Here is a 144,179-nt window from a genome sequence, read left to right as displayed (position 1 = left end):
AGTAAATACTGGGGTCTGGAGTTTTTTTTCTCTGGTCTCAGGGTCTCTATTTATTTTAGTTTTAGAGGGCTGGAATTATTTAGGGGGTCTGGTCTAAAGACTGATAATTTTGGGGGCTGTATTTATTTAGGGGTCTGGTCTGTGGTCTGATTTATTTAGGAGGTTTAGTTTGAGATCTGAAGTAATTGTGGGGTCTGGTCTTGGTTTTGAAATAATGATAGGGTTTGGCCTAGGGTCTGTATTAATTTCCGGGGTTTGGTCTGGGGTCTGTATTTATTTAGGAGTTTGGTCTGGGGTCTGTATCAATGTAGGGATCACATCTGGGGTCCGAATTAATTTTGGGATCTGGTCTGAGGTTTGAGTTCATTTTGTAATTTGATCCTTGGTCTTAATTTATTTATAGGTCTGGTCTGAGTTGTAAATTAATTTTGGGGTCTATCTTAGTTTAGGGGTTTGATCTGTGGACTGAATTTATTTATATATTTGATGCTTCCGTTGCCTCCATCCTTAATTTTCTACTTATGCGGGTGTTAAGATGTTCACACGCAAACTCAATAAACTCTGAAAATACGAAGCTGTTTTCAAGGGAAAACAGCTCCTGATTTGCAGACGTTTTTTAAGCGATTTTTGGAGCAGTTTTCTATAGAGTCAATGAAAGACGGCTCCAAAAACGTCCCAAGAAGTGACCTGCACTTCTTTTTCACGGCCGTGTAAAAAAACGGCCCGTTGGAACAGAGCGCCGTTTTTCCCATTGAAATCAATGGGCAGATGTTTGGAGGCGTTATGCGTCCGATTTTTCGGGCGTTTACGGCCCTAAAACTGACCGTGTGAACATACCCTTAGTGTGTGTGGTACTATTTGTTATGATTTTTCCGCCCCTTAGATTTCATTCTTGTGAGCAACATGTCACGTCAGAGGGTCAGCAAGTCAAGAGCCTAAAGAGAAGAAGAGCACACCAGTGCAGTCTGCAGTACAGAGAGAGAAATAGTCTAACAAGAGTCACTATGGCTGACTCCGGTGATTTGCACTCGTTTCTCTCCTCAGCTTTGACATCTTGTTAGACGTAGAGGAGGAGGGTGGACCGTGGTTACCGCCGAATTTTCCAGAGAGGGATTGGGAATCTACAGAATTTTGAAGGAGGGCGGGAGCAGCAGTGAGCCAAGGGCACCCCCAAGTAAAATTTTTGGGTGTGGCCCTGTGAGACCTTATAGGGCACCACACTAGAGTTTTTAGTTAGGTTTAAGGTTCATCCTCCCAATTAAGTGGTCCACAAATCTCCATGGACCTTGAAGCCTAAAGCAGTGCTTGAGTGGTGTGGAGCATGTCACTTCAAATCTGTATCTTTAGCTCTGTGTCATGCACCATTTAGCCCCCAAACTTGGCAAAGTGCAGCCTCTCATTCATGCCTAGAGTAATATCTTGAAAGTTATATTTTTGTTTTTTAAATCCTTTTAAAATTCAATTTTCAATGTGTATTTATTCATATTTATTATGAAAGGGATTATCTCATGAAGACAACTTCTGTATATATGTCTTGTTAGGGCATATGCTGTATGTGCAAGTCCGTTAATAAGTCAGGTACTGCAGTAAAGGGTCTGCGGGGATCCTATGGGTGCCTCGGTGCAATCATTACGCTGATCATTGCAGTTCCTGAAAAATAAAGCAGCTTAAACAAATGCTGTTATATTTTCCTATGGGAAATTAATGTTTTCAAACGACCATATTTTTCGGACTATAAGACGCACCAGACCATAAGACACACCCAGGTTTTAGACAGAGAGTAGGAAAAAAAAAATATAATTTTTTTTATTCTGTTTCACCACATTCTGAGAGCCAACATTTTTTTATAAATTTTTTTATCGATTGAGTGGTGTGAGGGCTTACTTTTTGCAGGACGAGCTGTAGTTTTATTGGCACAATTTTTTGGTACATACGATTGTTTTCATCACTTTTTTTTTCATTTCATATTTTAAGCACTAAAGTGACCCAAAAACTATTTTGATGTTTTCCATTTTTTAACTCATTGTGCGAGTTAAATAATGGTATATTGTTATAGATCGGACTTTTACGGGCACAGCGATACCAAATTATTTTATTTATTACATTGTGCTTGGGGAAAAATGTGAAAAGTTTTTTTTTAAACTTTTAATATTTTTTTTTTTTTTACACATTTTATTAGTTCCCCTAGGGGACTTGAACCAGCGGCCACTTGGCTACATGTGGAATTACTGAAACAGCGCAACTACATGGTTTCCCTAACTCCCATAGTAGTGAATGGCAGTTACGTAAGCAACATAGCATGCAAGCTGTTTCCGTAACTACTGTTCAGTTCTCTGGGAGTTATGGAAACAGCGTAGCTCCGCGGGTTACGCAGTTTCAGTAACTCCACATGCAATCAAGGGGCAGGGAGAGCACAGAAAGCTAGAACGGGGTTTAGGGGGCCCCGTTCTAGAGCTAGGTGCGGGTCTCAGGGGTGGGACCTGCATCTATCTGACATTTATGACATATCCTGTGGATATTCAGAAAAAGCATGGTTGCTATCGGGATTTGTGCTGCTTCAAACACTTTATTTTTTGGATTATATCCTGTGGATATGTCATAAATGTCCTTCATAGAAAAACCCCTATAAATGCCGCGGTCGCTATTGACCACAGTATTTAACTAGTTAAAGGGGTTTGCCGTAAAACGCATTTATCCCCTATCCACAGGATAGGGGCAACACGTGAGATCGCTGGGGGTCTGACCGCTGGGACCCCTAGCGATAAGCAGAACAGGGTCCGAAAGTCACCCAAAGCGCTACATGAGAAGCCTGGACTTCTGGATTCTGTGTCCGGCTTATCTGTTCTGCAGCTCCATAGAGATCAATGGAGAGCTGCTCGCGCATGTGCAGAAGAATCCCATTGATATCTATGAAGCTGCGGGACACAGAACACGGAAGTCAAAGCTTCTCATGCAGCACTCTTGGTAACTTTCGGTCCTGTTCTCCTTATCGATCACACATGTATCCCCTAACCTGTGGATGGGGGATACATGTGTTTTATGGCACAAGCCCTTTAAGCTGCCAGGAACAGCGAAATCGCTGTTCCTGGACGTTCGAGCAGCGTGTCAGAAGCGGACACCTGCAGTGTATGGAGCGGGCTCAGCGCGTGAGCCCGCTTCATACATCATCCCCCTCCAGCTCCATGATGTGCCAGCATGTCATGGGTCGGGAAGGGGTTAAATAATGAAGCGGTCATGGCGCCTGGCGATGCCGGGTACCTTGACTGCGGGCTATAAGATGCAGGGACTTTTTAGCAAGATTTATTCTTGCTCAAAACTGCGTCTTATAGTCCGAAAAATACGGTAAAAGGATTGTCCTAGTACTATTTGTGTAATCAGAAATTTTACCACCCTCTATGTTACCTCTGTGAAGCCCATTATTGTGGACATATTTACCCCTAGAGAAATAGCTTCCGGTGCACAATACCTATGTACTAATTAAATTGAGACAGAATACACATGTATGTGAGGTCATACAATTAACCCATAATCACTGCACATGGGAACCCTTATAAGATATATATAAACCGACGGAAACTTCCCTTAATGCAATAATAAAGAATATCCATTCATTGTAGAGAAAAATACAAAATTCTTAATTAAAACACAAAAACAGCTAAACCTACCGTTTAAAACTACACTTGAAGGTTTGGTTGTAGATAAACCAGTAATAGCAACTTTGTATCTACCCCCCCTCCAAAGTTCATAAAAGCCTAGTGGACCCCCCAGGGAAACCAATAGCCTCCGGCAAAGGGAGTCTGTGTTGGACTGTCTGTTATTTCATAGATGTCAAGGGTTCGGACAGCACTTTGTGGTGGTAGGTGCACGAGTAGGGACCCAATCCAGAAGTACTCGGCACAACAAATTGGAGTGAAATTCTTGAATCTTTTTAATTATGCCAATGTGCATGTGCGACGTTTCAGGTTATGATCTTCATCAAGCACTAAAGAAAATATATAAGAGAAATAATACATATGATACCTCTATACGTATTACGGACACGATAGATATTGTGAGACAGTGACAGGTAAAGTCATTGAGGGAAGGTACATTTCCCCTAGAATCCTGTCATATGTATCCTAGGCTCCAGGGAAGGAGTAGTTCTTGCAATAGAAAGCTCTAGCTTTCCAATCTCGGCTTAAGGAAAAGCCGGAAAAAGGGCCTGGAGTTGGATTGGAGAAGAGCAGGGCGGGTTCCCCAATCCCTAGTCCATCTCTGTTTGTAGGACAAGGCTGCTGCTCAATTAGCTGCACCTGTAGCCTGTGTATAAAAAGGTGCAGACACAGTGTGTGTGAGTCTCACCCCTGACTCAGACTGGAGACTACTAAGGCTGGAGTAGCCTGTATTCTATGTGAGTAAAGACCTGTGTTACTTTGTGTCCAGTGCCTGGTAGGAAGGCACTCGGTATAGTTAGATAATATCTTGTTTAGTTAGTGCTCAGACGAGCCGGATTTATTTTGTATTTTGCCTTGTTGTACAAGAGGCTGTTTCTTTGACAAGAATAAAAACACAGGCAAAGCCCTGTTATGACTTTTAATGCACGGTGTCCCTGTCTCTGGCTACCAAGAAACCGCTGTACCAACCTCTCCTGATGCTAAACCCTCACATATGGTGGAGAATGCGGGCACTGTGATTAGCCCAGAACCCTTTAACGAAGATGCTGAGGTGCCAGCAGTAGGGGTGACCACTGAGCCTGATAAATTTCCTCTGGCTGTTTTTGCTGGTGAAACAGATGAGCAGGAGGAAATTTCTGAGATACCAGAGTTAAATGTATCACGTAACAATTTTGGGACCGCTCAACTTAGCGATCCCACATTGGTAAAAGCCAGGGAAAATACTAAAGGTATTAAATGGAGTGCCTCAACATCCAGGGGCTGATAAGGTGTTTCCACACATGGCGGTTAACCAGGATTTGCTGTATCGGATAGATAACGTACGTGGGGAGGTTGTTGAACAGCTGGTGATACCCCAACCGTATCGTAGAACGGTGTTGGACCTGGCTCATAAACACGTGCTGGGTGGACATCTAGGTTGCGAAAAGACCAGAGAGCGTATCTTACAACGATTCTTCTGGCCGGGGGTATATACGGAAGTTCAGAGGTATTGGGAGTCCTGCCCGGAGTGTCAGATAACGGCTCCTATGCCACATTTTAGGAGTCCGCTGGTGCCTTTGCCTATCATTGGGATCCCTTTTGAAAGAATTGCCATGGATCTGGTCGGCCCTTTAGTCAAATCCTCTAGAGGACATCAATATATCCTAGTGGTGTTGGACTATGCCACACGCTACCCTGAGGCAGTCCCTTTGCAAAATTCCTCTTCAAAAGCCATTGCAAGAGAGTTGTTTTACATGTTTTCCCGTACTGGTTTACCTAAGGAAATCCTTACCGATCAGGGAACTCCCTTTATGTCCAAAATCACCAAGGAATTATGTAAACTGCTGAACATTAAACACCTGTGTACCTCTATATATCACCCTCAAACTGATGGTCTTGTCGAAAGATTCAATAAGACATTAAAAGGCATGTTAAGGAGGGTGGTTAGTAAGGATGGGAAGGATTGGGACTGTCTTCTGCCCTATTTGATGTTCGCTGTACGTTAAGTTCCTCAATCATCCACAGGGTTTTCTCCTTTCGAACTTGTATACGGCAGACAACCCCATGGTCTCCTGAACATAGCCAAGGAAACCTGGGAGCAAGAGTCCACACCTTATAGGAGTGTAATTGAGCATGTTACGTTGATGCAAGACCGAATCGCTGCGGTCATGCCGATAGTTAAGGAACACTTGGAGCAAGCTCAGGATGCTCAGAGCAGGGTATATAACCGAACTGCTAAAGTTAGAAATTTTAACTCTGGTGATCGAGTGTTGGTCTTAGTGCCAACCGTAGAAAGCTAATTTCTTGCTAGATGGCAAGGGCCGTATGAGATAATTGAAAAGGTGGGGGATGTAAATTATAAAGTTTACCAACCAGGTAAAAGGAAGACAGTGCAGTTATACCATGTAAACTTAATTAAGCCATGGAAAGAAAGAGAGACCCTCATGGCAGTAAGGACCCCCTATAGTCCTAACCCAGATGTGTATGTGTCAGAATCCCTCGCAAAGCCACAGAAACAGGAGACAAAAGAGTTTGTGCATAGAAACACAGACGTGTTTTCAGAACTGCCAGGACAGACCAGTATAATAAAACATGACATTGTGACCGAGCCTCAGGTTCGGGTCCACTTGAAACCCTACAGAGTCCCTGAAGCTCGTAGACAAGCCATATCTGAGGAGGTCAAGAAAATGCTAGACCTTTGGATTATTGAAGAGTCAAAAAGTGAATGGTCAAGTCCCATTTTATTGATTCCGAAACCAGATGGGTCATTGCGTTTCTGTAACGACTTCCGCAAGTTAAATGAGATGTCAAAGTTTGACGCATACCCAATGCCAAGAGTTGACGAGTTAATAGAGAGACTGGGCCATTCAAGGTATTTTTCAACACTTGATTTAACCAAAGGCTATTGACAAGTACCCCTCACGGAGGGCGCCAAAGAGAAAACTGCGTTCATCACCCCGGATGGTCTGTTTCAATATATTTGTTTACCATTTGGGCTACATGGGGCTCCAGCGACCTTTCAAAGGTTAATGGACATAGTCCTCAAACCCCATCGTCGGTATGCTTCGGCATATCTGGAAGACATTATAATCTTTAGGGATGACTGGGAAAGCCACTTACCAAAAGTACAAGCAGTACTAAACTCCCTCAAAAGCCGCGGGGTTAACAGCAAACCCAAAGAAATGTTCCTTAGGCTTGGAGGAAGCGCGGTTTCATGGGGTACATAATTGAGAGAGGGGTGATAAAGCCACAGGTCAACAAAGTTGAGGCTATCGAAAACTGGCCCCAGCCCTCAACCAAAAAGCAGGTCAGAGCTTTTCTAGGAATTGTAGCTTATTACCGCAGGTTCATTCCAAACTTTGCCAGCACAGCAGCGCCCCTGACAGATCTTACCAAGGGAAGTAAGTCTGTCATGGTCAAGTGGGACACGAAGGCTGAAAGCGCCTTTCAAGAGTTGAAACTGGCCCTGTATAACCAACCAGTCTTAGTCACTCCTGACTTCAAAAAGGAGTTTGTTGTCCAAACTGATGCTTCTAATGTGGGGCTCTGAGCAGTTCTGTCACAAGAGGTGGGTGGTGAGGAACATCCTGTGACCTATTTGAGCAGAAAACTTACCCCGGCTGAGAAAAACTATAGCATAGTTGAACGGGAGTGCTTGGCAATTAAGTGGGCACTTGAGTCCCTGAGATATTATTTATTGGGTCGTCGGTTTAGGTTGGTTACAGACCACTCTACTCTTACGTGGATGTGTCAAGCTAAAGAGAGAAATGCAAGAGTTACACGGTGGTTTCTTACTTTGCAGAACTTCAAATATACTGTGGAACACAGAGCAGGAAAACTGCATGGCAATTCTGACGCTTTGTCTAGGACACACTGCCTTCTAGCTAAATGTGTCCGATCCCACGGGCTCGAACAGGGGAAGAGGGTATGTGAGACAGTGACAGGTAAAGTCATTGAGGGAAGGTACATTTCCCCTAGAATCCTGTCATATGTATCCTAGGCTCCAGGGAATGAGCAGTTCTTGCAATAGAAAGCTCTAGCTTTCCAATCTCGGCTTAAGGAAAAGCCGGAAAAAGGGCCTGGAGTTGGATTGGAGGAGAGCAGGGCGGGTTCCCCAATCCCTAGTCCATCTCTGTTTGTAGGACAAGGCTGCTACACAATTAGCTGCACCTGTAGCCTGTGTATAAAAAGGTGCAGACACAGTGTGTGTGAGTCTCACCCCTGACTCAGACTGGAGACTACTAAGGCTGGAGTAGCCTGTATTCTATGTGAGTAAAGACCTGTGTTACTTTGTGTCCAGTGCCTGGTAGGAAGGCACTCGGTATAGTTAGATAATATCTTGTTTAGTTAGTGCTCAGACGAGCCGGATTTATTTTGTATTTTGCCTTGTTGTACAAGAGGCTGTTTCTTTGACAAGAATAAAAACACAGGCAAAGCCCTGTTATGACTTTTAATGCACATGTCTCTGGCTACAAAGAAACCGCTGTACCAACCTCTCCTGATGCTAAACCCTCACAATATATACAAGAAAAAAAAAATAATGAAAGAAACAAACGAAAATATAAAATTTAAAGAAGAACAAATAACATTCGGCCACTAGAGCAATATCACATGGGAGCAGGTATTGGCATATGGTCTTGCGAGGTGAACAATAGCTGTATGGAATATGTGTGTTACAATAGGAAAATATCTCACATAGGATAAATAGCATATAACATCTATAATAGTAGTATAGTTAAATAGCGAAATAGTCAAGTAGATCGTGAATCTGAGTGCTCCGTGGTACAGATGCAGAGTATTATAAAGAAAATGTTTGGTAGTGCACAGTTGCTCCCTGGCACAGGTTGGCCAGTATGTCATGAGTAATCTCTCTGAGAAATAGATATAATGCACTCTGTCTAGACAGGCCTCTTGGGCAGACACTCTAATGGATATCTAAAATGTATGCTTACCTTATTTCAAATTATGGCTTAGGGTCAGTAACGCGGCTGACCGCATATAGGACGCTGGGGGAGTAGCCCATTTTGCGCCAATATATCTCCCTGATGACGAGAGATGCGTTAGTGCGTCCTGTAGTGATGTCAGCGCGCATCGACCGTATGCTGGAACGCAATATAAGTACCCGCGCATGCGCAATTAGGATGGAGCAGTGTGTTGGTGCCCTCTGGTGGGAAAATACTAACATGACACTTAACGCTGGAAAAGGAGTTAATTAAATCAATAAAGTGGGGATTTTAGAGGGACAGATAGCGAAGTTAGAGGATATATGTCATAAGTAAGGTAAAGGATACCGTATTGTGCATAGGGAGCGGGTACAGACTGACCTCTAGGACAAAATTAGTCAGCGTGCCTGAAAACATGAAAAAAATAAGATGCATTATCCGTATGTGTAATGACTAAATAAAATAACTAGTTAATGGCATTTCAAATTAAAATGAGAACTAATAAAAGCTTTTTAAATAACAATACTGAAGATGCAAAAATAAAAGATAATAATTGTATAGTTAGATAAAGCTGCCAATCTCATTTTCCCCATTAAGTCCTTTGGCGACTAGAGCCTGTAATTTATGGATCCAAAATGCTTGTTTCATAGACTTCTACCTAAAACTCCTGGTGAGTGATTTACCATCATACATTCGGGACTCCACAGAAGTCCTCAATAGACTGGAGGGGGTGTTTATGGGACAGGATGACTTTTTTGTGACGTGTGACGTTGAGTCAATCTATACTACAATTGAACACAAGCATGGCATTGCAGCAACTAGATTCTATTTAAATAGGACCAAACTATTGGTTTCTGTTTAAGGATCGATATTTCCTACAAAAGAGAGGAATGGCAATGGCGGCGACTTGTGTGCCCTCATATGCCAAACTTTTTCTTAGATATTGGAAACAGAATCTACAATTACCCAAGGCAGATGATGGAGGCATCCTGATTTGGATGTGCTTCATTGATGATATACTGTTTTTGTGTCATGGAGAAATTAGAAAGTTTGACATTTTCCTTGCAGGTCTGAATGTCAACCACGGGGCTGCAAACCGTCCGTAAATTACAGACAGTCTGCAAAAATTGGCGCTATCTACTCCGGGGGCTGTTTGTGGCGCTATCTACAAGGGGGAGCTGTGTGGCCATCTGCAAGGGGGGGCTGTGTGGCCATCTGCAAGGGGGAACTGTGTGGCCGTCTGCAAGGGGGAACTGTGTGGCCGTCTGCAAGGGGGAACTGTGTGGCCGTCTGCAAGGGGGAACTGTGTGGCCGTCTGCAAGGGGGAACTGTGTGGCCGTCTGCAAGGGGAAACTGTGTGGCCGTCTGCAAGGGGAAACTGTGTGGCCGTCTACAAGGGGGAGCTGTGTGGCCGTCTACAAGGGGGAGCTGTGTGGCCGTCTACAAGGGGGAGCTGTGTGGCCGTCTACAAGGGGGAGCTGTGTGGCCGTCTACAAGGGGGGCTGTGTGGCCATCTACAAGGGGGGCTGTGTGGCTGTCTACAGAGATGAGTCATGGCTGGAATAAGTCATCACGGTGGTCTGGGCCGGACTTATACAACAAAAGAAAGTGAATGACTCTAATCAGAGAAAACATCACCTAAGTTAGCGAGGGAAAGCTACAAGCGGAGCGGTGATTGGGGAGTCACTCCTAACACACAGGCAACTATTTTGTAATGTGTTTGTAAAAATTTTGGTCTGTCCGTGAATTTTAGATCAGTTGTCCAGAAATTTCTGAAGTGGAGGTTGGCAACCCTGGTCAGCCAGCTCAATATCCGTCTGACTTCTAATGTGAGTCAGACTGATATTGAGTTTCTTGATATCAGATTTGTTAAAGCCACAGATGGACTAATTGGCTCTGATATCTTTAGAAAGATGACATCTGTCAACGCTCTTCTTAATGCAAAATCGTGCAAAGAATGGGTAATTTGTTGTAGGAAGAAGAGGAATAGTGTACCTCTATTGGTACCAGAAGAACGCGCCTCCGTAGGATGAAGAGGAATGGGGCACGCTACGCCCCAGTCGGATCATGGAGAATCACATTTAGGTAGATATGGGCACCAATTGCGTTCGAGAGCGTCGTACTTTCTGGGCCATCAGGCACTTTCCTATCTTTCACCTACATGATAGGAATTTTTGGTGTGATAACAATTCTAAAAAATGCACCAATTCTGGAGATGGAATGGCCGGCTGAAGGGGTAGGAGGAGGCCGGATTTTTTTCTTTTAACAGCATGTGTGAATGCCCTGAAGGCTTACATACATGTTGTTAAATACATTTTTCTCAGCCTGATAGTCCAGAATATATAGAAGTTTGTCGAAAGTTGAGTCGGCGAATGTGTTTCAGTTCGAATTGGCGTTGTGCCCCTAATTATTTCTCACATTGTGGGCAAAGAATGGGTAATTTGTTGTAGGAAGAAGAGGAATAGTGTACCTCTATTGGTATCAGAAGAACGCGCCTCCGTAGGATGAAGAGGAATGGGGCGCGCTACGCCCCAGTCGGATCATGGAGAATCACATTTAGGTAGATATGGACACTAATTGCGTTCGAGAGCGTCGTACTTTCTGGGCCATCACGCACTATCCTATCTTTCACCTACAAGATAGGAATTTTTGATGTGATAACACTTCTAAAAAATGCACCAATTCTGGAGATGGAATGGCCGGCTGAAGGGGTAGGAGGAGGCCGGATTTTTTTTTTTTAACAGCATGTGTGAATGCCCTGAAGGCTTACATACATGTTGTTAAATACATTTTTCTCAGCCTGTTAGTCCAGAATATATAGAAGTTTGTCGCACGTTGAGTCGGCGAATGTGTTTTAGTTCGAATTGGCGTTGTGCCCCTAATTCTTTCTCACATTGTGGGCAAAGAATGGGTAATTTGTTGTAGGAAGAAGAGGAATAGTGTACCTCTATTGGTACCAGAAGAACGCGCCTCCATAGGATGAAGAGGAATGGGGCGCGCTACGCCCCAGTCGGATCATGGAGAATCACATTTAGGTAGATATAGACACCAATTGCGTTCGAGAGCGTCGTACTTTCTGGGCCATCAGGCACTTTCCTATCTTTCACCTACATGATAGGAATTTTTGGTGTGATAACACTTCTAAAAAATGCACCAATTCTGGAGATGGAATGGCCGGCTGAAGGGGTAGGAGGAGGCCGGATTTTTTTCTTTTAACAGCATGTGTGAATGTCCTGAAGGCTTATATACATGTTGTTAAATACATTTTTCTCAGCCTGATAGTCCAGAATATATAGAAGTTTGTCGCAAGTTGAGTCGGCGAATGTGTTTCAGTTCGAATTGGCGTTGTGCCCCTAATTATTTCTCACATTGTGGGCAAAGAATGGGTAATTTGTTGTAGGAAGAATTGGAATAGTGTATTAATATTGGTACCAGAAGAACGCGCCTCCGTAGGATGAAGAGGAATGTGGCGCGCTAGGCCCCAGTCGGATCATGGAGAATCACATTTAGGTAGATATGGACACCAATTGCGTTCGAGAGCGTCGTACTTTCTGGGCCATCAGGCACTTTCCTATCTTTCACCTACATGATAGGAATTTTTGGTGTGATAACACTTCTAAAAAATGCACCAATTCTGGAGATGGAATGGCCGGCTGAAGGAGTAGGAGGAGGCCGGATTTTTTTCTTTTAACAGCATGTGTGAATGTCCTGAAGGCTTACATACATGTTGTTAAATACATTTTTCTCAGCCTGTTAGTCCAGAATATATAGAAGTTTGTCGCACGTTGAGTCGGCGAATGTGTTTTAGTTCGAATTGGCGTTGTGCCCCTAATTCTTTCTCACATTGTGGGCAAAGAATGGGTAATTTGTTGTAGGAAGAAGAGGAATAGTGTACCTCTATTGGTATCAGAAGAACGCGCCTCCGTAGGATGAAGAGGAATGGGGCGCGCTACGCCCCAGTCGGATCATGGAGAATCACATTTAGGTAGATATGGACACTAATTGCGTTCGAGAGCGTCGTACTTTCTGGGCCATCACGCACTATCCTATCTTTCACCTACAAGATAGGAATTTTTGATGTGATAACACTTCTAAAAAATGCACCAATTCTGGAGATGGAATGGCCGGCTGAAGGGGTAGGAGGAGGCCGGATTTTTTTTTTTTAACAGCATGTGTGAATGCCCTGAAGGCTTACATACATGTTGTTAAATACATTTTTCTCAGCCTGATAGTCCAGAATATATAGAAGATTGTCGCATGTTGAGTCGGCAAATGTGTTTTAGTTCGAATTGGCGTTGTGCCCCTAATTCTTTCTCACATTGTGGGCAAAGAATGGGTAATTTGTTGTAGGAAGAAGAGGAATAGTATACTAATATTGGTACCAGAAGAACGCGCCTCCGTAGGATGAAGAGGAATGTGTGAGCGCTACGCCCCAGTCGGATCATGGAGAATCACATTTAGGTAGATATGGACACCAATTGCGTTCGAGAGCGTCGTACTTTCTGGGCCATCAGGCACTTTCCTATCTTTCACCTACATGATAGGAATTTTTGGTGTGATAACACTTCTAAAAAATGCACCAATTCTGGAGATGGAATGGCCGGCTGAAGGGGTAGGAGGAGGCCGGATTTTTTTCTTTTAACAGCATGTGTGAATGTCCTGAAGGCTTACATACATGTTGTTAAATAAATTTTTCTCAGCCTGTTAGTCCAGAATATATAGAAGTTTGTTGCACGTTGAGTCGGCGAATGTGTTTTAGTTCGAATTGGCGTTGTGCCCCTAATTCTTTCTCACATTGTGGGCAAAGAATGGGTAATTTGTTGTAGGAAGAAGAGGAATAGTGTACCTCTATTGGTACCAGAAGAACGCGCCTCCGTAGGATGAAGAGGAATGTGGCGCGCTACGCCCCAGTCGGATCATGGAGAATCACATTTAGGTAGATATGGACACTAATTGCGTTCGAGAGCGTCGTACTTTCTGGGCGATCACGCACTATCCTATCTTTCACCTACAAGATAGGAATTTTTGATGTGATAACACTTCTAAAAAATGCACCAATTCTGGAGATGGAATGGCGGGCTGAAGGGGTAGGAGGTGGCCGGATTTTTTTCTTTTAACAGCATGTGTGAATGCCCTGAAGGCTTACATACATGTTGTTAAATACATTTTTCTCAGCCTGATAGTCCAGAATATATAGAAGATTGTCGCACGTTGAGTCGGCAAATGTGTTTTAGTTCGAATTGGCGTTGTGCCCCTAATTCTTTCTCATATTGTGGGCAAAGAATGGGTAATTTCTTGTAGGAAGAAGAGGAATAGTATACTAATATTGGTACCAGAAGAACGCGCCTCCGTAGGATGAAGAGGAATGTGTGCGCGCTACGCCCCAGTCGGATCATGGAGAATCACATTTAGGTAGATATGGACACCAATTGCGTTCGAGAGCGTCGTACTTTCTGGGCCATCAGGCACTTTCCTATCTTTCACCTACATGATAGGAATTTTTGATGTGATAACACTTCTAAAAAATGCACCAATTCTGGAGATGGAATGGCCGGCTGAAGGGGTAGGAGGAGGCCGGATTTTTTTCTTTTAACAGCATGTGTGAATGTCCTGAAGGCTTACATACATGTTGTTAAATAAATTTTTCTCAGCCTGTTAGTCCAGAATATATAGAAGTTTGTTGCACGTTGAGTCGGCGAATGTGTTTTAGTTCGAATTGGCGTTGTGCCCCTAATTCTTTCTCACATTGTGGGCAAAGAATGGGTAATTTGTTGTAGGAAGAAGAGGAATAGTGTACCTCTATTGGTACCAGAAGAACGCGCCTCCGTAGGATGAAGAGGAATGGGGCGCGCTACGCCCCAGTCGGATCATGGAGAATCACATTTAGGTAGATATAGACACCAATTGCGTTTGAGAGCGTCGTACTTTCTGGGCCATCAGGCACTATCCTATCTTTCATCTACATGATAGGAATTTTTGATGTGATAACACTTCTAAAAAATGCACCAATTCTGGAGATGGAATGGCCGGCTGAAGGGGTAGGAGGAGGCCAGATTTTTTTCTTTTAACAGCATGTGTGAATGTCCTGAAGGCTTATATACATGTTGTTAAATACATTTTTCTCAGCCTGTTAGTCCAGAATATATAGAAGTTTGTTGCACGTTGAGTCGGCGAATGTGTTTTAGTTCGAATTGGCGTTGTGCCCCTAATTCTTTCTCATATTGTGGGCAAAGAATGGGTAATTTGTTGTAGGAAGAAGAGGAATAGTGTACCTCTATTGGTACCAGTAGAACGCGCCTCCATAGGATGAAGAGGAATGGGGCGCGCTACGCCCCAGTCGGATCATGGAGAATCACATTTAGGTAGATATAGACACCAATTGCGTTCGAGAGCGTCGTACTTTCTGGGCCATCAGGCACTATCCTATGTTTCATCTACATGATAGGAATTTTTGATGTGATAACACTTCTAAAAAATGCACCAATTCTGGAGATGGAATGGCCGGCTGAAGGGGTAGGAGGAGGCCGGATTTTTTTCTTTTAACAGCATGTGTGAATGTCCTGAAGGCTTATATACATGTTGTTAAATACATTTTTCTCAGCCTGATAGTCCAGAATTTATAGAAGTTTGTCACAAGTTGAGTCGGCGAATGTGTTTCAGTTCGAATTGGCGTTGTGCCCCTAATTCTTTCCCACATTGTGGGCAAAGAATGGGTAATTTGTTGTAGGAAGAAGAGGAATAGTGTATTAATATTGGTACCAGAAGAACGCGCCTCCGTAGGATGAAGAGGAATGTGGCGCGCTACGCCCCAGTCGGATCATGGAGAATCACATTTAGGTAGATATGGGCACCAATTGCGTTCGAGAGCGTCGTACTTTCTGGGCCATCAGGCACTTTCCTATCTTTCACCTACATGATAGGAATTTTTGGTGTGATAACAATTCTAAAAAATGCACTAATTCTGGAGATGGAATGGCCGGCTGAAGGGGTAGGAGGAGGCCGGATTTTTTTCTTTTAACAGCATGTGTGAATGCCCTGAAGGCTTACATACATGTTGTTAAATACATTTTTCTCAGCCTGATAGTCCAGAATATATAGAAGTTTGTCGCACGTTGAGTCAAAACGTTGCATGTACCACAAAATGGTATTATTAAAAACGACAGCTTATCCCACAAAAAATAAGCCCTCATGCCACTTAATCGACGGAAAAATAAAAAAGTTATGGCTCTCGGAATTTGGCGGCACAAAATCAATTTTCTTTTTTACACTTAGGTTTTTACTTGTAAAAATAATAAAATATAGGAAAAACTATATGTATTTGGTATCACCGCAATCGTATTGACCCACAGAATAAAGTTAACATGTTTTAATTTCACAGTGAATTCCGTAAAAACGGCGCACAAAAAAACATGGAGGAATCGCTGTTTTTTTTCATTTTCTTCTCCACAAATAATTTTTTTTCACGTTTCCTAGTACAGTATATGGCAAAATAAATAGTGCTACGAAAAACTACCACTCATCCCGCAAAAATCAAGCCCTCATAGGACTATATAGACGGAAAAATAAAGACATTATGGCTTTTGGATTGTGGGGAGGAAAAAACGAAAATGAAAATCTGAAAAAGGGCTGCGGCGGGAAGGGGTTTTCTGTTGCTTTTGTATTGATGACCTATCCTTCAGGTAGGTCATTAATATCAGATTGGTGGGGGTCCGACTCCCTGCAGCCCACCGTTCTGCTGTCACAGTATCCATAAAACATTTTGCCATCATGAGTAAATATGTATCAGCCGCCAACCCCTTATGTCACTGGTTTTTCCCTTCATACATTTGAATTGGTATCAGTTGGCAGATTCTCACTCAAGCCCAACCCAGTATGGGAGATAAAAAAATGACAGTGTGAAATTATATATCGTGAAAATAAAAGAACTTAAAGTGGCAAAAATGATGTAGTGATGAAAGAGATGAAGTAAGTGCATTTAACATACCAGGTGCTTTACTTCTGTAAGAATGGCCCTTACACTCGAGTTCTTCACATGTTCCTTGTAGTGTAACTTGCCCAACGCCCCAGAAGTCTGACAGTTGCTCTGCACATTAGGGTATGTGCACACGATGAGAGGCTTTTACGTCTGAAAAGACAGGACTGTTTTCAGGAGAAAACAGCTGCCTCGTTTCAGACGTAAAAGCTCCTCCTCGTAATATGCGAGGCATCTGTGATGCTCGTAAATCTTGAGCTGCTCTTCATTGACTTCAATGAAGAACGGCTCAAATTACGTTGCAAAGAAGTGTCCTGTACTTCTTTGCCGAGGCTGTCAATTTACGTGTCGTCGTTTGACAGCTGTCAAACGACGACGCGTAAATTACAGGTCGTCTGCACAGTACGTCGGCAAACCCATTCAAATGAATGGGCAGATGTTTGCCGACGTATTGTAGCCCTATTTTCAGGCGTAAAACGAGACATAATACGCCTCGTTTACGTCTGAAAATAGGTCGTGTGAACCCAGCCTTACAAGGGTTGCAGCGACAGTTGCCAGAACCACGCCCTCTTTTTAAACCTGTTAAGTGCTAAGCAGCTATTGGCTGAAGCTTCAGGAACAAACCAATCACCACTGGGGTTTTCTATGAACAGTAAAGAAGCTGAATGCTCCCCCTCCACACAGTAAACTTGTTCCCGTACCCCCTGTGTGCTGCCACAGCAGCAGTAATATAATGTGTATGTGTATTTTTTGGGTTAGTTATAATGTTGCAATTTATCTTCCTATATACAGTGAAGGAAATAAGTATTTGATCCCTTGCTGATTTTGTAAGTTTGCCCACTGTCAAAGACATGAACAGTCTAGAATTTTTAGGCTAGGTTAATTTTACCAGTGAGAGATAGATTATATTAAAAAAAAACAACAGAAAATCACATAGTCAAAATTACATATATTTATTTGCATTGTGCACAGAGAAATAAGTATTTGATCCCCTACCAACCATTAAGAGTTCAGCCTCCTCCAGACCAGTTACACGCTCCAAATCAACTTGGTGCCTGCATTAAAGACAGCTGTCTTAAATGGTCACCTGTATAAAAGACTCCTGTCCACAGACTCAATTAATCAGTCTGACTCTAACCTCTACAACATGGGCAAGACTAAAGAGCTTTCTAAGGATGTCAGGGACAAGATCATAGACCTGCACAAGGCTGGAATTGGCTACAAAACCATAAGTAAGACGCTGGTTGAGAAGGAGACAACTGTTGGTGCAATAGTAAGAAAATGGAATACATACAAAATGACTGTCAATCGACATCGATCTGGGGCTCCATGCAAAATCTCACCTCGTGGGGTATCCTTGATCCTGAGGAAGGTGAGAGCTCAGCCGAAAACTACACGGGGGAACTTGTTAATGATCTCAAGGCAGCTGGGACCACAGTCACCAAGAAAACCATTGGTAACACATTACACCGTAATGGATTAAAATCCTGCAGTGCCCGCAAGGTCCCCCTGCTCAAGAAGGCACATGTACAGGCCCGTCTGAAGTTTGCAAATGAACATCTGGATGATTCTGAGAGTGATTGGGAGAAGGTGCTGTGGTCAGATGAGACTAAAATTGAGCTCTTTGGCATTAACTCAACTCGCCGTGTTTGGAGGAAGAGAAATGCTGCCTATGAACCAAAGAACACCGTCCCCACTGTCAAGCATGGAGGTGGAAACATTATGTTTTGGGGGTGTTTCTCTGCTAAGGGCACAGGACTACTTCACCGCATCAATGGGAGAATGGATGGAGCCATGTACCGTCAAATCCTGAGTGACAACGTCCTTCCCTCCACCAGGACATTAAAAATGGCTCGTGGCTGGGTCTTCCAGCACGACAATGACCTAAAACATACAGCCAAGGCAACAAAGGAGTGGCTCAAAAAGAAGCACATTAAGGTCATGGAGTGGCCTAGCCAGTCTCCAGACCTTAATCCCATCGAAAACTTATGGAGGGAGCTGAAGATCCGAGTTGCAAAGAGGAGTGGGCCAAAATTCCATCTAACATGTGTGCAAACCTCATCATCAACTACAAAAAAGTCTGACTGCTGTGCTTGCCAACAAGGGTTTTGCCACCAAGTATTAAGTCTTGTTTGCCAAAGGGATCAAATACTTATTTCTCTGCGCACAATGCAAATAAATATATATAATTTTGACTATGTGATTTTCTGTTTTTTTTAAAAAATATAATCTATCTCTCACTGGTAAAATTAACCTAGCCTAAAAATTCTAGACTGTTCATGGCTTTGACAGTGGGCAAACGTACAAAATCAGCAAGGGATCAAATACTTATTTCCTTCACTGTACATGTACTCCCCTTAATATGCTACAATGGTTTATTCCAACAGTCATACCTGTAGCCATACATTGTAACATTATGTGGTGACGAGAGTTTCTTTATTAAAAATGTCTTATAAGAGAACTAGACAGGGACCAAACCCTAATAAATATCTATAGGGCAACATTTTATTGTGGAGAATGGCACTGCCCATACAAGGGCATATAGAATAGATCACCATGATATTAGCAGTTATCCAATTAGAAAGTATCCAATACAAATCCTATTGAGAGGAGAAGAAACATGAACTGAATCAGGATATACAGAACATGGAATCTTCTATAGACTATGATAGCACATAGGGGAGAAGCAATCCCACATAGAGGAATGCTAGGAATGGATCTATAGAGGATGGACACAACATAAAGGGGAATTGTGTTACAATCTAAGATGTAACCTTAGCAGCCATAGTGCGTCTATACTAAAATGAGCTACAATGTATATACAGTCATGGGAAAAAGGAAGTTCACTCCACCCCGCATCAATTCTAGGATTTTATATATCAGGGCCTAAATAACAATTGTCTGATCTTCCACAACTTTCTATATGTAAACAAATAACCTCTGGGGACAACAAAAAAACACAAACGATTTCAATGTGTAGCAATTTTTTCAAAAAAGTTCCAACATTCAGAATAATGGTGAAAAAAAATAAGTGCACCCTAAAATTCAGTAACATGTATAATCATCTTTAGTAACAATAACACAAATGTTTTGTGTAAAAGTATATCAGTCTCCAACATAATTATGGAGAAAATTACACAAAATTATTTATCTAAGTTTCTCTTTAAGTAATCCTCCAAATCCAGATAATGGTCTGACTTCCATTTAATTGGGTTTTGTGACAATTAAACTGCGCACACCCTTGGGGGAGATTTAGGTTCCAACTTTTACGGAGGTAAAGAAGACCTTGAAGCGAGGAGCTGTAAGTAAATACTGGGGTCTGGAGTTTTTTTTCTCTGGTCTCAGGGTCTCTATTTATTTTAGTTTTAGAGGGCTGGAATTATTTAGGGGGTCTGGTCTAAAGACTGATAATTTTGGGGGCTGTATTTATTTAGGGGTCTGGTCTGTGGTCTGATTTATTTAGGAGGTTTAGTTTGAGATCTGAAGTAATTGTGGGGTCTGGTCTTGGTTTTGAAATAATGATAGGGTTTGGCCTAGGGTCTGTATTAATTTCCGGGGTTTGGTCTGGGGTCTGTATTTATTTAGGAGTTTGGTCTGGGGTCTGTATCAATGTAGGGATCACATCTGGGGTCCGAATTAATTTTGGGATCTGGTCTGAGGTTTGAGTTCATTTTGTAATCTGATCCTTGGTCTTAATTTATTTATAGGTCTGGTCTGAGTTGTAAATTAATTTTGGGGTCTATCTTAGTTTAGGGGTTTGATCTGTGGACTGAATTTATTTATATATTTGATGCTTCCGTTGCCTCCATCCTTAATTTTCTACTTATGCGGGTGTTAAGATGTTCACACGCAAACTCAATAAACTCTGAAAATACGAAGCTGTTTTCAAGGGAAAACAGCTCCTGATTTGCAGACGTTTTTTAAGCGATTTTTGGAGCAGTTTTCTATAGAGTCAATGAAAGACGGCTCCAAAAACGTCCCAAGAAGTGACCTGCACTTCTTTTTCACGGCCGTGTAAAAAAACGGCCCGTTGGAACAGAGCGCCGTTTTTCCCATTGAAATCAATGGGCAGATGTTTGGAGGCGTTCTGCGTCCGATTTTTCGGGCGTTTACGGCCCTAAAACAGACCGTGTGAACATACCCTTAGTGTGTGTGGTACTATTTGTTATGATTTTTCTGCCCCTTAGATTTCATTCTTGTGAGCAACATGTCACGTCAGAGGGTCAGCAAGTCAAGAGCCTAAAGAGAAGAAGAGCACACCAGTGCAGTCTGCAGTACAGAGAGAGAAATAGTCTAACAAGAGTCACTATGGCTGACTCCGGTGATTTGCACTCGTTTCTCTCCTCAGCTTTGACATCTTGTTAGACGTAGAGGAGGGTGGACCGTGGTTACCGCCGAATTTTCCAGAGAGGGATTGGGAATCTACAGAATTTTGAAGGAGGGCGGGAGCAGCAGTGAGCCAAGGGCACCCCCAAGTAAAATTTTTGGGTGTGGCCCTGTGAGACCTTATAGGGCACCACACTAGAGTTTTTAGTTAGGTTTAAGGTTCATCCTCCCAATTAAGTGGTCCACAAATCTCCATGGACCTTGAAGCCTAAAGCAGTGCTTGAGTGGTGTGGAGCATGTCACTTCAAATCTGTATCTTTAGCTCTGTGTCATGCACCATTTAGCCCCCAAACTTGGCAAAGTGCAGCCTCTCATTCATGCCTAGAGTAATATCTTGAAAGTTATATTTTTGTTTTTTAAATCCTTTTAAAATTCAATTTTCAATGTGTATTTATTCATATTTATTATGAAAGGGATTATCTCATGAAGACAACTTCTGTATATATGTCTTGTTAGGGCATATGCTGTATGTGCAAGTCCGTTAATAAGTCAGGTACTGCAGTAAAGGGTCTGCGGGGATCCTATGGGTGCCTCGGTGCAATCATTACGCTGATCATTGCAGTTCCTGAAAAATAAAGCAGCTTAAACAAATGCTGTTATATTTTCCTATGGGAAATTAATGTTTTCAAACGACCATATTTTTCGGACTATAAGACGCACCTGACCATAAGACACACCCAGGTTTTAGACAGAGAGTAGGAAAAAAAAATATATAATTTTTTTTTATTCTGTTTCACCACATTCTGAGAGCCAACATTTTTTTATAATTTTTTTTATCGATTGAGTGGTGTGAGGGCTTACTTTTTGCAGGACGAGCTGTAGTTTTATTGGCACAATTTTTTGGTACATACGATTGTTTTCATCACTTTTTTTTTCATTTCATATTTTAAGCACTAAAGTGACCCAAAAACTATTTTGATGTTTTCCATTTTTTAACTCATTGTGCGAGTTAAATAATGGTATATTGTTATAGATCGGACTTTTACGGGCACAGCAATACCAAATTATTTTATTTATTACATTGTGCTTGGGGAAAAATGTGAAAAGTTTTTTTTTAAACTTTTAATATATTTTTTTTTTTTTACACATTTTATTAGTTCCCCTAGGGGACTTGAACCAGCGGCCACTTGGCTACATGTGGAATTACTGAAACAGCGCAACTACATGGTTTCCCTAACTCCCATAGTAGTGAATGGCAGTTACGTAAGCAACATAGCATGCAAGCTGTTTCCGTAACTACTGTTCAGTTCTCTGGGAGTTATGGAAACAGCGTAGCTCCGCGGGTTACGCAGTTTCAGTAACTCCACATGCAATCAAGGGGCAGGGAGAGCACAGAAAGCTAGAACGGGGTTTAGGGGGCCCCGTTCTAGAGCTAGGTGCGGGTCTCAGGGGTGGGACCTGCATCTATCTGACATTTATGACATATCCTGTGGATATTCAGAAAAAGCATGGTTGCTATCGGGATTTGTGCTGCTTCAAACACTTTATTTTTTGGATTATATCCTGTGGATATGTCATAAATGTCCTTCATAGAAAAACCCCTATAAATGCCACGGTCGCTATTGACCACAGTATTTAACTAGTTAAAGGGGTTTGCCGTAAAACGCATTTATCCCCTATCCACAGGATAGGGGCAACACGTGAGATCGCTGGGGGTCTGACCGCTGGGACCCCTAGCGATAAGCAGAACAGGGTCCGAAAGTCACCCAAAGCGCTACATGAGAAGCCTGGACTTCTGGATTCTGTGTCCGGCTTATCTGTTCTGCAGCTCCATAGAGATCAATGGAGAGCTGCTCGCGCATGTGCAGAAGAATCCCATTGATATCTATGAAGCTGCGGGACACAGAACACGGAAGTCAAAGCTTCTCATGCAGCACTCTTGGTAACTTTCGGTCCTGTTCTCCTTATCGATCACACATGTATCCCCTAACCTGTGGATGGGGGATACATGTGTTTTATGGCACAAGCCCTTTAAGCTGCCAGGAACAGCGAAATCGCTGTTCCTGGACGTTCGAGCAGCGTGTCAGAAGCGGACACCTGCAGTGTATGGAGCGGGCTCAGCGCGTGAGCCCGCTTCATACATCATCCCCCTCCAGCTCCATGATGTGCCAGCATGTCATGGGTCGGGAAGGGGTTAAATAATGAAGCGGTCATGGCGCCTGGCGATGCCGGGTACCTTGACTGCGGGCTATAAGATGCAGGGACTTTTTAGCAAGATTTATTCTTGCTCAAAACTGCGTCTTATAGTCCGAAAAATACGGTAAAAGGATTGTCCTAGTACTATTTGTGTAATCAGAAATTTTACCACCCTCTATGTTACCTCTGTGAAGCCCATTATTGTGGACATATTTACCCCTAGAGAAATAGCTTCCGGTGCACAATACCTATGTACTAATTAAATTGAGACAGAATACCACATGTATGTGAGGTCATACAATTAACCCATAATCACTGCACATGGGAACCCTTATAAGATATATATAAACCGACGGAAACTTCCCTTAATGCAATAATAAAGAATATCCATTCATTGTAGAGAAAAATACAAAATTCTTAATTAAAACACAAAAACAGCTAAACCTACCGTTTAAAACTACACTTGAAGGTTTGGTTGTAGATAAACCAGTAATACCAACTTTGTATCTACCCCCCCTCCAAAGTTCATAAAAGCCTAGTGGACCCCCCAGGGAAACCAATAGCCTCCGGCAAAGGGAGTCTGTGTTGGACTGTCTGTTATTTCATAGATGTCAAGGGTTTGGACAGCACTTTGTGGTGGTGGGTGCACGAGTAGGGACCCAATCCAGAAGTACTCGGCACAACAAATTGGAGTGAAATTCTTGAATCTTTTTAATTATGCCAATGTGCATGTGCGACATTTCAGGTTATGATCTTCATCAAGCACTAAAGAAAATATATAAGAGAAATAATACATATGATACCTCTATACGTATTACGGACACGATAGATATTGTGAGACAGTGACAGGTAAAGTCATTGAGGGAAGGTACATTTCCCCTAGAATCCTGTCATATGTATCCTAGGCTCCAGGGAATGAGTAGTTCTTGCAATAGAAAGCTCTAGCTTTCCAATCTCGGCTTAAGGAAAAGCCGGAAAAAGGGCCTGGAGTTGGATTGGAGAAGAGCAGGGCGGGTTCCCCAATCCCTAGTCCATCTCTGTTTGTAGGACAAGGCTGCTGCTCAATTAGCTGCACCTGTAGCCTGTGTATAAAAAGGTGCAGACACAGTGTGTGTGAGTCTCACCCCTGACTCAGACTGGAGACTACTAAGGCTGGAGTAGCCTGTATTCTATGTGAGTAAAGACCTGTGTTACTTTGTGTCCAGTGCCTGGTAGGAAGGCACTCGGTATAGTTCGATAATATCTTGTTTAGTTAGTGCTCAGACGAGCCGGATTTATTTTGTATTTTGCCTTGTTGTACAAGAGGCTGTTTCTTTGACAAGAATAAAAACACAGGCAAAGCCCTGTTATGACTTTTAATGCACATGTCTCTGGCTACAAAGAAACCGCTGTACCAACCTCTCCTGATGCTAAACCCTCACAATATATACAAGAAAAAAAAAATAATGAAAGAAACAAACGAAAATATAAAATTTAAAGAAGAACAAATAACATTCGGCCACTAGAGCAATATCACATGGGAGCAGGTATTGGCATATGGTCTTGCGAGGTGAACAATAGCTGTATGGAATATGTGTGTTACAATAGGAAAATATATCACATAGGATAAATAGCATATAACATCTATAATAGTAGTATAGTTAAAAAGCGAAATAGTCAAGTAGATCGTGAATCTGAGTGCTCCGTGGTACGGATGCAGAGTATTATAAAGAAAATGTTTGGTAGTGCACAGTTGCTCCCTGGCACAGGTTGGCCAGTATGTCATGAGTAATCTCTCTGAGAAATAGATATAATGCACTCTGTCTAGACAGGCCTCTTGGGCAGACACTCTAATGGATATCTAAAATGTATGCTTACCTTATGGCAAATTATGGCTTAGGGTTAGTAACGCGGCTGACCGCATATAGGACGCTGGGGGAGTAGCCCATTTTGCGCCAATATATCTCCCTGATGACGAGAGATGCGTTAGTGCGTCCTGTAGTGATGTCAGCGCGCATCGACCGTATGCTGGAACGCAATATAAGTACCCGCGCATGCGCAATTAGGATGGAGCAGTGTGTTGGTGCCCTCTGGTGGGAAAATACTAACATGACACTTAACGCTGGAAAAGGAGTTAATTAAATCAATAAAGTGGGGATTTTAGAGGGACAGATAGCGAAGTTAGAGGATATATGTCATAAGTAAGGTAAAGGATACCGTATTGTGCATAGGGAGCGGGTACAGACTGACCTCTATGTCAAAATTAGTCAGCGTGCCTGAAAACATGAAAAAAATAAGATGCATTATCCGTATGTATAATGACTAAATAAAATAACTAGTTAATGGCATTTCAAATTAAAATGAGAACTAATAAAAGCTTTTTAAATAACAATACTGAAGATGCAAAAATAAAAGATAATAATTGTATAGTTAGATAAAGCTGCCAATCTCATTTTCCCCATTAAGTCCTTTGGCGACTAGAGCCTGTAATTTATGGATCCAAAATGCTTGTTTCATAGACTTCTACCTAAAACTCCTGGTGAGTGATTTACCATCATACATTCGGGACTCCACAGAAGTCCTCAATAGACTGGAGGGGGTGTTTATGGGACAGGATGACTTTTTTGTGACGTGTGACGTTGAGTCAATCTATACTGCAATTGAACACAAGCATGGCATTGCAGCAACTAGATTCTATTTAAATAGGACCAAACTATTGGTTTCTGTTTAAGGATCGATATTTCCTACAAAAGAGAGGAATGGCAATGGCGGCGACTTGTGTGCCCTCATATGCCAAACTTTTTCTTAGATATTGGAAACAGAATCTACAATTACCCAAGGCAGATGATGGAGGCATCCTGATTTGGATGTGCTTCATTGATGATATACTGTTTTTGTGTCATGGAGAAATTAGAAAGTTTGACATTTTCCTTGCAGGTCTGAATGTCAACCACGGGGCTGCAAACCGTCCGTAAATTACAGACAGTCTGCAAAAATTGGCGCTATCTACACCGGGGGCTGTGTGTGGCGCTATCTACAAGGGGGAGCTGTGTGGCCATCTGCAAGGGGGGGCTATGTGGCCATCTGCAAGGGGGAACTGTGTGGCCGTCTGCAAGGGGGAACTGTGTGGCCGTCTACAAGGGGGAACTGTGTGGCCGTCTACAAGGGGGAACTGTGTGGCCGTCTACAAGGGGGAACTGTGTGGCCGTCTACAAGGGGGAACTGTGTGGCCGTCAACAAGGGGGAACTGTGTGGCCGTCAACAAGGGGGAACTGTGTGTCCGTCTGCAAGGGGGAACTGTGTGTCCGTCTGCAAGGGGGAACTGTGTGTCCGTCTGCAAGGGGGAACTGTGTGGCCGTCTGCAAGGGGGAACTGTGTGGCCGTCTGCAAGGGGGAACTGTGTGGCCGTCTGCAAGGGGGAACTGTGTGGCCGTCTGCAAGGGGGAACTGTGTGGCCGTCTGCAAGGGGGAACTGTGTGGCCGTCTGCAAGGGGGAACTGTGTGGCCGTCTGCAAGGGGGAACTGTGTGGCCGTCTACAAGGGGGAGCTGTGTGGCCGTCTACAAGGGGGAGCTGTGTGGCCGTCTACAAGGGGGAGCTGTGTGGCCGTCTACAAGGGGGAGCTGTGTGGCCGTCTACAAGGGGGAGCTGTGTGGCCGTCTACAAGGGGGGCTGTGTGGCCGTCTACAAGGGGGGCTGTGTGGCTGTCTACAGAGATGAGTCATGGCTGGAATAAGTCATCACGGTGGTCTGGGCCGGACTGATAAAACAAAAGAAAGTGAATGACTCTAATCAGATAAAACATCACCTAAGTTAGCGAGGGAAAGCTACAAGCGGAGCGGTGATTGGGGAGTCACTCCTAACACAGGCAACTATTTTGTAATGTGTTTGTAAAAATTTTGGTCTGTCCGTGAATTTTAGATCAGTTGTCCAGAAATTTCTGAAGTGGAGGTTGGCAACCCTGGTCAGCCAGCTCAATATCCGTCTGACTTCTAATGTGAGTCAGACTGATATTGAGTTTCTTGATATCAGATTTGTTAAAGCCACAGATGGACTAATTGGCTCTGATATCTTTAGAAAGATGACATCTGTCAACGCTCTTCTTAATGCAAAATCGTCTCACCCTCCACAGACATTGAGAGCAGTTCCAACTGGGCAATTTTTAAGAGCATGTCGGATTTGTTCGACTGAGCCCGCTTTTGAAAATCAGGCATCTGACCTTACGGGAAGATTTCACGCTAGAGGATATAAAACAAAAGATATTGAGCATGGATATAGAAGAGCGAAAAATATGCGGAGGAATGATCTACTCATACCTAGACCCAATAAAAGAGACAGCAATGAACAGGTAAGATTTATCACTGGGCTCAATGGTGTGAAATGAAGGCCATTTTTGAGAGATTCTGCCCTATTCTACATACAGATGCGGATCTAAGTATGGTTTTATTAGACTTTCCTCTGATCACTTCACGTAGATCACGCAATCTTAGGGATATTCTAGTAAGGAGCCATTATGTAGCTCCAACCTTAGGGTTTATTTTCAACTCTAAAGGGTCAAAATGGGGGTCATGCCCCTGTGGAGCCTGTTCTTTTATGACTGGATCTCAAAATGTTACTCAGTCCTCAGGGTCAAGGGAATACAAGATTTGTCACATCACGTCGCTTAACTGCCGTGATTTATTATGCGATTTATCCCTGCCGATTGATATATGTAGGTCTTATATCAAGAGAACTTTGTGTAAGGATTATGGAGCATGTGAGGGACACAAAAGGAGCCATGAAGACGGATGAACCGAAAAATTAATGAAACTAAAACCAATACCTCATCATTTTCGAGATCATCAAGGTAATTGGAGGCTCTTGAAGTTTAGGAGTATTTACAAAATCTCTTTGAGACGTAGAGGCGGTAATATTCAAAAAGCCCTTGCCCAACGTGAATGTAAAGGGATTATGAGCCTACAAACCGTTTTTTCCCAAAGCGTTAAATTAGATGGTCAGTTTTGCTCAGTTTTTGTAATGACTAATAACTAGTGAGTGCCATTCTCTGTTATGTTTGATCTTGTGTGTGTAGGAGGTGTTTGTATGGAATTTTCTTACTTATATTTTTAGAACAGACTTCAATTTCTCTGTATTAGATGCCTATAGAGACATCAGTGTCACCCGTGGATGGGACTCGGCTATGAAATTGGAAATGTCTTCATCATACCTGGCATAGGGTTGCACGTGTTTATTTTTCTCGTATATGTGGGGAGGAATGTTTACTCTTTTGAGGATGTATGTAATATGGGAACTCATCTTATAGGAATGGGATATGTATATTTTTGTCGATTGGATTAGACCTTTGTGTTGTGGTGTTTTTTGGTGCACTTTATTCTAATTAACATTTTTTCTTCACTTTTATATATAATATTTTTTTATATATATATATATATATATATATATATAATTCTCTACACATATATGGGCTTTTTTTCTATACTCATAATGACTTCATTTACTGATTATATTCACTGTTACATGTATTGCAATATATATATATAAAAAGTTTTCTCGTGCAGTACGTTATTTGTTTAATTATTGTAAGCTCACTTGGTTACATTAGTGATAATTAGCAATCAAATTGCATACACGTAATTCATGTAACACGCACTTATTAGGTATTTGATTTCACTGCTTTTTTATTTTATTTTCCACATTTTTTTTGTTTTACTTTTTTGTTTGGAGATATGCCACGTGTGTGCACATTGAGCCCCTAGGCATGCATCGGGTCTCTTTCTGCACATGCTTGGCATACTTAAAATTAGTTAGGTATAAGTGACTTTGGTTTATGTGCTCACAAAGATATGTATTGCCAATAATCATAATTATGTTCTCCGTACAATAGGGGTCGCTCTGTGTGGGATGACCTCCATGGGGATTTTATATATACATATATACACACTACCGTTCAAAAGTTTGGGGTCACTCAGACAATTTTGTGTTTTCCATGAAAACTCACATTTATATTTATCAAATGAGTTACAAAATGACTAGAAAATAGAAAATATAGTCAAGACATTGACAAGGTTAGAAATAATGATTTATATTTGAAATAATAATTTTCTCCTTCAAACTTTGCTTTCGTCAAAGAATGCTCCATATGCAGCAATTACAGCATTGCAGACCTTTGGCATTCTAGCTGTTAATTTGCTGAGGTAATCGGGAGAAATTTCCCCCCATGCTTCCAGAAGCCCCTCCCACAAGCTGGATTGGCTTGATGGGCACTTCTTGCATACCATACGGTCAAGCTGCTCTGGAGATGGAATAACCGGCTGAAGGGGAAGGAGGAGGCCGGATTTTTTTCTTTTAACAGCATGTGTGAATGTCCTGAAGGCTTACATACATAATGTAAAATAAATTTTTCTCAGCCTGATAGTCCAGAATATATAGAAGTTTGTCGCACGTTGAGTCGGCGAATGTGTTTAAGTTCGAATTGGCATTGTGCCCCTAATTCTTTCTCACATTGTGGGCAAAGAATGGGTAATTTGTTGTTGGATGAAGAGGAATAGTGTACTAATATTGGTACCAGAAGAACGCGCCTCCGTAGGATGAAGAGGAATGTGGCGCGCTACGCCCCAGTCGGATCATGGAGAATCACATTTAGGTAGATATGGACACCAATTGCGTTCGAGAGCGTCGTACTTTCTGGGCCATCAGGCACTATCCTATCTTTCACCTACATGATGGGAATTTTTAATGTGATAATACTTCTTAAAAATGCACGAATTCTGGAGATGGAATGGCCGGCTGAAGGGGTAGGAGGAGGCCGGATTTTTTTCTTTTAACAGCATGTGTAAATGTCCTGAATGCTTACAGACATGTTGTTAAATACATTTTTCTCAGCGTGATAGTCCAGAATATATAGTAGTTTGTCGCACGTTGAGTTGGCGAATGTGTTTTAGTTTGAATTGGCGTTGTGCCCCTAATTCTTTCTCACATTGTGGGCAAATAATGGGTAATTTGTTGTAGGAAGAAGAGGAATAGTGTACTAATATTGGTACCAGAAGAACGCACCTCCATAGGATGAAGAAGCACATCGCGCTATGCCCCCATCGGATCATGGAGAATCACATTTAGATAGATATGGACATCAATTGCGTTCGAGAGCGTCGTACTTTCTGGGCCATCAGGCACTTTCCTATCTTTCACCTACATGATAGGAATTTTTGGTGTGATAACACTTCTAAAAAATGCACCAATACTGGAGATGGAATGGCCGGCTGAAGGGGTAGGAGAAGGCCGAATTTTTTTCTTTTAACAGCATGTGTGATTGTCCTAAAGGCTTACATACATGTTGTTAAATACATTTTTCTCAGCCTGATAGTCCAGAATATATAGAAGTTTGTCGCACGTTCAGTCAGCGAATGTGTTTTAGTTCGAATTGGCGTTGTGCCCCTAATTCTTTCTCACATTGTGGGCAAAGAATGGGTAATTTGTTGTAGGAAGAAGAGGAATAGTGTACTAATATTGGTACCAGAAGAACGCGCCTCCATAGTATGAAGAGGAATGTGGCGCGCTACGCCCCCGTCGGATCAAGGAGAATCACATTTAGGTAGATATGGACACCAATTGCGTTCGAGAGCGTCGTACTTTCTGGGCCATCAGGCACTATCCTATCTTTCACCTACATGATAGGAATTTTTGATGTGATAACACTTCTAAAAAATGCACCAATTCTGGAGATGGAATGGCCAGCTGAAGGGGTAGGAGGAGGCCGGATTTTTTTCTTTTAACAGCATCGGTGAATGTCCTGAAGGCTTACATACATGTTGTTAAATACATTATTCACAGCCTGATAGTCCAGAATATATAGAAGTTTGTCGCACGTTCAGTCGGCAAATGTGTTTTAGCTCGAATTGGCGTTGTGCCCCTAATTCTTTCTGACATTGTGGGCAAAGAAAGGGTAATTTGTTGTAGGAAGAAGAGGAATAGTGTACTAATATTGGTACCAGAAGAACGCACCTCCATAGGATGAAGAGGAATGTGGCGCTCTACGCCCCCGTCGGATCATGGAGAATCACATTTAGGTAGATATGGACACCAATTGCGTTCGAGAGTGTCGTACTTTCTGGGCCATCAGGCACTATCCTATCTTTCACCTACATGATAGGAATTTTTGGTGTGATAACACTTCTTCAAAATGCACCAATTCTGGAGATGGAATGGCCGGCAGAAGGGGAAGGAGGAGGCCGGATTTTTTTCTTTTAACAGCATGTGTAAATATCCTGAAGGTTTACATACATGTTGTTAAATAAATTTTTCTCAACCTGATAGTCCAGAATATATACACGGTTGTCGCACGTTGAGTCGGCGAATGTGTTTCAGTTCAAATTAGTGTTGTGCCCCTAATTCCCTCTCACATTGTGGGCAAAGAATGGGTAATTTGTTGTAGGAAGAAGAGGTATAGTGTACTAATATTGGTACCAGAAGAACGCGCCTTCAAAGGATGAAGAGGAACACTGCGCGCTACGCCCCTGTCGGATCATGGAAAATAACATTTAGGTAGATAGGTCATTACATTTATTTTTCTCAGCTTGATAATTGTTAAAGTGCTGGTATAATAGCAGGGTTCACTCAACCGTGTCACCCACTATTACTACCTCCTTTATCATTAGGGTCACTGGGGTTCTGCCTAGTTCGCCTACCTTTCTCTTGTACGAACGTTAGTCTACTCGCTTTGCTGCTAAGTAATACAATTGTGTAGTAAATAAAAGGGTAATATTTATTACTAACAATAATCACACTAACATATAAAATACACCAAACACAGAACACAGTAACTGATCACAGTATAGTATCAGTATACCCCAATACATATAACAAGTTAATATATACGGAGTATACTCACACTATATGTAGTACAGTATAAACATGGTATCACAATCCTAATCTATACCGCCACCCACTTACCTAATCATACATAGAAGTTACGTTACAATACAATACACATGCGCACTGTTTCTGTCCCGCGCCCTCCTAGCAATAACTGCCCCTGTGAACTAAAGGGTTAACACGGAATAAGGAGGATAAAGGGTTAACAAGGGGAATGGATTGTTGTGTACCAGGGGATAGCAGGTAAATGGTGGGAAAGGGTTAAACAGGTACCAGGGGATATGCAGATAAAGGGTTGAAGTAAGGAGGGGGAGAGGGTTACGTGTAGCTGCTGTTACACATGGATACTTAGCGGCTCATGTGGTCCAAAGTTGGTGAGTTGGTCTCTGTTGAGAGAGGCAGGAAAAGAGGGAAGAGTGTGGGACAGTTTGTCCTATTGAACCCTCCCGTGCACATCTGTGTGACATCACGTGCAAGGTGGAACATGGGTTTATGGCTCCCCCCATGTAATCTGGCGAGGGGGGGGGCTAGCAGTGGGAACTTCCTGCTTCCTGGAAATACAGGATTTGTTCACTGCTTTTGGGCTTCCACCCCCCAGGGCCCTTATTTAACCTCCTTCACTACATCCGCCGTATATATATATGGCACTGTTGGGAATGCACTCCCGCAAACCACAGCAGATGCTGCACTCAATAGAGAGTGCAGCATCTGAGGGGTTTTTACCCGACTGCCACCTCAGCGACACAACCGCTGGGTTGGTATGACAAGGAAGCCATATAATGGTCCCCCGTGTCTGCCTTGTATGGAAGCCTCCGGCGGGTCCACATACGCTTGCTGTCAGTGAGAACCTGACAGCTCTATTACACTACACTGTGTATTAAAATAGCGATCAGAAAAAAAACTGTTACTAAAAACGTTGTAGAAAAATCAAGTTTCAAATAAAAGCAAAAAAAAAAAAAAAAGAGTGCCTTTTTCCCCATTAAAAGTATTATTGGACAAAAACTTAAAAAATACAAATAAAACTATACATAATTGGTATCGCCGCATCTGTAACGACCCAAGCTATAAAACGACTATGTAATTTATCCCACACGGTGAACGCCGTAAAAAGAAAACAAAAAAATGAAGAACAAAGCCAGAATCTGTTTTTAGGTCACATCTCCTCCCATAAAATGGAATAAAAAGTAATCAAAAAGTCACATTTACTCCAAAATAGTACCAATAAATAACAACCCGTCCCGTAAAAACAAGATCCCTGACACAGCATTGTCCACACGAAAATAAAAAATGGGTCTTAGAATATGGCGACACAGAAAACAAATTTTTTTTTTTAAAAAGTGATTTTATTGTGCAAAAGCTGCAATACATGAAAAAGATTTGGTATTGCTGTAATCGTATCAACCCGCAGAATAAAGTCAGTGGCGGATTATCATTAGGGCGTTTCGGGCGGTCGCCCGGGGCCCAAGGCTGCCAGGGGGCCCAAGGCTCCCAGGGGGCCTATGACCGCCCGAACCCCCTCATGCCCAGTGGCGTCGCTAGCACCGGAGGGAGCCCCGGTGCCAGGACCGCACCTGTCAGGCGAGCTTTGCTTCTACTTAGCAGCCGTGGTCTGTGCTGCTTTAGAAGCTCCCCCTCCAGCCCCCCTTCCCTGCTCTAAACATCTCTCCTCTGCTGCTAGCTGTCGGGACATGGGGGGGGGAGACTGTCGGCGGGCTCTGTGCTGTGAGCAGGAGAAGAGCTGCAGTGAAGACATAAAAGGTAAGTGCATGTGTGTTTAATGTCCATATTCATGTATGTTTAATATCCATATTCATGTGTGTTTAATGTCCATATTAATGTATGTTTAATGTCCATATTCATGTATGTTTAATGTCCATATTCATGTGTTTACAAGGTGTACTTTGTGTATAATGTGCATACTCGTGTATAATGTGCCTACTTTGTGTATAATGTGCATACTCGTGTGTACTTTGTGTACTATGCATACTTTGTGTATAATGTGCCTACTTTGTGTATAATGTGCCTACTTTGTGCATAATGTGCGTACTTTGTACTGTGCGTACTTTGTGCATAATGTGTGTACTGTGCGTACTTTGTGCATAATGTGCGTACTTTGCGCATAATGTGCGTACTTTGCGCATAATGTGCGTACTTTGCGCATAATGTGCGTACTTTGCGCATAATGTGCGTACTTTGCGCATAATGTGCGTACTTTGCGCATAATGTGCGTACTTTGCGCATAATGTGCGTACTTTGCGCATAATGTGCGTACTTTGCGCATAATGTGCGTACTTTGCGCATAATGTGCGTACTTTGCGCATAATGTGGTACTTTGTGTACTGTGCATACTGTACGTACTGTGCCTACTTTGTGCATAATGTGCGTACTTTGTGCATAATGTGCGTACTTTGTGCATAATGTGCGTACTTTGTGCATAATGTTCCTACTTTGTGCATAATGTCCTTACTTTGTGCATAATGTGCGTACTTTGTGCATAATGTCCTTACTTTGTGCATAATGTGCGTACTTTGTGCATAATGTGGTACTTTGTGTACTGTGCATACTTTGTGCATAGTTACATAGTTACATAGTTACATAGTTAGTACGGCTGAAAAAAGACACATGTCCATCAAGTTCAACCAAGGGAAGGGAAAAGGGAAGGAAAAATTTCTACACATAGGAGCTAATATTTTTTTGTTCTAGGAAATTATCTAACCCTTTTTTAAAGCCATCTACTGTCCCTGCTGTGACCAGCTCCTGCGGTAGGCTATTCCATAAATTCACAGTTCTCACAGTAAAGAAGGCTTGTCGCCTCTGCAGCTTGAACCTTTTTTTCTCCAGACGGAGGGAGTGCCCCCTTGTTTTTTGAGGGGGTTTTACAAGGAACAGGATTTCACCATATTTTTTGTATGTGCCATTAATATATTTATATAAGTTAATCATGTCCCCCCTTAGTCGTCTTTTTTCAAGGCTAAATAGGTTTAATTCTTTCAATCTTTCCTCATAACTTAAATTCTCCATGCCCCTTATTAGCTTCGTTGCTCTTCTTTGTATTTTTTCCAACTCCAGGGCATCCTTTCTATGAACTGGAGCCCAGAACTGAACTGCATATTCTAGATGAGGCCTCACTAATGCTTTGTAAAGTGGCATTATTACATCCCTGTCCCGCGAGTCCATGCCTCTTTTAATACACGACAATATCCTGCTGGCCTTTGAAGCAGCTGATTGACACTGCATGCTGTTATTGAGTTTATGATTTACAAGTACACCCAGATCCTTCTCAACAAGTGAATCCGCCAGTGTAGCGCCCCCTAGGACATATGATGCATGCAGGTTGTTGGTACCAAGATGCATAACTTTACATTTATCTACATTAAACTTCATTTGCCAAGTGGACGCCCAAACACTTAGTTTGTTTAAATCTGCCTGTAATTCATGAACATCTTCCATAGTCTGAACTATATTACATAGCTTGGTGTCATCTGCAAAAATAGAAATAGTGCTATTAATCCCTTCCTCTATATCATTAATAAATAAGTTGAATAATAGTGGTCCCAGCACTGAACCCTGGGGTACACCACTTATAACCGGGGACCATTCAGAGAAGGAATCATTGACCACAACCCTCTGGATACGGTCCTTGAGCCAATTCTCAATCCAATTACAAACTATATTTTCTAAACCTATAGTCCTTAATTTACCCATTAGGCGTCTATGGGGGACAGTGTCAAATGCCTTTGCAAAGTCCAAAAACACTAAATCCACAGCGGCCCCTCTGTCTAGACTTCTGCTCACCTCTTCATAAAAACAGATTAGGTTAGTTTGACAACTTCTGTCCTTAGTAAAACCGTGCTGGCTGTCACTTATAATGCTATTTATTGTCACATAATCCTGTATATAGTCCCTCAATAGCCCCTCAAACATTTTCCCCACGATGGATGTTAAGCTTACTGGTCTATAATTACCCGGGGAAGACCTAGAGCCCTTTTTGAAAATAGGCACCACATTTGCCCTGCGCCAGTCCCTTGGCACTATACCTGTCACTAGAGATTCTCTGAATATTATGAAAAGGGGGACAGAAATAACTGAACTAAGCTCTTTAAGAATTCTAGGGTGTAACCCATCTGGTCCCGGAGCCTTGTGCACATTTATTTTATTTAATTTAGCTTGGACCATCTCTACATTCATCCAATTCAGTATATCAACTGATATATTAACAGCACTGGCACCGGCTACATCAGCTGCTCTTTCTTCTGTTGTATATACAGAGCTAAAGAACCCATTTAGTAACTCTGCCTTCTCTTGATCCCCTGTGATCAACTCCCCATTACCATTATCTAGGGGTCCTACATGTTCAGACCTTGGCTTTTTTGCATTTATATGCTTGAAGAATTTTTTAGGATTTGTTTTACTATCCTTGGCCACCTGCCTTTCATTTTGTATTTTTGCTAATTTTATTACATTTTTACAGATTTTATTAAGCTCTTTATATTTTACAAAGGCTACAGCTGTACCCTCAGATTTGTATTTTTTAAATGCCCTTTTTTTGTCATGTATTGCCCCTTTCACAGAAGGTGTAAGCCATGTGGGGTTTAATTTGAGTCGTTTATACTTATTACCTGTAGGAATAAATTTTGCACTATAATAACTCAAAGTAGATTTGAAAATCTCCCATTTATCATTTGTTCCATTATTTGACATTAGTTCTTCCCAGTCTATATCCTGAATTGCAGCCCTCATCCTGGGGAAATTGGCTTTCTTAAAATTAAATGTTTTTGCCCTCCCAGCCTGCGTTTGTTTTTTACAGTATAGGTAAAATGTAACTATATTATGATCACTGTTACCGAGGTTTTCACGAACATTGACATTCCCAACAAGATCTGCATTATTAGAAATGACCAGATCCAACAGAGCTTCACCTCTAGTCGGGTCTTCCACAAACTGGCCCATAAAATTTTCCTGCAACAGGTTGAGGAAATGTCTCCCCTTTGCAGTTGAAGCCGAACCATGACACCAATTAATATCCCGGAAATTAAAATCTCCCATTATCACTACAGTACCCGCCTGTGCAGCCCGCTCCATCTGTTTATATATCTGACCTTCCATCTCCTCAGTTATATTGGGGGGTCTATAGATTACACCAAAAGTAATTTTTTCAGTGTTTACCTCCCTTTCTAGTTCCACCCACAAGGTTTCAACCTCCTCACAGTCTTCACCCACTATTGTCTCTTTCACACTCGCCTTCATATCACTTCTCACATACAGACATACACCACCACCTTTCCTATTTGTCCTGTCTTTACGAAAAAGTGTAAAACCCTGTAGATTTACAGCCCAGTCATGTGAAGAGTCCAGCCATGTTTCAGCAACACCAACTATATCTATATTTTCTTCCAGTATCAAGGCCTCCAGCTCCCCCATTTTGCTTGCTAGACTTCTGGCATTTGTGAACATACACTTTAACTTGCCTGTCAGTTTTTCACTTTTATTATCAGAAATGTGATTTGACATTAATCGGTCCTTTTTATTTACACTGATGTTTTGTAACGAAAGGATCTCCTTATCTTGTTGTCTAGTCCTCTCCCCACATTCTGTTTCTCCCCCCACCAATATAGTCTGACCCCTCTCTAACCTGGCTACCCCTTTTTTTTCTACATTGACCTCCCTCCTCAGCCCTAGTTTAAATACTCCGCCACCCCAGCTAGAATTCTCTCCCCCAGCACAGCGGACCCCCTTCCATTTAGGTGCAAATCATCTGCAGAATACAGTTTGTACCCCAATGAAAAGTCAGCCCAGTGCTCTAGGAACCCAAATCCTTCTCCTCTACACCAAGACTTCAGCCATGCATTTAACTCCCTAAGCTCCCGCTGTCTTTCCTGTGATGCGCATGGCACAGGCAGTATTCCTGAGAATACAACCTTGGAGGTCCTTCCCTTCAGCTTGTAGCCTAGTTCTTTAAAATTATTCTTAAGGCTCCTCCACCTACCATTTATTCTGTCGTTGGTACCGACATGGACCACGACAGCTGGATCATCACCAGCCCCTCCCAGCAATTTGTCCACCCGTTCCACCACATGCCGAACCCTGGCACCAGGGAGACAGCAAACCATTCGGTTGAGGCGGTCTTGGCGACAAATTATTCTATCCGTCTTCCTGATTATAGAATCCCCTACAACTATCAATTGTCTTGGCTTGCCTGCATTACCATCCCGCCGACTACTAGCTGGGCTGTTCTCCCGGCTGTTAGGGAGATCAGTATCCACTAGGGCTGCCTTTTCTGAGACTGACACCCTCGCATCATCACCCAACCTGGCAATTTTGCTTGGAATGCCAGAAACCGGATCGGCCTTCCTTGTCTTTGACCCCTTTCTACTGCCCCTAACTACATTAACCCAGCTACTTACCTGATCCTGCTCACCCATGTCTTCACCCTCCAGTTCTAACCCACTAACTGCATGCTCTGTGAGCAGCAAGCTCCGCTCAAAATTGTCTATCCTCCTCAGTGTTGCATTCTGCTCCTCCAGATCTCTAATACGAGCTTCCAGGTGAACAACATGCTCACATCTGCCACAGAGATATTCACCCTGGAACTCCGGCTCCAGTCGTGTATACATATGACAAACTGTGCACTGAAGAAAACCTCCAATCTTGCTATCCATTATCCAAGTTACACCAAAACAGCGAACAATTGTCAAAGAAAAAGAAGAGTACTTACTGGGGCTTCAACTCCTCTTTTCAACTCCGGTTTTAGAACTCCACTTAGTTCACAAGCCACTTAAACCACCAAGCTCAGAAAGAGCAAGCTCAAAATGAGGTCTGATGACTAATTTATACCACCTGTGTCCAGTTAACCCCTTCCCCCTCGTCAACTGCTGAGCTGGAACGAATCTGCAAGGGAAAAAAAAATAAAAAATTTACAATTTTTTTTTTTAAATTGTGTGAGTTTTTGCTATCTTCTATTTGCTAGCAATCAAAACAGATTCACAAACACAGAAATACAGCAACACAATACAGAAGTACAGCAACACAATCCGGTTTTAGAACTCCACTTAGTTCACAAGCCACTTAAACCACCAAGCTCAGAAAGAGCCTACTTTGCGTACTTTGTGCATAATGTGCGTACTTTGTGCATAATGTGGTACTTTGTGTACTGTGCGTACTTTGTGCATAATGTGCATAATGTGCGTACTTTGTGCATAATGTGCGTACTTTGTGCATAATGTGCGTACTTTGTGTACTGTGTGTACTTTGAGCATAATGTGCGTACTTTGTGCATAATGTGCGTACTTTGTGTACTGTGTGTACTTTGAGCATAATGTGCGTACTTTGTGCATAATGTGCGTACTTTGTGCATAATGTGCCTACTTTGTGCATAATGTGGTACTTTGTGTACTGTGCGTACTTTGTGCATAATGTGCCTACTTTGTGTACTTTGTGCATAATGTGGTACTTTGTGTACTGTGCGTACTTTGTGCATAATGTGCATAATGTGCGTACTTTGTGCATAATGTGCGTACTTTGTGCATAATGTGCCTACTTTGTGTACTGTGTGTACTTTGTGCGTACTTTGTGCATAATGTGCCTACTTTGTGCATAATGTGCGTACTTTGTGCATAATGTGCCTACTTTGTGTACTGTGCATACTTTGTGCATAATGTGCGTACTTTGTGCATAATGTGCGTACTTTGTGCATAATGTGCGTACTTTGTGCATAATGTGCGTACTTTGTGTACTGTGTGTACTTTGTGCATAATGTGCGTACTTTGTGCATAATGTGCGTACTTTGTGCATAATGTGCGTACTTTGTGCATAATGTGCGTACTTTGTGCATAATGTGCGTACTTTGTGCATAATGTGCGTACTTTGTGTACTGTGTGTACTTTGTGCATAATGTGCCTACTTTGTGTACTAGTGTTTAGGTAGTGTTAGCAATAGTTACGGCGCGGCAGGGTGGTGGTGGAGAAGGGGGGCCCAAGTTTGGGTAACAGCCCAGGGCCCATGGTCTTCTTAATCCGCCACTGAATAAAGTTAACATGTAATTTATGGTGCACGGTGAATGGCGGAAAAAAAAAAAAAACTATTCCAAAATTGCTTGTTTTTGGTAATTCCCTCTACCAAAAAATGAAATAAAAAGTGATCAAAAAGTCGTATGTGTCCAAAAATTGTACCAATAAAATCTACAGCTTGTCTCACAAAAAACAAGCCCGCACTCCGCTCCATCAACTGAAAAATAAATAATAAAGTTATGGCACAAGTAACGCGGTGATGAAAAAACATCCTGATGTGCAGACTGGAGGGGAACATTCCTTCAGTTTCAGGGCCCTAGAATTTAGGAACTAGGAAGGGACATAACACATCCGCTGGAAGCGAGGGCGCCCGTAATATACCAGCGCAACACTTTCCCAGCAAAAATTTCCCAAACTACAAAGGAGGAAATGTCCCCAAAAGGTGCAGAGTGCTACAAAAGGGGGATAAGAAAGGACATTATTTATCAGTGCGACCCGGGCCTGTGAATAACGGATTGATTCACAGCCTAACACACACCTATGGATAATTGTATTATTTACCCCAATATTATACCCTCTTATGCACTGATGTACTCCGCACAGATTACATATGCCCCAAAATTATAAACTGAAATACCAGTAATACACAAACAAAACTAATACCAAGCAAAATCCATGCTCCAAATAGCGCTCCTTCCCTTGTTAGCCTTAGGCCGGATTCACACGAGTTCACACGAGTTCCATAAAAGCTCCATGTGTCAGCAGCATATGATGCGTGGCTGCGTGATTATGACACACTGTTTTTATGTTTGTAAACAGAAAAGCACGTGGTGCTTTTCGGTTTTCATTCATAGTTTTGACCACGGTTGCACGCATCACGCGCAGCACACGGAAGTGCGTCCGTGTGCGGTTTTCAGGCACCCGGGTGTGTGATGCACGAAAAACGGCCAAATATAGGACATGTCGTGCGTTTCACGCAGCGGACATACGCTGCGTGAAAATCACTGACAGTCTGAACGGCCACATTGACTAACATAGGTCCGTGCGACGCGCGTGAAAATCACGCGCGTTGCACGGACGTATTATACGTTCATCTAAATAAGCCCTAACAGTGTGCACAAACAGCAGTTTATGTCCACAAGTAAAGCAATACCATACCTTGGAGAACCCGCTTAACAATTTATGGGCTAAGATTCTCCAGTGGCACAAGCTGGGCACAACATATTGTGCGGTGAACTCAGAAAATAAGAGAATTAATGATTGGCACTACCGTCACTTGTGGCATCACAAGATTATGTGCTTGCTGGGATTTGTGGTCCAATAACCTTTAGTCGATGGTGGTCAGTGCTCGTAGAAGAGAGGTATAAGCAGATACACAGCACAAAGAAAATAGACTGCAAGGCACTCACCGCTTTCCAAAGGTGCTTTTAATTCAATGAACAGAGGCAGGCATGACACGGGAAAGCCCCGTGTTATGACTTGAGAAAGCGTCTGGAGTACATGAAACGGCTATAGGCCAACTGTTTTGTCAATGTTTCCCGTGTTATGCCCACCTCGGTTCACTGAATTAAAAGCACCTTTGGAAAGTGGTGAGTGCCGTGCAGTCTATTTTCTTTGTGCTGTGTATATTGTGCAGTGAATAGGCATATCAGTGGAAAAAAAATAACATTTTTACTTTGCATCATCCACTGCGTATTAATTTCTGAAAAACACCTGTGGGGTCTAAATTCTCACTACACCCCTTGATAAATGTTTTTGGGGGTGTCGTTTCTAAAACGGGGTTCCTTTTTTATTGTTACATCAGGTGTTTTGCGAATGCGACATGGCGTTTGCAAACCATTCCAGCAAAATCTACGCTGCAAAAGTCAAATACCACACCATTTTGTCTGAACCCTCCCATATATGTAAACAGCAGTTTATAAACACATATGGGGTATTACCATACTCGGGAGATATTACTTAACAAATGTTCGGGGGCTTTTTCTTCATTCCTTGTGAAAACGAAAAATGTTAATCTAAAACGACATCTTATTGGGGAAAAATAATTACATTTCTCATTTTCACGGCTTAATTCTAATTAATTCAGCAAAAAAACCTTTGGTGGTCAAAATTTTCACTTTACCCGTAGATGATTCCTAAAGGGGTGTAGTTTCCCAAATGGAGTCACTTTTGGGATGTTTCCACTAAACTAGTACTACAGAGGCTCAGCAAATGTGACATGGCACCCAAAAACCATTCCAAAATCCAAATGGCACTCCTTCCCTTCTGAGCCCTACCGCGTGTCCAAAATTGGTGATTTTTCTCTTTTAGTCCTTGTGGAAATAAAAAATTTTTTGCTAAACCTACATTTTCTTTGAAAAAAATGTAGATTTTAATTTTCATGGCCTACTTCCAATCATTTCTGCAAAAAAAACGTGGGGTCAAAATGCTCACCATACCCATAAATTCCTTGAGGGGTGTAGTTTCCCAAATGGGGTTACTTTTGGGGGATTTCCACTGTTTTGGCACCTCAAGAGCTCTTCAAACCTGGACATGGTGCCTAAAATATATTCTAATAAGAATTCAAAATTCACTAGGTGCTCCTTTGCTTCTGAGGCCTGAGCTTCAGTCCATAAGCACACTAGGGCCACATGTAGGCTATTTATAAAAACTGCAGAATCTGTGCAATAAATATTGAGTTGCACGTCTCTGGTTAAACCTTCTGTGTTCGAAATAAAAAGGATTAAAACTGAATTTCTGCAAAAAAAAAACAAAAAAAACAGAAATTCAGAAGTTTCATAGGAATTAGAGAAAAGTAGAGGTGAAATTTACAAAGGGATAAGAAACTTTCTAAATGCTGTTTTGAATACTTTGAGGGGTGCAGTTTTTTAAATTAAAGTGACTTATTGGGGGTTTCTAAAATATAAGGCCCTCAAAGCCACTTCACAACTGAAATGGCCCCTGTCAAAATAGCCTTTTGACATTTTCTTGAAAATGTGCGAAATTGCTGCTAAAGTTCTAAGCCTGGTCCCATCCTATAAAAATAAAAGGATGTTCAAGACTGCCTTTGCCGAGAGTCAGCTGGTGACCTTACGTCAGGGTGAGAGACCTGTTGAGGAGTATTGTTCTGACTTTAGGAAGTGGTGTGTAGCTTCTCGGTGGAATGACCCTGCCTTAAGGTGCCAGTTTAGATTGGGTCTGTCGAACGCCCTGAAAGACCTGCTAGTTAGCTATCCCTCTTCTGACTCCCTAGATCAGGTTATGGCTTTAGCGGTACGACTTGACCGACGTCTCAGGGAACGACGACTTGAACGTTTTTGTGTTTTCTCCTCTGACTCCCCCATAATGCCTCCCGAGGTTCCGTTGCTTCGTTCTTCCACGGAAGACTCGGAGGTACCTATGCAACTCGGGGCCTCCGTGTCCCCCCAACAACGTAGAGAGTTCCGCAGGAAGAATGGTCTCTGCTTCTACTGTGGGGATGACAAGCATCAAGTGAACAAATGTCCAAGGCGTAAGAATAACCAGTCGGAGGAACTTTCGCGCCTAAGTGACCATCGGGGAGGTCACTTGGGCGCACAGGTATTTCCCGTAAATATAAAAACGTAATAAAATCTTGCTCCCCTTTCAGGTCTCTTTTGGTGGTAGGTCTGCTACCGGCAGTGCCTTCGTGGATTCAGGGTCTTCTGCTAATATTATGTCTGTGGAATTTGCTATGTCTCTATCTATGCCATTGATTGATTTGCCTAAACCTGTCCCGGTAGTGGGTATCGACTCCACTCCTCTTGCTAATGGTTATTTTACACAGCATACCCCTGTTTTTGAACTCCTTGTTGGCTCCATGCATTTGGAGCAGTGCTCTGTACTGGTGAGGCAGGGATTATCGTCCGATTTGGTTTTAGGCCTTCCCTGGTTGCAGTTGCATAATCCCACGTTTGACTGGAATACTGGGGATCTTACCAAATGGGGTAATGAATGCATGACATCATGTTTTTCTGTTAATTCTATTTCTCCCCCCGAGGAGGTGAACACTCTACCTGAGTTTGTTCAGGACTTCGCTGATGTTTTCTCTAAAGAGGCCTCCGAAGTGTTACCTCCTCATAGAGAATACGATTGCGCAATTGATTTGGTACCAGGAGCTCAGCTCCCTAAGGGTAGGGCTGGGTCTAAAAATATTAAGGCTGATGCACTGTCGCGTAGCTTCATGGCCAGCCCTCCTTTGGAGGAAGATCCCGCTTGTGTTTTGCCTCCAGGTATAATCATTTCCTCTATTGATTCTGATTTAGTCTCTGAAATTGCGGCTGATCAAGGTTCAGCTCCCGGGAACCTTCCTGAGAACAAGTTGTTTGTTCCCCTGCAATTCCGGCTAAGGGTACTTAGGGAAAATCATGACTCCACACTATCTGGTCATCCAGGCATCCTTGGTACCAAGCACCTCATTGCCAGAAACTATTGGTGGCCTGGGTTGCCTAAAGACGTTAAGGCCTACGTCGCCGCTTGTGAAGTTTGTGCTAGGTCCAAGACTCCCAGGTCCCGACCAGCGGGCTTACTATGTTCTTTGCCCATTCCCCAGAGACCTTGGACCCATATCTCCATGGATTTTATCTCCGATTTGCCTCCATCTCAAGGCAAGTCGGTGGTGTGGGTTGTAGTAAACCGCTTCAGTAAGATGTGCCACTTTGTGCCCCTCAAGAAACTACCCAATGCTAAGACGTTAGCTACCTTGTTTGTCAAACACATCCTGCGTCTCCATGGGGTCCCTGTCAATATTGTTTCTGACAGAGGGGTACAATTTGTTTCATTGTTTTGGAGAGCTTTCTGTAAAAAGTTGGAGATTGATCTGTCCTTCTCCTCTGCCTTCCATCCTGAAACTAATGGCCAAACTGAGAGGACTAATCAGTCTCTAGAACAATATTTAAGGTGTTTTATCTCTGACAGTCATTATGATTGAGTCTCATTCATTCCCCTCGCCGAATTTTCCCTTAATAACCGGGTCAGTAACTCGTCAGGGGTCTCCCCCTTTTTCTGTAATTTTGGGTTTAATCCACGGTTCTCCTCCGTTTCACCTGGTAGTTCCAACAATCCCGAGGTAGAGGTCGTTCATCGGGAACTGTGCACAGTCTGGGCCCAGGTTCAGAAGAACCTAGAGGTGTCCCAGAGCATACAAAAGATTCAGGCAGATAGAAGACGTTCTGCTAACCCCTTGTTTGTGGTCGGGGATCTGGTGTGGCTATCGTCAAAAAATTTGCGCCTTAGGGTATGTGCACACACACTATTTACGTCCGTAATTGACGGACGTATTTCGGCCGCAAGTCCCGGACCGAACACAGTGCAGGGAGCCGGGCTCCTAGCATCATACTTATGTACGATGCTAGGAGTCCCTGCCTCTCCGTGGAAGTGCTGTCCCGTACTGAAAACATGATTACAGTACGGGACAGTTGTCCTGCAGCGAGGCAGGGACTCCTAGCGTCGTACATAAGTATGATGCTAGGAGCCCGGCTCCCTGCACTGTGTTCGGTCCGGTACTTGCGGCCGAAATACATCCGTCAATTACGGACGTAATTAGTGTGTGTGCACATACCCTTAAAGTCCCGTCCAAGAAGTTTGCTCCCCGGTTTATAGGGCCGTACAAGGTCATTGAAGCCCTGTCTCCTTCCGACTGGAGTTGCCCCTGTCTTTTCGAGTACACTACGTGTTTCATGCCTCCCTCCTTAAACGCTGCTCCCCGTCCTTGGCTCCCTCGAGGAAACCTCCGGTCCCTGTTCTCACCCTTGAGTGGGTAGAATTCGAGGTGGCCAAGATTGTGGACAGCAGGATGGTCCAAGGCTCCCTCCAGTACCTGGTCCATTGGAGAGGATACGGGCCTGAGGAGAGGACTTGGCTAACCGCCCGGGATGTTCGCGCTGGGGTATTGGTCAGGAGGTTCCACCTTCGTTTCCCCAATAAACCAGGTCCACCTAGAAAGGGTCCGGTGGCCCCTCATAAAAGGGGGGGGGGGGGTACTGTAAAGGATCTGCCAGACACAGCTTCTGTGTCAACGCCCATAGGTAATCAGTCTGCACCTGCTTCTATGTCTGTGAGACTGCCTCCATCTTCCACCACTCAGGATGGCAGGCTTAGGAGTGGGAGAGCCTATCACAGCCTGGCCAGACGGAGCTAGCTCCCGCCCTCTGTCTATTTATACCTGCCTTTCCTGTTCCTCCTTTGCTTGTGATTCTTCTCTGCTGGTTTCCTGGCCCACTCTTTGGCTCTGCGTTTTGTACCTCGCTCAGCTCCTGATTTGACTCGGCTCGTTCACCTCGCTTGTTGCTCACGGTGTTCCCGTGGGCAACTTCCCCATTTCCCAGGCTTCTTTGTACCCTTGTCTGTCGTGCACCTATTGAGTGTAGGGACCGTCGCCCAGTTGTACCCTGTCGCCTAGGGCGGGTCGTTGCAAGTAGGCAGGGACTGAGTGGCGGGTAGATTAGGGCTCACCGGTCTGTCTCCCTACCCCATCATTACATAGGTCATCAGTATATCATCGTTGCGGGTCCGATAAATCGGACCGATCAGCTGCTTCTCCGGGCACCAGATGTCATTGCACAGTATGCTATGTACGGAGTCGGAAGAAGTTTGCTCCGTACATTGCATAGTGGACGTGCTGCCAAACTGCAGCTCTGCTCTTATTCACTTGAATAGGAGTAGAGCTGCAGTACTTCAAGCTCGGCCACTATTCCATGGCCCAAGCTATCTGCTTCCAGCATGTACATCCGGACCCCCACTGATCATATACCGATTTCCTATCCGGTGGATAGGTAATCAGTTGTCCAGAAGTGGACAACCCCTTTAAGATAGCAGCCTATGTGCAGGAGAGCAGTTAATCTCAGTGGCTGGATGACAGGATGCGCCCCTGCCCCTAGAGTTCCTGAGCAGCATCAGGAATTGTCCCCCTAAAGAACTAGAGCCCTGGGAAAAGAAAAGTGAGTGATGGATTTGTACTACAACACAACAGTATCTGTATCAGAGTGCACCCTGAAAATCAGTTTGTACCCCACAATCACTATAATAGAGTACAGCTCAGATACAATGCCTTCTAGATTTGCGCAGTTTTAGGATGTATTCACATGCGCAGGTTTTGTTCAGGTTTTTTTATGCCGTTTTCAGAGCCAAAACCAGGAGTTGATTTAAAGAGGTTCTGTCACCAGATTTTGCAACCCCTATCTGCTATTGCAGCAGATAGGCGCTGCAATGTAGATTACAGTAACGTTTTTATTTTTAAAAAAACGAGCATTTTTGGCCAAGTTATGACCATTTTTGTTGTTATGCAAATGAGGCTTGCAAAAGTCCAAGTGGGTGTGTTTAAAAGTAAAAGTCCAAGTGGGAGTGTATTATGTGCGTACATCGGGGCGTTTTTAATACTTTTACTAGCTGGGCGTTCTGATGAGAAGTATCATCAACTTCTCTTCAGAACGCCCAGCTTCTGACAGTGCAGACACAGCCGTGTTCTCGAGAGATCACGCTGTGTCGTCACTCACAGGTCCTGCATCGTGTCAGACGAGCGAGGACACATCGGCACCAGAGGCTTCAGTTGATTCTGCAGCAGCATCGGCGTTAGCAGGTAAGTCGATGTAGCTACTTACCTGCAAACGCTGATGCTGCTGCAGAATCAACTGTAGCCTCTGGTGCCGATGTGGCCGACACGATGCAGGACCTGTGAGTGACGTCACAGATCTGCACTGCCAGAAGCTGGGCGTTCTGAAGAGAAGTGGATGATACTTCTCATCAGAACGCCCAGCTAGTAAAAGTATTAAAAAACGCCCCGATGTACGCACATAATACACGCCCACTTGGACTTTTGCAAGCCTCATTTGCATAACTACAAAAATGGTCATAACTTGGCCAAAAATGCTCGTTTTTTAAAAATAAAAACGTTACTGTAATCTACATTGCAGCGCCTATCTGCTGCAATAGCAGATAGGGGTTGCAAAATCTGGTGACAGAGCCTCTTTAAGTAAGAGAAGTAGTATCTTGCCTTTTATACTTTATCTCCCTTTACGATACACTCCTGCTTTTAAAAGACCTTTTACACAGGCCAATAATCGGGCAAACGAGAGTTCACAGTACGTTCGTTCCCGATCATTGCCCTGTGTAAACGTAGCAACGATCAGCTGATGAACGAGCAGGCACTCATTCATCGGCTGATTGTATCGTTTATGCAGCCGAAAATAAATATAGTTGTCGGCAGCACATCTCCCTGTGTAAATATGTGCTGCTGACATGATAGAGATGTATGGGGATGAGCGATGCTAGTAATGATACATAGCTCCTTGTGAAAGGAGCAAACGTGCACTGATCAACGAGCGAGATCAGGAAATAAATAAAGTTGAATCCAATGCTGAAGCAAGGAACAGTCAGCTCCCTGCTTTAGCATTTACGGTGCGAAGCGGCGTGAGCCACTCGGCACAGACAGGTGCGATGCATTGACGTCATCACGCCTGTCTGTCATCGAGGACTGCTCGGGCACAGCGCTACTTTAAGCGTTAAGCCCGGGAAAGCCATTGACGTCACTGTCCATATATGGACAGTGATGTCGGGATTTCAACTGCGGAGTGCCCGGCCAGAGCAATACAAGCAGGGAAAGTCCTTGACATCCCTGTCAGTGGCTCCTCCGGGAGCAGATTCCGCCGGCCAGAGCATTGCCGGCGCTCTGTTGGGAATTCCGGCACCTCAAGGCCCCAAATATCACTGTTCATATATGGACAGTGATGTCAGGGGCTCCGTTCTTGCCAGGGATTCCGGCATCTTAAATGTATACAGTATATACGGCGGATGTTTGAAAGGGTTTTTTTTTAAAAAAAAAAAAAAAACAACAACTATACCAATTTGGTTATTTATGTCACACAGTAAACAGCATGAATTTAGGACGCAGAACAGAATGAAAGTTTTTTTTCCATTACCCTTAAAGTTTTTGAGGCTGGTAAAAAAATGGGATGAATTTCATGCGTCACCTTCAAGCATTTGTTTTGTTTTTATTTATACATTTGTAACGTGTTAACCCCTTAGTGACCACCAATACGCCTTTTAACGTTCCTCACTAAGGGGCCTTAGGCTAGGCTGACGCCTTTTCACGTTTGTCTAGTCTAAGTCCTGCACGGGTCTTCAGTGCAGGCTGGAGCCGGGGCTCAGCTGTCTGATGACAGCTGAGCTCCTGCTCCAACGCCCGCGATCGAAGTTTACTTCGATCGCGGCCGTTTAACCCGTTAAATGCCGCCAATAGCGACCGCGGCATTTAACTTTGTTTACAGAGGGAGTGAGCTCCCTCTGTCACCCATCGGCGGCCCGCAAATGCAATCGCGGGTCTCCGATGGGGTGTCATGGCAGCCGGGGCCTTGATAAAAGCCCCCAGGTCTGCCTTGAACATATGCCTGTTAGGACGCGACAGAGGCACGTCCTAATAGATTGCCTGTCAGATTTACACTGATAGGCAATAATGCTCTGGTATACGAAGTATACCAGAGCATTAGAGCAGGGATCGGAAGATCGCACAGTAAAGTCCCCTAGTGGGACTAATAAAATAAGTCACTAATGTGAAATAAAGATTATTAATAAAAAGTACAGTAAAAAAATAAATAAAACCATTTTTTTCCATAAAAAGTGGTTTTATTTAGTAAAAGTGTAAAACAATAAATAAAAGTACACATATATGGCATCGCCGTGACCGTAATGACTCCATTAATAAAGTTAATATGTAAATTAAACCGCAAGGTGAACACCGTAAAAAAAAAACGCAAAAAACAATGACGAAGTTGCAATTTTTTTCCATTGCCCCCAAAAAAAGTCATAATAAAAATCAATAAGTCCCATGCACCCCAAAACAGTACCAATCAAAACTACGTTTCATTCCGCAAAAAACAAGTCGAAAAAATCACTACATTGATGGAAAAATAAAAAAATAAAGTTACGGCTCTTGGAAAGCAACGATGCAAAAACAAATAATTTTAGTTCAAAAGTGTTATTGTGCAAAAGTTGTAAAACATAAAAATTACTCTACATATGTGGTATCGCCGTAATCGTTTTTTTTATAATCCCCCCCAAAAAAAGTTAATAAAAGTTAATAAAAAAATTATATGTACCCTAAAATGGTGCTATTAAAAAGTACAACTAATCCCACAAAAAACAAGTCCTCATACAGCTATGTAGACGAAAAAAAAAAAAAAAAAGTTATAGCTCTTTGAATGCGACTAAAATAGCTTGGTCATTAGGGTCTAAAATGGGCTGGTCACTAAGGGGTTAAAGAGGCTCTGTCACCAGATTTTCAAACCCCTATCTCCTATTGCAGTTGATCGGCGCTGCAATGTAGATAACAGTAACGTTTTTCTTTTTCAAAAACGATAATTTTTGGCCAAGTTATGAGCATTTTTATATTTATGCAAATGAGCCTTTCTTATGGACAACGGGGCGTTTTTAATCTTATTTCCAACTGGGCGTGTATTGTGTTTGTTACATCTGGGCGTGTTTACTTGTTTTACTAGCTGGGCGTTGTGAATGGAAGTGTATGATGCTGACGAATCAGCATCATCCACTTCTCTTCGTTACCACCCAGCTTCTGGCAGTTCACAGACACACAACGTGTCCTCGCTCGTCCGACTCGATGAAGTTCCTGTGGGAGGAAGTGAGTGACGTCACAGCGTGATCTCGCGAGGACACGCTGTGTGTCTGTGCACTGCCAGAAGCTGGGTGGTAACGAAGAGAAGTGGCCAATTGTCCATAAGAAAGGCTCATTTGCATAAATATAAAAATGCTCATAACTTGGCCAAAAATGCTAGTTTTTTTTTACAAAGAAAAACGTTACTGTTATCTACATTGCAGCGCCGATCAGCTGCAATAGGAGATAGGGGTTTGAAAATCTGGTGACAGAGCCTCTTTAACTCCATACCTAGAGCGCTCTGCGTTTTAAAAATCCACAAAGACCTAAAGGCTATGTTCAGAGTTTTTTGACGTGGAAACCGTGCTGCAAAACTCGTCAAAAACGGCCCAAAAATGCCTCCCATTGATTTCAATGGGAGGCGGAGGCGTCTTTTTTCCCCAAGAGCGGTAAAACCGTCTCACTATCGTTGGGCTTTTACGCCTCTGACCTCCCATTGACATCAATGGGAGGCAGAGACAGCGTATTTCACAGCGTTTTATGCCCGCGGCGCTCAATTGCCAAAAATCGTCGTGCAGGGAGAGGAAAATCTGCCTCAAACTTCCAAACTGAATTTTGAGCCAGAAATTCCGCTTGCAAATAAATTCTGTGTGAACATAGCCAAAGAATGCACCAAAAGTGAAGGAAAATGGCACAAACAAAAAAGCATTGTTTGTAGTGTGTTTTATATTTCACTATTGACTTTCAGCAAGCAATTGGCCTGTTTGTTTGTTTGTTTGTTTTTCTTAAAAAAAATTAAAAAAAAACAACAAAGGCCAGCACTGCACTGCAAAGCATTTTTTTTTAAAAACAACAAAAAAACGCTATGTGTGATGGCTTCCTTTTTTGTGCGGCTTTTTTTTGGCCCCAAAAGACTCATGTAATCAGCCTTTGATTCCCAGCATTTTTTGGAGCTAGTTTTCAAAGCATTTCTATCTTTAAAAGCGTTTTTGAAGCGTATTTTCTAAGCGCTTTTTTTTATTATTTTTTTTTAAGTGTCAACGGGAAAAATCAGCTTGTAAAACATCTGGTTTACAAAGCTTATTTTTACTAGGTGTTTTTTGTAATTTAGCAATGTAAAAATACGCTTCATATGAACTACACAGCGTATTTCCCATTAAAGTCAACGGGAAGCTGTTTGAAGGCGTATTTCAGCGTGAAATATAAGCATTCTACACTCCAAAATACGCCTGAAAATATGTTGTGTGAACATGACCTAAAAATTCCCTATGGACTTCGAGCTAACATCTGGCCATAGTGTTTTTTTGGTGCAAAAGTGTGTCGCTATTTCTAAAAAGCCTGCATATAAACCTGGATTTTAATACTCAAAACTTCGAATCTGTAGAGATTTTTTTTTTTCTCTTTTTACTGGGAAGCAAATAGCTGCTCACTATTAACAGCTAAGGCTTCGATCACATCCTTGTCAAGGCTCCGTTTCGACGGAGCTTTCCGTCGGAACGGAGACCTGACGGACAAACAGAAACCACAGGTTTCCGTTTCCATCACTATTGATTTCAATGGTGACGGATCGGTGCCAATGGTTTCCGTATGTCTCGGTTGTGCAAGGGTTCCGTAGTTTTGACAGGATCGACTACAGAGCCCTGACGCAAGCCTAAACTCAAGCAATGACTATTCAGCCTCTGGAATTTTCCAAGACCAGGAAAACCAATACTGCCCATTTCTGGACTAAAGACAAATCTATCAAGAGCTTTATTTATTCTTTGTGAGAGATACTGAATGGACAATTTAGATCAGAAAAAAAAAAGGAAACATTATTTAGAGCAAACACAAATTTTATCGTGTACAGGCATGAATAAAACTCAAATTTACAGCAGCTGGTATCTGTATATCATTACAGTTTATACAGCAGAGCTTTATAAAACACATCAATCTTTATAGATGAAACCAGAAATATTATTGTAAATCATAATATTTACAGTGCCAAATTCCATCTATGCAGTGATAGCTCAATATAACATAAAGGGGGACATTTCTAAAAACTAGTACAAACAAGAACGGTGGTGTCATCCATAGTGACTAGGTAGGTTGGAAATAAAAACTGGGACGTGACTGGTTGCTATAAGCATCACCACTTTTCCTTTGCACTAGGGCTAGATTTTATAAGCCTCCCCACTGTTTTATATACAGCAAATTTATACACACAACACTATAAACACAATTTAATTTGCATTCATGACTAAATCGTATTCATAGTCAACCAGGACTAACTTTGCTCCATGCCAGCCATAAGAGATAAAGCCAACGATTCCACTGTGACAAAAACAAAACAAAAAAAACAACTCAGTTGTAGCATCTAAAAGGTTGTTTTACAATATTTAAAGTGGTTTAAAGTGGGATACCTGCCATAAGAGACCAAACCAACTCCACCCACAGGTATGTGATAGCTGTAGACAGGACTACCCATAAACAGGCAAGTTTGACTCAGCTGAGCTTGTATGTTATAGAGGGAGATAAGGGTGTGTATAGTGTTGCTATTCTGCCTTATTTAGGCCCCAGAATTATAATAACCCTGTCATCTGTCATTAAATAATCCACCCGCTGCGGATCCTATCCCAGTTTACAGAGAAAAGCATTTCCACTAACTATGAAAAATCCAACCTGTTGAACCCTTCTTTCCCCCAGGTGAGTGACAGGCATTTTTTGAACCCTGAAAGAAAAGATTCTAAAGGTCTATGGCAAGCTTTAGAATTGGAAGGACTCTCAAAAGAAAAAGGGGAGGAAGAGGTTCAATCTCTAGCCAAAGAGAAGTGATCAGATTTTTGGCTGGTGATTGACTTATATTGGAGCATATATACAATAGGTCTCTCATTAAGGCATAACCTTGACAGATATAGTGAAATGTCAATACAGAGATGAATAGTCTCCATAAGTAGGTCTGCTTATGTAGACATAAGGCACCAAATCAGACTTTTCTAGCAAATATTTAATAAAGTACAAAATATATGCTCTATACTTACAGTGTGGAAACGACCATCTGCAGACTGCTTTATTTAATACTTTCACAAGAAACTTGTGACAATTTGTAAAATCAGATTCCATCTTTAGGATAGATTCTGCCCTTGATAAAAATAAAAAAATAAAAAAACGGCATTAAATATATTAGCACAAGAGGTTTACTAATTTTACATGCACACCGTGGGGAGTATATTAAGACTGGGCCAAGTCTTAAATAAAATTTACAGTGCATTCGGAAAGTCTTCAGACCCTTTCACTTTTTTCACATATTGTGACGTAGAGGCCCTGTGCTAAAAAAAAAAATTTTTTAAAAAAATCTATATTTTTCCCATCATTCTGCACTCAATACCCCATAATGACAAAGTGGAAACAGAATTTTAGAAATTTTTGCAAATTTATTACAAATAAAAAAAACAAAAATTTCGCATGGACATAAGTATTCAGACCCTTTGCTATGACACTTGTAAATTTCCTTTGGCCACTTTCCTTTCCTCTAGATCATCTTTGAAATGTTTCTACACTTTGATTGGAATCCACCTCGGGTAGATTCGCTTGATTGGACATGATTTGGAAATACACCCGTTTATAGAATGTCTCACAGCTGACAATGCATATTAGAGGAAAAACCAAGCCGTGAGGAGGAAAGAACTGCCTGTAGAGCTCCGAGACATAATTGTGTGGATGCACAAATCTGGAGAAGGGTACAAAAAAAATTATGCTGCACTCAAAAGTTCCCAAGAGCACATTGGCATCCATAATTCTTAAAAGGAAGAAGTTTGGAACAACCTCTTCCTAGAGCTGGCCGCCCCACCAAACTAAGTAATCGGGGGAGTAGAGCCTTGGTAAGAGAGGTGACCAAGAACCCAATGGTCACTATGGCGGAGCTCCAAAGATCACGTGTGCATATGGGAGAAACTTCCAGAAGGTCAACCATCACTGCTCATCACCTGCACAATACCAACCCTACAGTGGTGGCAGCATCATGCTGTGGGGGTGTTTTTCAGCACCTGGGACAAGGAGACTGGTCAGAGTTGAGGGAAAGACGAATGGAGATATTCTTCATGAAAACCTGATCCAGAGTGCTCTGGACCTCAGACTGGGCTGAAGGTTCACCTCCCACTCAACAATGACCCTAAGCCAAGACGACACAGGAGTGTCTTAGGGACAACTCTGTGAATGTCCTTGCATGGCCCAGCCAGAGCCCTAACTTAAACCCAACTGAACATTTCTAGAGAGATCTCAAAATGTTATCACTGCCAAAGGTACTTCAACGAAGTGCTGAGTAAAGGGTCTGAATACTTATGTCAATGCAATGTTTTTCCTTTTCAATAAATTAGCAAAGATCACTAACATTCTGTTTTTAATTTGTCATTATAGGGCATTGAGCGGAGGATGATAAAAAAAATAAATCTGTTTTTTCCCCCATTTTAGCACGAGGCCTCAACATAACAAAATATGAAAAAAGTGAAAGGGTCTGAAGACTTTCCGAATGCATTGTAGGTTGGTAGGAAACACCAAATTTACTGAGCGGTGCACATCTTTGGCAGTTCGTGTGACAGAAATGCAAACCTACACCTACTATGAGCAGGTGTAAAACTTGCGCCATAACTTATGCCAGTTCTGGCGTAAGTTACGGTAAAGCCGTTGTGCCCCTTCCGGAAAGTAGCGAGAGAAGTAAAAAGTCACAAATTGTAGTGCAACTATGGCGTAAACCTTTTAATGTATTCCCCCCAGCATGTTTCTAGCACAGACTGTACATCTGACGAGTCGGATTTATTTGTCCATTGCTTTAAAACGTCCAACTGATAAATCAATAAGCTGAAGATTACACTACTAGTTTAAAAGAGTTGTGAAGCTACGGATGCAATTCATTGTCAATTCTATGCTAAGGGACAATAATTTTTGTTAAAATGTCTTGTTTCACAATTAACCCCTTCGTTACCACCAATGCGCCTTTTCACGGCGGTCACTAAGGGGCCTTTGGCTTCACTGCCGATTTTCTGACGACAGCCGGGCTCCTGCTCCAATGGTAGCAATCGAAGTTTACTTAGAACGCGCCAGTTTAAGCCGTTAAATGCTGCGGTCAATAGCGACCGCAGCATTTAACTTGTTTACAGAGGGAGGGAGCTCCCACTCTATCCCATCAGCGGCTTGCAAATGCAATCGCGGGCCTCCGATGGGGTGTCTTGGCAGCCAGGGGCCTAACAAAGGCCACCAGGTCTGCCCTGGCTATATGCCAACTAGGCCGTGCCAAAGGCACGTCCGAATAGATTTCCTGTCAGTTTTACACTGACCGGCAATAATAATTTTGTATACGAAGTATACCAAAGCATTATATCTGCGTTCTAAACATTGTATAGTGAAGTCCTCTAGTGTGCCTAAAAAACATAATAAATGTTAAATAAAAATTACAGTAAAAAAACAAAACATTTTTTCCATTAAAAAAAGCAGTTTTATTTAGTAAAAGTGTAAAAAAGTAAATAAAAGTACAGATATATGGTATGGCTGCAACCGTAACGGCCCAAACAATAAAGTTAACTTGTAATTTAAACCGCAAGGTGAACGCCGTAAAAAAAAGAACCGCAAAAAAAGATCGATTACTTACCGGTAATCTGTTTTTCAAGAACCTATGACCGCACCCCTGGAGAGACGTCCGAGGAGAGACGTCCCATCCGCTGGACAGGAAACCTGAGGATATAAAATGGACACACCTCTCCACACACCCAGTCTTTAGGAAGAACTCAGGATGAGAAGTAGTTTAGTTTGTATGTGTGCTTTTTTTTTTTTTTTTTGGTGAAAGTCCCTCACACCTTAATATGTACAATATTTACAGGGATGCTCAAATTAAGGGTAGCGATCCAGTTTATGAGGGTCATGTACTACAGACATGGGAGGGTAACAGCGGGGTGCTGTCATAGGTTCTTGAAAAACAGATTACCGGTAAGTAATCGATCTTTTACCTATTCACCTATGACAGCACCCCTGGAGATTTAAAATAGAAATCATTATTTCTAGGGTGGGACCACAGCTTGTAGTACCTTTCTACCGAAGGCCAAGTCAGAGGCTGTATGTAGTTGTAATCTGTAGTGTTTAAAGAAGGTGTGAGGAGAACTCCATGTGGCAGCCTTACATATTTGGTCTAGGGATGCATCTGCTCTTTCTGCCCATGAAGTGGATACGGCCCTAGTGGAGTGTGCCCCGAAGAATTCTGGGGGTTTGAGTTTTTGGTTTATGTAGGCTAGCCGTATGGCCTGCTTGATCCACCTTGCTATGGTAGCTTTGCTGGCTGCTGAACCCTTATTGTGACCATGAAACTGGATAAACAAATTTTGTGATGATCTCAGATCTTGGGTAACCTTTAGGTACTGGACTAGACATCTTCTTACGTCTAGGCAGTTAAACTGTTGTTCCCTCTGATTCTTTGGAGAGTCACAAAAGGAGGGAAGGACAATGTCTTGGTTTAGGTGAAAAGGGTGAAACCACTTTAGGAAGGAATTCTGGTAGGGTTTTTAAGATGACTATCATCTAGTAGTAGGGTATGTGGAGGAAAGGCAGAGAGGGCCTGGATCTCGCTCACTCTACGGGCTGATGTAATGGCTAATAGAAAGGTCATTTTGAGTGTTAGCATCTTCCAGGAAATAGAGTCTATGGGTTCAAAGGGTGGTTTTATCAAAGCCTGGAGAACGAGGTTTAAGTCCCAGGGAGGAACAGGGGACCTTATCTGGGGTTTAAGTCTGCACGCGGCCGCTAGGAATCTTTTGATCCAGGGGTGTTCTGCTAATTTAAAATTGAAAAAGGAACTTAAAGCCGAAATCTGAACCTTTAATGTAGTAGGCCTAAGGTTCTTTTTTAGTCCCGCCTGGAGAAAATCCAATATTAGGGGAATATCTGGATTGGTTAAAGGATTAACCTCCCTGCCTGCGAAGTTTAAGAATGCGTTCCATGACCTCATATATATTTTTGAGGTAATCGGTTTCCTACTAGCTAGTAGGGTGGAGATGACTGATTCTGAAAATCCTCTCTGCCTAAGGATTATCCTTTCAGTTTCCATGCTGTCAAGTGCAGCCTCTGAATATCTGGGTGTAATACTGGGCCCTGATATAGAAGATCTGGCCTGTCTGGAAGAACCCATGGTTGGTGTGATGACATTTTTCTTAGCTACGTGAACCATGGTCTCTTTGGCCAGAAGGGGTCTATCAGTATCACGCTGGCCCTGTCTCTGTCTTCTCTGATCTTTTTTAAGACTCTTGGGAGTAGGTCCAGGGGGGGGGGGGGAAAGCGTAGCCTCTCTCTAGACTCCAGCACTGGGAGAGTGCGTCTATTGCTGTTGGGTGATCTGAGGGATTTAGGGAGAAGAACCTCTGGGTTTTTCTGTTTCTTTTGGATGCGAACAGATCTATGGATGGGGTTCCCCATCTGAGAATGACCTCCTGAAATACTGTGGTGTTCAGGCACCATTCTGATTGGTGAAGCCTTTCCCGGCTTAGGAAATCTGCCACCAGGTTGTCCTTCCCTCTGAGATGAACAGCTGATCGAGTCAACAGGTGGTGTTCTGCCAGAGAAAATATCTGTGTGGCTAGGCCCATCAGTGAGGCCGATCTCGTACCCCCTTGTCGGTTTATATAGGATACTGTAGTTCTGTTGTCCGAATAGATCTTTAGGTGCTGACCTGAGATTGCCTGCATGGATCCCTTCAGGGCCTGAAGAACTGCTGCTAGTTCCCTGAAGTTGGAGGATCTGAGAGCGGTCTGCTGGTCCCACTGACCCTGAAGAAAAGAGGAGTCGTAATGGGCTCCCCACCCCCAGGGACTCGCATCTGTGGTCATATTGAGAGTAGGGGTTAACCTCCATGGAATACCCCTTGTGAGATTTGCCCTGTTTAACCACCATCTGAGGGACAGCCTTGCTGTGGAAGAGATGTGAAAGGGTTGGTCCAGGGAGAAACTGCTCCTGTCCCATTGGTCTAGGATGTCCCACTGCAGTGGTCTGGACTTGAAGTGAGCCCATAGTACGGCTGGGATGCATGATGTCATGAGGCCTAAGACTGACATAGCTTCCCTGAAAGATGTCGTATGGTTCAGGTAGATCTCTGATATCCTGTTCATCAGGGGCCCGATTCTTTCTTCTGGGAGGAAGGTCATCTGTTTGGAGGAATCCAGCAGGGTTCCTAAGATTATACATCTTTTCGATGGATTTAAATTAGATTTCTTTAAATTTGTTCCATCCTAATCTTGTCAGTATATTCCGGACTATCTGTATGTGTAGGGTCAGAGTTGGAACCATTTCTGCTACCACCAGGAAGTCGTCTAGATATGGAATCAGGAGAATGTCGTTCATCCTGATGTATGAGGTCACTTCCGCTATCAGTTTGGAAAATACCCTTGGGGCTTGAGAGATGCCGAAGGGAAGGGCTCTGTATTGTAGGTGGCATACAGACCCGTTGAGTGTTACTGCTACCCTTAGATACTTTTGATGATGGTGACATATGGGTACGTGATAATAGGCATCCTCTAGGTCTATTGAGGCCATCACGCAGTCTTTGGAGAGGAGGTTTATAGTTGACGTGATACTCTCCATGCAGAATTTTTTGTAGGTCAGATAGCAGTTCAGTTTTTTTAGGTTTAGAATGACCCTGTGTTTTCCTCCTGGTTTGTTCACTAGGAAGAGGGGGGAATAAAAGCCCTGACCTATCTCTGTGTCTGGAACCTGTATTAGGACCTCTTTTTTTTTTTTTTATAAGTGACATAACTTCTACTTCTAGGATCTTTTGTTGGACTGGGTTCCTTAGGACCCCTGTGGGCTGTGGGAAGGAATCTATCTGGGGGGAGGGTTGTGAACTCTAGTATGTATCCTGTTTTTACGATTCCCAGAATCCAAGGATTCGATGAAATCTTCCGCCAATGTTTGAGGAACAGGGAAAGGCGACCCCCCCATTGCCCCCTTGGCGTCATTGTTAGTCCCTATTTTTTGGGTCCTTCTGGGGCCTGAAAAGAAAGGACTTGTTTTTTCTTGGAAATCTCGAGGGTCTAAATTCCTGTGCTCTAGGGTTAGCGTACCCCCCTCTTTTGTTACTTGGCCTTCTGGGACGAAACGACTCTTGTTGGCCTTGTTTGTGCCGGGAACCCCTTTTTACTGTCTGATGCCTTTTCTAGCATGTCAACAAGTGGGGGCCCGAAAATGTAATCTCCTGAACAGGGGATAGCGCACAGCTTCCCTTTGGATCCGGTGTCCTCTTTCCAGGTCTTTAGCCAGATAGCTCGTCTAGCTGAATTCGCCAGGGCCGCTGATCTGGCGGAAAGGCGTACTGCGTCTACTGAGGCATCTGCCAAGAAGTCTGATGCTTTAGAAAGTGTTGGGAGGGAGGCTAAGATTTGATCCCGAGGAGTCTTGTCTTTCAGATGTACCTCCAGTTGTGCGAGCCACACTTTCAGGGATCTGGCCACGCAGGTGGCTGCAATGGCTGGTTTGAAACCCCCCGTAGAGGCTTCCCAGGTTCTCTTAAGGTAGAATTCGGCCTTTCTATCCATAGGGTCAGACAAGGAGCCTAGGTCTTCCAAAGGGAGTGTTTCCTTGAGATCTTGGCTACTGGAGCGTCGAGCCTGGGGATGTTATCCCAGTCCCTGCATGAGTCTTTCTCAAAGGGATACTTCCTTTTGAGAAACTTGGGAATGCTTGTCTTTTTATCAGGAGTTTCGCATTCCTTTTTAATAAGGTTAGATATGTTCCTATGGATGGGGAAGGTTCTATTCTTTTTAGGTCCTAGCCCTTGAAACATAATGTCCTGGATGGACCGTGGTTCTTTGGGGTTGTCTATATTCATAGTCGCCTTGACCGTTTTTAGGAGTAGGTCAACATCCTCCGTTGGGAATAGATTTCTCTCTCCCTCCTCCTCACCTGAGGAATTGTAGGAGCTGTACTCCCCTTCTTCGCCTAGCTGGGGTTCCCCTTCAGCTGAGGAATCCGAATCAAACCTGCTAGAAGAGGCTAAACCAAGAAAATATGATCGACTGATGCACATGAGATTAGAGAAAATATACAAATTTTATTGAATAAAAACATGAAAAAATTAATTCACTGTATTGAACGATACATATGATTTGCGCTCCCACAAAATATGAAAAAATTGTAAATTCACTGAAGTGATATATGAGTAAAATATATATCTTTATTTCATAACTCTCTAAAAACAGGGGTACAATCACCACTGTGAAAAGCCCCACCGTGTGTATTAAAAATGTATTAAACAATTACTCCAAGTCCTGATTCAGTTGCGAACCCTCTATGACTGGGTGTACTACAAAGATACCAATCTGGAATCAGCGTTTAAACATTGGTGTAACAGTGGTTTAGACCCTCAAACACACCGGAGCCCGCGATAACCGCACCAAAAACTCCTAATGCTCAGGTACACAACAATGCCACTGTTCCCTACGCTAAAATTCCTCACTTGAAACCAACCCTACGCGTTTCTATACTTATCATCAGGGGTCTGTAGCTTGGTCACTCTGGCCAGGATGCCAGCGATATTACTTCAACAGCAGATATTCTGCTGTACACCACGGATGCATGCTCGCATAGATATCAGCGGCATGCTTCACTACGGGACTCTGAGTTACTATAACACATAACTCCTCCCCCAGGCCTCGGCGGCGCACTCCGAACCAGCCAATCACACTCACCCACCAGATTCGTGACGCCTGACCATGTGACTCCCGGCTGTCATCTGACATACCCGGAAGCAACAGACAACATCAGAACGACCGCGCAGGCGCAGTGGAGGCTGTAGGAACACCTCATTGCCGCACAGGAGCTCATTGTAATCGAGGATAGAGTATAACAATAATAATAAGTTTGGATAAATATTGCGGATCAGCTCAAAACCGCAACTGGACTACCATCGATAAAGCACTATCCCTGTAGATACATATTGTATGAATGATTGAGCGATACAATCTCTACCACGCTTTGGAATTTTGAATCACCTACTGAAACGAAGAACCATGCCTCTTAACATTAAATGACATAATGCAAGCTGCTGTACAAGGACTTGGCACAACGGCCATAAATCTGCCTAGAAAACCCTCATGATATACAAACGATAAGGATGCATATTTAGATAAAACAGGCATAATTTGTCTGCTCGTTTAACCCTTCAGGCTGTACACATTCCAATCTATAAATCCATTGGGCTTCTTTACGCAGAATAAGGTTGTCCCAATCCCCTCCCCGCTTAGGACGACGTATTAGTTCAATTGCCTGAAATTTTAAACATTCTACTCTGCCCTGATGTTTAGCATGTACATGTTTGGATATAGGAGTATCTCTCGAGTTAACAACATCACCAACATGTTCTCTAATTCGGCGCCGAAACTGCCGTACCGTTTTACCCACATAATTCAGGGGGCATGGACAGGTTATTAAGTAGACCACTCCTGCTGTTTTACAATTCACGAAGTCTCGAATATCATACTCCACCTTTGTAGTAACACTTTTGAATTTTTTCCCACTCTGGATAAAATCACAAGCTTTGCAACTGCCACATCTATGTGTGCCCGGTACCTGCCTGTCTAGCCAAGTTCTTTTTTGTGTAATGGGGTCAAAGCAACTCTGCATCACCCTATCCCTAATGTTTTTACCTCTACGGAACGTTACTGAGGGCCATTGTGTAATCTGATCCGCCAAGTCCACATCAGCACTTAGGATACGCCAGTACCTTTTTAAAATTTGCATGATTTCAGATTGTTTGGAGTCATAAGTACCTATGAGTCTCGTGACTCTTTCCTCTTTTCGTTGTCTAGGGACAAGAAGACTCTGCCTATCTGCATCCCTCGCTCCCTCATAGGCCTTTCTGATTAACCCCTTAGAGAAGCCTCTATCCTTCAATCTATTTGTGAGGTCCTGCGCCTGTATCTCAAAATCATCCATCGAGCTACAGTTCCGGCGTACTCTCATAAACTGGCCTCTAGGGATCCCTCGTTTGAGGGGATAAGGGTGGCAACTATTCCATTGAAGGAAGCTGTTGGTCGCTGTTTCCTTACGATGTACTTTAGTACGTATTGTGCCTTCCTTAGTTTTGATGATCTTGAGATCTAAAAAAGATAATTCCCGATCACTGATTTCACAAGTAAACCTTAGCCCTAGATAGTTTACATTGAGGGCTGCCACAAAGGTATTGAATTCCTCCACTGTTGAATTCCAAAACAGCAACACGTCATCAATATATCTAATCCAGATCCCTATTGATGAAGTCCATTTAGCAAATCTGTCCCCGAATACTACTGTCTCTTCCCACCAACCAAGAAATACATTTTCATAGGTGGGAGCAGTCGGACTCCCTATTGCTGTACCACGTTGCTGGTGAAAAATGCGGTCTTCAAAGATAAATACATTTCTTTCTAACACAAAATGTAGCAATTGCAAAACAAGCTGGTTATGAGCCACATATTGAGTACCTCTAGATTTTAGGAAATATTCCACTGCTTCACAACCAAGTCTATGTGGAATAGAAGAATACAATGCCTCTACGTCCAGGCTGGCCAAAAATATATTATGTTCCAGTGTGATACCCTCAATTTGTTTTAAAACATCCATCGTATCACGTACATATGATGTAAGGCCCAATACAAATGGACGCAACACTTGGTCTATATATGTGCTCACATTCTGGGTTAGATTGTTGATGCCTGACACAATAGGTCTGCCACGTAAGGGAGGATACCCTTTGTGGATTTTGGGCAGGCTATAAAAACATGCCATGATGGGAAATTGTGGAAACAAAAAGTCAAATTCACTGGCACTGATCAGAGACCTGCTCTTTGCATCGCGCAAAATACCCAAAAGCTCCTTTTTGAACAGTGCTGTGGGATTGACTTTTAAAATGGTATAACAGTAAGGATTGAGTAAAATGTCCTCACACATTCTTATAGTCTTCTCTGCTCATAACCACGATGTTCCCACCCTTATCGGATGCTTTTAAAACGATATTTTGTCTTTTTTCCAAAGTGGTAAGAGCTACTCGTTCAGACCAAGACAGATTGTTGTCAATGCCCCTCATATCCGGACTCAAAGCCTTAACCCGTTAGTGACCGGCCCATCGTGTTTCTACGTCGGTCACTAACGGGCCTTATTCCAATGCCATAGACTTTTTACGTTGCGGCATCGGAATAAGTTTACAGAGCAGGGAACTGTCAGATCTCCCTGCTCTCAGCTGCCAGAGGCAGCTGAGGGCTGGGAGCGTCCCTGCTCTGCCGTGTGAGATCAATATCAGTATCGATCTCACCCGTTTAACCCCTCAGATGCGGTGCTCAATAGCATGCACCGCATCTGAGTGGTTTTGGAGAGAGGGAGGGAGCTCCCTCTCTCCCCCACCGACACCCGGCGATACGATCACCGAGTGTCTGTGTCTCTAATGGCAGCCGGGGGTCTAATAAAGGCCCCCAGGCTGCCCGAAGTGAATGCCTGCTAGATCATGCCGCAGGCATGACCTAGCAGATGCCTGTCCATGTTAAACAGACAGGCAGTAATACACTGCAATACAGAAGTATTGCAGTGTATTATAATAGCGATCGGAGAATCGCATATTATAGTCCCCTAATGGGACTAGTAAAAAAGTGAAAAAAAAGTTTAACAAAGTTAATTAAAAAAAAAAATGTGAAAAAAATAAAAAAACCCAGCTTTTCCCCTTACAAACTGCTTTACTATTAAAAAAACAAAATAAAGTAAAAAAGTTACACATATTTGATATCGCCGCGTCCGTAACGACCCCGACTATAAATCTATGACATTATTTAACCCGCACGGTGAACGCCGTAAAAAATTTAATAAAAAACTATGGAAAAATTGCTGTTTTCTGTGAATCCTGACTTTAAAAAAATGTAATAAAAAGTGATCAAAAAGTCGCATCTACTCCAAAATGGTACCAATAAAAACTACAAGTCGTCCCGCAAAAAAAAAGCCCTCATACAACTGCATCGGCGAAAAAATAAAAACGTTACGGCTCTTCAAATATGGAGACACAAAAACAAATAATTTTGAAAAAAAAGCGTTTTTACTGTGTCAAAGTAGTAAAACATACAAAAACTATACAAATTTGGTATCATTGCAATCGTAACAACCCGCTGAATAAAGTTAGTGTTATTTATACCACACGGTAAACGGCGTAGATTTAGGACGCAAAAAAGAGTGGCGAAATTTCAGATTTTTTTCTATTCCCCCCCAAAAAAAAAGTTAATAAAAGTTAATCAATAAATAATATGTACCTAAAAATGGTGCTATTAAAAAATACAACTTGTCCCGCAAAAAACAAGACCTTATATAGCTATGTCGACGCAAAAATAAGAAGGTTATAGCTCTTGGAATGCGATGATTGAAAAACGTAAAAAATAGCTTGTCATTAAGGTCCAAAATAGGCTGGTCATTAAGGGGTTAATCTCATCTCCCACCATGTCAACAAACAAATCCACATTTGTAAAATCTCCCAATGGTGGCAACTTCCTACTTTTAGTTTTTAGATTGGTAAAAGGGCCTAGTCCTGGGGCTCTACTTGCTTCCTCAAGCAACCCTTCCAAGGCTTCTAGGCCTTCCAAATCAGATACTTCTAAACCCATTTCCATACATTTTTTGCGGTTGTGATGTTTGAAAAACTTAATCCATTTTAATTTCCCAGCAAATAAATTTAAATCCTTGATCCAGGTAAAAGAATCAAACTTCACTGTGGGGACAAATGAAAGCCCCTTCTCTAAAAGCATGATCTCAGATGCACTCCGATTATATTCAGATAAATTAATAATTTGTAACTTATCCGTTCCTCTTCCCTTTCTTAATCCTTTTGTCCCCTCAGCATGTAGCGGGAAATGGGGGGATTGTTGGATAAAAAATTACTGCCACTGTTGGAAGAAGCTCTAGCCCGGCCTCTATTCCTACCTCTGGCACCTCCCCTATATTTCTGTCTACCACCACCAGTCCCAAAGAAAGGGCCCACTCTTTCAGAGTCTGTTGTTTCACTTTCAGATGTAGAGGGGTCAGATTCTCTTAAACCCCTATTTAACTGCTGGTGCTGCGGTTGTTGTTGATTAACAAAATCGTAAGCTTTTTTCTCCCTAAACTCCTGCAGATCTCTCTGGAACTGGAAGTGCTTACGCTCTTTTAGATGATTAGTAAACCTCTCCAAGGATTGTTGTAAGATTTTGTCTTTTTTATCAAAACCTGGGGTATCTACCAGAGTCTTGACCGTCTCAATTTCTTTTTTCAATTCAACACTGATATGATCAAATTGGATTATTTCTTCCTCAACCAAAATTTGCATTAGTCTCAGTGAACTCCCTGTGATCTCCTGCTCCCACCTCTCTTTTATATTAGGTGTCTTTAATCTGGAGGCTGGAGCAATAGGAACTCTGTCCTCTCGGTACTATTTTATTCTTGAGATAGTTCTCCAGGCTCTGAATTTCCCACCAACTCCTTGTATAGTCCTTATGTAATCTAGTGAGGTTTTTAAAGGTGGATTTAAGGGACGCACCCTGCGTTGTATGCACAAGTTCACACTCAGAGAAGACGCTTTTGGCCTCACTCATCCATCCTTCTGTACTTAAATCAGAGAGTGCAAAGGCTGCCATACCCAGATATAATATACTATATAATGAACTGTATAAATTCGTATTAATTCACTGTATTGAACGATACATATGATTTGCGCTCCCACAAAATATGAAAAAATTGTAAATTCACTGAAGTGATATATGAGTAAAATATATATCTTTATTTCATAACTCTCTAAAAACAGGGGTACAATCACCACTGTGAAAAGCCCCACCGTGTGTATTAAAAATGTATTAAACAATTACTCCAAGTCCTGATTCGGTTGCGAACCCTCTATGACTGGGTGTACTACAAAGATACCAATCTGGAATCAGCGTTTAAACGTCCCATCCACGCCTCCATTATGTCTACCGGTATGTTTCACATTTTTTTCTTGCTCAGCAGCTGTGATTAAGCCTCACTTGTCATTCTCGGTCGTCCTTTGATCCAAAGTGCAATTGGCATTCAGCACTGCCCTATATTGTTCATATAATTGGTTGCGGTTTATACTAATTCTGTATACTTACTTAGAAATCGCCACCCCCATAATTAACACATCTCTACATTTGCCATATCTCTGTCGGATTTCATTGGATGTACTTTGTTACAATTTGCTTTGGTTCCACTGGACACAGTTCTGTATGTGATTATATATATCCTCTTTTGCTGCTACAACAACATGTACATTGCTTACATGTCGACTTAACAATCATACCTGGTTTTTGATTGATTCAACGTCTTTTTATTGTGTGACTCATCCCCTATTCCATTTTTTAATTGTTTCATGTTTTTATTCAATAAAATTTGTATATTTTCTCTAATCTCATGTGCTTCAGTCGATCATATTTTCTTGGTTTAATCTCAAGTCAATTGTTGATCGATGCACCAAGTATTTCTTGGTCAAATATTCAGGATTCAATATAGTGCATTTAATACAGTTAGCAACGGTGCTTAACAGTTCATTGGTGTCCCTCTTGAGCATAATTTTTTATTGTATTCTGTCTGTTGGTATTTCATCGGTGTACTGCTAGAAGAGGCGACCGGAGGATCTCTTCTCTTTCTAAGGGACTTTAGTGAGCTCCTCACTTCAGCCTTTACAATATCTTTAATGCTTGTGGCTAAATTTGTGGACTCTTCTGATATAATATTATCTAGACATTTCTGACAGGAAAGAAGCGAGTTTCTTTTTACATATCGCACATTCCTTGTTATGGGCCTTATCCTGCTTTTTCCTAGGACAATCCCTGGCCTAAACATATGTACAAGAGAAAGGGGAACAGCATTAAGTAAGGGAGGTGTCTTCTCTTACCCCGCTCTGGCGTCCTCAAGTACCGGGCTGGAGGACTTGGCATCCGAGCGTTCAGTGCGTCCTGGAGCTTCTCCTGGCGACTCCATGACTGTGGAAGCAGGAGAGCGAGTCCTGCTGTTACTGGCCTAAAATAGGCCAAGGATTGGCTGGGAGGCCCTCGCTCCGGACGCTGGAGCACCACCTCCCCACGTGGGCCATCAGAACACCGCCCCCTGGAGTGTTGCACGCGCCCGGAAGTGACGTGTCGCGGCGACCGGACTTGCCAGTGAGAGCGCCGGGAAGCCGCCAACGCTGGGTCTGGTCCGGCCCTTCCCCAAGCCGAACGAGCCCCGGGGGTCCGCTCTCCGCCAGAGGAAGGCCCACACTGTGGACCTTAAACCACCATCCTGTTTTGCAGCAGGAGGGGGACGATGGACCGGGAGAGGCGGGAGTACCTATCCCAGACTAAGGTTGCTCCCAGGGGGGAGACTTATACCTTTCCAGAGCACCCCTAGTGGAATAAGGTAAACCTTGCTAGGGGGTCTGCAATCCCGGAGAAGTGCTTTTTTCCTCAGGAGAATCTTCCATCCGGAGGACAGGAAACCTGACTGGGTGTGTGGAGAGGTGTGTCCATTTTATATCCTCAGGTTTCCTGTCCAGCGGATGGGACGTCTCTCCTGGGACGTCCCTCCAGGGGTGCTGTCATAGGTGAATAGGTAAAATATGACGGAATTGCTATTTTGTTCCCATTCCCCCCCAAAAAAAAAGTAATAAAAGTTAATCAATAAGTCCCATGTACCCCAAACAAGTACCAATGAAAACTACGTCTCGTCCCGCAAAAAACAAGCCCGCATAGCGCTAAATCGATGGAAAAATAAAAAAAGTTATGGCTCTTGGAACGTGACAATGCCAAAAACAAATAATTTTAGTTCAAAAGTGTTTTTATTGTGCAAAAGTAGTAAAACATAATCGTACCGACCCATAGAATAAAGGTAACATGTTATTTATCCCGCACGGTGAACGGCGTAAATTAAAAATGCATAGAGCAATGGCGGAATTGCTGGTTTGTTTTTTCTATTCCCCCCAAAAATAAGTTCATAAAATGTAATCAAAAGATTATACACTACCGTTCAAAAGTTTAGGGTCACTTAGAAATTTCCTTATTTTTGCAAGAAAAGCACAGTTTTTTTCAATGAAGATAACATTAAATTAATCAGAAATACACTCTATACATTGTTAATGTGCTAAATGACTATTCTAGCTGCAAACGTCTGGTTTTTAATGCAATATCTACATAGGTGAATAGAGGCCCATTTCCAGCAACCATCACTCCAGTGTTCTAATGGTACATTGTGTTTGCTAACTGTGTTAGAAGGCTAATGGATGATTAGAAAACACTTGAAAACCCTTGTGCAATTATGATAGAACCGCTGTAAACAGTTTTGATGTTTAAAGGAGCTATAAAACTGACCTTCCTTTGAGCTAGTTGAGAATCTAGAGCATTACATTTGTGGGTTCGATTAAACTCTTAAAATGGCTAGAAAAAGAGAGCTTTCATGTGAAATTCGACAGTCTATTCTTGTTCTTAGAAATGAAGGCCATTCCATGAAAGAAATTGCCAAGAAACTGAAGATTTCCTACAACGGTGTGTACTACTCCCTTCAGAGGACAGCACAAACAGGCTCTAACCAGAGTAGAAAGAGAAGTGGCTGCACAACTGAGCAACAAGACAAGTACATTAGAGTCTCTAGTTTGAGAAATAGACGCCTCACAGGTCCTCAACTGGCAGCTTCATTAAATAGTACCCGCAAAACGCCAGTGTCAACATCTACAGTGAAGAGGCGACTCTGGGATGCTGACCCTCAGGGCAGAGTGGCAAAGAAAAAGCCATATCTGAGACTGGCTAATAAAAGGAAAAAATTAATATGGGCAAAAGCACACAGACATTGGACAGAGGAAGATTGGAAAAAAGTGTTATGGACAGACGAATCGAAGTTTGAGGTGTTTGAATCACATAGAAGAACATTTGTGAGACGCAGAACAACTGAAAAGATGCTGGAAGAGTGCCTGACGCCATCTGTCAAGCATGGTGGAGATAATGTGATGGTCTGGGGTTGCTTTGGTGCTGGTAAAGTGGGAGATTTGTACAAGGTAAAAGGGATTTTGAATAAGGAAGGCTATCACTCCATTTTGCAACGCCATGCTATACCCTGTGGACAGCGCTTGATTGGAGCCAATTTCATCCTACAACAGGACAATGACCCAAAGCACACCTCCAAATTATGCAAGAACTATTTAGGGAAGAAGCAGGCAGCTGGTATTCTATCTGTAATGGGGTGACCAGCGCAGTCACCAGATCTCAACCCCATAGAGCTGTTGTGGGAGCAGCTTGACCGTATGGTACGCAAGAAGTGCCCATCAAGCCAATCCAACTTGTGGGAGGGGCTTCTGGAAGCATGGGGTGAAATTTCTCCCGATTACCTCAGCAAATTAACAGCTAGAATGCCAAAGGTCTGCAATGCTGTAATTGCTGCAAATGGAGCATTCTTTGACGAGAGCAAAGTTTGAAGGAGAAAATTATTATTTCAAATAAAAATCATTTTTTCTAACCTTGTCAATGTCTTGACTATATTTTCTAGTCATTTTGCAACTCATTTGATAAATATAAGTGTGAGTTTTCATGGAAAACACAAAATTGTCTGGGTGACCCCAAACTTTTGAACGGTAGTGTATGTACCCCAAATAGGTGTCATTACAAATACAACTAATCTCGCAAAAAAAAAATAAAAAAAAAAGCCCTCTGCTATGTCGACAGAAAAATAAAAAAAAGTTATAGGTCTTTCATTATATGCGACGATGGAAAAACCCCCAAAAAATAGGATGGTCACGAAGGGGTTAACTTTGGAGTTCGGTTCAAGTTTACATTGCCTTACTTACTTCCATGCTCCAAAACCAGCATGCCAGCGGTCTGCAAACATCAGCACAACATTCATCACTTTCATTATTGCTTCTTTTACAGAGCTCACCTGAAAGAAAAAATTAATATTACACTTAAGAAATACTTTAGTTATAATAGACTCAAACATTAAAATCATGAGTCTACTTCCCTCCTTACAGATATCAATGGATCAGTATACATCGAGAGGAGCGGCATATGTATTGTTCACTGCAGAATGAGACGAGAGACCGGCATTGGACTTTTTTAAATATTAGACTTTTATTGAGCAGTGCATATCACATTATTTTTCTGTTGAGATTTTCATTGGAAAAAAGGAATTGTTATAATTGGTTAAAGAGGATCTGTCATGGCAAGAGACCTGATACTGCACTCGCAGAACACATGATCGAGAGTGCCCTAATATAAAAGGCCTGTCGCCATGACAGATGCTTTAAGAATCCAGTCTATTTTCTATTGTATAATACTTAGTCTCTTACCAGTCGCAATGCCATCTTTTAAAACACATAGCAAACATATTTCTTTGGAGCTTTCTTATGACCAAAGTGGCATGTGAGAAGCGTCCATACACAACAGACACAGAATTCTATCAGAAAAGTATGTATGGAGCCCCTTTAACACCTACACTAACAGTTTTAAACTGACAAATTTTGGGGTGTAAACTATTAGTATTTATGGACACCAGACATGAGCTGGTATAAAAAAGAAAAAAAAAAAAGTGTCTAACATGTCTATTGAGCTACACCAAATATATCACATTTTGCGCCATTTTGATAAATATGACTGATCGTCTTGTTTTCAACAGGGTTGAGCTGTACCTTAGATGTCAGCATTACCTGACTATTACAGTGGGATTGACGGACCATCTAATAGGTATAGGGGCAGCCCAACCATTCAAGTCATATGCCTTCTGAATTTCAATTTGCTCCCTCTCCATTTTGAAAGGGATCAGCCACAGGTTTATGTGTGAGTCACGAAATATAACTGCAGACAACTGCTGGCATTACCCTTTCTGCATCTCCAGAAATAGTATGCATTTTTATGAATGAGAGATCAGGCATCAGATGCATATTTAAAGAGGCTCTGTCACCACATTATAAGTGGCCTATATTGTACATGATGTGATCGGCGCTGTAATGTAGATTACGGCAGTGTTTTTTTATTTAGAAAAACGATCATTTTTGACGGAGTTATGACCTACATTAGCTTTATGCTAATGAGTTTCTCAATGGACAACTGGGCATGTTTTACTATATGGCCAAGTGGGCGTTGTGGAGAGAAGTGTATGACGCTGACCAATCAGCGTCATACCCATCTCTCCATTCATTTATACAGGACATAGCGATATAGCTATATCGCTATGTGCAGCCACATAAACACACTATAACGTTACTGCAGTGTCCTGACAATGAATATACATTACCTCCAGCCGGGACTTGATGTCTATTCAGAATCCTGACACTTCGCTAATACAATCCCGACACTACAGCACAGGAAGCGTAATCTCGCGAGATTACGCTGTAAACGGTCATTTCAAACGAGATTACGCTTGCTGTGCTTTAGTGTCAGGATTGTGTTAGCGAAGTGTCAGGATTCGGAATAGACATCACGTTCTGGCCGGAGGTAATGAATATTCATTGTCATGACACTGCAGTAACGTTATAGTGTGTTTATGTGGCTGCACATAGCGATATAGCTATATCGCTATGTGCTGTGTAAATGAATGGAGAGAAGTGTATGACGCTGATTGGTCAGCGTCATACACTTCTCTCGTTTTTCTAAATAAAAAAACACTGCTGTAATATACATTACAGCACCGATCACATCATGTACAATATAGGCCACTTATAATGTGGTGACAGAGCCTCTTTAATATCTATAATGAGTTTTAGGGTATTATATGACCTTTTAATAATAGGGTATGAATGGATAGTCAAAGTTCAATAAAATCTTTCTTTACCTTTTCCCTTAAAAGACAGCGATCATGAATGGTAGACAGATATCTATAGTGAATTTTAATCAGTTGGTCCAGATCTTTTGCTTCCTCTACTTGATGTTGAAACTCCAGTCCTGTGCTATGAAGAATCTATGAAAAAAAAATAATGTTATTAAATAAGTTTAGATATATTGTGATTTACTATCTCCTCTTCTTAAATATAAAAATGATCAAATACAGTTATTAATATTAAGGCGGTATTCCCATCTTAAGCATTTATGACATATCCACAGAAAAATGGGGGTCTTCACATCATTTTCATTTTAATTGAATTAATAAAAAAATAAAACTGCCAACCCTGGTCATCATGTAATTGTGCAAGCTGTTGACAAAATGCATAAGCTTGACTCGGAGGAGAAACATGCAATGGATTTGTTGTTCCTTAGGCTCTGTTGGAGTTACTAGATGAGGAAGAAGTTGTGGTTCAGATCCAGACTCCGCTTTTAGAGATTCCTTCTCAGCTGTGCTTACAAGTTCTATGAAAATATTGGTAATTAAAAACATTACAAGCATACCAAAAATAAGACAAAAAGCAACAAAGTTATGGGCACAGCAAACATAGCTGCCAATACAGTCAAATACTGTGCTCCCTCCCTGCTGAAGTTACAAATAAAGGCTCCAGGAATAGTAAATGGTCAAAACTGGAAAATTATTATTTTGTCTGGCTCCACCGGAAATTTTCAGTCTTCACTGGGATTTCCAGGATTTTACATTAATGCCATTGCTTAAATGTGCTGAGTACTACAGTGAAAGGGACATTGTGCTCCAGCGAGCGCCATAACCCCTTCGTTCTGATGATCAGTGGAGTCCCATGTGTTATAACCCCCGCTGATTACCTATTCCTCAGGACAGGCCATCATCGTAAAATCCTTTAATTCATTATACTTTAATTTATTAAATCCTAAAAGTTTTTAAACAAAACAAGGCATTTCCAACAGAAAAATAAATAAATATCAAATTGGTGGTAGTTATTGGATTTCTTTTTGGACTGACAACATCTCCTGTGCACCTCTGAAACACAATCTAACCCGAATAACAATCAGCTCTACGTTGAACAACTTAGATGTGATCGGTATGAGGGTATGTGCACACACACTAATTACGTCCGTAATTGACAAACGTATTTCGGTCGCAAGTACCGGACTGAACACCGTGCAGGGAGCCGGGCTCCTAACATCATACTTATGTACGATGAAAGGAGTCCCTGCCTCGCTGCAGGACAACTGTCCCGTACTGTAATCATGTTTTCACTACGGGACAGTTGTCCTGCAGCGAGGCAGGGACTCCTAGCATCGTACATAAGTATGATGTTAGGAGCCCGGCTCCCTGCACGGTGTTCAGTCCGGTACTTGCGGCCGAAATACGTCCGTCAATTACGGACGTAATTAGTGTGTGTGCACATACCCTTAGGGTAAGATTTTGTGTTAGAGCCACACAGAAGCCGCTGTCAGACAAGCAAACAGTGCAGCTGACTGAAAAACATGGCTTACTGCGGCGTTATGCAGCTTCTATGTATAGTGGGTACATAGACGCTGCATTGCTAAAATGAAACATTTTAATAAAACTATATTAGAAAAATGATTAGTATGCAAAAACAGATACATTGCATAAAAAAAAAAAAAAGAACCGATATCAAAAGGTTTTCATAGCCTTTACTCTTAACAGAATGAGAGTGTACTTACCATTAAATTGCACGACATCCAAACTGTATTTCGCCCATTTTATTAGTAACAAAAGTAGAAAGATCTAATTATAAATCTTTTGGCACTCTGAGCTGATAACGATATCAACAGGCCAAGGCACCTAGACCAATAAAACAAGAGGAGCAGTTGAGAAGACACACAGCATGTGTAAATGACAGAATATTTAAGGCAGCTATACAAATGATTGTCATTGGCCAAATGCTCAGTAATGTCCCCCTTAGGGCCTGTTCACATCACAGTTGCCCTTCCGTTTTGGGGTTTCGACTGAGGTTTCCGTCGGTTTAACCCCTCAACAGAAAGGCAAATAGAAACCTAAGCTTCCGTTTCCCTCACCATTAATATCAATGGGGTGAGGGGTTAACCCAATGGAAACCTCTGACGGAACCCCTCAGCGGAACACAGACTGATGTGAACACAGCCTTACTCCCTCTAAAAAATGCACAATTAAATAGGGAGAGGAAAGTTATAAAAGGAAGCATAAATCTGTGTATGTACTGGATACAATAAACTTTACTTTGTAACTCTGTACAAGACAGTGTATATACTGCATACAATATAGCATGACCTCATAACTCAGTACAAGTCTGTATATACTTCATACAGTAGTATAACCTTATAACTCAGTACAGGGAAGTGTATATACTGCATAGAATATGGTATGACCTCTGTAAAGGGAAGCGTTTTATATATTTATATCTATATACATGCGAGTGTAGATATATATAGATTTGTCCCTCCAGAAAGGTGTATACCCATCCCCCTACTAGATAATGGTATTCCATGAGGCCCAGGCCCCCCCCTTTTTCGTGCATGAGCCGGTGATGTCACACAGGTGTGCACGGGGAGGTTTAAAAGGACATACGGTCCCAAAGTTCTCTCTCTTGTTCCTGCTACCTGGCTCCACTAAGGGTCTCCTCTTCCCTCCTGGCCTGCTCTTGCCTCATGGCCCTTCCTGAGAGACCTCACCAACTTGTACCACATGGACTGCTAAGTATCCACGTGTAGCAGCAGCTACACGTTATGCTCTCCCCCCTCCTTACTTCAACCCTTGTAACCCTGAGTTCCTGTTTACCCTTGCTGCCCTGAGTAACTTGCTAGCCCCGCTTTACCTGTTTAACCCTTTCCTACCATTTACACAGCAACCCATTCCCCTTGTTAACCCATTGCTGAACCCTTAGAATATAGGGAAAGTGATATTAGGTAGCGTGTATTGTATTTTAACGTAACTGTATTCATATGTATGTTTAGATAAGTGGGTGGCGGTATAATTAGGATTGTGATATCGTGGTTATACTGTACTACGTATAGTGTGAGTATACTCAGTATATATTAACGTGTTATATGTATTGGGGTATACGGATACTATACGGTGATCAGTTACTGTGTTCAGTTTGGTGTATTTTATATGTAAGTGTGATTATTGTTAGTAATAAATAGTACCCTTTATTTACTATACAATTGTATTTATTGTACGGTCTTATTCCGTTGAGTAGAAGCAAAGCAAGTAGACGTTAGTATAAGAAAAAGGTAGGGGAACTAGTCATAACCCGTGTGACCCCGATTATAAAGGGGGTAGTAATAATGGGCGACCAAAGTAGGTGAAACCCAGCTATTATACCAGCACTTTTACACACGTGGGTGAGTGTGTAGTGAGTATTCATTATATATATAGTTATATATACCGAGTCCTTTTTCAACCTCATAACTCAGTACAAGTCTGTGTATATATTGCATACAATATACAGTAGTATAACCTTATAACTCAGTACAAGGTTGCGTATACACTACATACAATATATATGACCTCATAACTCAGTATAAGGCTTTGTATGTGCTGGAAACAATATAATTTTTCTTGTAACAGTACAGGGTCATATATAGTATGTGTTGGATACAATATAATATTAACTTATACCTCAGTACAAGGTCATATACAGTATGTGCAGGATACAATATAGTATTACCTTATACCTCAGTACAAGGTCATATACAGTATGTGTTGGATACAATATAGTGTTACCTTATACAGGGGCGCAGCTAGGGGGGGGGAGCAGGCGGGGCATGTGCCCCGGGCGCAAATTAGACGGAGGCGCCAGGGCCACACCGTCCATGACGGCGGCCTGCTGCCTCTCTGAGGGGTTGGTGGCGCCACTGAAACAAGCCGCCACCACCCCCTCCTGCACTATAATTGTACCTGCTTTTATAGCACACAGGTACAATTAGAAGCAATGAACGGCCGGGTACGTTCCATGTACGGCCATTCAGCGCCTTTCTACGAGTGAAGCAGCGCGATACTTGGCGCCGCTTGCGTCGTTGAAAGGCGCTAATTGACAGGGAAAGTCATTCTGCCCTGCCAATCAGCACCTTTCATAGACGTAAGCGGCGCGATCATGTCATCGCGCTGCTAGCGTCGTTTTAACCCCAGGAGACATGCGCAGAAGAGAGCAGGTCTCCATTGCTGTCGGGCGGCGCGGGAACGGGATTAAGGGGAGTTTGCATAGTTTGTTTTTTTATCCTAATAAAAAAAAAAGTACGTGCCATTATCTGCTGGGGGTGGCTTTATCTACGGGGGGGGGGGGCTATATGTGGAGAACTATATACAGGGGTAAACCACAGAATAAAGTGGGACATATAATAAGATTAAAAACACAAAAAATGGCCATACTCACAAATTGGGCAGGTATAATCCCAACAGGACGCGGCCAGGTCAAAAATGCTGCTAATGAAAGTGCTCAGGTGTGTTAAATAATAATAGCCACTCCCACTAGCCTTGAGGGGAGTGGCGTGTGGTGCATGGGATATGTAGTAAAACGTAAATGAATAGTGTATAATGTGCAAGTAGTAAGAATATTTGTGAAATATAGGCGGCAGTACTGAGTATAGTGAGTGGTGAATAACGTGTAAAATATAGGGGGCAGTACTGAAAGGGTCAGGAACGTGAGTGATGCATGAAGTGTGGGTGCAGTGTGTAAAACATGGAGGGCTAATGCGTAAATCATGAGGCACAGTCTATATAGCCTGGTAGCAGCCTATTTGTAACGCCATGATAATACATAGAGCGGGCTGCCCTGCTTGCTATGCCAGACCACAACCCACCATGCTCTCCCAGCATTGAAGACCAGACCTCGGTCTGGCATAGCAAGCAGGGCAGCCCGCTCTATGTATTATTATGGCGTTACAAATAGGCTGCTACCAGGCTATATAGACTGTGCCTCATGATTTACGCATTAGCCCTCCATGTTTTACACACTGCACCCACACTTCATGCATCACTCACGTTCCTGACCCTTTCAGTACTGCCCCCTATATTTTACACGTTATTCACCACTCACTATACTCAGTACTGCCCCCTATATTTCACACATATCATTACTACTTGTACATTATACACTATTCATTTACTTTTTACTACATATCCCATGCACCACACGCAACTCCCCTCAAGGCTAGTGGGAGTGGCTATTATTATTTAACACCTGAGCACTTTCCTTCAGCAGCATTTTTGACCTGGCTGCGTCCTGTTGGGATTATACCTGCCCAATTTGTGAGTATGGCCATTTTTTGTGTTTTTAATTCTATACAAAGGTGGGCTATATCTAAAGGGGGTCTATATACAGGGGTGGGCTGTGGCGCACTATATACAGGGGTGGGCTGTATGCGGAGAACTATATACAGGGGTGGGCTATGAGATCTTTATCTTTGTTTATAGGTGTAGAAATGTTTGAAAAGTGAGAAGCTGAAGACATCTGAGCGGCAAACTGCAGAAATGGGCTGTGAGCGGGAGAAGTCATCATAGAGGTCTGGACCGGATGGAGAAAAATAACTAGAATCTGAGACGTCACCGGTGAGTAACTTAATGTAAATATTTATTTTGCCTCTAATCAGTACTCTAGTCACTGTATGATCTGTAGCGAGATGATGGGTTGTATGATATGATTATTTTTTTTTTGTGAAACAGCAACTCCCAGCATATCCTTACCATTGTTCGGGTCATGCTGGGAGCTGGAAACAAATTTAGTGCAAACCTATACGGCAGGGGTTGCACTAAATTGAGCTGTTTTTGTGCTGGTGTTGTATATATGTACTGAGCTTGGTTCTGGGGCTGTATTTATGTACTGAGCTTTGTTCTGGTGCTGTATATATATATATAATGATCTTGGTGCTGGAGCTGTATTTATGTACCGAGCTTGGTTCTGGTACTGTATATATGCAATGAGCTTTGTTCTGGTGCTGTATAGATGGACAGAGCTTGGTACTGGAGCTGTATTTATGTACTGAGCTTGGTTCTGCTGTTGTATTTATGCAACGAAAACCTATTCGTACAGACAGGAAATGATCTTGTTTAATGAATGTAAAAAATCATAGCATCAGTGCTAAACACAAGATCTTACGTAAAACCAAGTGTAACTTGTGCATTGACCCTCAACAACTGATATAACACCTACAAAGAATGGGGTACAATTAACACAAAAAATAGAGCAGAATAATCACAAACTTTATTGACATATATAACAATGATAAAAAATTAGTCATGCAAAGCATGGATAAAAACGTTCAAAGATTACAGGGAATGTAAATACAGAGAAGTGGGACCAAAATTTGGTAACATGAACTAAGGTGAGGCAACCAGACTAGTAAGTAACATAGTCAGAACAAAGATACAGCAATGGTGATATATTGTGATCAAGTAGCATGCATGGATACGGATATATGATAATGACAGGTATATAGCAAGTCTGTTGCCAAACACCAATCTACCATGAGACTGTTATGCAGATAAGGACATATAAATAAATAATGCTCCAAGTGAGTATTTCATGGAAACAAGCAGCATGGGGGAAGTAAATACAATGACATACCCATAGTAATGATAACCCTGTAATGAGAGACCGTCAGACCCGACGCGCGTTTCGGCGGGATGCCTTCGTCGTACATAGAGCGGGCTGCCCTGCTTGCTATGCCAGACCGCAACACACCATGCTCTCCCAGCATTGAAGACCTGGCTGCGTCCAAAAAGTAGTAAATATAATACAAGTAAACATGGAAAATACATGGGGTATTGGTTGTAATTTTGGCAAAAAGAACGCAAGCTTGCAATCCTCGTCACGGATCCCCACACTTGCGAGTCCCTAACTGGAACTTTTCGTTCCAAACTTGAAGCTAAACACAGAAAAAAAGTGGGACATATAAGAAGATTAAAAACACAAAAAATAGGTTGCTACCAGGCTATATAGGCTGTGCCTCATGATTTACGCATTAGCCCTCCATGTTTTACACACTGCACCGACACTTCATGCATCACTCACGTTCCTGACCCTTTCAGTACTGCCCCCTATATTTCACACATATTATTACTACTTGCACATGATACACTATTCATTTACTTTTTACTACATATCCCATGCACCACACGCAACTCCCCTCAAGGCTAGTGGGAGTGGCTATTATTTAACACACCTGAGCACTTTCCTTCAGCAGCATTTTTGACCTGGCTGCGTCCTGTTGGGATTATACCGGCCCAATTTGTGAGCATGGCCATTTTTTGTGTTTTTAATCTTATTATATGTCCCACTTTTTTTCTGTAATATCAATGTGGGTTAAGACTTAAAACAGTATAACAGCGGTCAGCAACCTTCGGAACTCCAGCCTGTTGTGAAACTACAATTCTCAGAATGCCCTGACAGTCTTTGGCTGGAATAATAAGTCCATTGATTGTCAGTTGTAGTTTCGCAACAGCTGGAGTGCTGAAGGTTGTATTACTACTCAGTGCTGTGACAAGCTCTCATTCTATACCATAAAAACATGGGCTAATGTTAATGAGCTGACATCATAGTCACTCTGACAGCAAGCCTGAGGCTGGTCCTCATAGGCTTCCATGCATGGCAGACCCGGAGACCGTTGTCGGGCCTCCGGTTGACATTTCAAACCCCACGATTGCATGGGGGCTGCCGATGTGCTACAAACCCCCTAAATGCGGCGATTGACGAATTTAAGGGGTTAATTGCCGAAATCAGCGGCGATGCAACACTAGAGTATCAGCTGTCGGGGACGGTGTGCATTAGGAACGAGACAGTGACTTCCTGTCACTCTAAGAGGAAGCCTATAAGGACCAGCCAGAAGGTTGGTCCTGATAGGCTTCTGTGCATGGCAGACACGGAGGCCATTGTTTGGCCTCCGTGTTTGCCATGCTAACGATCGGCAAACCACGCGATTTCTGAGCGGGGTCTGCCGATATGCTAGAAACCCCTAAAACGATCGCCGCATTTAAGGGGTTAATTGCCTAAATCAGCAGCAAAGGACCCCTGGCCGGCAAGAGTGGAGTATCAGCTGTCGGTGACAGCAGACCTCCCGAATCCCGACCGACTCAGTAACTATACGTCCTCGTGCGGGAAGTAACCTCCCGCGATGATGTATAGTTACTGACTCGTGCGGGTAGGGGTTAAGAGGTTGTCCCACCACAGCAAGTGCTAATAAAACGATCCCATATCAAAAAGTTAGTTATGTATCAATTTAAACGCATTACAAAATCTGTATTAATCCATAGACATGACCTAGTTTCGTAGATGGCTCCCCTTGCGGTTTTGCGAGTACGCCGCTGTGCACTTCCGTCCAGTAATGCTATAGCTGGATACATATGTGAAGTCTGTTTCAGCGTGCGTCCGGATCTAGAGAGCACCTAGCGGCGGATGAATTCACTAGATGCTCTTTGCCTAGTGTCTTTGATTGAGCTTTCTCACAGTATAGCATCCTGTGTGCAGTAGTGGATCCCTGCTATGCCGATATTCAGGACGTCATGAGATTATTTATAATGGTTTGTAGTGAGCAGAGCAGGGAGGGAGAATCATACTCCGGCAGCGATATGGCGGCAGGGGAAGGGACTATGATGCAGAGGCAGACTAACGGAATTATAGGGCTTGTAGGAAAGTGCCTCGCAAGATCCGACACGTGTGCCTCCAGAAGATCCATCCTGTTAGGGGCCCCACAAGCTATCGCTTGGGGGACACGTGGTGGCACGAACCTCCTAAGGTTTTATAGTGGAAAGATGTGTTTTTGTGTATGTTTTCTCTTACCCTTCCCTCTTTTCTCCCTTCATGTCTATATTTTTAGAATGATACTTACCGTCTTGGCATCCCCTGTGTAAGCTGTGGTGGTGGCACGAGGCGGTTCCAGATGTTTCTGTCTCCGGGCAGATTATTCTTTGGTTCCAGGTGTAATGACGGGGGTGGGGAGACAGACAAGTGAGCCCTAATCTACCCACCACTCAGTCCCTGCCTACTTGCAACGACCCGCCCTAGGTGACGGGGTACAACTGGGCGACGATCCCTACGCTCAATAAGTGCACATCAGACAAACAGACAAGGGTACACAGAGCTAGGGGGAGAAAGGGGCAGTTGCCCACGGCAACACCGTGATCAACAAGAGAAGTGAACAAGCAGAGTCAAACCAGGAGAGTACGAGGTGCCAAACGCAGAGCAGAAGAGTAGTCAGCAAGCCGGGGTCAATATGAAGCAAGGACAATGGTACAAGAAGCTGCAGCAGGGCCAGGAAACCACACGAGAAGAATCACAAGCAAAGGAGGAACAGGAAAGGCAGGTATAAATAGACAGAGGGCGGGAGCTAGCTCCGTCTGGCCAGGCTGTGATAGGTTCTCCTACTCCTAAGCCTGCCACCCCGAGTGGTGGAAGATGGAGTCAGTCTCACAGACATAGAAGCAGGTGCAGACTGATTATCTATGGGCGTTAACCCCGAAGCTGTGCCTGGCAGATCCTTTACACCAGGTGATTGGACCTGAGTCAGCTATGCATTTGCATGAGCAGGTTCCAGAACTTTCTATCTCCAGGAAGAATTTCTGCTGGCACCAGCTGATGGGACATTTGAATTTCAAAGGCTGGAAAATGGGCCATAAAAAAAAGCTGTTCCGTCGTGATCAAGCAGTTCGTTTTGAAGATTTGGACCGACGCCCACCCTCCCTCCTTCAGGTCTTTGATTTCCTTCTTGTCGTTATTTTTAGAGGGGTTTGTCACCCTGCTAATGCTGGGCGAACTTTTTATTTTATTGGTTTTTAATATTGATATTTCGTTTTCAAGATTTCAATATATGGTTATTCTGTTTTTAATTATTATTTTATGTTAACCTTAATAAACTTCGTGGCCATTTTTTATCCAAAGAAATTGTTGTAGGATTTATTCTAGTTGGTAAGTTTTAGTGGGGTCTGTGCTACTATGGGATTACTGTGTGGTGCATATCACCAGGGAAATACCAAACTAAAAAAAAGGAGATGGAAAATGTATTTTGGGAGCCAATACAGCTCATTAAATTCACTTTATAACGCGTTTAGGAGGTTTAATTAGCGGAACAGGTGGTGGGATAACCGCTTGAATTATAAGATGACCATCCAAAATATCATGAGATGAATAGCAGACAGGGGAACAGGAGTTTGCGCAGACAGACAGACCAAATGATAGCACATAGTTACCTTTCCATGATACTACAGGAGCAGCACTCTTCTTTTCCCCATCATCTAGTGGGGTCCTATCAACCTGAATTCCTGAGTCCTCCCTACTAAGGGTCTCTTGATCATCTTCCTCCTCACTAATATCAGACCACTCCTGAAATCATATTTAACTAGCAGTCAGTCCACAAATTCCACTTTACCATAGGATACAAATGTTTTAGTACATGCAAAGCGCACGGCTGATTTTTTTTGTGGGGTTGGCAGAATGTGTAGTGATACATTTTTATCATTGACCTTTATGGAACAATGGAGTGCACATACTAATATTGTCGCAATACGAAGTCTACATGGACATAAGAGGAGATAAAACTTACCGGTGTGTCGTCTGCACTGAGACCAATGTCTTCCCCTTCCATCAAGTATTTTCCCCAATCAAATGGCTCCTCTTCCTCTATGATTAATCCACACAACAGGTCAGGAAAATGTAACGATTTACATCGATTTGACTGTATATTCTCAAGTATCGGTCTTGTTTTTTAGGTTTTAAATAACATTAAAACAAAACATTCATTACACAGATATTAAAAGGGTTTGTCTGACATTTATCCATACCTATAAGAGAAGAAAAGGTTTTTTTTTTTGTAATCTACTCATAGGTAAAAATAGTGTAGTACCGTGTTAGCCAGAAACTATATGCAATGTTAAATACTTTTTTGTCAAAAAAGACAAAAAATATTGTAGATACACACAAAAGTATTTGGCATTGCATACTTGTAGTTAAAATTCTTAAAGGGTAACTAAACTTTTAACATGTCACAGGTCAGGTTTGATCGGCGTCGGTCCGAGCACTGAGACCCCCACTGATAGTTAAAACTAAGCAGCAGAAGTACTTGGGTGAGCGCTGTACCGTTGCGTTTCTGATCGGCTTTCCTCGGAAAGACGAGTAAGCGGTGTACAGATTCAGACTTTCTACTGAGCCCGTACACCGCTCCAAGCAAAGGCGATCAGAAACAAAAAACGGCACAGCACTCACCCAAGAACTTTGCCGCTTCGTTTTAGCGATTGGTGGGTGTCTTAGTGTTCGGACCCACACCGATCAAAACTTCTGACACGTCATTAGTCAAAGGTTTTTTCAAAAGTTTAGTTACCCTTTTATATCACAACATGCTACAGTGACATTTAGCAAAGTGACAAACTCCTGCAGTAGCAAATGGACGGAAGCAACGTAGTACGTTCATATCCAGCCCTCAAGGTGAACCAGAGTCGAGTGACAGCATGGGAATTGAGAATTTTAACTATAATTGTAGGGTATTTTGGGGTCAAACCTTTTAAGGGGGTATTCCCATCTCTGACATTTATGGAATAGACACGAAAGATAGAACCAGGTCCCACCTCTTCTACCTGCATTTATCTTTACAATGTAAATACCCCGTAATACCGTCTCCCACTGTCGCTGCTCTCCGGCCAATGAGTTAGGAGGTGGCCAGAGTACGGAAATAGCCAAGCTATGCTGTTCCGTAACTCCCATAGAAGTGAATGGGAGTTGCAGAAACAGCATAGCACAGCAAGCTACGTCGTTTACATAATCCCAGCCACCTCCTAACTCAATGTGATCTACCTAATGATGGCTCATTTGCCACAAACCATACCATAGGGAGGGTAACAGCGGGGTGCTGTCATAGGCTCTTGAAAAACCGATTACCGGTAAGTAATCAATCTTTTACCCTTTCACCTATGACAGCACCCCTGGAGATGTAAAATAGAAATCAGTATTTAGGGTGGGACCACAGCTTATAGCACCTTTCTACCAAAGGCCAAGTCAGAGGCTGTATGCAGTTGTAATCGGTAGTGCTTGAAAAAGGTGTGAGGAGAACTCCATGTGGCAGCCTTGCATATCTGGTCTAGAGATGCCTCTGCTTTCTCTGCCCACGAAGTGGACACAGCCCTGGTGGAGTGAGCTCCGAAAAACTCTGGGGGCTTGAGCTTCTGATTTATGTAAGCTAATTGTATGGCCTGCTTAATCCACCTCGCTATAGTGGCTTTACTGGCTGCCGAACCCTTGTTATGACCCTGGGTAATCTCTAGGTACTGGACTAGGCATTTTCTTACGTCTAGGCAGTTAAACTGTTGTTCCCTCTGATTTTTTGGGGAATCACAGAGGGAGGGAAGAATAATATCTTGGTCTAAATGAAAGGGAGAGACCACTTTAGGAAGAAATCCTGGTAAGGTTTTTAAGATGACTATCGTCTAACAGTAGGGTATGTGGAGGGAAGGCAGAGAGGGCCTGAATCTCATTCACTCTATAGGTTGATGTAGTGGCTAACAAGAACGTCATTTTGAGTGTCAGCAGTTTCATGGAGATGGAGTCCATTGGATCAAATGGTGGATTTATCATAGCCTGGAAAACCGGATTTAAGTCCCAGGGAGGAACTGGGGATCTCATCTGGTTTTTGAGTCTGCAGGCTGCGGTTAGGAATCTTTTGATCCAGGGGTGTTCTGCTCATTTAGAATTAAAGAAGGAACTTAAAGCAGAAATCTGAACCTTTAAAGTAGTAGGCCTAAGATTTTTATTTAACCCTGCCTGGAGGAAATCCAATATTAAAAGGGATATCTGGTTTGGTTAAAGGATTAATATCCTTGCCTGCAAAATTCAAGAATGCTTTCCAGAACCTCAGATATATTTTTGAGGTAACCGGTTTCCTACTGGCTAGTAGGGTGGAAATGACGGATTCGGAGAATCCTCTTTGCCTAAGGATTAGCCTTTCAGTTTCCAGGCTGTCAGATGGAGTTTCTGAATGTCAGGGTGTATTACTGGGCCTTGATATAGGAGATCTGACATGTTTGGGAGAACCCATGGTTGGTCTGAAGAAATTTTCCTCAACCACGTGAACCATGGTCTCTTTGGCCAGAAGGGGGCTATTAATATCACACTGGCCTTGTCTTCGCTGACCTTTTTTATTACTCTAGGGAGGAGGTTCGGCGTAACCCCTCTCTTGACTCCAAAACTGTGAGAATGCGTCTATTTCTGTTGGGTGGTCTAAAGGGTTTAGGGAGAAGAATCTTTGGGTCTTTCTGTTTTCCTTGGATGTGAGTAGATCTATTGATGGGGTCCCCGATATGAGGATAATTTTCTGAAATACGGTTGTATTCGGCACCATTCTGATTGGCGAAGCCTTTCTAAGGTTAGGAAGTCTGCCACCTGGTTGTCTTTTCCCTTCAGGTGGACAGCCGATAGGGTCAATAGGTGGTGTTCTGCCAGGAAAAAAGATCTGTGAGGATAGGTCCATCAGCGAGGCCGATTTATATAAGACACTGTGGGCGTGTTGTCGGAATAGATCTTTAAGTGTCTACCTAAAATTGCTGGCATGGATCTCTTGAAGGCCTGAAGAACTGCCGCCAGTTCCCTGAAGTTGGAGGATCCCTGAATGGTCTGTTGATCCCACTGACCCTGAAGAAAAGAGGAGTCGTAATGAGCTCCCCATCCCCAAGGACTCGCATCTGTGGTAATGTTGAGAGTAGGGGTTAGCTTCCATGGAATACCCAGCATGAGGTTCTCTCTGTTCAACCACCATCTGAGAGACAGCCTTGCTGCGGATGAGATGTGTAGGGGTTGATCTAGGGAGAGACTGCTCCTGTCCCACTGATTTAAAATGTCCCACTGAAGGGCCCTGGATCTGAAGTGAGCCCATAGTACAGCTGGGATGCATGATGTCATGAGGCCCAGGACAGACATCTTTCCTGAAAGAGGTCATATGGACTAGGTAGATCTCTGATATCCTATCAGGGGACTGATTTTGTCTTCTGGAAGGAAGGACATCTGCTTGGAGGAGTCCAGCAGAGTTCCTAGGAATACACATCTTTTTGATGGGTTTAGATTTGATTTTTTTAAATTTATGTTCCATCCTAATTTTGCTAGTATAGCGCAAACTATTTGTATTTGGAGGGTCAAGTTTTGAGATGTTTCTGCAACCAACAAAAAGTCGTCCAGGTATGGGATCAGGAGGAAGTCGTTCGTCCTGATGTAAGAGGTAATTTCCGCTATTAGTTTTGAAAATACCCTTGGGGCTTGTGAGATGCCAAAGGGGAGGGCTCTGTATTGTAGGTGAATTAAAGAGGCTCTGTCACCAGATTTTGCAACCCCTATCTGCTATTGCAGCAGATCGGCGCTGCAATGTAGATTACAGTAACGTTTTTATTTTTAAAAAACGAGCATTTTTGGCCAAGTTATGACCATTTTCGTATTTATGCAAATGAGGCTTGCAAAAGTACAACTGGGCGTGTTGAAAAGTAAAAGTACAACTGGGCGTGTATTATGTGCGTACATCGGGGCGTGTTTACTACTTTTATTAGCTGGGCGTTGTGTATAGAAGTGTCATCCACTTCTCTTCACAACGCCCAGCTTCTGGCAGTGCAGCACTGTGACGTCACTCACAGGTCCTGCATCGTGTCGGCACCAGAGGCTACAGTTGATTCTGCAGCAGCAGCAGCATCAGCATTTGCAGGTAAGTAGCTACATCGACTTACCTGCAAACGCCGATGCTGCTGCAGAATCATCTGTAGCCTCTGGTGCCGATGTGTCCTCGCTCGTCTGACACGATGCAGGACCTGTGAGTGACGTCACAGCGTGATCTCTCGAGAACACGCTGTGTGTCTGCACTGCCAGAAGCTGGGCGTTGTGAAGAGAAGTGGATGACACTTCTATACACAACGCCCAGCTAGTAAAAGTAGTAAACACGCCCCGATGTACGCACATAATACACGCCCAGTTGTACTTTTACTTTTCAACACGCCCAGTTGTACTTTTGCAAGCCTCATTTGCATAAATACGAAAATGGTCATAACTTGGCCAAAAATGCTCGTTTTTTAAAAATAAAAACGTTACTGTAATCTACATTGCAGCGCCTATCTGCTGCAATAGCAGATAGGGGCTGCAAAATCTGGTGACAGAGCCTCTTTAAGGACCCGTTGATTGTCGCTGCTACCCTCAGATATCTTTGATGATGAAGACATATGGGTACGTCGTAGTAAGCGTCACGTACCCCATTTTTATGATTCCTAGAATCCAAGGATTCGCTGAAATCTTCTGCCAATCCCTGAAAAACCGGGAAAGATGACCCCCCCCCCCACCATGGATTCTATGGCGTCATTGTTGGTCCCTATTTTTAGGGTCCTTTTGGGGCCTAAAGAGAAAGGACTTATTTTTCCTCGTAAATCTTGAGGATCTAAAGTCCTGTCCCCTAGGGTTAGGTCTTTTGTTATTAGCCCTTTGGGACGAAAGGAATCTCTTGTTGGCCTTGCTTGTGCAGTGAACCCCTTCTTGCTATCTGATGCTTATTCCAGAAGGTCATCAAGCGGGGCCCAAAGAGATAATCTCCCGAGCAGGGAATAGCGCACAGTTCCCTTTGGATCCGGTGTCCCCTTTGCAGGTTTTCAGCCAGATAGCTCGTCTAGCCGAATTTGACAGGGCTGCTGATCTGGCGGAAAGGCGTACAGAGTCTACTGAGGCATCTGCCAAGAAATCTGTGGCCTTGGAAAGTGTTGGAAGGGAGGATAAGATTTGATCCCGAGGGGTCTTGTCTTTTACATGAAGCTTTAATTGTGCGAGCCAAATTTTCAGAGATCTGGCCACACAGGTGGCTGCAATGGCTGGTTTAAAGGCCCCCGTAGAAGCTTCCCAGGTCTTTTTTAGAAAGAAGTCGGCCTTCCTATCCATAGGGTCAGACAAGGAGCCTAGATCTTCAAAGGGAAGGGAGTGTTTCCTTGAAATCTTAGCTACTGGAGCATCGAGTCTAGGGGTGTTATCCCAGTCCTTACATACCTCGTCCTCAAAGGGATACTTCCTTTTGAGGAATTTGGGAATACCTGCTTTCCTATCAGGATTTTTTCATTCTCTTTTAATGAGGTTAGTTATGTTCCTATGAATGGGAAAGGTTTAATTCTTCTTAGGTCCTATGCCTTGAAACATTATGTCCTGGACGGACCGAGGTTCCTTAGGATCATCTATGTTCATAGTAGCCCTTACCGTCTTAAGGAGTAAGTCTACGTCCTCTGTTGGGAACAAATTTCTTTCTCCCTCATCCTCACCTGAGGAATCTAAGGAGCTGTACTCCCCTTCTCCTAGTTGAGGATCCTCCTCAGCTGAGGAATCGGGAACTATCCGGCTAGAGGTAGCCGGAGGACAGGAAACCTGACTGGTGTGTGTGGAGAGGTGTGTCCTTTTTATATCCTCAGGTTTCCTGTCCAGCGGATGGGACGTCTCTCCAGGGGTGCTGTCATAGGTGAAAGGGTAAAAGTGGTTTCCAATTATCTGCTTTTTAATTCAATAAAGCCATTTTTGGGTGAGTATGTAAAACAAAGTAGAAGAGACAGTATGGCATAATGAGCATCTGTCTGAGAAAAATAAAATAAAAAAAAGAACAGATGAAATATACAAAAAATACAAAGAGAGGGAGGAACACCACAGTGATAAAATATCAGGTCAATTCCCACTAACCAGGTACTAGGACAATGTTTTCCCAGGGCTGGATTTTCAGGATCAATGGGTGGCAGATTACCGTTTATGTCTATATTTGTTGCCCTACACTGCTTTATATTATTATTATATATTATCGTTAATGTCTTTTTGAAGAACAAATCACATTAGCTCCACAAAATAACACATTTCATTTTTTTCCTAAACATCTGTCTGTCTGTGTCATTGAAATTCAGGAAATAAACAGAAGACAACACAATGGGAGTTACCTGTGTCCCCTCTATGCTGGGAAGAGGAAGATTCAAGAACTCCCCTGTCAGTCGCTTCCAGCTCTCAGCTTTACTCAGATCTGAATGGATCACAAACTTTTCATAGATCCTGTAAACAAAGCTCATTTTTTATGCTCCTTCATAGTAGTGTATATGCACGCTATAACAAATAAAAAGTTACCCGTCTAGGGTCCTGTGTATGTTGTGGCTGCTTACATCAAGATAATGATGGAATCTACAAAGAAATGAAGACATACAGATGAGAAACGATTTACATGTCAGTCACAATGCAGAGGTGTACAATATTTATGGGTAACATCCATATGATCACCCTTTTGCAAGACCTGTGATGAACCCAAACGAATAGGACCAGTGGAAGTAGCTTCCTAGAGAAAGATCTGCACAGGAGATGTCCCACCAGCACTGAACGAGACATCTGTCTATGGACCTTTCTTCTATACCGAAGGCCTCATGCACACGACCGTATTTTTTCCCACCCGTAAATACGGGTTCGGTGTCACACGTATTCGACCCGTTTTGCACCAGTATTTACGGACCCGTGCCCGTAAATACGGTTCCGGAATCACCAGTATTCCACCCGTATTTACGGGCACGTTTTCTATGCAAAATTGCACTGCACTAATCGGCAGCCCCTTCTCTCCATCAGTGCAGGATAGAGAGAAGGGGCAGCCCTTTCCGAGGTAAAAGTAAAAGACATTCATACTTACCCGGCCGTTGCCTTGGTGACGCGTCCCTCTCTTGACATCCAGCCCAACATCCCTGGATGACGCGGCAGTCCATGTGACCGCTTCAGCATGTGATTCGCCTGTGATTGGCTGCAGCGGTCACATGGGCTGAAACGTCATCCAGGGATGTCGGGTCGGATGTCGAGAAGGACGCGTCACCAAGGCAACGGCGGGAGACCGGACTGGAGGAAGCAGGAAGTTCTCGGTAAATATGAACGTCTTTTTTTTACAGGTTGCTCTATATTCTGATCGGAATTCACTGTCCAGGGTGCTGAAAGAGTTACTGCCGATCAGTTAACTCTTTCAGCACCCTGGACAGTGACTATTTACTGTCGCCTAGCAACGCTGCCGTAATGACGGGTGCACACATGCAGCCACCCGTCATTATGGGAGCTCCATAGACTTCTATGGGCTGCCCGTGCCGTTATTACGGCCTGAAATAGGACATGTTCTATCTTTTTCAACGGCACGGGCACCTTCCCGTAAGAAAACGGGAAGGTACCCGTGGCCAATAGAAGTCTATGAGCCCGTTATTACGGGTCGTAATTACGACCCGTAATAACGGGAGTTTTTACGGTCGTGTGCATGAGGCCTTAAAGAGTAGGATCACAGGAGGACATCGTGGCACATTAGTCATCAATATCTATAATACGGTCAGATTTCTAGAAATGCTGCAGACCTACTCTTCGGTTCACCCACCTAATTTTACAGTGTGCCATGCGTCATATAACCCAAGGAGCTGTATGATGCTGAACATCACCAGGATATACAATTGGGGTTTGCATTGAGGAAAGGTCAGCAGACCCTGAAACATCTAGCATTTGTCTTCCATTCTTTGTAATGTAATTTTGTCAGACAGCTGGCATTAATGCATTGGTAAATCTGCCCCATAGGAATATTAACATATAAACAAAAAAAGTAAATTTCTAGGCACAACCTAGATCTCTGGGTTTGTCCAGCTGGCAAAATATATGGACATATTAAAAGGGTCTGACCTTCCGATATCCAAACGTTCATCTGATTGTGGCCAAATCTTTGTGCCTAGGTCTTCCTTAACCCCTTAAGGTGCAGCCTATTTTGGGACCTTATCATTGCCACATTCCGAGAGCCATAACTTTTTGGTTTACCTGTTGGCCCAGCTGTAGAATGACTTATTTTTGGCAGGAGAAGTTGTAGTTTTTATTTTCTCCATTTTGGGGTGCATATAATTATTAAGTAACTTTTTGCTTTATTTTTGTACGCCCCATGCACACGGGTTGATACTACATATGTATACTAAATAAGTTTTAAAAAAAAAATAGGAGCCTATGGGTGACGTATGCCACTGGATGACATGTCACAGGTATACATTTAACATATATGTCATGTGCTTTTCAATATATTAAATGGATACCATAATAGCCTAATAGTGGCATGCGTCACTCATAGACTAGAACAATACCCGTATAATGGATACATCAGGACCCCAGTTCTTGACGTATACGTTTAACTAATACCATTATACTCTATGGTAATGGATGCCATTGTTAGGCATTTGTCAAAGCCCACGTTTAACGTATACGTTGGTAATTTTTCCTGACGTACATCAAACATAGGCAAAAACGTCTTGTGAACATAGTCTTAGGCTCCATGCACATAGCAGTAAATTTTGACCCATTCAATTCTATGGCTGACGGACACCTTCCCATATATTTACGGGAAGGCGTTCATGCAATAGAAAGGCTCCGCAAAAGATAGGACATGTCGTATTTTTTGGGTTTTTACGGACCGTGCTCCCATACTTTATATGGGAGTGTGGCCCCGCAAATGTGGGTGGTTACGGGTACGGTCTTGTGAATGGGGCCATACATTCATGCGAAGAAACCGCATACAGACCCAATACATCAAGTCTTGGCGATATTCTATAAGTATACATTGTAGCAAAACACAAGACTAGGAAGGTGATTTGTGCTGCTGATGCGTTGCAGCAAACCTTCAGCTGTGGGAATTATCAGGTTCTGTTCGGTATTTCAATGATAGATTCACTGCGGAATGGATCCTAATGGATCTTATTGACTTCATGGGTCCATCGGGTGGCCAATTTTATGAATAGTGTAGAAAACTACACCATTCAGGCCATCAGAGAGCAACACAGCAACAATATCGTTCCACTTTACGGACAGCAAACAGAGATCTTGAAAATATTTCGGAATTGAAATACAAATGGTATTATAAAGCTGTAGAACTGTTTACAACAATAACACTTCATTTAACAGACAGAAGGAGGTGATACAGAACTAGGAGCAAGTCACCGTCTCCCCTCCCATTATTAATGACGTGAACGCTGGGACTTGTAGTTCCACAACAGCAGCGGATAGTGTGCTACCAATAAGCACAGACCTGAAGTTGGACCCGGCGTACTGCAGCGCTAGCTGGTAGTTATTGCCGCTCTCATCGTCCAGGCCGGTCAGACTGGAGATCAGCTTCCTGACATCCTTCTCCTGCTCTCTTTCATAGCGGGTCCAGTGCGCCATGTCCCGTACATTAGCAGGCAGCCCGGCAAATGTCACCTGACCACGGATTGGACAGCCATACACCAATCACCAATCTTCAGTACGTTAGCCGACAGCAGCCAATCGTCTGTAGAGAACGGCACGTTTGCGTGAGGGGGTGGAGCGACTGTAAACGGACAGATTTGATTGGGTCTAAATATGCTCAACGTGTTTAAACCAAGCAGACTGTCGCCATGGTGAGACAATGTATGATGCGTTTGAAGTAATCCAAGCTCGTACACCAGCTCCTCAGATAGTAAATACACAAGTTCTAGTCCTGATCTTTTCATATTAACAAGCGTGTCTCTATGTACAGTATATTTTACGTAACTTTTCATCTTCTCTAGAGTTTTAAGACTCCAGAAGTTTTCAGCCATGCTGTTTGTTAAACAGTTATATACAGGACCGATTCTAGCTTATCGCCAACCTGCTCCCCTATGAAGGAAGAAGTCAATATAATAATTTTATCAATCACCACTTTATAACTGCCCTGTCTTCTACCTAATCTAATAGGCGCTTTAATGTAGATAAGTAACGTTTTTTGTGTTGTTTTTTTTAAAAAAAAACGTTTATTTTTTACAAAGGAGCATTTTAAGTGTTATGCAAATTCGTTCTTAATGAACAAGTGGGCGTTTTTTTTACTTTTCACCAAGTGGGCGTAGTAAAGAGAAGTGTATGACACGGACCATACGTTATCTATTAGATCAGGTCGAAGATAGGGCAGTTTTAAACTGGTGACAGCCTCTTTAAACTAGTACAATAAAATCAGTGTAAAATACTTAAAATGTGCACCTATGTAAATTCAAAACTTAGTCTATAGAAGTGTAAATTACTGCACTGACGAAAAAAACATATGAAATCCAGGCTTGCCACATTTTTAACCCCTTCCTACCACAGCCATTTTTCAGATTTTAATTTTTTTCTCCCCACTTTCCAAAAGCCATAACCAGTGGCGCAACTACCGCGGTATCGGCCGCTACGGGGCCCGCTGGTTGAGGGGGTCTGTACCGCCAGCCGACACGCCCCCCCATATGCCCAGTGGCGCCGCTCGCAGCCGTTATGGCTGCTACAGCGGATGGAACCGCTACTACGAGGCCCGCGCCGCCAAGGCTCCAACAAGTATGGGCCGGGACGACACAGGCCCTCTCATGCCCGTAGGCGTTGCTAGCACCGGAGGGGGCCCAGGTGCTAGCGACAGAAAATACATGCATTAGCGCTGAATGGACGGGCATGTTTTGTGCCCGACCATTCAGCGCCTTGCAATGACGTTGATTGGTGGGGCAAAATTACTTGCCCTGTCAATCAGCGCCTTTCAACGACGCTAGCAGCGCAATTACATCATCGCGCCGCTTCCGTGCTTTTAAGGCGCTGATTGACGGGGAAAATCATTCTGCCCTGCCAATCAGCGTTATTGAACGACGCGTCGCTCAGCTCCAGCAGACCTTCTCAGAATAGAGCAGGTCTGCATTGCCATTGGACAGTGCGGGAACGGGATCATGTGAGTATGTAACGTTTTTTTTGTTTTTCTCTAATAAAACTGTGAGTGGCATTATCTATAGTGGTGGCTCTATATACAGGGGGGTCGTCTATATGTGGGGATGTGGGCCACTATATACAGGGGGGTCTATATGTCGGCCACTATATACAGGTGTGGTCTATATGTGGGCCACTATATACAGGGGGTCTATATGTGGGGATGTGGGCCTCTAGCTACAAGGGGGAGTCTATATGTGGGGATGGGGGCAATTATATACAGGGGCGTCTATGTGGGGCACTATCTACAGGGGGGTCTTTATGTGGGGCACTATATACAGGGGGAGCTATATGTGAGACACTATAAAGGCGTGGGCTATATGTAGAGCACTATCTATAGGGGAGCTATTTATTTAGGGCACTTTTTCTATAGGGGTGGGCTATATGTGGGTCACTATATACAGGGGTGGGTTACTTGGGCACTAGCTACAGGGGGCTATATGTAGGGCAGTGTCTATAGGGGTGGGCTATATGTGGGACACTATATACAGGGGGAGCTATATGTGAGACACTATCTACAGAGGTGGGCTATACATGGAGCACTATCTATAGGGGAAGCTATATGTAGAGCAACACGGTGGCTCAGTGGTTAGCACTATTGCCTTGCAGCTCTGGAGTCCATATGTGGGCACTATATACAGAGGGTTGTATGTGGAACGCTATCTACAGGGGCTTCTATGTATGGCACTATCTACAGAGGCTCTATGGGGGTCACTATCTCCGGGGGATATCGGGGCACTATCTACAGGGGGGGGCGAGGTGTGTGTATGACAGTGTATGGTTCTATTATAATCAGGGACACTGTATGGCGCTATTATAGTTAGAGGTGCAGTGTATAGCGCTTTATTATATTTAGAGGTGTTGAGAATTTTAACTTTGTTTATAGGTGCAGAAATGTTTTAAAAGTGAGAAGCTGAAGACATCTGAGCAGAAAACTGCAGAAATGGGTCATCGCCGGGAGAAATCCATCATAGAGGTCTGGACCGGATGGAGAAGAAAAGAACTAGAATCTGAGATGTCACCGGTGAGTCACTTAACCCCTCCCCAGATTTTCACGTACAGTTACGTGATGGGAACTGGTGTTTTCACGCAATTCCACGTAACTGTACGTGAAGGAGATGGAACTGGCTCAGGAGCTGAGCCAGCAACATAACCGCTGGGTGACATCTGTATGTTAGCTGGCACCCTAGGGTATCAGCCAGGACCGGAGCTAACCTCCGATCCGACCGATTAATCCCTCAAATGCTGCGTTCAATAGAGATCGTAGCATGTGAGGAGTTTATAGCCACCGGCACCCCAGCAACGTGATCGCTGGGTTGCCGGTGGCTGCAAAGGCGATCGGAGGCCTAATACTTACCTCCCGGTCTGCCAGCAACAAAATACTCCTATGCCCCGTCGTCGGCGGTACCATCAGCAAGATGGCGCCGGCTCAGAAGCTGAGCCGGCGTCATCAGCAGTGGGTGTCCGTTGTATGTTACAGCGGACATCCCACTGTAAAGGCAGGAACCGGAGCTAGCTCCGATTCCTGCCACTAACCCCTTCAATGCAGCGATCCAATGCGATCACTGCATCAAAGTGGTTTGTATCAAATTGGCAGCCTGCCATATGATGGCACGGCTGGCGACTGCTACTATGGCAACAGGAGGCCTAACATTGGCTTCCTATCTGCTTCCTTCCTACATAGGTAGTGCTTCCTTCCCACATAGGTAGTGCATTGTATTAGAACTTCAAACAAACAGTTGGACCTTCAAGTCCCCTAGAGGGACTAAAGAATAGTGCAAAAAAAAAAAGTGTAAAAATAAAAGTTTTAAAAAATACAATAAAAGTTTCAAGTAAAAACATAAAACACAATCGCCCTTTTTCCCTTTTCAAGTCCTTTATTATTGAAAAAAATAATAAAGCCATACATATTTGGTATTGCTGCGACAGTAACGACCTGAACTATAAAAATATTATGTTATTTATTCCGCACAGTGAACGCCGTAAAAAAATAAAACTAAAAAATACTGAAATAATTGCTATTTTTTGGTCACTTTGTCTTCCAGAAATTTAAATAAAAAGTGATCAAAAAGTCGCATGTACCCAAAAATGGTACCTATAAAAACTATAACTCATCTCGCAAAAAACAAGCCCTCATACAGCTCAGTTGACGAAAAAATTAAAAAGTTGGCTCTCACAACTTGGCAACAGAAAAAAATCCATTCTCTTTACAAAAGTAATTTTATTGTGCAAAAAGTTGTAAAACATAAAAAAGTGCTATAAATTAGGTATCACCAGAATCGGACTGACCCGCAGAATAAAGGTAACATGTAATTTATAACGCTTGGTGAACACTGTATAAAAAGAACTAAAAAACTATCCACAATTGCTGGTTTTTGGTCACCTTGCCTCCCAAAAAAAAAAGGATAACAAGTGATAAAAAAGTCGCATGTACCCCAAAATGGTACCAATAAAAACTACAACTCGTCCCGCAAAAAAAACATCCTTCGTACCACTACGTCTATGAAAAAAGTTAAAATGAGTTAAGGCTCCAATAAGTTAGGAAAGAAAAAATATGCAGTTGTGCCGACCCGAGGGGAACATTTCTTGTGTTTCAAGTGGTGATATAACAAGGCCCCTAAAATTAGGGAACCAGGAAGGGGAGGGCTCAAACATATCCACTGGAAGCGAGAGCGCCCGTATTATACCAGGACAACACTTCCCAGCAAAATTCCCCAAACTGCAAAGATGCCGAGTGTGGACCAAAAGGGGAATAAGTAAGGACCATTTATTAGTGAGACACCGGCCTGTGCAGAAAGGATTGTGTCACAGCGTAACAAATATCTATGGACTATTTTATTGTTTTTTTTTACCCCATTATTATACCACCTGACTATGCCCCTTATATACTCCGCCCGGCTTACATGTACCCCCACATTATAAACTGAAACACCAGTAAGACTCCAAACAAAACTACTACCAAGCAAAATCCACGCTCCAAAAGCCAAATGGTGCTACCTCCCTTCTGAACCCTACAGTGTGCCCAAACAGCAGTTTACTTCCACATAAATGGCATCGCCATATCCGGGAGAACCCTTTTAACAAATTTTGGGGTGTGTGTCTCCAGTGGCACAAGCTGGGCACAACATATTTGCCACTGAAATAGCATATCTAGGGAAAAATTGAAATTTTTACTTTGCACCTTCCGCAGCGCAATCATTCATGGAAAAGGCCTGTGGGGTGAAAATGCTCACTACACCCCTTAATAAATGCCTTGAGGGGTGCAGTTTCTAAAATCGGGTCACTTTTCAGCAGTTTCTTTTATTATTTCACATCAGAGCCTCTGCAATTGTGATCCAACACTTTGTAAATGGCCAAATTAGGTCTTAATTTTACATGGTACATTTTCACTCCTGAGCCTGGTCGAATGTCCAGGCAAAAGATTAGGGCCACACATAGGGTATTTCTAAAACCGGGAAACACAGCATAATAATAAGCGAGCGGTCTTGTTATGGTGGCACAAGCTGGGCACCACATATTGGCATATCTATGGAAAAAATCCCATTATCACTCTGCAACATCGAGTGCACACCAATTTCTGCCAATCACCTGCGGGGTTAATATGCTCACTACACCCCTAGGTGAATACCTTGAGAGGTGTAGTTTCCAAAATGGGGTCACTTCTGGGGGGGTCCACTGTTTTGGTCCCACAGGGACTTTGCAAATGCGACATAGCGCCCAGAAACCAATCCAGCAAAATCTGTACTCCAAAAGCAAATGGCGCTCCTTCCCTTCTGAGCCCTACTCTGTGCCCAAACAGCAGTTTATGACCACATATACGGTATTGCCGTACACAGGAGAAGTTTACAAGTGTTGGGGTGCTTTTTTTAATTTATTTGTTGAGAAAATTAAAAATTTTCAGCTAAAACTACGTCTTATTGAAGAAAAAGGATTTTTTTTATTTTCACCAATTCTAATAAAATCTATGAAACACCTGTGGGGTCAAAATTCTCACTACACCCCTAGATGAATTCCTCAAGGGGTGTAGTTTCGTGAATCGAGTCACTTTTGGGGAGTTTCCGCTGTACTGGTACCTTAGGAGCTTTGCAAAAGTGACATGGTGTCAAGAAACCACTCCAGCAAAATCTGTGCTCCAAAAGCCAAATGGCACTGCTTCCCTTCTGATCCTTGCCGTGTGCCCAAACAGCAGTTTATGACCACAAATGGGGTATTGCCGTACTCCAGAGAAGTTGCTTTACAAATGTTGGGGTTCTTTTATTCCTTTATTTGTTGAGAAAATGAAACATTTTGAGCTAAAGCTACGTCTTATTGGAAAGAAAGGATTTTTTTTTATCTTCACTGCCCAATTTTAATAATATCTATGAAACCCCTGTGGGGTCAAAATGCTCACTACACCCCTAGATGGATTCTTCAAGGGGTGTAGTTTCCTAAATGGAGTAAATTTTTTGGCGTTTTTACTGTTTTGGTCCCTTAGAGGCTTTGCAAATGCGACGTGGTCTTCGCAAACCGATCCTGCAAAATTTGAGCTCCAAAAGCCAAATGGCGCTCTTTCCCTTCTAAGCCCTGCCGTGTGTCCAAACAGCCGTTTATGACAACATGTGGAGTATTGTTTTACTCGGGAGAAATTGCTTTACAAATGTAGTGGTGCATTTTCTCCTTTAGTCCTTGTGGAAATTAGAAAATAATAGCTAAACCTACATTTTCTTTGAAATGTAGATTTTCAATATCACGGCCTAATTCCAATAATTTCTGCAAAAAACCTGCGGGGTCAAAATGCTCACTATACCCCTAGATAATTTCCTCAAGGGGTATAGTTTCCAAAATGGGGTCACTTTTGGGGGATTTCCATTGTTTTGACACCGCAAGAGCCTTTCAAACCTGACATGGTGCCTAAAATATTTTCTAATAAAAAGGAGGCCCCAAAATCCTCTAGGTGCTCCTTTGCTTCTGAGGCCTGTGCTTGAGTCAATAAGTGCACTAGGGCCACATGTGGGGTATTTCTAAAAACAGCAGAATCTGGGCAATAGATATTGATTTGCGTTTCTCTGGTAAAACTTTCTGTGAATTTGAAAATTTCACATCTACTTTGCCTTAATTCCTGTGAAAAGTCTAAAGGGTTAAGAAACGTTCTAAATGCTGTTTTGAATACTTTGAGGGGTGACGTTTTTAAAATGGGTTGACTTATCGGGGGTTTCTAATATGTAAGGCCCTAAAATCCGCTTCCCAACTGAACTGGCCCCTGTAATAATAGCCTTTTAAAATTTTCTTGGAAATGTGAGAAATTGCTGCTAAAGTTCTAAGCCGTGTTACGTCCTAGAAAAATAAAAGGATGTTCAAAAAATGGTGCCAACATACAGAAGACATATGGGGGATGTTAATTAGCACCAATTTTGTGTGGTATTACTATCTGTCTTACAAGCAGATACATTTAAATTTAGAAAAATGCAAAGTGTTTTTCACAATTAAATACAAATTTTGCCAGTAACATAAAGTCCAATGTGTCACGAGAAAACTTTCACAGAATTGCTTGGATAGGTAAAAGCATTCCGAAGTTATTACCACATAAAGTGAAACATGTCAGATTTGAAAAAATTGGCTGTGTCCTGAAGGCCAAAACAGGCTGTGTCCTTAAGGGGTTAATGTAAATGTTCTGCCTTTAATCAGTAATGTAGTCACTGTATGAACTGCAGCGAGATGATGAGTGGTTTGATTATGATATGATTTTTTTTTTGTGAAACAGCATCTCCCAGCATATCCTTACCATTGTTCGTGCCATGCTGGGAGCTGTCGTTTTACGCCGTACAAACCTATACGGCAGGGATTGCACTAAATTGAGCTGTATTTGTTCTGGTGTTGTATATATGTACTGAGCTTTGTTCTGGTGCTATATATACACGTATGAGATTTGTTCTGATGCTGTATGTAAGTACTGCGCTTTGTTCTGGTGCTGTATATACGTATGAGATTGTTTTGGTGCTGTATATATGTAATGAGCTTGGTTCTGGGGCTGTATATATGTACTGAGATTGGTTTTGGTGCTGTATTTATGTACTGAGGTTGGTTCTGGGACTGTATATATGTACTGACCTTGGTTCTAGTGCTGTATTTATGTACTGAGCTTGGTTCTGGTACTGTATATATGTCAGAGCTTTGTTCTAGTGTAGTATTTATGTACTGAGCTTGGTTCTAGTACTGTATTTATGTACTGAGCTTGGTTGTGGTGCTGTATATATGTCAGAGCTTGGTTCTACTGCTGTATTTATGTACTGAGCTTGGTTGTGGTACTGTATACACCGCGTTCCAAATTATTATGCAAATGTTATTTTTCGCTGATTTTCCTAAATAGTCGATGCAAAAGACAGTCAGTATAATCTTCAAGCCATCAACCGTTGGAGTATAATGCTAATTTTATTGAACAAATCTCCTAATGATAACAGATTTTTCTTAGAATTAAAAAACTCAAAATGCACTGTTTCAAATTATTATGCACAACAGAGATCAAAACATTTTAAAGGTTGTAAAGAGAACTAAAATGGTAATTTGTTGAATTTGCAGCATCAGGAGGTCATATTTACAGAAATCAAAACCTCTTTCAATCGAAAAAACTTAGCAAGCCAAGTTACATGTTAACATAGGACCCCTTCTTTGATATCACCTTCACAATTCTTGCATTCATTGAATTTGTGAGTATTTGGACAGTTTCTGCTTGAATATCTTTGCAGGATGTCAGAAAAACCTTGCAGAGCTTCTGTTCTGATGTGAACTGCCTCCCACCCTCATAGATATTTTGCTTGACGATGCTCCAAAGGTTCTCAATAGGGTTGAGGTCAGGGGAACATGGGGGCCACACCATGAGTTTCTCTCCTTTTGTGCCCATAGCAGCCAATGACACAGAGGTATTCTTTGCAGCATGAGATGATGCATTGTCATGCATGAAGATAATTTTGCTACGGAAGGCACGGTTCTTCTTTTTGTACCACGGAAGAAAGTGGTCAGTCATAAACTCTATGTTCATTTTCACACCGTCAGGGACCCTAAAGGGGCCTACCAGCTCTCTCCCCATGATTCCAGCTCAAAACATGACTCTGCCACCTCCTTGCTGACGTCGCAGCCTTGTTGAGACATGGTGGCCATTCACCAACCATCCACTACTCCATCCATTTGGACCATCCAGGGTTGCACGGCACTCATCAGTAAACAACACGGTTTGAAAATTAGTCTTCATGTATTTCTGAGCCCACTGCAACCGTTTCTGCTTGTTTAGGGGTGGCCGAATAAAAACTTTATGCACACTTGTAAACCTCTGGATGATCCTACACCTTGAGGTTTGCGGGACTCCAGAGGCACCAGCGGCTTCAAATACCTGTTTGCTGCTTTGCAATGGCATTTTAGCAGCTGCTCTCCTAAACCTATTAATTTGTCTAGCAGAAACCTTCCTCATTATGCCTTTATCTGAACGAACCCAGTCTGTGCTCTGAATCAGCCACAAATCTTTTCACAGTACGATGATCACGCTTAAGTTTTCTTGAAACATCCAATGTTTTCATACCTTGTCCAAGGTATTGCACTATTTCATGCTTTTCGGCAGCAGAGAGATCCTTTTTCTTTCCCATATTGCTTGAAACCTGTGGCCTGCTTAATAATGTGGAACGTCCTTCTTAAGTAGTTTTCCTTTGATTGGGCACACCTGGCAAACTAATTATCACAGGTGTCTGAGATTGATTACAATGATCCAAAGAGCCCTAAGGGTATGTGCACACGGGTTGCAGGCTTTTACGTCTGAAATTACAGACTGTTTTCAGGAGAAAAGAGCTGCCTCGTTTCAGACGTAATTGCTCCTCCTCGCATTTTGCGAGGCTTCTCTGACAGCCGTAAATTTTGAGCTGTGCTTCATTGAGTTCAATGATGAACGGCTCAAATTACGTCTGAAAGAAGTGTCCTGCACTTCTTTTGACGAGGCTGTATTTTTACGCGTCGTCGTTTGACAGCTGTTGTCTGCACAGTACGTCGGCAAACCCATTCAAATGAATGGGCAGATGTTTGCCGACTTATTGTAGTCTTATTTTCAGACGTAAAACGAGGCATAATACCCCTCGTTTACGTCTGAAAATAGGTTGTGTGAACCCAGCCTAAGACACAATACCATCCATGAGTTTAATTGAAAAACTAATAATTAAATGTTTATGACACTTAAATCCAATGTGCATAATAATTTGGAACACGGTGTATATGTCAGAGCTTGGTTATGGATCTGTAATAATATAGGATATATTTATAATAAGCAGGGCAGATGGAATTGTTCTCAATTCATTGTATATTTCATGGGAACTTGTCTGGTAGTTTTAACCCGTTGAACCTCCACCATGCAGTAATACATGACCTGACAATATTCCCTTGTATGTTTTTTTCAGATGCAGCAAAATCTTTAAAATCCACTTTTAAAACGGCGCACACTATATGCTAATTACTCATTAAGGGCCATGGGGCGTTGCCGCTATCCAGAAGAGTCACATAGTCCTGCCTCCAAACCCATCTTTCCATGTTTGAGTGACATCTCCCTGGCTGATACAACTTTCTCGGATGCGCCATTGCCTTGTGACCTATGACCGAATATACCATTTAACTTTTATTTTGAGTGCTGGATATACCTTCATCGTCTACTTCTATTACCTTGCATACCTGCTGTCAAAACAGGACCTCGTTGGAGGATATTTTCAAGCACCGGCAGCATTTGGACTATATTCACTTGAATCAATGAACGCATTGAAAACGCATTGAAAACGCGGTGAGCGAACTTTCTGTAATACATTTCTCTTTTTGTGTAGCACTATACACAAGGGGGAGCTGTGTGGCATTATACAGATGGGGGAACTGTATGGCACTATTTAAGAGGGGGAGGGCTGTGGCTCTATCTACAGGGGGCTGAGTGTGGCACAATCCACAGGAGTCTGTGCGTGGCACTATCTACTAAAGGGGGGCTGTGTGGCACTATATAGAAGGGAGGGGGGCTGTGTGGCACTATATACAGTGGGAGCTGTATAGCGCTATATACAGTGGGGGCTTTATGGCGATATCTGCAGGGGGGCTGTATGGCACTATCGACAAGGGGAGGTGGGGGCGCTATCTACAAATGGGGTGTGACACTGTCCATAGGCGGGGCTATACAGCACTGTCTACAGGGGGCTGTATGGCACATTCTACAGAGGGCACTATTTATAAGGGGGGCTGCTTATGGCACGCCGTTGGGGGGCCCCGGTCAAGAGTTTACTATGGGGCCCAGTCTTTCGTAGTTACGCCCCTGGCCATAACTTTTTTATTTTTCCAACGATATAGTCCTATGAGGGCTTCATTTTTGCGGGACGAGTTGTCGTTTTTCATGGCATCATTTATTGTACCATATAATGTACTAGAAAACGGGAAAAAAAATATTTGTGGGATGGAAAATAAAAAAAAACATACCAATTTATATAACTTTTTTTATGTTATAGTACTTTTACAAAGAAAAAACTGACTAAAAAATAAAATGTATTTTGTGTCGCCAAATTCTGAGAGCCATAACTTATTTCTTTTTCCGTCCATTGAGCAATATGAGGGCATATTTTTTGTGGGACGAGCTTTAGTTATTAATGGTACCATTTCGGTGTACAAGCAAGTTTTTAGATTACTTTTTATTCCATTTTTTGTGGGAGAGGAGGTGACCAAAAAACAGCGGTTCTAGCATTTTATTTATTTATTTTTTACAGCGTTCACTGTTAAATAATGTTAGATTGTAATAGTTCAGATTTTTACGGACGCGGCTATGCCAATTATGTTTATTTTATTTTTTGACAATGCTTTAGGGTAATATTGGAACATTTTTAATATTTTAATATTTCTTTGTACATTAAAAAAACGTAACTGATTTTGACTTTTTTTATTAGTTTCTCTAGGGGACTTGAACCAGTGATCGTTGGATCGCTAGCAGTGTATACTTTAATACTAATGTATTGCTGTAAATAGTGTTTCTGACAGGCTTCTATTAAGATTTGCCTTTCAGGATTCCAGGAAAGCTGGGTAACGAACCATGTGAAGGTGTAATAGAGACATCTGAATATTAAACCTACCTAGATAAATCCCCCTCTTTGCTACCAAATTGTGCCAAAGCTAGGAAGATTTGCCTTTCAGAATCCCAGTAAAGCTGGGTAACAAACTATGTGGAGCTATAATAGAGATCTGCTGAATACTAAATCTACCTAGATAAATCCCTCTCCTTACTAACAAATCGTGCCATAGCTAGAAAGTTTGCCTTTCAGGAACCCAGGAAAGCTGGGTAACAAACCATGTGGAGCTATAATAGAGATCTGCTGAATACTAAATCTACCTAGATAAATCCCTCTCCTTACTAACAAATCGTGCCATAGCTAGAAAGTTTGCCTTTCAGGATCCCAGGAAAGCTGGGTAACAACCCATGTGGAGCTATAATAAAGATCTGCTGAATACTAAATCCCACTAAATAAATGCCCCTCCTCACTACCAAATTGCACTATATCTAGGCAGATTTATCTTCCAGAAGGCTGGGGAACTTGCAGTCCGTAAGGGCACGTTCAGACCTGGCGGACAATTTACGCGGCAGATTTTGATATGAATTCTTGGAAAATCTGCATATGTTACATGCAGATTTTGTTTCGGATTTAGCACCAGATTTGTTGCTGGTTTCAGCCTATGCAATGCAAAGGCTGAAATCCACAGTGAAAATCCGAGGCTTCGGCACAACAGAATGAGCATGCTGCGGATTTAAAAATACGCAGCTTGCCCCATCAACTTGTATTGTACTGTAAATTGCTGCGGATTTGTGATGCAGAACCCGCATGGCAAATCCACCGCAAAACCGCCGCATCTGGACTCAGCCTTAAACGACCTTCACACGAACGTGCAGTTTTTCACGTCCGAGGTTCACCTGTGAGGGACGCGTTATCACAGATCCCCCATAGACTAGAGTCTAGGGAGGGATGTCTGACACGCAGGAAAATAGGACATGTCTTATTTTTTCACGGACCCCTCACACGCCCTATTGAAATACATGAGTCTGTGTTACAGCCGTTGTTTTAACGCCCATCACATGGACGTGATACACACTCGTCTGAATGAACCCTAAGGCCTCATTCACACGACAGGGTCCGAGTGTCGGCCGTTTTTCCCGGCCGGTTTGCATCCGTTTTGCATCCGTTCCGATTCCGTTCCGGGCCGTGTTGCCATTTTTAACGGCCGATTTTGACCCGTTCTGCATCCATTTTTTTCCCTGTCTGTTTTAAAATCGGATGGATTTCATTTAAATTTGTTGCCACACACAGCCCTCTGTAGATAATGCCACAGCCCCCCCGGGTAGGTAATGCCACCCAGCCCCCTGTAGGTAATGCCACCCAGTACCCTGCAGGTAATGCCACCCAGCCCCCTGCAGGTAATGCCACCCAGCCCTCTGCAGGTAATGCCACCCAGCCCCCGGCAGGTAATGCCACCCAGCTCCCTGTATGTAATGCCACCCAGCCCTCTGCAGGTAATGCCACCCAGCCCCCTGCAGGTAATGCCACCCAGCCCCTGCAGGTAATGCCACTAAGCCCCCTGCAGGTAATGCCACCCAGCCCGCTGCAGGTAATGCCACCCAGCCCCTGGCAGGTAATGCCACCCAGCTCCCTGTATGTAATGCCACCCTGCCCCCGGCAGGTAATGCCACCCAGCCCTCTGCAGGTAATGCCACCCAGCCATCTGCAGGTAATGCCACCCAGCCCCCGGCAGGTAATGCCACCCAGCCCTCTGCAGGTAATGCCACCCAGCCCCCAGCAGGTAATGCCACCCAGCTCCCTGTATGTAATGCCACCCAGCCCTCTGCAGGTAATGCCACCCAGCCCCCTGCAGGTAATGCCACCCAGCCCCTGCAGGTAATGCCACTAAGCCCCCTGCAGGTAATGCCACCCAGCCCGCTGCAGGTAATGCCACCCAGCCCCTGGCAGGTAATGCCACCCAGCTCCCTGTATGTAATGCCACCCTGCCCCCGGCAGGTAATGCTACCCAGCCCTCTGCAGGTAATGCCACCCAGCCCTCTGCAGGTAATGCCACCCAGCCCCCGGCAGGTAATGCCACCCAGCCCCCTGTATGTAATGCCACGCAGCCCTTGGCAGGTAATGCCACCCAGCCCCCTGCAGGTAATGCCACCCAGCCCCCTGTAGGTAATGCCACCAAGTCCCCTGTAGGTAATGCCACCCAGCCCCCTGTAGGTAATGGCACCCAGCTCCCTGTATGTAATGCCACCATGTCCCCTGTAGGTAATGCCGCACAGCCCCTTGTAGGTAATGCCACCCAGCTCCCTGTATGCAATGCCACCAAGTCCCCTGTAGGTAATGCCACCCAGCCTTTGCAGGTAATGCCACCCAGCCTTTGCAGGTAATGCCACCCAGCCCTCTGCAGGTAATGCCAGCCAGTCCCTGGCAGGTAATGCCACCCAGTCCCTGGCAGGTAATGCCACTCTGCCCTCTGCAGGTAATACCACCCAGCCCTCTGCAGGTATTGCCACCCAAGCCCTCGGCAGGTAATGCCACCCAGCCCCTGGCAGGTAATGCCACGCAGCCCCTGCAGGTAATGCCACCCAGCCCCTGTATGTAATGCCACGCAGCCCCTGGCAGGTAATGCCACCCAGCCCCCTGCAGGTAATGCCACCCAGCCCCCTGTAGGTAATGCCACCCAGTCCCCTGTAGGTAATGCCACCCAGCCCCCTGCAGGTAATGCCACCCAGCCCCCGGCATTTAATGCCACCCAGCCCCCTGTAGTGAATGCCACCCAGCCCTCTGCAGGTAATGCCACCAAGCCCCCGGCAGGTAATGCCACGCAGCCCCTGGCAGGTAATGCCACCCAGCCCCCTGTAGGTAATGCCACCCAGCTCCCTGTATGTAATGCCACCAAGTCCCCTGTATGAAATGCCACACAGCCCCTTGTAGGTAATGCCACCTACACTGACTTGAATGTCCATATATGGACAGTGCAGTCACTGACTTCTCCTGGAGAGGAATCCCCGACCCAGGGATTCCGCTTCAGAAGTGAGTGACGTCACTGTGTCCATATATGGACAGTGTGGTCACTCACTTCTTCTGTAGCGGAATCTCCCACCACAGGGTTGTGGATTCCGCTTCAGAAGTGAGTGACGTCACTGTGTCCATATATGGACAGTGTAGTCACTCACTTCTCCTGTAGCGGAATTCCCTGCCACAGGGTCGGGGATTCCGCTTCAGAAGTGAGTGACGTCGCTGTGTCCATATATGGACAGTGTAGTCACTCACTTCTCCTGTAGCGGAATTCCCTGCCACAGGCTCTGGGTTTCCGCTTCAGAAGTGAGAGACGTCGCTGTGTCCATATATGGACAGCGTAGTTACTCACTTCTCCTGTATCGGAATCCCCGACCATAGGGTCGGGGATTCCGCTTCAGAAGTGAGTGACGTCGCTGTGTCCATATATGGACAGTGTAGTCACTCACTTCTCCTGTAGCGGAGTCCCCGGCCATGGGGTCGGGGATTCCGCTTCAGAAGTGAGTGAGGTCGCTGTGTCCATATATGGACAGTGTAGTCGCTCACTTCTCCTGTAGCGGAATCCCCAGCCACGGGGTCGGGGATTCCGCTTCAGAAGTGAGTGACGTCGCTGTGTCCATATATGGACAGTAGGATTGGGGATTCCGACTCCTACAGGGAGCAAAAAAAGACCCTCCTCCTCCTCACATGCACTCTGCACTGTGAGAAGGAGGAGGAGAGAGAGTGCGAGCGACGGAATACATGGCCATCACTCGGGACACATTCGGGTGATGGCCGTGTATTACCCAGCCCCATAGACTTCTATGGGAGCCGGGCGGCCGGGTAAACGGACGAAAATAGGGCATGTCCCATTTTTTGACGGCCAGGTTTCCCAGGCCGTCAAAAAAATCGGTCGTGTGAATAGCCCCATTAGGGGTCTATTGTTCCTAATGCAGACGTGTGACAGCCGATTTATGAACGGCCGTCACCCGGCCGGGAAACCCTGTAGTGTGAATAAGGGCTTAGGCCCTGTTCACACAGAGTTTTTTTTTTACATCAATGGGAAGCAGAGAAAGCGCATTTAATGGCGTTTTTGCCCGTGGCGTTCAATGGGCACGAGCAAAAAACGCAGTAAACAGTGTGCAGGCAGATCACTGCCTGCAGAAAACTCTGTGTGAACAGGGAGTGTGTTCACAAGTTTCATTTTCTTAGCATTTCCATTGCAGATGGATGGATGGAGGGGGCGGTAGGAATAGGCTCCTTCTTTCCTGCAAAATTTCAACCGCTTGTTATTGCAGTTTGCTGGAAGTCTTGCAGGTTTATCTATAGGTGATAATTTTATATATGGATTTATTTAATTGATTGTGCCCTTTTAAGATTTAGTGTCCCTTTAACAGGAGACATGTGGAAGTGATGATTGTTCATGAGAAAACTCCTGAAGGGCAACATATTATAGGTACAGATCTGATGAACTATTAGGTTAAAAAAGCACAAAAAATATTCTAACAATAATACGCATGTATTCCAATAAATTATAGCTTAAGGCCCTGTTCACACAGTTTTTACCACAGTGTTTGCCCCCTATTGATTTGAATGGGAGGTGGAGAAGTTTTTTTTTCGCGAGCAAAAAAATTTTTTTATGCCTGCAAAAAAAACTCTGTGTGAACAGGGCCTAACAGTACTAATGGAAAGTGAACGTTTTCTAGCGGGGACGTGATGCCTACAAAAAGCTACACCTTGTCCTGCAGAAATAAAACAAGGCCTCAAATAGAAAAGTAGACATTAATTTAAAATAAGTTATGGCTGGGAGGCAAAAACAAAAAAAAGTCCAAATATGCTGCAACCTCAATAGGTTCATAGTTGTTCCAGCATAAGCCCTTTATATTTATTGACCTACAACAGGAGCTATTCTGAATTCTATCGCCAACATGTAAAGCGGCGTACTATGTGTTTATTGTCTTACAGTGTTGCCTGAAAATTTAATTTCTTCCAGATAATAAAACAATGATCTGCTTTCAGTGCTCTATAAATTCTGAATTCTATCACCAACTTGTAAAGCGGCATACTATGTATTTATTGTCTAACAAAGTTGCCTGAAAATATAATTTCTTCTAGATGATAAAACATAATGATCTGCTTTCAGTGCTCTATAAATTCTGAAGCTTCTCGCTTCAGTTAATGACATCACAGCTGATGGAATACTAAGGCATTTTGACGTGTCTTAGTTATAGACAAGCAGCAAGCTCATTGATGTAGAGCAGTCCTCATCCCATCAGATATGTTCTTGTAGTTCTCAGACAAGACCAGCGTTTTCTTCATAAGATCGTTATGTAATAATTGCGGGGTTCTGCAGGAAAGTTCACCGCAGGGAAGCAGGTAAGGACCATTCCAGTTTTGTTTGCCTTTCTGTAGAGCAGGGGGGGATATTCAGACATTATCTAGGCCATTTTTACATGTTTCTTTTAGTGTAAGGGTAGGCCCACACCTAGAGTAAATACTGCGGACTTTGCGCAACGTATTTCATTGAGGAAAATCAGCAGCGCAATACAGTAGCAGAAGAGTGGATAAGACATTGTGCATAAAAAAATATATAGACCTGCGATGCGATTTTTTATTCTGCAGCATTTCAATTTAAGACAGTGAATCGCTGGTTTTCCCCATTGAATTTAATGGGGAGCAAAAACCTGCGACAAATAGCAGAGTTTGCCATTTTTTTCAATGGAAAAGCTGTGATTCCGCCGCAAAAACTCAGAAAAAAAGGTTATACTTACCTGTAGTCATGGCAATGAGTCCCTCTGACATCCTGTAGCCCGGCCTGCTGGAATGGCGTTTCATCCCATGTGACTGCTGCAGCCAATGGCAGGCTTTTTTTATTTGTTACCGCTGTTTTCTGCAGTGGACCTTACATACTAAAAACTGCACCACAATTTGGTGCGGTTTTTCAGCCAAAATTCCCTATGTGAACTAACACCATGTGTGCATGTCCTGAAGGCTTACAAATACATGTTGTTAAATTAATTTTTCTCAGCCTGATAGTCCAGAATATATACAAGTTTGTTGCACGTTGAGTCGGCGAATGTGTTTTAGTTCTAATTGGCATTGTGCCCCTAATTCTTTCACATTGTGGGCAAAGAATGGGTAATTTGTTTTAGGAAGAAGAGGAATAGTGTACTAATATTGGTACCAGAAGAACGCGCCTCCAAAGGATGAAGAGGAACTTGGTGCGCTACGCCCCCGTCGGATCATGGAAAATCACATTTGGGTAGATATGGACACCAATTGCGTTCGAGAGCGTCGTACTTTCTGGGCCATGAGGCACTTTCCTATCTTTCACCTACATGATAGGAATTTTTGGTGTGATAACACTTCTAAAAAATGCACCAATTCTGGAGATGGAATGGCCGGCTGAAGGGGTAGGAGGAGGCCGGATTTTTTTCTTTTAACAGCATGTGTGAATGTCCTGAAGGCTTATATACATGTTGTTAAATACATTTTTCTCAGCCTGATTGTAGTGACCGGGGGGTAGGGAAACGGACAAGTGAGCCCTAATCTACCCGCCACTCTGTCCCTGCCTACTTGCAACGACCCGCCCTAGGCGACGGGGTACAACTGGGCGGCGGTCCCTGCACTCAGTAAGTGCACGACAAACACGACAAACATACAAGGGAATACAAGCAAGGGAAAGGGGCAGTTGCCCACGGCAACACCGTGAGCAACCAGAGTGGTGAACGAGCCGAGTCAAGCCAGGAGTGTGCGAGGTACCAAACGAAGAGCAGAAGAGTAGTCAGTAAGCCAGGGTCTGTATGGAGCAGGAACAAAATAGAAGGAGCTGTAGCTGGGCCAGGAAACCACACGAAAAAGAATAACAAGCAAGGAGGAACAGGAAATGCAGGTATAAATAGACAGAGGGCGGGAGCTAGCTGAGTCTGGCCAGGCTGCGATAGGCTCTCCCACTCCTAAGCCTGTCAGCCTGAGTGGTGGAAGCTGGAGTCAGTCTCAGGGATGTAGATTCAGGTGCTGACTGATTAATTAAGGGAGTTAACCCCGAAGCTGTGCCTGGCAGATCCTTTACAGTACCCCCCCTTTTATGAGGGGCCACCGGACCCTTTCTAAGTGGACCTGGCTTACTGGGGAAACGTAGGTGGAACCTCCTGACCAATACCCCAGCGTGAACATCCCGGGCGGGTACCCAAGTCCTCTCCTCGGGCCCGTAACCTCTCCAATGGACCAGGTACTGGAGGGAGCCTTGGACCATCTTGCTGTCCACAATCCTGGCCACCTCGAATTCCACCCCCTCAGGGGTGAGGACAGGAACAGGAGGTCTCCTCGAGGGAGCCAAGGACGGGGAGCAGCGTTTAAGGAGGGAGGCATGAAACACGTCGTGTATACGAAAAGACGGGGGTAACTCCAGCCGGAAGGAGACAGGATTGAGGACCTCAATGAACTTATACGGCCCAATAAACCAGGGAGCAAACTTCTTGGACGGAACCTTGAGACGCAAGTTCCTAGACGACAACCACACCAGATCCCCGACCATAAACAGGGGGTTAGCAGAACGTTTTCTATCAGCCTGAGTTTTTTGTACGCTCTGGGACGCCTCTAGGTTCTTCTGAACCTGGGCCCAGACTGTGCACAGTTCCCGATGAACGACCTCTACCTCGGGATTGTTGGAACTACCAGGTGAAACGGAGGAGAACCGTGGATTAAACCCAAAATTACAGAAAAAGGGAGAGACCCCTGACGAGTTACTGACCCGGTTATTAAGGGAAAATTCGGCGAGGGGAATGAATGAGACCCAATCATATTGACAGTCAGAGACAAAACACCTTAAGTATTGTTCTAGAGATTGATTAGTCCTCTCCGTTTGACCATTGGTTTCAGGATGGAAGGCAGAGGAGAAGGACAGATCAATCCCCGACTTCATACAGAAGGCTCTCCAAAACAATGAAACAAATTGTACCCCTCTGTCCGAAACAATATTGACAGGGACCCCATGGAGACGCAGGATGTGTTTGACAAACAAGGTAGCCAACGTCTTGGCGTTGGGTAGTTTCTTGAGGGGCACAAAGTGGCACATCTTACTGAAGCGGTCTACCACCACCCACACCACCGACTTGCCTTGGGATGGAGGCAAATCGGTGATAAAATCCATGGAGATATGTGTCCAAGGTCTCTGGGGAATGGGCAACGAACGCAGTAAGCCCGCTGGTCGGGACCTGGGAGTCTTGGACCTAGCACAAACCTCACAAGCGGCGACGTAGGCCTTAACGTCTTTAGGCAACCCAGGCCACCAATAATTTCTGGTAATGAGGTGTTTGGTACCCAGGATGCCTGGATGACCAGATAGTGCGGAGTCATGATTTTCCCTAAGTACCCTTAGCCGGAATTGCAGGGGAACAAACAGCTTGTTCTCAGGAAGGTTCCCGGGAGCTGAACCTTGAGCAGCAGCAATTTCAGAGACTAAATCAGAATCGATCGAGGAAATGATTATACCTGGAGGCAAAATACAAGCAGGATCTTCCTCCGAAGGAGGGCTGGCCATGAAGCTACGCGACAGTGCATCAGCCTTAATATTTTCAGACCCAGCCCTATAGGTAACCAAAAAATTGCATCTGGTAAAAAATAACGCCCATCGAGCTTGTCTCGGGTTTAGCCTCTGGGCAGATTCTAGGAAAACCAGATTCTTGTGGTCGGTAAGGACCGTTACCTGGTGTCTAGCCCCCTCCAGGAAGTGGCGCCACTCTTCAAATGCCCATTTAATGGCTAAGAGTTTGCGGTTGCCAATATCATAGTTACTCTCAGTTGGCGAAAACTTCCTGGAGAAGTAGGCACAGGGGCGGAGATGGGTGAGGGACCTGGTACCCTGGGACAAGACAGCCCCCACTCCCACCTCAGATGCGTCAACTTCCACGATAAATGGCTCCATTTGGTTGGGCTGAACCAGCACCGGGGCCGAGATAAAGCACTTCTTAAGGACCTCAAAAGCCTGGACAGCCTCAGGAGGCCAGTGGAGGAGATCAGCACCTTTGCGAGTGAGGTCCGTAAGAGGCTTAGCGATGACCGAGAAGTTAGCAATAAATCTCCTGTAATAATTAGCGAACCCCAAAAAACACTGTAACGCCTTCAGGGAGGCAGGTTGGACCCATTCCGCCACAGCCTGAACCTTGGCGGGGTCCATGCGGAATTCATGAGGAGTGAGGATTTGTCCCAAAAATGGTATCTCCTGTACCCCAAACACACATTTTTCGGTTTTGGCAAACAGTTTGTTTTCCCGAAGGACCTGGAGCACCTTCCTGACATGCTCAATGTGGGAGGACCAGTCCTTGGAAAACACCAGTATGTCATCAAGGTACACTACAAGAAATATCCCCAGGTAATTTCTCAAAATCTCATTTATGAAATTCTGGAAGACCGCAGGGGCATTACACAACCCAAAGGGCATGACGAGGTATTCGAAATGGCCTTCGGGCGTGTTAAACGCAGTCTTCCACTCATCCCCATCTTTGATGCGAATAAGGTTATACGCCCCCCGTAGATCCAATTTAGAGAACCATTGGGCACCCTGAACCTGATTAAAGAGATCAGGAATCAAAGGAAGGGGATACTGGTTCCTTACCGTGACCTTATTCAGGCTACGGTAGTCAATGCATGGCCTAAGACCACCATCCTTCTTCCCCACGAAGAAGAAGCCAGCACCTACCGGAGAAGAAGAGGGACGAATGTAACCCTCTGCCAGGGATTCCTGGATATACTCTCTCATGGCTTCACGTTCGGGACAAGAAAGATTAAATATCCTACCCTTAGGAAGCTTAGCTCCTGGTACCAATTCGATAGCGCAATCGTATTCTCTATGAGGAGGTAACACTTCGGAGGCCTCCCTAGAGAAAACATCAGCGAAGTCCTGAACAAACTCGGGTAGCGTATTCGCCTCCTCAGGGGGAGAAATAGAATTAACAGAAAAACATGACGTACAACATTCATTACCCCATTTGGTTAGCTCCCCAGTATTCCAGTCAAACGTGGGATTATGCAACTGCAACCAGGGAAGGCCTAGAACCAAATCGTACGATAATCCCTGCATCAACAGTACAGAGCATTGCTCCAAATGCATGGAGCCAACAAGGAGTTCAAAAACAGGGGTATGCTGTGTAAAATAACCATTAGCCAGAGGAGTGGAGTCGATACCCACTACCGGGACAAGTTTAGGCAAATCAATCAGAGGCATAGCAAGAGACATAGCAAATTCCACAGACATAATATTAGTAGAGGACCCTGAATCCACGAAGGCACTGCCGGTAGCAGACCTACCACCAAAAGAGACCTGAAAGGGAAGCAAGATCTTAGTACGTTTCCTATTTACTGGAAATACCTGTGCGCCCAAGTGACCTCCCCGATGATCACTTAGGCGCGGAAGTTCTCTGGCTGCATTCTTACGCTTAGGACAGTTGTTCACTTGATGCTTGTCATCCCCACAGTAGAAGCAGAGAACATTCTTCCTTCGGAATTCTCTACGTTGTTGGGGGGACACGGAGGCCCCGAGTTGCATAGGTATCTCTGAGTCTTTCCTGGAGGAACGAAGCAACGGAACTTCGGGAGGCATCATGGGGGAGTCGGAGGAGAAAACACATAAACGTTCATGTTGTCGTTCCCTGAGACGTCGGTCAAGTCGTACCGCTAAAGCCATAGCCTGGTCTAGGGAGTCAGAAGAGGGATAGCTAACTAGCAGGTCTTTCAGGGCATTCGACAGACCCAACCTAAACTGGCACCTTAAGGCAGGGTCATTCCACCGAGAAGCTACGCACCACTTCCTAAAGTCAGAGCAATACTCCTCAACAGGTCTCTTACCCTGACGTAAGGTCACCAGCTGACTCTCGGCAAAGGCAGTCCTGTCAGTCTCGTCATAAATAAGTCCGAGAGCAGAAAAGAAACAATCAACGGAGGAAAGTTCAGGGGCGTCAGGAGCCAAGGAGAAGGCCCACTCTTGGGGCCCTTCCTGGAGCCGGGACATAATTATACCCACCCGCTGGCTCTCAGAACCTGAGGAATGAGGCTTTAAACGAAAGTAAAGCCTACAACTCTCCCGAAAGGAGAGAAAAGCCCTCCGGTCCCCTGAGAACCGGTCGGGCAACTTGAGGTGGGGTTCAAGAGGTGCGGTGAGGGGAACTACCAAGGTAGCATCAGGCTGGTTGACCCTCTGAGCCAGGGCCTGGACCTGTAGGGAGAGACCCTGCATTTGCTGAGCCAGGGTCTCACGGGGGTCCATAGTGGTGTCAGGGACCAGGGTAGACTAGGTATGGGCTTGTTATTATGTAGTGACCGGGGGGTAGGGAAACGGACAAGTGAGCCCTAATCTACCCGCCACTCTGTCCCTGCCTACTTGCAACGACCCGCCCTAGGCGACGGGGTACAACTGGGCGGCGGTCCCTGCACTCAGTAAGTGCACGACAAACACGACAAACATACAAGGGAATACAAGCAAGGGAAAGGGGCAGTTGCCCACGGCAACACCGTGAGCAACCAGAGTGGTGAACGAGCCGAGTCAAGCCAGGAGTGTGCGAGGTACCAAACGAAGAGCAGAAGAGTAGTCAGTAAGCCAGGGTCTGTATGGAGCAGGAACAAAATAGAAGGAGCTGTAGCTGGGCCAGGAAACCACACGAAAAAGAATAACAAGCAAGGAGGAACAGGAAATGCAGGTATAAATAGACAGAGGGCGGGAGCTAGCTGAGTCTGGCCAGGCTGTGATAGGCTCTCCCACTCCTAAGCCTGCCAGCCTGAGTGGTGGAAGCTGGAGTCAGTCTCAGGGATGTAGATTCAGGTGCTGACTGATTAATTAAGGGAGTTAACCCCGAAGCTGTGCCTGGCAGATCCTTTACACTGATAGTCCAGAATATATAGAAGTTTGTCGCAAGTTGAGTCGGCGAATGTGTTTCAGTTCGAATTGGCGTTGTGCCCCTAATTCTTTCTCACATTGTGGGCAAAGAATGGGTAATTTGTTGTAGGAAGAAGAGGAATAGTGTACTAATATTGGTACCAGAAGAACGCGCCTCCGTAGGATGAAGAGGAATGTGGCGCGCTACGCCCCAGTCGGATCATGGAGAATCACATTTAGGTAGATATGGACACCAATTGCGTTCGAGAGCGTCGTACTTTCTGGGCTATCAGGCACTTTCCTATCTTTCACCTACATGATAGAAATTTTTGGTGTGATAACACTTCTAAAAAATGCACCAATTCTGGAGATGGAATGGCCGGCTGAAGGGGTAGGAGGAGGCCGGATTTTTTTCTTTTAACAGCATGTGTGAATGTCCTGAAGGCTTATATACATGTTGTTAAATACATTTTTCTCAGCCTGATAGTCCAGAATTTATAGAAGTTTGTCACAAGTTGAGTCGGCGAATGTGTTTCAGTTCGAATTGGCGTTGTGCCCCTAATTCTTTCCCACATTGTGGGCAAAGAATGGGTAATTTGTTGTAGGAAGAAGAGGAATAGTGTACTAATATTGGTACCAGAAGAACGCGCCTCCGTAGGATGAAGAGGAATGTGGCGCGCTACGCCCCAGTCGGATCATGGAGAATCACATTTAGGTAGATATGGACACCAATTGCGTTCGAGAGCGTCGTACTTTCTGGGCCATCAGGCACTTTCCTATCTTTCACCTACATGATAGGAATTTTTGGTGTGATAACACTTCTAAAAAATGCACCAATTCTGGAGATGGAATGGCCGGCTGAAGGAGTAGGAGGAGGCCGGATTTTTTTATTTTAACAGCATGTGTGAATGTCCTGAAGGCTTATATACATGTTGTTAAATACATTTTTCTCAGCCTGATAGTCCAGAATTTATAGAAGTTTGTCACAAGTTGAGTCGGCGAATGTGTTTCAGTTCGAATTGGCGTTGTGTCCCTAATTCTTTCCCACATTGTGGGCAAACAATGGGTAATTTGTTGTAGGAAGAAGAGGAATAGTGTACTAATATTGGTACCAGAAGAACGCGCCTCCGTAGGATGAAGAGGAATGTGGCGCGCTACGCCCCAGTCGGTTCATGGAGAAACACATTTAGGTAGATATGGACACCAATTGCGTTCGAGAGCGTCGTACTTTCTGGGCCATCAGGCACTTTCCTATCTTTCACCTACATCATAGGAATTTTTGGTGTGATAACACTTCTAAAAAATGCACCAATTCTGGAGATGGAATGGCCGGCTGAAGGGGTAGGAGGAGGCCGGATTTTTTTCTTTTAACAGCATGTGTGAATGTCCTGAAGGCTTATATACATGTTGTTAAATACATTTTTCTCAGCCTGATAGTCCAGAATATATAGAAGTTTGTCGCAAGTTGAGTCGGCGAATGTGTTTCAGTTTGAATTGGCGTTGTGCCCCTAATTCTTTCTCACATTGTGGGCAAAGAATGGGTAATTTGTTGTAGGAAGAAGAGGAATAGTGTACTAATATTGGTACCAGAAGAACGCGCCTCCGTAGGATGAAGAGGAATGTGGCGCGCTACGCCCCAGTCGGATCATGGAGAATCACATTTAGGTAGATATGGACACTAATTGCGTTCGAGAGCGTCGTACTTTCTGGGCCATCAGGCACTATCCTATCTTTCACCTACAAGATAGGAATTTTTGATGTGATAACACTTCTAAAAAATGCACCAATTCTGGAGATGGAATGGCCGGCTGAAGGGGTAGGAGGAGGCCGGATTTTTTTCTTTTAACAGCATGTGTGAATGCCCTGAAGGCTTAAATACATGTTGTTAAATACATTTTTCTCAGCCTGATAGTCCAGAATATATAGAAGTTTGTCGCACGTTGAGTCGGCAAATGTGTTTTAGTTCGAATTGGCGTTGTGCCCCTAATTCTTTCTCACATTGTGGGCAAAGAATGGGTAATTTCTTGTAGGAAGAAGAGGAATAGTATACTAATATTGGTACCAGAAGAACGCGCCTCCGTAGGATGAAGAGGAATGTGGCGCGCTACGCCCCAGTCGGATCATGGAGAATCACATTTAGGTAGATATGGACACCAATTGCGTTCGAGAGCGTCGTACTTTCTGGGCCATCAGGCACTTTCCTATCTTTCACCTACATGATAGGAATTTTTGGTGTGATAACACTTCTAAAAAATGCACCAATTCTGGAGATGGAATGGCCGGCTGAAGGGGTAGGAGGAGGCCGGATTTTTTTCTTTTAACAGCATGTGTGAATGTCCTGAAGGCTTATATACATGTTGTTAAATACATTTTTCTCAGCCTGATAGTCCAGAATTTATAGAAGTTTGTCACAAGTTGAGTTGGCGAATGTGTTTCAGTTCGAATTGGCGTTGTGCCCCTAATTCTTTCCCACATTGTGGGCAAAGAATGGGTAATTTGTTGTAGGAAGAAGAGGAATAGTGTACTAATATTGGTACCAGAAGAACGCGCCTCCGTAGGATGAAGAGGAATGTGGCGCGCTACGCCCCAGTCGGATCATGGAGAATCGCATTTAGGTAGATATGGACACCAATTGCGTTCGAGAGCATCGTACTTTCTGGGCCATCAGGCACTTTCCTATCTTTCACCTACATGATAGGAATTTTTGGTGTGATAACACTTCTAAAAAATGCACCAATTCTGGAGATGGAATGGCCGGCTGAAGGGGTAGGAGGAGGCCGGATTTTTTTCTTTTAACAGCATGTGTGAATGTCCTGAAGGCTTATATACATGTTGTTAAATACATTTTTCTCAGCCTGATAGTCCAGAATATATAGAAGTTTGTCGCAAGTTGAGTCGGCGAATGTGTTTCAGTTCGAATTGGCGTTGTGCCCCTAATTCTTTCTCACATTGTGGGCAAAGAATGGGTAATTTGTTGTAGGAAGAAGAGGAATAGTGTACTAATATTGGTACCAGAAGAACGCGCCTCCGTAGGATGAAGAGGAATGTGGCGCGCTACGCCCCAGTCGGATCATGGAGAATCACATTTAGGTAGATATGGACACCAATTGCGTTCGAGAGCGTCGTACTTTCTGGGCTATCAGGCACTTTCCTATCTTTCACCTACATGATAGAAATTTTTGGTGTGATAACACTTCTAAAAAATGCACCAATTCTGGAGATGGAATGGCCGGCTGAAGGGGTAGGAGGAGGCCGGATTTTTTTCTTTTAACAGCATGTGTGAATGTCCTGAAGGCTTATATACATGTTGTTAAATACATTTTTCTCAGCCTGATAGTCCAGAATTTATAGAAGTTTGTCACAAGTTGAGTCGGCGAATGTGTTTCAGTTCGAATTGGCGTTGTGCCCCTAATTCTTTCCCACATTGTGGGCAAAGAATGGGTAATTTGTTGTAGGAAGAAGAGGAATAGTGTACTAATATTGGTACCAGAAGAACGCGCCTCCGTAGGATGAAGAGGAATGTGGCGCGCTACGCCCCAGTCGGATCATGGAGAATCACATTTAGGTAGATATGGACACCAATTGCGTTCGAGAGCGTCGTACTTTCTGGGCCATCAGGCACTTTCCTATCTTTCACCTACATGATAGGAATTTTTGGTGTGATAACACTTCTAAAAAATGCACCAATTCTGGAGATGGAATGGCCGGCTGAAGGGGTAGGAGGAGGCCGGATTTTTTTCTTTTAACAGCATGTGTGAATGTCCTGAAGGCTTATATACATGTTGTTAAATACATTTTTCTCAGCCTGATAGTCCAGAATATATAGAAGTTTGTCGCAAGTTGAGTCGGCGAATGTGTTTCAGTTTGAATTGGCGTTGTGCCCCTAATTCTTTCTCACATTGTGGGCAAAGAATGGGTAATTTGTTGTAGGAAGAAGAGGAATAGTGTACTAATATTGGTACCAGAAGAACGCGCCTCCGTAGGATGAAGAGGAATGTGGCGCGCTACGCCCCAGTCGGATCATGGAGAATCACATTTAGGTAGATATGGACACTAATTGCGTTCGAGAGCGTCGTACTTTCTGGGCCATCAGGCACTATCCTATCTTTCACCTACAAGATAGGAATTTTTGATGTGATAACACTTCTAAAAAATGCACCAATTCTGGAGATGGAATGGCCGGCTGAAGGGGTAGGAGGAGGCCGGATTTTTTTCTTTTAACAGCATGTGTGAATGCCCTGAAGGCTTACATACATGTTGTTAAATACATTTTTCTCAGCCTGATAGTCCAGAATATATAGAAGTTTGTCGCACGTTGAGTCGGCAAATGTGTTTTAGTTCGAATTGGCGTTGTGCCCCTAATTCTTTCTCACATTGTGGGCAAAGAATGGGTAATTTCTTGTAGGAAGAAGAGGAATAGTATACTAATATTGGTACCAGAAGAACGCGCCTCCGTAGGATGAAGAGGAATGTGGCGCGCTACGCCCCAGTCGGATCATGGAGAATCACATTTAGGTAGATATGGACACCAATTGCGTTCGAGAGCGTCGTACTTTCTGGGCCATCAGGCACTTTCCTATCTTTCACCTACATGATAGGAATTTTTGGTGTGATAACACTTCTAAAAAATGCACCAATTCTGGAGATGGAATGGCCGGCTGAAGGGGTAGGAGGAGGCCGGATTTTTTTCTTTTAACAGCATGTGTGAATGTCCTGAAGGCTTATATACATGTTGTTAAATACATTTTTCTCAGCCTGATAGTCCAGAATTTATAGAAGTTTGTCACAAGTTGAGTTGGCGAATGTGTTTCAGTTCGAATTGGCGTTGTGCCCCTAATTCTTTCCCACATTGTGGGCAAAGAATGGGTAATTTGTTGTAGGAAGAAGAGGAATAGTGTACTAATATTGGTACCAGAAGAACGCGCCTCCGTAGGATGAAGAGGAATGTGGCGCGCTACGCCCCAGTCGGATCATGGAGAATCGCATTTAGGTAGATATGGACACCAATTGCGTTCGAGAGCATCGTACTTTCTGGGCCATCAGGCACTTTCCTATCTTTCACCTACATGATAGGAATTTTTGGTGTGATAACACTTCTAAAAAATGCACCAATTCTGGAGATGGAATGGCCGGCTGAAGGGGTAGGAGGAGGCCGGATTTTTTTCTTTTAACAGCATGTGTGAATGTCCTGAAGGCTTATATACATGTTGTTAAATACATTTTTCTCAGCCTGATAGTCCAGAATATATAGAAGTTTGTCGCAAGTTGAGTCGGCGAATGTGTTTCAGTTCGAATTGGCGTTGTGCCCCTAATTCTTTCTCACATTGTGGGCAAAGAATGGGTAATTTGTTGTAGGAAGAAGAGGAATAGTGTACTAATATTGGTACCAGAAGAACGCGCCTCCGTAGGATGAAGAGGAATGTGGCGCGCTACGCCCCAGTCGGATCATGGAGAATCACATTTAGGTAGATATGGACACCAATTGCGTTCGAGAGCATCGTACTTTCTGGGCCATCAGGCACTTTCCTATCTTTCACCTACATGATAGAAATTTTTGGTGTGATAACACTTCTAAAAAATGCACCAATTCTGAGATGGAATGGCCGGCTGAAGGGGTAGGAGGAGGCCGGATTTTTTTCTTTTAACAGCATGTGTGAATGTCCTGAAGGCTTATATACATGTTGTTAAATACATTTTTCTCAGCCTGATAGTCCAGAATTTATAGAAGTTTGTCACAAGTTGAGTCGGCGAATGTGTTTCAGTTCGAATTGGCGTTGTGCCCCTAATTCTTTCCCACATTGTGGGCAAAGAATGGGTAATTTGTTGTAGGAAGAAGAGGAATAGTGTACTAATATTGGTACCAGAAGAACGCGCCTCCGTAGGATGAAGAGGAATGTGGCGCGCTACGCCCCAGTCGGATCATGGAGAATCACATTTAGGTAGATATGGACACCAATTGCGTTCGAGAGCGTCGTACTTTCTGGGCCATCAGGCACTTTCCTATCTTTCACCTACATGATAGGAATTTTTGGTGTGATAACACTTCTAAAAAATGCACCAATTCTGGAGATGGAATGGCCGGCTGAAGGGGTAGGAGGAGGCCGGATTTTTTTCTTTTAACAGCATGTGTGAATGTCCTGAAGGCTTATATACATGTTGTTAAATAAATTTTTCTCAGCCTGATAGTCCAGAATATATAGAAGTTTGTCGCAAGTTGAGTCGGCGAATGTGTTTCAGTTCGAATTGGCGTTGTGCCCCTAATTCTTTCTCACATTGTGGGCAAAGAATGGGTAATTTGTTGTAGGAAGAAGAGGAATAGTGTACTAATATTGGTACCAGAAGAACGCGCCTCCGTAGGATGAAGAGGAATGTGGCGCGCTACGCCACAGTCGGATCATGGAGAATCACATTTAGGTAGATATGGACACCAATTGCGTTCGAGAGCGTCGTACTTTCTGGGCTATCAGGCACTTTCCTATCTTTCACCTACATGATAGAAATTTTTGGTGTGATAACACTTCTAAAAAATGCACCAATTCTGGAGATGGAATGGCCGGCTGAAGGGGTAGGAGGAGGCCGGATTTTTTTCTTTTAACAGCATGTGTGAATGTCCTGAAGGCTTATATACATGTTGTTAAATACATTTTTCTCAGCCTGATAGTCCAGAATTTATAGAAGTTTGTCACAAGTTGAGTCGGCGAATGTGTTTCAGTTCGAATTGGCGTTGTGCCCCTAATTCTTTCCCACATTGTGGGCAAAGAATGGGTAATTTGTTGTAGGAAGAAGAGGAATAGTGTACTAATATTGGTACCAGAAGAACGCGCCTCCGTAGGATGAAGAGGAATGTGGCGCGCTACGCCCCAGTCGGATCATGGAGAATCACATTTAGGTAGATATGGACACCAATTGCGTTCGAGAGCGTCGTACTTTCTGGGCCATCAGGCACTTTCCTATCTTTCACCTACATGATAGGAATTTTTGGTGTGATAACACTTCTAAAAAATGCACCAATTCTGGAGATGGAATGGCCGGCTGAAGGGGTAGGAGGAGGCCGGATTTTTTTCTTTTAACAGCATGTGTGAATGTCCTGAAGGCTTATATACATGTTGTTAAATACATTTTTCTCAGCCTGATAGTCCAGAATATATAGAAGTTTGTCGCAAGTTGAGTCGGCGAATGTGTTTCAGTTTGAATTGGCGTTGTGCCCCTAATTCTTTCTCACATTGTGGGCAAAGAATGGGTAATTTGTTGTAGGAAGAAGAGGAATAGTGTACTAATATTGGTACCAGAAGAACGCGCCTCCGTAGGATGAAGAGGAATGTGGCGCGCTACGCCCCAGTCGGATCATGGAGAATCACATTTAGGTAGATATGGACACTAATTGCGTTCGAGAGCGTCGTACTTTCTGGGCCATCAGGCACTATCCTATCTTTCACCTACAAGATAGGAATTTTTGATGTGATAACACTTCTAAAAAATGCACCAATTCTGGAGATGGAATGGCCGGCTGAAGGGGTAGGAGGAGGCCGGATTTTTTTCTTTTAACAGCATGTGTGAATGCCCTGAAGGCTTACATACATGTTGTTAAATACATTTTTCTCAGCCTGATAGTCCAGAATATATAGAAGTTTGTCGCACGTTGAGTCGGCAAATGTGTTTTAGTTCGAATTGGCGTTGTGCCCCTAATTCTTTCTCACATTGTGTGCAAAGAATGGGTAATTTCTTGTAGGAAGAAGAGGAATAGTATACTAATATTGGTACCAGAAGAACGCGCCTCCGTAGGATGAAGAGGAATGTGGCGCGCTACGCCCCAGTCGGATCATGGAGAATCACATTTAGGTAGATATGGACACCAATTGCGTTCGAGAGCGTCGTACTTTCTGGGCCATCAGGCACTTTCCTATCTTTCACCTACATGATAGGAATTTTTGGTGTGATAACACTTCTAAAAAATGCACCAATTCTGGAGATGGAATGGCCGGCTGAAGGAGTAGGAGGAGGCCGGATTTTTTTCTTTTAACAGCATGTGTGAATGCCCTGAAGGCTTACATACATGTTGTTAAATACATTTTTCTCAGCCTGATAGTCCAGAATATATAGAAGTTTGTCGCACGTTGAGTCGGCAAATGTGTTTTAGTTCGAATTGGCGTTGTGCCCCTAATTCTTTCTCACATTGTGTGCAAAGAATGGGTAATTTCTTGTAGGAAGAAGAGGAATAGTATACTAATATTGGTACCAGAAGAACGCGCCTCCGTAGGATGAAGAGGAATGTGGCGCGCTACGCCCCAGTCGGATCATGGAGAATCACATTTAGGTAGATATGGACACCAATTGCGTTCGAGAGCGTCGTACTTTCTGGGCCATCAGGCACTTTCCTATCTTTCACCTACATGATAGGAATTTTTGGTGTGATAACACTTTTAAAAAATGCACCAATTCTGGAGATGGAATGGCCGGCTGAAGGGGTAGGAGGAGGCCGGATTTTTTTCTTTTAACAGCATGTGTGAATGTCCTGAAGGCTTATATACATGTTGTTAAATACATTTTTCTCAGCCTGATAGTCCAGAATTTATAGAAGTTTGTCACAAGTTGAGTCGGCGAATGTGTTTCAGTTCGAATTGGCGTTGTGCCCCTAATTCTTTCTCACATTGTGGGCAAAGAATGGGTAATTTGTTGTAGGAAGAAGAGGAATAGTGTACTAATATTGGTACCAGAAGAACGCGCCTCCGTAGGATGAAGAGGAATGTGGCGCGCTACGCCCCAGTCGGATCATGGAGAATCACATTTAGGTAGATATGGACACCAATTGCGTTCGAGAGCGTCGTACTTTCGGGGCCATCAGGCACTTTCTTATCTTTCACCTACGTGATAGGAATTTTTGGTGTGATAACACTTCTAAAAAATGCACCAATTCTGGAGATGGAATGGCCGGCTGAAGGGGTAGGAGGAGGCCGGATTTTTTTCTTTTAACAGCATGTGTGAATGTCCTGAAGGCTTATATACATGTTGTTAAATACATTTTTCTCAGCCTGATAGTCCAGAATTTATAGAAGTTTGTCACAAGTTGAGTCGGCGAATGTGTTTCAGTTCGAATTGGCGTTGTGTCCCTAATTCTTTCCCACATTGTGGGCAAAGAATGGGTAATTTGTTGTAGGAAGAAGAGGAATAGTGTACTAATATTGGTACCAGAAGAACGCGCCTCCGTAGGATGAAGAGGAATGTGGCGCGCTACGCCCCAGTCGGATCATGGAGAATCACATTTAGGTAGATATGGACACCAATTGCGTTCGAGAGCGTCGTACTTTCTGGGCCATCAGGCACTTTCCTATCTTTCACCTACATGATAGGAATTTTTGGTGTGATAACACTTCTAAAAAATGCACCAATTCTGGAGATGGAATGGCCGGCTGAAGGAGTAGGAGGAGGCCGGATTTTTTTCTTTTAACAGCATGTGTGAATGTCCTGAAGGCTTATATACATGTTGTTAAATACATTTTTCTCAGCCTGATAGTCCAGAATTTATAGAAGTTTGTCACAAGTTGAGTCGGCGAATGTGTTTCAGTTCGAATTGGCGTTGTGCCCCTAATTCTTTCTCACATTGTGGGCAAAGAATGGGTAATTTGTTGTAGGAAGAAGAGGAATAGTGTACTAATATTGGTACCAGAAGAACGCGCCTCCGTAGGATGAAGAGGAATGTGGCGCGCTACGCCCCAGTCGGATCATGGAGAATCACATTTAGGTAGATATGGACACTAATTGCGTTCGAGAGCGTCGTACTTTCTGGGCCATCAGGCACTATCCTATCTTTCACCTACAAGATAGGAATTTTTGATGTGATAACACTTCTAAAAAATGCACCAATTCTGGAGATGGAATGGCCGGCTGAAGGGGTAGGAGGAGGCCGGATTTTTTTCTTTTAACAGCATGTGTGAATGCCCTGAAGGCTTACATACATGTTGTTAAATACATTTTTCTCAGCCTGATAGTCCAGAATATATAGAAGTTTGTCGCACGTTGAGTCGGCAAATGTGTTTTAGTTCGAATTGGCGTTGTGCCCCTAATTCTTTCTCACATTGTGTGCAAAGAATGGGTAATTTCTTGTAGGAAGAAGAGGAATAGTATACTAATATTGGTACCAGAAGAACGCGCCTCCGTAGGATGAAGAGGAATGTGGCGCGCTACGCCCCAGTCGGATCATGGAGAATCACATTTAGGTAGATATGGACACCAATTGCGTTCGAGAGCGTCGTACTTTCTGGGCCATCAGGCACTTTCCTATCTTTCACCTACATGATAGGAATTTTTGGTGTGATAACACTTTTAAAAAATGCACCAATTCTGGAGATGGAATGGCCGGCTGAAGGGGTAGGAGGAGGCCGGATTTTTTTCTTTTAACAGCATGTGTGAATGTCCTGAAGGCTTATATACATGTTGTTAAATACATTTTTCTCAGCCTGATAGTCCAGAATTTATAGAAGTTTGTCACAAGTTGAGTCGGCGAATGTGTTTCAGTTCGAATTGGCGTTGTGCCCCTAATTCTTTCTCACATTGTGGGCAAAGAATGGGTAATTTGTTGTAGGAAGAAGAGGAATAGTGTACTAATATTGGTACCAGAAGAACGCGCCTCCGTAGGATGAAGAGGAATGTGGCGCGCTACGCCCCAGTCGGATCATGGAGAATCACATTTAGGTAGATATGGACACCAATTGCGTTCGAGAGCGTCGTACTTTCGGGGCCATCAGGCACTTTCTTATCTTTCACCTACGTGATAGGAATTTTTGGTGTGATAACACTTCTAAAAAATGCACCAATTCTGGAGATGGAATGGCCGGCTGAAGGGGTAGGAGGAGGCCGGATTTTTTTCTTTTAACAGCATGTGTGAATGTCCTGAAGGCTTATATACATGTTGTTAAATACATTTTTCTCAGCCTGATAGTCCAGAATTTATAGAAGTTTGTCACAAGTTGAGTCGGCGAATGTGTTTCAGTTCGAATTGGCGTTGTGTCCCTAATTCTTTCCCACATTGTGGGCAAAGAATGGGTAATTTGTTGTAGGAAGAAGAGGAATAGTGTACTAATATTGGTACCAGAAGAACGCGCCTCCGTAGGATGAAGAGGAATGTGGCGCGCTACGCCCCAGTCGGATCATGGAGAATCACATTTAGGTAGATATGGACACCAATTGCGTTCGAGAGCGTCGTACTTTCTGGGCCATCAGGCACTTTCCTATCTTTCACCTACATGATAGGAATTTTTGGTGTGATAACACTTCTAAAAAATGCACCAATTCTGGAGATGGAATGGCCGGCTGAAGGAGTAGGAGGAGGCCGGATTTTTTTCTTTTAACAGCATGTGTGAATGTCCTGAAGGCTTATATACATGTTGTTAAATACATTTTTCTCAGCCTGATAGTCCAGAATTTATAGAAGTTTGTCACAAGTTGAGTCGGCGAATGTGTTTCAGTTCGAATTGGCGTTGTGCCCCTAATTCTTTCCCACATTGTGGGCAAAGAATGGGTAATTTGTTGTAGGAAGAAGAGGAATAGTGTACTAATATTGGTACCAGAAGAACGCGCCTCCGTAGGATGAAGAGGAATGTGGCGCGCTACGCCCCAGTCGGATGATGGAGAATCACATTTAGGTAGATATGGACACCAATTGCGTTCGAGAGCGTCGTACTTTCTGGGCCATCAGGCACTTTCCTATCTTTCACCTACATGATAGGAATTTTTGGTGTGATAACACTTCTAAAAAATGCACCAATTCTGGAGATGGAATGGCCGGCTGAAGGAGTAGGAGGAGGCCGGATTTTTTTATTTTAACAGCATGTGTGAATGTCCTGAAGGCTTATATACATGTTGTTAAATACATTTTTCTCAGCCTGATAGTCCAGAATTTATAGAAGTTTGTCACAAGTTGAGTCGGCGAATGTGTTTCAGTTCGAATTGGCGTTGTGCCCCTAATTCTTTCCCACATTGTGGGCAAAGAATGGGTAATTTGTTGTAGGAAGAAGAGGAATAGTGTACTAATATTGGTACCAGAAGAACGCGCCTCCGTAGGATGAAGAGGAATGTGGCGCGCTACGCCCCAGTCGGTTCATGGAGAATCACATTTAGGTAGATATGGACACCAATTGCGTTCGAGAGCGTCGTACTTTCTGGGCCATCAGGCACTTTCCTATCTTTCACCTACATGATAGGAATTTTTGGTGTGATAACACTTCTAAAAAATGCACCAATTCTGGAGATGGAATGGCCGGCTGAAGGGGTAGGAGGAGGCCGGATTTTTTTCTTTTAACAGCATGTGTGAATGTCCTGAAGGCTTATATACATGTTGTTAAATACATTTTTCTCAGCCTGATAGTCCAGAATATATAGAAGTTTGTCGCAAGTTGAGTCGGCGAATGTGTTTCAGTTTGAATTGGCGTTGTGCCCCTAATTCTTTCTCACATTGTGGGCAAAGAATGGGTAATTTGTTGTAGGAAGAAGAGGAATAGTGTACTAATATTGGTACCAGAAGAACGCGCCTCCGTAGGATGAAGAGGAATGTGGCGCGCTACGCCCCAGTCGGATCATGGAGAATCACATTTAGGTAGATATGGACACTAATTGCGTTCGAGAGCGTCGTACTTTCTGGGCCATCAGGCACTATCCTATCTTTCACCTACAAGATAGGAATTTTTGATGTGATAACACTTCTAAAAAATGCACCAATTCTGGAGATGGAATGGCCGGCTGAAGGGGTAGGAGGAGGCCGGATTTTTTTCTTTTAACAGCATGTGTGAATGCCCTGAAGGCTTACATACATGTTGTTAAATACATTTTTCTCAGCCTGATAGTCCAGAATATATAGAAGTTTGTCGCACGTTGAGTCGGCAAATGTGTTTTAGTTCGAATTGGCGTTGTGCCCCTAATTCTTTCTCACATTGTGGGCAAAGAATGGGTAATTTCTTGTAGGAAGAAGAGGAATAGTATACTAATATTGGTACCAGAAGAACGCGCCTCCGTAGGATGAAGAGGAATGTGGCGCGCTACGCCCCAGTCGGATCATGGAGAATCACATTTAGGTAGATATGGACACCAATTGCGTTCGAGAGCGTCGTACTTTCTGGGCCATCAGGCACTTTCCTATCTTTCACCTACATGATAGGAATTTTTGGTGTGATAACACTTCTAAAAAATGCACCAATTCTGGAGATGGAATGGCCGGCTGAAGGGGTAGGAGGAGGCCGGATTTTTTTCTTTTAACAGCATGTGTGAATGTCCTGAAGGCTTATATACATGTTGTTAAATACATTTTTCTCAGCCTGATAGTCCAGAATTTATAGAAGTTTGTCACAAGTTGAGTTGGCGAATGTGTTTCAGTTCGAATTGGCGTTGTGCCCCTAATTCTTTCCCACATTGTGGGCAAAGAATGGGTAATTTGTTGTAGGAAGAAGAGGAATAGTGTACTAATATTGGTACCAGAAGAACGCGCCTCCGTAGGATGAAGAGGAATGTGGCGCGCTACGCCCCAGTCGGATCATGGAGAATCACATTTAGGTAGATATGGACACCAATTGCGTTCGAGAGCGTCGTACTTTCTGGGCCATCAGGCACTTTCCTATCTTTCACCTACATGATAGGAATTTTTGGTGTGATAACACTTCTAAAAAATGCACCAATTCTGGAGATGGAATGGCCGGCTGAAGGAGTAGGAGGAGGCCGGATTTTTTTCTTTTAACAGCATGTGTGAATGTCCTGAAGGCTTATATACATGTTGTTAAATACATTTTTCTCAGCCTGATAGTCCAGAATTTATAGAAGTTTGTCACAAGTTGAGTCGGCGAATGTGTTTCAGTTCGAATTGGCGTTGTGCCCCTAATTCTTTCCCACATTGTGGGCAAAGAATGGGTAATTTGTTGTAGGAAGAAGAGGAATAGTGTACTAATATTGGTACCAGAAGAACGCGCCTCCGTAGGATGAAGAGGAATGTGGCGCGCTACGCCCCAGTCGGATGATGGAGAATCACATTTAGGTAGATATGGACACCAATTGCGTTCGAGAGCGTCGTACTTTCTGGGCCATCAGGCACTTTCCTATCTTTCACCTACATGATAGGAATTTTTGGTGTGATAACACTTCTAAAAAATGCACCAATTCTGGAGATGGAATGGCCGGCTGAAGGAGTAGGAGGAGGCCGGATTTTTTTATTTTAACAGCATGTGTGAATGTCCTGAAGGCTTATATACATGTTGTTAAATACATTTTTCTCAGCCTGATAGTCCAGAATTTATAGAAGTTTGTCACAAGTTGAGTCGGCGAATGTGTTTCAGTTCGAATTGGCGTTGTGCCCCTAATTCTTTCCCACATTGTGGGCAAAGAATGGGTAATTTGTTGTAGGAAGAAGAGGAATAGTGTACTAATATTGGTACCAGAAGAACGCGCCTCCGTAGGATGAAGAGGAATGTGGCGCGCTACGCCCCAGTCGGTTCATGGAGAATCACATTTAGGTAGATATGGACACCAATTGCGTTCGAGAGCGTCGTACTTTCTGGGCCATCAGGCACTTTCCTATCTTTCACCTACATGATAGGAATTTTTGGTGTGATAACACTTCTAAAAAATGCACCAATTCTGGAGATGGAATGGCCGGCTGAAGGGGTAGGAGGAGGCCGGATTTTTTTCTTTTAACAGCATGTGTGAATGTCCTGAAGGCTTATATACATGTTGTTAAATACATTTTTCTCAGCCTGATAGTCCAGAATATATAGAAGTTTGTCGCAAGTTGAGTCGGCGAATGTGTTTCAGTTTGAATTGGCGTTGTGCCCCTAATTCTTTCTCACATTGTGGGCAAAGAATGGGTAATTTGTTGTAGGAAGAAGAGGAATAGTGTACTAATATTGGTACCAGAAGAACGCGCCTCCGTAGGATGAAGAGGAATGTGGCGCGCTACGCCCCAGTCGGATCATGGAGAATCACATTTAGGTAGATATGGACACTAATTGCGTTCGAGAGCGTCGTACTTTCTGGGCCATCAGGCACTATCCTATCTTTCACCTACAAGATAGGAATTTTTGATGTGATAACACTTCTAAAAAATGCACCAATTCTGGAGATGGAATGGCCGGCTGAAGGGGTAGGAGGAGGCCGGATTTTTTTCTTTTAACAGCATGTGTGAATGCCCTGAAGGCTTACATACATGTTGTTAAATACATTTTTCTCAGCCTGATAGTCCAGAATATATAGAAGTTTGTCGCACGTTGAGTCGGCAAATGTGTTTTAGTTCGAATTGGCGTTGTGCCCCTAATTCTTTCTCACATTGTGGGCAAAGAATGGGTAATTTCTTGTAGGAAGAAGAGGAATAGTATACTAATATTGGTACCAGAAGAACGCGCCTCCGTAGGATGAAGAGGAATGTGGCGCGCTACGCCCCAGTCGGATCATGGAGAATCACATTTAGGTAGATATGGACACCAATTGCGTTCGAGAGCGTCGTACTTTCTGGGCCATCAGGCACTTTCCTATCTTTCACCTACATGATAGGAATTTTTGGTGTGATAACACTTCTAAAAAATGCACCAATTCTGGAGATGGAATGGCCGGCTGAAGGGGTAGGAGGAGGCCGGATTTTTTTCTTTTAACAGCATGTGTGAATGTCCTGAAGGCTTATATACATGTTGTTAAATACATTTTTCTCAGCCTGATAGTCCAGAATTTATAGAAGTTTGTCACAAGTTGAGTTGGCGAATGTGTTTCAGTTCGAATTGGCGTTGTGCCCCTAATTCTTTCCCACATTGTGGGCAAAGAATGGGTAATTTGTTGTAGGAAGAAGAGGAATAGTGTACTAATATTGGTACCAGAAGAACGCGCCTCCGTAGGATGAAGAGGAATGTGGCGCGCTACGCCCCAGTCGGATCATGGAGAATCACATTTAGGTAGATATGGACACCAATTGCGTTCGAGAGCGTCGTACTTTCTGGGCCATCAGGCACTTTCCTATCTTTCACCTACATGATAGGAATTTTTGGTGTGATAACACTTCTAAAAAATGCACCAATTCTGGAGATGGAATGGCCGGCTGAAGGAGTAGGAGGAGGCCGGATTTTTTTCTTTTAACAGCATGTGTGAATGTCCTGAAGGCTTATATACATGTTGTTAAATACATTTTTCTCAGCCTGATAGTCCAGAATTTATAGAAGTTTGTCACAAGTTGAGTCGGCGAATGTGTTTCAGTTCGAATTGGCGTTGTGCCCCTAATTCTTTCCCACATTGTGGGCAAAGAATGGGTAATTTGTTGTAGGAAGAAGAGGAATAGTGTACTAATATTGGTACCAGAAGAACGCGCCTCCGTAGGATGAAGAGGAATGTGGCGCGCTACGCCCCAGTCGGATCATGGAGAATCACATTTAGGTAGATATGGACACCAATTGCGTTCGAGAGCGTCGTACTTTCTGGGCCATCAGGCACTTTCCTATCTTTCACCTACATGATAGGAATTTTTGGTGTGATAACACTTCTAAAAAATGCACCAATTCTGGAGATGGAATGGCCGGCTGAAGGAGTAGGAGGAGGCCGGATTTTTTTATTTTAACAGCATGTGTGAATGTCCTGAAGGCTTATATACATGTTGTTAAATACATTTTTCTCAGCCTGATAGTCCAGAATTTATAGAAGTTTGTCACAAGTTGAGTCGGCGAATGTGTTTCAGTTCGAATTGGCGTTGTGCCCCTAATTCTTTCCCACATTGTGGGCAAAGAATGGGTAATTTGTTGTAGGAAGAAGAGGAATAGTGTACTAATATTGGTACCAGAAGAACGCGCCTCCGTAGGATGAAGAGGAATGTGGCGCGCTACGCCCCAGTCGGTTCATGGAGAATCACATTTAGGTAGATATGGACACCAATTGCGTTCGAGAGCGTCGTACTTTCTGGGCCATCAGGCACTTTCCTATCTTTCACCTACATGATAGGAATTTTTGGTGTGATAACACTTCTAAAAAATGCACCAATTCTGGAGATGGAATGGCCGGCTGAAGGGGTAGGAGGAGGCCGGATTTTTTTCTTTTAACAGCATGTGTGAATGTCCTGAAGGCTTATATACATGTTGTTAAATACATTTTTCTCAGCCTGATAGTCCAGAATATATAGAAGTTTGTCGCAAGTTGAGTCGGCGAATGTGTTTCAGTTTGAATTGGCGTTGTGCCCCTAATTCTTTCTCACATTGTGGGCAAAGAATGGGTAATTTGTTGTAGGAAGAAGAGGAATAGTGTACTAATATTGGTACCAGAAGAACGCGCCTCCGTAGGATGAAGAGGAATGTGGCGCGCTACGCCCCAGTCGGATCATGGAGAATCACATTTAGGTAGATATGGACACTAATTGCGTTCGAGAGCGTCGTACTTTCTGGGCCATCAGGCACTATCCTATCTTTCACCTACAAGATAGGAATTTTTGATGTGATAACACTTCTAAAAAATGCACCAATTCTGGAGATGGAATGGCCGGCTGAAGGGGTAGGAGGAGGCCGGATTTTTTTCTTTTAACAGCATGTGTGAATGCCCTGAAGGCTTACATACATGTTGTTAAATACATTTTTCTCAGCCTGATAGTCCAGAATATATAGAAGTTTGTCGCACGTTGAGTCGGCAAATGTGTTTTAGTTCGAATTGGCGTTGTGCCCCTAATTCTTTCTCACATTGTGGGCAAAGAATGGGTAATTTCTTGTAGGAAGAAGAGGAATAGTATACTAATATTGGTACCAGAAGAACGCGCCTCCGTAGGATGAAGAGGAATGTGGCGCGCTACGCCCCAGTCGGATCATGGAGAATCACATTTAGGTAGATATGGACACCAATTGCGTTCGAGAGCGTCGTACTTTCTGGGCCATCAGGCACTTTCCTATCTTTCACCTACATGATAGGAATTTTTGGTGTGATAACACTTCTAAAAAATGCACCAATTCTGGAGATGGAATGGCCGGCTGAAGGGGTAGGAGGAGGCCGGATTTTTTTCTTTTAACAGCATGTGTGAATGTCCTGAAGGCTTATATACATGTTGTTAAATACATTTTTCTCAGCCTGATAGTCCAGAATTTATAGAAGTTTGTCACAAGTTGAGTTGGCGAATGTGTTTCAGTTCGAATTGGCGTTGTGCCCCTAATTCTTTCCCACATTGTGGGCAAAGAATGGGTAATTTGTTGTAGGAAGAAGAGGAATAGTGTACTAATATTGGTACCAGAAGAACGCGCCTCCGTAGGATGAAGAGGAATGTGGCGCGCTACGCCCCAGTCGGATCATGGAGAATCACATTTAGGTAGATATGGACACCAATTGCGTTCGAGAGCATCGTACTTTCTGGGCCATCAGGCACTTTCCTATCTTTCACCTACATGATAGGAATTTTTGGTGTGATAACACTTCTAAAAAATGCACCAATTCTGGAGATGGAATGGCCGGCTGAAGGTGTAGGAGGAGGCCGGATTTTTTTCTTTTAACAGCATGTGTGAATGTCCTGAAGGCTTATATACATGTTGTTAAATACATTTTTCTCAGCCTGATAGTCCAGAATTTATAGAAGTTTGTCACAAGTTGAGTCGGCGAATGTGTTTCAGTTCGAATTGGCGTTGTGCCCCTAATTCTTTCCCACATTGTGGGCAAAGAATGGGTAATTTGTTGTAGGAAGAAGAGGAATAGTGTACTAATATTGGTACCAGAAGAACGCGCCTCCGTAGGATGAAGAGGAATGTGGCGCGCTACGCCCCAGTCGGATCATGGAGAATCACATTTAGGTAGATATGGACACCAATTGCGTTCGAGAGCGTCGTACTTTCTGGGCCATCAGGCACTTTCCTATCTTTCACCTACATGATAGGAATTTTTGGTGTGATAACACTTCTAAAAAATGCACCAATTCTGGAGATGGAATGGCCGGCTGAAGGGGTAGGAGGAGGCCGGATTTTTTTCTTTTAACAGCATGTGTGAATGCCCTGAAGGCTTACATACATGTTGTTAAATACATTTTTCTCAGCCTGATAGTCCAGAATATATAGAAGTTTGTCGCACGTTGAGTCGGCAAATGTGTTTTAGTTCGAATTGGCGTTGTGCCCCTAATTCTTTCTCACATTGTGGGCAAAGAATGGGTAATTTCTTGTAGGAAGAAGAGGAATAGTATACTAATATTGGTACCAGAAGAACGCGCCTCCGTAGGATGAAGAGGAATGTGGCGCGCTACGCCCCAGTCGGATCATGGAGAATCACATTTAGGTAGATATGGACACCAATTGCGTTCGAGAGCGTCGTACTTTCTGGGCCATCAGGCACTTTCCTATCTTTCACCTACATGATAGGAATTTTTGGTGTGATAACACTTCTAAAAAATGCACCAATTCTGGAGATGGAATGGCCGGCTGAAGGGGTAGGAGGAGGCCGGATTTTTTTCTTTTAACAGCATGTGTGAATGTCCTGAAGGCTTATATACATGTTGTTAAATACATTTTTCTCAGCCTGATAGTCCAGAATTTATAGAAGTTTGTCACAAGTTGAGTTGGCGAATGTGTTTCAGTTCGAATTGGCGTTGTGCCCCTAATTCTTTCCCACATTGTGGGCAAAGAATGGGTAATTTGTTGTAGGAAGAAGAGGAATAGTGTACTAATATTGGTACCAGAAGAACGCGCCTCCGTAGGATGAAGAGGAATGTGGCGCGCTACGCCCCAGTCGGATCATGGAGAATCACATTTAGGTAGATATGGACACCAATTGCGTTCGAGAGCATCGTACTTTCTGGGCCATCAGGCACTTTCCTATCTTTCACCTACATGATAGGAATTTTTGGTGTGATAACACTTCTAAAAAATGCACCAATTCTGGAGATGGAATGGCCGGCTGAAGGTGTAGGAGGAGGCCGGATTTTTTTCTTTTAACAGCATGTGTGAATGTCCTGAAGGCTTATATACATGTTGTTAAATACATTTTTCTCAGCCTGATAGTCCAGAATTTATAGAAGTTTGTCACAAGTTGAGTCGGCGAATGTGTTTCAGTTCGAATTGGCGTTGTGCCCCTAATTCTTTCCCACATTGTGGGCAAAGAATGGGTAATTTGTTGTAGGAAGAAGAGGAATAGTGTACTAATATTGGTACCAGAAGAACGCGCCTCCGTAGGATGAAGAGGAATGTGGCGCGCTACGCCCCAGTCGGATCATGGAGAATCACATTTAGGTAGATATGGACACCAATTGCGTTCGAGAGCGTCGTACTTTCTGGGCCATCAGGCACTTTCCTATCTTTCACCTACATGATAGGAATTTTTGGTGTGATAACACTTCTAAAAAATGCACCAATTCTGGAGATGGAATGGCCGGCTGAAGGGGTAGGAGGAGGCCGGATTTTTTTCTTTTAACAGCATGTGTGAATGCCCTGAAGGCTTACATACATGTTGTTAAATACATTTTTCTCAGCCTGATAGTCCAGAATATATAGAAGTTTGTCGCAAGTTGAGTCGGCGAATGTGTTTCAGTTTGAATTGGCTTTGTGCCCCTAATTCTTTCTCACATTGTGGGCAAAGAATGGGTAATTTCTTGTAGGAAGAAGAGGAATAGTGTACTAATATTGGTACCAGAAGAACGCGCCTCCGTAGGATGAAGAGGAATGTGGCGCGCTACGCCCCAGTCGGATCATGGAGAATCACATTTAGGTAGATATGGACACCAATTGCGTTCGAGAGCGTCGTACTTTCTGGGCCATCAGGCACTTTCCTATCTTTCACCTACATGATAGGAATTTTTGGTGTGATAACACTTCTAAAAAATGCACCAATTCTGGAGATGGAATGGCCGGCTGAAGGAGTAGGAGGAGGCCGGATTTTTTTATTTTAACAGCATGTGTGAATGTCCTGAAGGCTTATATACATGTTGTTAAATACATTTTTCTCAGCCTGATAGTCCAGAATTTATAGAAGTTTGTCACAAGTTGAGTCGGCGAATGTGTTTCAGTTCGAATTGGCGTTGTGCCCCTAATTCTTTCCCACATTGTGGGCAAAGAATGGGTAATTTGTGGTAGGAAGAAGAGGAATAGTGTACTAATATTGGTACCAGAAGAACGCGCCTCCGTAGGATGAAGAGGAATGTGGCGCGCTACGCCCCAGTCGGTTCATGGAGAATCACATTTAGGTAGATATGGACACCAATTGCGTTCGAGAGCGTCGTACTTTCTGGGCCATCAGGCACTTTCCTATCTTTCACCTACATGATAGGAATTTTTGGTGTGATAACACTTCTAAAAAATGCACCAATTCTGGAGATGGAATGGCCGGCTGAAGGGGTAGGAGGAGGCCGGATTTTTTTCTTTTAACAGCATGTGTGAATGTCCTGAAGGCTTATATACATGTTGTTAAATACATTTTTCTCAGCCTGATAGTCCAGAATATATAGAAGTTTGTCGCAAGTTGAGTCGGCGAATGTGTTTCAGTTTGAATTGGCGTTGTGCCCCTAATTCTTTCTCACATTGTGGGCAAAGAATGGGTAATTTGTTGTAGGAAGAAGAGGAATAGTGTACTAATATTGGTACCAGAAGAACGCGCCTCCGTAGGATGAAGAGGAATGTGGCGCGCTACGCCCCAGTCGGATCATGGAGAATCACATTTAGGTGGATATGGACACTAATTGCGTTCGAGAGCGTCGTACTTTCTGGGCCATCAGGCACTATCCTATCTTTCACCTACAAGATAGGAATTTTTGATGTGATAACACTTCTAAAAAATGCACCAATTCTGGAGATGGAATGGCCGGCTGAAGGGGTAGGAGGAGGCCGGATTTTTTTCTTTTAACAGCATGTGTGAATGCCCTGAAGGCTTACATACATGTTGTTAAATACATTTTTCTCAGCCTGATAGTCCAGAATATATAGAAGTTTGTCGCACGTTGAGTCGGCGAATGTGTTTTAGTTCGAATTGGCGTTGTGCCCCTAATTCTTTCTCACATTGTGGGCAAAGAATGGGTAATTTCTTGTAGGAAGAAGAGGAATAGTATACTAATATTGGTACCAGAAGAACGCGCCTCCGTAGGATGAAGAGGAATGTGGCGCGCTACGCCCCAGTCGGATCATGGAGAATCACATTTAGGTAGATATGGACACCAATTGCGTTCGAGAGCGTCGTACTTTCTGGGCCATCAGGCACTTTCCTATCTTTCACCTACATGATAGGAATTTTTGGTGTGATAACACTTCTAAAAAATGCACCAATTCTGGAGATGGAATGGCCGGCTGAAGGGGTAGGAGGAGGCCGGATTTTTTTTCTTTTAACAGCATGTGTGAATGTCCTGAAGGCTTATATACATGTTGTTAAATACATTTTTCTCAGCCTGATAGTCCAGAATTTATAGAAGTTTGTCACAAGTTGAGTTGGCGAATGTGTTTCAGTTCGAATTGGCGTTGTGCCCCTAATTCTTTCCCACATTGTGGGCAAAGAATGGGTAATTTGTTGTAGGAAGAAGAGGAATAGTGTACTAATATTGGTACCAGAAGAACGCGCCTCCGTAGGATGAAGAGGAATGTGGCGCGCTACGCCCCAGTTGGATCATGGAGAATCACATTTAGGTAGATATGGACACCAATTGCGTTCGAGAGCATCGTACTTTCTGGGCCATCAGGCACTTTCCTATCTTTCACCTACATGATAGGAATTTTTGGTGTGATAACACTTCTAAAAAATGCACCAATTCTGGAGATGGAATGGCCGGCTGAAGGGGTAGGAGGAGGCCGGATTTTTTTCTTTTAACAGCATGTGTGAATGTCCTGAAGGCTTATATACATGTTGTTAAATACATTTTTCTCAGCCTGATAGTCCAGAATATATAGAAGTTTGTCGCAAGTTGAGTCGGCGAATGTGTTTCAGTTCGAATTGGCGTTGTGCCCCTAATTCTTTCTCACATTGTGGGCAAAGAATGGGTAATTTGTTGTAGGAAGAAGAGGAATAGTGTACTAATATTGGTACCAGAAGAACGCGCCTCCGTAGGATGAAGAGGAATGTGGCGCGCTACGCCCCAGTCGGATCATGGAGAATCACATTTAGGTAGATATGGACACCAATTGCGTTCGAGAGCATCGTACTTTCTGGGCCATCAGGCACTTTCCTATCTTTCACCTACATGATAGAAATTTTTGGTGTGATAACACTTCTAAAAAATGCACCAATTCTGGAGATGGAATGGCCGGCTGAAGGGGTAGGAGGAGGCCGGATTTTTTTCTTTTAACAGCATGTGTGAATGTCCTGAAGGCTTATATACATGTTGTTAAATAAATTTTTCTCAGCCTGATAGTCCAGAATTTATAGAAGTTTGTCACAAGTTGAGTCGGCGAATGTGTTTCAGTTCGAATTGGCGTTGTGCCCATAATTCTTTCCCACATTGTGGGCAAAGAATGGGTAATTTGTTGTAGGAAGAAGAGGAATAGTGTACTAATATTGGTACCAGAAGAACGCGCCTCCGTAGGATGAAGAGGAATGTGGCGCGCTACGCCCCAGTCGGATCATGGAGAATCACATTTAGGTAGATATGGACACCAATTGCGTTCGAGAGCGTCGTACTTTCTGGGCCATCAGGCACTTTCCTATCTTTCACCTACATGATAGGAATTTTTGGTGTGATAACACTTCTAAAAAATGCACCAATTCTGGAGATGGAATGGCCGGCTGAAGGGGTAGGAGGAGGCCGGATTTTTTTCTTTTAACAGCATGTGTGAATGTCCTGAAGGCTTATATACATGTTGTTAAATACATTTTTCTCAGCCTGATAGTCCAGAATATATAGAAGTTTGTCGCAAGTTGAGTCGGCGAATGTGTTTCAGTTCGAATTGGCGTTGTGCCCCTAATTCTTTCTCACATTGTGGGCAAAGAATGGGTAATTTGTTGTAGGAAGAAGAGGAATAGTGTACTAATATTGGTACCAGAAGAACGCGCCTCCGTAGGATGAAGAGGAATGTGGCGCGCTACGCCCCAGTCGGATCATGGAGAATCACATTTAGGTAGATATGGACACCAATTGCGTTCGAGAGCGTCGTACTTTCTGGGCTATCAGGCACTTTCCTATCTTTCACCTACATGATAGAAATTTTTGGTGTGATAACACTTCTAAAAAATGCACCAATTCTGGAGATGGAATGGCCGGCTGAAGGGGTAGGAGGAGGCCGGATTTTTTTCTTTTAACAGCATGTGTGAATGTCCTGAAGGCTTATATACATGTTGTTAAATACATTTTTCTCAGCCTGATAGTCCAGAATTTATAGAAGTTTGTCACAAGTTGAGTCGGCGAATGTGTTTCAGTTCGAATTGGTGTTGTGCCCATAATTCTTTCCCACATTGTGGGCAAAGAATGGGTAATTTGTTGTAGGAAGAAGAGGAATAGTGTACTAATATTGGTACCAGAAGAACGCGCCTCCGTAGGATGAAGAGGAATGTGGCGCGCTACGCCCCAGTCGGATCATGGAGAATCACATTTAGGTAGATATGGACACCAATTGCGTTCGAGAGCGTCGTACTTTCTGGGCCATCAGGCACTTTCCTATCTTTCACCTACATGATAGGAATTTTTGGTGTGATAACACTTCTAAAAAATGCACCAATTCTGGAGATGGAATGGCCGGCTGAAGGGGTAGGAGGAGGCCGGATTTTTTTCTTTTAACAGCATGTGTGAATGTCCTGAAGGCTTATATACATGTTAAATAAATTTTTCTCAGCCTGATAGTCCAGAATATATAGAAGTTTGTCGCAAGTTGAGTCGGCGAATGTGTTTCAGTTCGAATTGGCGTTGTGCCCCTAATTCTTTCTCACATTGTGGGCAAAGAATGGGTAATTTGTTGTAGGAAGAAGAGGAATAGTGTACTAATATTGGTACCAGAAGAACGCGCCTCCGTAGGATGAAGAGGAATGTGGCGCGCTACGCCCCAGTCGGATCATGGAGAATCACATTTAGGTAGATATGGACACCAATTGCGTTCGAGAGCGTCGTACTTTCTGGGCTATCAGGCACTTTCCTATCTTTCACCTACATGATAGAAATTTTTGGTGTGATAACACTTCTAAAAAATGCACCAATTCTGGAGATGGAATGGCCGGCTGAAGGGGTAGGAGGAGGCCGGATTTTTTTCTTTTAACAGCATGTGTGAATGTCCTGAAGGCTTATATACATGTTGTTAAATACATTTTTCTCAGCCTGATAGTCCAGAATTTATAGAAGTTTGTCACAAGTTGAGTCGGCGAATGTGTTTCAGTTCGAATTGGCGTTGTGCCCCTAATTCTTTCCCACATTGTGGGCAAAGAATGGGTAATTTGTTGTAGGAAGAAGAGGAATAGTGTACTAATATTGGTACCAGAAGAACGCGCCTCCGTAGGATGAAGAGGAATGTGACGCGCTACGCCCCAGTCGGATCATGGAGAATCACATTTAGGTAGATATGGACACCAATTGCGTTCGAGAGCGTCGTACTTTCTGGGCCATCAGGCACTTTCCTATCTTTCACCTACATGATAGGAATTTTTGGTGTGATAACACTTCTAAAAAATGCACCAATTCTGGAGATGGAATGGCCGGCTGAAGGTGTAGGAGGAGGCCGGATTTTTTTCTTTTAACAGCATGTGTGAATGTCCTGAAGGCTTATATACATGTTGTTAAATACATTTTTCTCAGCCTGATAGTCCAGAATTTATAGAAGTTTGTCACAAGTTGAGTCGGCGAATGTGTTTCAGTTCGAATTGGCGTTGTGCCCCTAATTCTTTCCCACATTGTGGGCAAAGAATGGGTAATTTGTTGTAGGAAGAAGAGGAATAGTGTACTAATATTGGTACCAGAAGAACGCGCCTCCGTAGGATGAAGAGGAATGTGGCGCGCTACGCCCCAGTCGGATCATGGAGAATCACATTTAGGTAGATATGGACACTAATTGCGTTCGAGAGCGTCGTACTTTCTGGGCCATCAGGCACTATCCTATCTTTCACCTACAAGATAGGAATTTTTGATGTGATAACACTTCTAAAAAATGCACCAATTCTGGAGATGGAATGGCCGGCTGAAGGGGTAGGAGGAGGCCGGATTTTTTTCTTTTAACAGCATGTGTGAATGCCCTGAAGGCTTACATACATGTTGTTAAATACATTTTTCTCAGCCTGATAGTCCAGAATATATAGAAGTTTGTCGCACGTTGAGTCGGCAAATGTGTTTTAGTTCGAATTGGCGTTGTGCCCCTAATTCTTTCTCACATTGTGTGCAAAGAATGGGTAATTTCTTGTAGGAAGAAGAGGAATAGTATACTAATATTGGTACCAGAAGAACGCGCCTCCGTAGGATGAAGAGGAATGTGGCGCGCTACGCCCCAGTCGGATCATGGAGAATCACATTTAGGTAGATATGGACACCAATTGCGTTCGAGAGCGTCGTACTTTCTGGGCCATCAGGCACTTTCCTATCTTTCACCTACATGATAGGAATTTTTGGTGTGATAACACTTCTAAAAAATGCACCAATTCTGGAGATGGAATGGCCGGCTGAAGGAGTAGGAGGAGGCCGGATTTTTTTCTTTTAACAGCATGTGTGAATGTCCTGAAGGCTTATATACATGTTGTTAAATACATTTTTCTCAGCCTGATAGTCCAGAATTTATAGAAGTTTGTCACAAGTTGAGTCGGCGAATGTGTTTCAGTTCGAATTGGCGTTGTGCCCCTAATTCTTTCCCACATTGTGGGCAAAGAATGGGTAATTTGTTGTAGGAAGAAGAGGAATAGTGTACTAATATTGGTACCAGAAGAACGCGCCTCCGTAGGATGAAGAGGAATGTGGCGCGCTACGCCCCAGTCGGATCATGGAGAATCACATTTAGGTAGATATGGACACCAATTGCGTTCGAGAGCGTCGTACTTTCTGGGCCATCAGGCACTTTCCTATCTTTCACCTACATGATAGGAATTTTTGGTGTGATAACACTTCTAAAAAATGCACCAATTCTGGAGATGGAATGGCCGGCTGAAGGGGTAGGAGGAGGCCGGATTTTTTTCTTTTAACAGCATGTGTGAATGTCCTGAAGGCTTATATACATGTTGTTAAATACATTTTTCTCAGCCTGATAGTCCAGAATTTATAGAAGTTTGTCACAAGTTGAGTCGGCGAATGTGTTTCAGTTCGAATTGGCGTTGTGCCCCTAATTCTTTCCCACATTGTGGGCAAAGAATGGGTAATTTGTTGTAGGAAGAAGAGGAATAGTGTACTAATATTGGTACCAGAAGAACGCGCCTCCGTAGGATGAAGAGGAATGTGGCACGCTACGCCCCAGTCGGATCATGGAGAATCACATTTAGGTAGATATGGACACCAATTGCGTTCGAGAGCGTCGTACTTTCTGGGCCATCAGGCACTTTCCTATCTTTCACCTACATGATAGGAATTTTTGGTGTGATAACACTTTTAAAAAATGCACCAATTCTGGAGATGGAATGGCCGGCTGAAGGGGTAGGAGGAGGCCGGATTTTTTTCTTTTAACAGCATGTGTGAATGTCCTGAAGGCTTATATACATGTTGTTAAATACATTTTTCTCAGCCTGATAGTCCAGAATTTATAGAAGTTTGTCACAAGTTGAGTCGGCGAATGTGTTTCAGTTCGAATTGGCGTTGTGCCCCTAATTCTTTCTCACATTGTGGGCAAAGAATGGGTAATTTGTTGTAGGAAGAAGAGGAATAGTGTACTAATATTGGTACCAGAAGAACGCGCCTCCGTAGGATGAAGAGGAATGTGGCGCGCTACGCCCCAGTCGGATCATGGAGAATCACATTTAGGTAGATATGGACACCAATTGCGTTCGAGAGCGTCGTACTTTCTGGGCCATCAGGCACTTTCTTATCTTTCACCTACGTGATAGGAATTTTTGGTGTGATAACACTTCTAAAAAATGCACCAATTCTGGAGATGGAATGGCCGGCTGAAGGGGTAGGAGGAGGCCGGATTTTTTTCTTTTAACAGCATGTGTGATTGTCCTGAAGGCTTATATACATGTTGTTAAATACATTTTTCTCAGCCTGATAGTCCAGAATTTATAGAAGTTTGTCACAAGTTGAGTCGGCGAATGTGTTTCAGTTCGAATTGGCGTTGTGCCCCTAATTCTTTCCCACATTGTGGGCAAAGAATGGGTAATTTGTTGTAGGAAGAAGAGGAATAGTGTACTAATATTGGTACCAGAAGAACGCGCCTCCGTAGGATGAAGAGGAAT

At 43.4% G+C, this 144,179-nt stretch overlaps 1 protein-coding gene across 5 annotated transcripts; it reads right to left on the bottom strand.

Annotated features, from left to right (window-relative positions):
* Positions 1-52,335: 52,335 nt before the first annotated feature.
* Positions 52,336-92,595, bottom strand: LOC142742520 (gamma-tubulin complex component 5-like). Of its 5 annotated transcripts, none has more exons than XM_075852345.1 (11): positions 92,377-92,595; positions 89,433-89,486; positions 89,252-89,360; positions 82,885-82,959; positions 82,532-82,664; positions 78,915-79,058; positions 72,650-72,828; positions 72,317-72,442; positions 70,338-70,426; positions 53,542-53,642; positions 52,336-52,834 (listed from the first exon to the last, which is right to left on the bottom strand). In XM_075852345.1, the coding sequence occupies exons 1-11, from the start codon at positions 92,508-92,510 to the stop codon at positions 52,788-52,790; spliced, it is 1,191 nt and encodes a 396-aa protein (XP_075708460.1). In that variant the 5' UTR covers positions 92,511-92,595; the 3' UTR covers positions 52,336-52,787. The 5 variants fall into 5 exon arrangements, with proteins under 5 accessions (XP_075708460.1, XP_075708464.1, XP_075708461.1 ...); XM_075852349.1 differs by having other exon boundaries at positions 89,468-89,486; positions 92,377-92,444; XM_075852346.1 differs by lacking the exon at positions 89,433-89,486.
* Positions 92,596-144,179: the final 51,584 nt, after the last annotated feature.

Source organism: Rhinoderma darwinii, chromosome 2 (genome assembly GCF_050947455.1).
Source record: "Rhinoderma darwinii isolate aRhiDar2 chromosome 2, aRhiDar2.hap1, whole genome shotgun sequence".
Lineage (NCBI taxonomy): Eukaryota > Metazoa > Chordata > Amphibia > Anura > Rhinodermatidae > Rhinoderma > Rhinoderma darwinii.
Note: the sequence above shows the minus strand (reverse complement) of the source record. Positions and strands in the feature narration are given on the sequence as shown.

Excerpts from the sequence above, each read along its gene's own strand:
- LOC142742520 (XM_075852345.1), bottom strand. The coding sequence starts at position 92,510 with ATGGCGCACTGGACCCGCTATGAAAGAGAGCAGGAGAAGGATGTCAGG. Across the intron at positions 89,487-92,376 it reads TACGCCGGGTCCAACTTCAG|ATTCCATCATTATCTTGATG; the intron begins GTCTGTGCTTAT and ends ATTTCTTTGTAG. Across the intron at positions 70,427-72,316 it reads GCTGTCTTTTAAGGGAAAAG|GTGAGCTCTGTAAAAGAAGC; the intron begins GTAAAGAAAGAT and ends TTTTTCTTTCAG.